This window comes from Bos indicus x Bos taurus, chromosome 11 (genome assembly GCF_003369695.1).
Source record: "Bos indicus x Bos taurus breed Angus x Brahman F1 hybrid chromosome 11, Bos_hybrid_MaternalHap_v2.0, whole genome shotgun sequence".
Classification (NCBI taxonomy): Eukaryota; Metazoa; Chordata; class Mammalia; order Artiodactyla; family Bovidae; genus Bos; species Bos indicus x Bos taurus.
In genome coordinates, this window is record NC_040086.1 from 102,892,486 (window position 1) to 103,024,354 (window position 131,869).

The following is a 131,869-nucleotide window of genomic DNA, read 5'->3' on the forward strand; positions in this document are numbered from 1 at the left end:
TTGTCATAGCTTTCCGTCCAAGGAGAAAACATCTTTTAATTTCATGGCGGCAGTCACCGTCCACAGTGATTTTAGAACCTAAGAAAATAAAGTCTGTCACTGTTTCCATTTTTGCCCCATCTATTTGCCATAAAGTGATGGGACCAGATGCCATGATCTTAGTTTTTTGAATGTTGAATTTTAAGCCAACATTTTCACTCTCCTCTTTCATTTTCATCAAGAGGCTCTTTAGTTCCTCTTCGCTTTTTCCATTAGAGTGGTATCATTTGCATATCTGATGTTACTGATATTTCTCCCAGCAATCTTGATTTCAGCTTGTGCTTCATCTAGCCCGGCATTTCGCATGATGTACTCTGCATAGAAGTTAAATAAGCAGGGTGACAATACACAGCCTTGTTGTGCTCCCAATTTGGAGCCAGTCCGTCGTTCCATGTCCGGCTTTAGCTGTTGCTCCCTGACCTGCATACAGGTTTCTCAGGAAGCAGGTAAGGTGGTTTGGTATTCCCATCTCTTGAAGACATTTTTTGTCTTTTTAAGGATTTGCTGTCTCAGAGGGGCCGGCAAACTCTCGGCCCATGGGTCCCATATACGAGACTCTTGTTGCCGTGCTCCAGGGCTGTGCCACGGGCTTCCCAGCAAGACCTCATTCACCGGGCTCCCATCTGAGGGAGAAGAGAGAGGCCCAGAGGAGGGCTGGGGCCCAGCTCATGAGCAGCCCTGCTGCGTCCCAAGCCCCACGCTCGCCCTGCGCTGTAGCTGGGAGGGGTCCCAGCACAGAGAAGCCTCTTCTCCATCAGTGACCACCTGAGCGTCAGCCCCGCACCAGGAGCTGCAGCAATCGCGGCGGGTCCCTGCCCACCTGACGCACACAGGCGCCCTGCCCGGCCTGTGTCCACGGGTAAGGACCTGGTTACGCAACAGTGACACAGCCGCAGGGTGAATGTCACTCAGCCTCCACCTCTGACCGTATCTATGATGTCCCCATGATGCTCACAACATAATGTTAACTGAGAGCAGAAAACTACAGAACTACATGTGTTACATGACCCACGTCGTGGGCAAGCCTTGTAAGTGCAATTCTGAGATGTGAGTGCAGTGGGGTAAAGGGTGGTCCCCAAAGAGACACCCACCTACAGTGGTAAGCGTGACCTCGTTTGGGAGAAAGGGCCCTTGCAGGTGAAATTAAGATCCTAAATCCCATGCAAGTCCTTTCAGGAGGAAAGACAGAGAGCACAGACACAGGGGGAAGCGGGGTGACACGGGAGGATGGAGGCAGCGAGGGGAGGGACTCGGCCACAAGCCAAGGGCCACCTGGAGCTCCAGGAGCTGGAAGCGGCAGGGAGGACCCCTGCTGGACCCTTCACACAGAGCGGGACCCCACCAGCACCCAAATTCTTCCGGCTTCCAGAGCTGAGAGAACAATTTCTGCCACTTGAAGCCACCCAGCTGTGGTCATTTGTCATCGCAGCCCTAGGAGACTACACAGAGGCCACGGCCCATAAGGTTGTGTTTACCCAGCGCTGACTGGGCCTCCGTCACTGTCCCAGTGTGGGAGGTAAGGGTTAGAGAGGTGGGCCCGGGTCCAAAGTGAACCCAGGCATCTGGGCTGTTAAACCCAGCCTGGCCTGGCTTCCCCTCCCCAGAGGGTCTAGGGCCACCACCCACCGTCACGCTGCTGGAATGGAGAGATGCCGGTGGGCGTAGAACCCCACCAACAGAAGAAACCCACCGCACTTTCTGTTCCCCTGGAGGCTTCCGAGCATTTATTTGAAGCAGTGGATTTGACTTCCTAATTCTGTTTGGTTTACGAGGATGTGGGTGGGCTTCCCTGGTGGCTCAGATGGTAAAGAATCTGCCTGCAATGTGGGAGACCCAGGTTCGATCCCTGTGTTTGGAAGATTCTCAGGAGAAGGAAATGGCAACCCACTCCAGTATTCTTGCCTCGAGAATTCCAGGGACAGAGGCTACAGTCCATGGGGTTGCAAAGGGTCAGATATGACTGACCAACTAACACACTTAGGCTGATGATAAAAGATATCCCCTCCCACCCCACACCCAAGGCCTGGGGGGCTTGGAGCCACTTGAAGAACCTGGAGCCCAAATACACTCCCCTCTCTCCGTCTCCATCTCTTTCCCTGACTCTCTGTCTCTCCGTCTCTCCCTCTGTCTCCCTCTGTCTCTGTTTCTCCCTCTCTTTCTCTCCCTCCATCTCTCTCCAGCACTCACAGTGTCTGCCAGGCCTGGGGGCACAGACTGGCAGGGGGCGGGAGCTTCGGTCCCATCAGCCAGGGGTGAGCCCGCTCTGGACAGGGGAGCACGGGCCTGCCCCATGGGCACCTGCCTCCTCCCCACAGGGCTCGGGGCCACAAACCCGGTGACAAAGCTGCCAGCCGGTGGCCCAGGAATGCCGTGTGGCCAGGTGTCACTGGATGACGCGGTGGCGTGCGGCTCCGAGCACACCTCCAGCTATTTCCTGGGCGTGTCCTCTCCCCGTGAGGCCCTCAGGACCTTGGGGTGGGCAGACCGTTTCCTTCCGGGCTTCTTGCAAAAACCCACTGCCCACCCAGAGCTCCCACTCCAGGGACATTGAGGCCTCAAGGAGAGGAAGTGGCGGCGGGTGGTGTCTTGGGGGCCTCGGGGCAATGGATGGCACGTACCCCAGAGCTGTGCAGTAGCGAGTTCTTTCTCAGGGTTATGAGATTATTGGAAATGATGGTAAAAATGTGTGTTCTTTTTATCTAAGCACATATGTGCACGCATGTGTGTGCGTGCATTTGTGTGTTTGGGTCTCTCCCCTCTCCCCGTTTACCTTTTGCCTCGGGTCCCAGATTGGGCATCTCTGCTGGTGGTACCTGGGGGTGACCCAGGCCCCCCTGGGCCCTGCAGGAGCAGTCTAGTGGGGAAGGGGGGCATGGCGGGGTGGGAGGAGGCAGAGACTGGGAGCTGTCCTGCCGGCCACCAGGTCATCCTCAGCTTGCCCCCCGCCCCAGCAAACACCTGGGGGTGGGGGTTGTCTCAGAGCTCGCATGTCCTGCCTGAGCCTCGGAGCTGGTTCTTTGTGCAGGGATGGCCCCGGGCAGCCTGACCACCTTCTCCCAGCCTGGTCTTCACCTGAGGCCCATGTCGGCCTTGAGTGCCCTCCTCTCTCCAGAGGCCCAAGGCCTCTCCACCCCCAAAGGCTCAGCCAGACCCCTGCAACTGTCCAGCATCACTTCCCTGCTGGCCTGTCTTGGGGACAGGCCCAGGAAGGGGTCAGTTAGGAAACCGGGCTTGACCTCAGTTCCCCTGAGACCCAGCCTGGTGACCTAGGGCATCAGTGTCCGGTCTGCTCACCAAGGGGAAGGGCGTGCTGATGAAGCGGATGCCAGGGAGGGGTGAGTGTTGGCGGACAGGCACATGGCAGTTGCCCCCTGGCGGAGGCGGCGCTGCTGACAGCCGCCAGCAGCAGGGTTGGTACTCTGAGTGCGGTGGGAGAGGGGCGCGGCTCGAGAGCGGTGGTGCGTCTGGGGACAAGATCCAGCATCGCTGCCTGTGCCACCCACGGCATCGTCTTGCTGCCACCTGTTAACTGGGGCTGGAAGGAGGATCCAGGTGGGAAACTGTTTTTCTTCCCTACACTCCTTCGGGAATGGATGGAGGGGGTGTGCTCACGGCCTCCTGTCGGAACACTCTGCCAGGGCGGGCGCTCCGAGCGTCACAGGGGAGAATTTACACGACAGGACATGCAGAGCGCAGGTGTGTGCAGGTAGCAGGTCTCTGCCCCCCAACCCCCTGGGAGGCCGGGGGGAAGGAGGAGCAGCCCCGAGGGTGAGCGGAACGGATGGGAGGGTGGTGAGCCAGGTCTGCTGCCCCCAGGACCCCTCCTCCCCCAGACCTGCCTCCCGGCAGCCCCCTGCTCTCCGTGGAGCTGAGGCACACTTAGTTTCACACCTGGGTGGCCACGTGCTACCCGTCCACACTCCACCCTCCTCCTGGGTCCTCTCCACGAGAGTCGGTCGGGTCCCTGGACGGGAGAAGACACACCTCCGTGCCATGTGCCAAGGACTGCCTGCAGGGGCCCAGAGGGGAAGAAGCACAGTCCCAACGGTAGGCACCCTGAGCTCTGACTGCCGCCCAGCACCGTGACCATCACTGTCTGGACCCACGATCCTTCCTGACCCCAGCGGCATAGGGCCGCTGAACCCTGAGGGGCAGAATGGAAACTTAAGACAGGGAAAGCAACTTGTGCCAGGCACCCAGCAGGGTTGGGGTGGGCAGGGCCTGATTCAGGCCAGCTTGAGCCTGGCCCGTTGCCCAGCACCCCCAAGATGGTCCTAGCTCCCCTGGGGAAGCTCTGATAGAAGACCCTTCCAGCCCAGGGACTCCAGCTTCCCACGGGTCTCCCCCTTCCCAGGAAGGAAGAGAGAAGATACCCACCCCACCCTTCTGCAGGGACCACCCCCATCTGCCCCCACAGCACATCACCATGAGGGCAGCCTTCCTGACACACGGCAGTTGGCTGCACACCCAGGTGACCATAGGGAGCCAGAGCGGTGGCCTCCTGGCGACACTGAGCGCAGGCCTGGCACAGGAAGGGGGCCCTCGTCCTCTGACGCCAGCCCAGGGGTGCCCCAAGGAGGCAGGCCTGGGGAGCTGCCCTCAGCACCCTGCACTCCGTAGGGGCCAGCTGGGGGCCGCAGCCAGGCCTGAGAACAAGGCCCTGCCCAGCTCCTGTGGTCACCAGGGGAGGGTGCGTGGGCTGAGCCGCCGGCCGCTGCGCTCTGGGCACAGATGGTTCTCATCTTCGCTGCCTCTTCCGCAGGAAAAACAGACCAGCTCGGGGCCAAGAGCCCTTTTTTAATCTCGTGTTTATTTACGCTGCCTTTGCCTGAAGCCAGGGTCCTGTGGGCTGCACTCTGCCGAGGGTCCTGGCTGAAGCAGAAGGTCTGGCTGGAGCGGCCTGGCTGGCTGGCATCTTCCTGACCTTAGGGCAGTGCTCCGGGAAGGGGCCAGTGTGCCCCCAGGGGAAAGCAGCCCATTTCCCGTCCCCAGACTCGTCCCTGTCCCGTTGGGTCACGGCAACTTTTCCAGGATTGGAGTTCTCTGACTGCACTGGGAGGGCGGAGATTGAGAAGGGTCTAGGACAGAACCTGTGAGACCACCCCCACCCCAGAGCAGTCAGAACCCGGGGGTGGAGGCGAGGCCACGTCACCCGTAAGGGGCCCCAGGAATCCCCAGGAGAGGAGGTGGCCCGGTGCTGGGACGCTGGGCTCAGGTGGGTGGGCAGCCAGCCACTCTCCTTGCAGCCTTCCTCGGTTTTCACAGACAGCGGAGAAGACCAAGGCTGGGTGTGGGGAGGCTGCCAACCAAGGTCTCAGAAGTGAGAAATGCAGAGTGGTGGGCAGGCTTGCAGAATCTTTGCCTTCCCAGGCCAGCTGACCCCCAACACACACACACACACACACACACACACACACACACACACTCAGGTCCTGCCTGAGGCTGCTCCACCCTCCCACGTGCCCCAATTCACGTGGGGGATGGCCTCGCCAAAGTGTGCGGAGGGCACCCCCAGGGTGCCCTGCACCCACTGCCCATTTGGAGAAGTGGCCGAGGCACCTTGGGGCTGGTCCAGAGGAAAGACAGAGGACCACCGAAGGGAGGAGGGGTCACCCGCCAAACAAAGGCAGGAGGGCCTCCTACCGGGTGGAAGAAGGGGCCTCCCAGGCCCCAGAAGCCCCCGCAGCCAGGCTGACGGCCAGCCCCTCCCCCGCACTCACCGTGGAGGGGGTCGTTGGGGGCGCACCTCCAGGCCGGTGCCAGAGGAACCCCCAAGGCTCTGCCCCGCCCCCGCCCCGCGGGGGGCCCCCACCCCCGGCGCTGTCTCCCCTCCCCCACCCGCGCGAACAGAGGAGGGACCGGCGGCTCGGCCCGCGCCCCCTCCCCCGCGGGCGGCGGTGACATCACGGCCACGGCGGGAGGGGCGGCGTCGCGCGCATCACTTCCTCGGCGCCTCCCGCCCGCGCGGACGGACAGACGGACGGACTACGGGCGGGCGGTGGACAGCGGCCCGCGGCCCGCGGACGGGCGCGGGGGGCCGGCGCGAGCGTGGGGTGCGCGGCCCGCGGCCCTCGGCTCCCCCGACCCCATGGCGGGCCCGGCGCCTCCCGCCGCCGACGAGCTGCCCGGCCCGGCCCGGCGCCTCTACTCCAGGTGGGCTGGGCGAGCGGCGGGGACGCGCGGGGACCGGGCGGCGGGGGCCGCCGACGCAGGAGGCGGGAGCGGCCGGCCCGGAACAAAGGCGGCGGCGGCGGCTGGCGCGCAACGTGGCGGGGACGCCCCTCCCAGTGGGCCGGCGGGGGTGGGGGGACGCGGGGTGCCGAAGGAGGGTGTTGGGGGCTCAGGGTGCCCCAGGGCGGAGGAAGGGGAGTCCGAGGCTGGGGGCGCTGGGCCTGCCACAGCCCACCCCCTGGAAACCGGCGAGGGAGGGGCGGCTAGGGGGTGGGCAAGATGGGCCCCTCTCACCACAGTGTCCAGGGCTGGGAAAGGGGCCCCTACTCCAGCCCTGCCCTGCCAGCATCTGGCCTCTAGCACAGCAGGTGTGTGGTGGGGGGCTGCCAGGACTTCTCTCCCCAGCCTGGCTCCTCCTTCCCACTGCCACAGGACTTGTGGGGAGGGGACCACGGGTGTGTCACGGGTGGGGCCGGTCACCCCCCACCCACCAGGTGCCCCTGCTTCAACAGATTGCAGCTGGGCTGGGGTTACAGAGCCAGGCAGCTGGGTGGGTGTGTGCCTGCCTGAAAAGGTGCCTGCCTGGGGCGGGTTCCCAGGTGATGCCAGCGGCCCGGGCCCTGCGCCCTGCGCCCATCAGGGATGACGGGGTGGCTCTGCCCCTGGGCCGCGTGCCTGCTTGGTGACTCCCTGCTGGTCAAGGGTGTGCTACAAGTTGACGCCCTGGGCCTGACCTGGGGTGGGGAGGGCACAGGTCTCTCAGGGCTTGCCTTCATGTGCAGGTGTCCGGCAGAGCGGGGCCGGCACGAGTGCTGGGCAGGGCCCGCTTCCTGGCTGTGGATCCCAGAGGCAGGCCTGGCTCCTCATGGTCTGGACAGGCCCCTGCCTTGGAGTGACCTCATCCAGTTCCCCCAGCCATCCTTAAGACCTGGGGGGCTTCTGATTCTTCAAGGGGCCTAGTGTGGCCTACACGGATTCTCCAGCCCAGCTGCAAACCTCCGCTGGGTGCCCCCCCTGCCCCTCCATCATCCCTCCCCACCCCGACCTGTGGAATGAGGCCCTGGCGGCCCCTCCCACCTCTGTCTGGTCTGTGCTGCTGGCTGGAGACACAGCCCCCATTGTGTGGTCTCGGAATGGAGCGCTGAGCCCCCGGCCTGACTCCTGGGCCCCACGCAGGGGGAGGAGCTTGCCAGTGGGTTTACTGACAGCTGACCCCGGAGGCCTGTCCTTGAGGACTCTTGCATGGCAAACCCCCCTACCCCCTGCCCCCATGGGAATGGGGGGCTCTACGGGCCACGTCTGCCCACGGTGGAGGCCACGTTCTGGAAGAATGACAGGCGGTGATCTGGCTGTGCATGTGTGTGCGGGGGAGCTGTGGGTGGAGGGGGCCCCTGGGCGCTTTAGCCTTGGGAGATCCTGCGGGCGGAGCATGCGGTCCACATTGTGCTAGCCTCCCCCTAGGCTTGACCCGGGAGCCTGGGGTGTGGGTGGGTACAGTTACAAGGACCAGTGGCCTGGGGGAGCCGTCTGTGGACAGGGCAGCAGAGCGCAAAGCGAACACGCGAGAGGCCCCCGGGTCCCGCCTGGACTCCTTGCAGGCTGAGCCCTGGGTGGAGGTTGGGGGGGCAGACCTGGCAGAGAGTCCGAGCTCATGGCCAGGAGCCTGCTTTCAGGGCCTGTGAGGAGGCCCATGGGGATGGGGGTCGGACCTGAGCGTGGCTGGGTGTGCGCAGGGTTCTTTCTGCTCGGAACTGGCTTCCATAGGCCGCCAGAAAGCTGTCCCTTCGGAGCCTGAATGTCCAGGGAGCCCCGCTGTGGTGTGGGAGCACAGAGCTGCCTGCAGCTGGGCACGTGGATGCCCCACGGACAGGAGCCATTGTGTCTGAGCACTCCACGGGTGGCTGTCCCAGAAACCCCAGCGTGTGGGGGGCTCCCTGGGGCCAGGTCGGGTCTCCTCTGCCTTGTTCCCCCCCACTGCCCCCGCAGCCTGGTGGCTCCCCTTCCCACACCAATGTTCCTACCTGGGGAGATGAGTTCGGTTCTTACAAAGTGGGTCCTGGATTTGGGCTTTGAACTGGCACTGAGAGGAGCCTGAGCGTGAATGTGTCCACAAGCCCACCATGTCCCGAGGGGGCCCTGGAGAGGGGACCAGGTCAGGTAGGCAGAAGTGGGTGGGGTCTCACAGGAGCGATTAATACTGAGAACCCTGGTGCACTGCCCCTGGGCCTGTTTCCCCAGGGCAGAGGTGTGGGGCGGAGGGCCCGGGGAGAATGGGCGGGTAGCCAAGAAGCCCCCAAAGTGGGGAGCCGTGGGCTGTCCTCTTCTGAACTCCTGCCTTCTGTGAGGCCAGCAGCTGAGTGCTCCTGGTGGGGGCTGGGAGGGGAGAGTGGGGTAGGGGGCTCATTAGAGGTGCCCCCATCAGTAGGCTCCCGGAAGGGGATGCCATGCCACTGGGCTCCCTGGACGTGCGATCCTCAGGCGCTTGCTTTCTGAAGCTCGTGACAGACACGCCTCCCCCCTTCAGTGATTCCTGCCCCCACCAGGCCGCCTGTCCCTGCTGTTCTGAGATCACCCCCAAGACTGAAGGGGAGTCAGTGTGGCTTCGCTCTGGGGATGGCAGGATGGGGTGAGCGGGGGCCCTGGGGCGGCTGCCCAGGCACCCAGAATGTGGGTGACGGCCTTGGACAGGAATGATTGCCTTTATCAGAGAGGGGTCGATGGGGACCCAGCCCCCGCCTGATGAGCCTCTGCGATGGCCCCCAGGGGACACTGGGCCGTCTGGGGAGACAGGTGGATGGGGGCCTGTGTGGGCAGAGGGCAGGGCAGTAGGGGCCAGGGCTGACGGCTACTCTCGGACGCCGAGGACGGGTGGGAGAGGTATCGGGGGTGACGTGGTGGCCGGAACAGCAAGGTTGGCCGCTGGGCGGTCAATAAGCACTTCATTAACTGGTAAGCCAGTGGGCAGGTGGCGGGAGCTTGGCAGACGGTTCCCTGCCTCCTGGCCACTGTGGTCTGGCTGCTGGGAAGGCTGACCCTGGTCAGCCACTTTGAAGGAGAGATGTTCTGGGCCACACTGGTGCTGGAGAGCGGATTTCACAGGTGGATGTGGCCCGGCTGGGGCAGGCAGCGTGGTCCCTGAGGCCTCTGAGGCTGGGGGCCCGGTCTCTCCCCAGGCTGTGGAGGACTGTCGGTTAGCAGTTAGGGACCTGTTTAGCCCACATGGCAAATCCCAGGTGTATGGGCTGCCCCTCTCTGGGTTTGAGGGGTGAGGCTCGCGAAGGGGGAACTAAGACCGCAGTTCCGGGCCCTGAAAGCCCTGGCCAGTCTGGCCCAGGGCCCCAGGGAGCCCCCGTCTCGTGCCCCAGCAGCCTCTGGGTGGACAGGCCTGCTGGAGGCCCTGCCGTCTTGCAGTTAGGCGTCCTGGGCAGTGGACAGGGACAGGCAGGCCGGCTCGGCAGGCTGATACTGAACGGTGGCCTCGGGGCGCCACAGCTCCCGTGCCTCCGCAGCAGACATGGCTCCCACAGATACCTCCAGGCCTGCGGAGGTGGTGTGGGGAGACAGACTTCCAGAGCCTTCTTCACTGAGCCAGGAAGTGGGCCTGGCCAGGGTGGGCGGTCTCGTGGGGGAGGGGAGAGGATGGCCTGCGGTGCGGGTGTTGGGGGCTGCTACCCCAGGAGGCGGAGGAAGGGCCTGGGGTTGACATGAGGGTGCAGAGTTTGGGGGTTCAGCTTATCGGCAGGAGCTGGGCAAGGAAGACATGGTCCAGGCCCTGTCCTGCCCCTCAGCTGAGCCGTCCCGGGGGTGGACAGAGGCCTCAGGGCCAGGAGGAGGGTGCCCTGTCCTGGACCCCCTGAGAAGCAGGGTCCGGTGCAGACCGGGTTGTGGCTGGCCTCGGTCCTCATCCTCGCACCCTTGATCTACCCGCCCAGCGCCCTCCCAGACACCCCCTGCCCCGGCCAGAGCAGCAGCATCTGCCGACCCTGGTGAGCTGATGCTGGCCTGGGTCAGTATCCCGGGCGGCTTTGCCCCAGGCCTCCCACCGCCACCCCCGCATCCTGTCTCTGCTCAGACACAGGTGGTCTTGGGGGTCAGGGCCCAGCCTGGGTCTCACTGCCCCTGAACCCAGCCTCTCCCTCCCTGTCCCGGGTTCCCTGCTGCAGCCTCGCTAGGCCTCCTCCCCGGCCGAGGCCCATGATTGAGATGGGCGAGCGACCTGGCAGGAGGGGCTGCCCATGGTGGGGGGGACAGAGCGCCCAGCAGGGGTAGGCCACTGCGGTGCCCCGAGGGGCCTCGGGCTTCTCCCCGCTGCTCTGCCCAACCGAGCCCTGGGGCTGGGCCTCGGCACTGAGCGCCCCCCACCACCGCTGCTCCTCCAGAGGCTCTGCCCTTTGCCCAGAGAGGGTCTCTCCAGCCTCCTTATCAGCCACGGCGCTGGAGGAACTGGGAGCGCGCTGCCAAGGCGGCCCAGGGGCCGGCAGCTTTCAGGAAAGGTTCTGGGGTGGCTGGAGGGTGTCTGCTCATCTCAAGTCCCAGCCCCGGGCTCCTCCCGGCCCTGCACCCGGGGACACTCGAGGCCTGGAGCTCACTCGACGGTCAGGTGCTGGTCACCCAGCAGCGTCCCGGAGGCTCGGGGGACTAACAGGGTGACCTGGACCCTGTGCCCCCGTTGACCCTGCCGCAGGCCAGGCTGGGCGCGGGGGCGGACATGGCAGGGGTCCAGGAGGACGAAGCGAGGCCAAGTGAAGACCCTGCCCATCCCAGCTCTGGGGGCAGGGGTGGGGGCCACCCGCACTGGGTCCTCGGTGCTCCCACAAACCAACCAGGTGCTCCAGGCTCCTTTGTGCTGTGTGGCCGGATTCTGGCCCCGAACCGGCCACAGGGCTGGGGGGCAGTAAGAGTCTGGGGGTGGGGGGCGCTGGTGCTGTGCACCCCCCCGGCTGTGTGCCAGCCCCTGAGGGGAGCGTGTGGACAAGCTCCCTCGGGGCTCCCGCCCTCCCGCCCTGCTGACGGTGCTGATCCCAGCTCTGAGCTGCCCTTGATCCTCTGATCCGCCACAGGCCCTGGGAGGCCGCGGAGAACCTGCCAGAGACCTGGGGGGTCCGTGGGAGCTGGCTGCCCTGGGGCCAGGGTGGGGGGCGGGCAGGGGACCCTGCAGCCGGCCGGGGAGGAGGCCCAGAGCTCCCAGCATGCCGGCTGCTGCCCCGGAGGGCCCGCCCGCTGCCCTGAGCTTGGCCGAGAAGGCTGTGTGCAAGGTGGTGTACGGTGCCCCACGCCCGCGCCCGCTGCTGCTGCCCGTGGGCCTGGAGCTGTGGCTGTACGTGCAGAAGATGCGAGACCTTCGGGGGAAGAGGTGCGGCAGGCGGGCACCTGCAGGGGCGGGGGCGGGGCTCCCAGGACCCCCTGCCTGGCGCCTCCCCAGGGGGAGGCCTCCCCCCATTGGCGCTCCCAGAGACGGCCACACACCCTGGCATTGCACCCCTGCACCCTTGACGCCTAGGCCCAGGGTCCTGCCCGCACCAGAAACCTCTGCTCTGAGCCACTGCTGCCACATGTCTGGGCAGGGAGGGGGCTGCTCCTGTGATCAGATTGGGGCTAGTGCCCGCGGGGCTCTGGAAACGCCCACGTTTTAGACCCTGAGTCCCCGGGGAGGAGAGGGCAGTTGGCTGTGTGGCGAGCAGCTGGGCAGGGATGAGCAGGCCTTAATTAAGGAGCCCCATGCATGGCCCTGGCTGTGGGGGTGCCGCTGCCCGTGGGCAGTGATGTGGCGTCTGGAGGGCAGGGCGCTCGGTGAGGCGGGCGTGTTGTCAGCGGGACACGCTGACGAGTCTGACAGCCGGGTCTCAAGGCCGGGTCCCTGACCTCCAGCTCTCAGAGGCTGCAGGGCTCTGCTTGAGTCTCGGAGAGGCTGGGGTCCCCAGGCGTGGGCCCTGCACCCTCCGGGAGGGGAGGATCAGTGACCCCGATGTGGGGGGCCGCCCGGGGAACGCCTTGAGCCTGTGGGGTGCAGGGCACAGGGCTCGGCTTCTCGGGGGGTTCGCAGCTGTGTCCCAGCCTGTTCTCAAGGCGTCACCTGGTTTTCTCGACGACCCAGGGGCAGCGCGAATGGGCGCTGTGATCTGTCTCAGAGAGGCGTTTGGATAGGGCGGTTGAGAAGCACTGGCCTAGAAAATGTTGCCTGTTTCTTAGGGAAATAACGTTGGCTCCCCCGGTAACTCCTGGTCGTTGCTCAGTCCTAATGAGGCAGGGATGAGCTCGGGGGTGCAGCCGGCTGTTTGGCGAGCACACTTTAAATTACTCTTCCACAAGCTCTGGCGACACGCAAAGGCGGTGGGAGTAAGGGGACGGGGACAGGTTCTTGAGCTGTCTCCCACCTTTCCGGGGCGCACTTTTGCGGGCTGTCTCAGCGGGGTGGGGCGGCAGGAGTCCCCACCCTCTGTTCAGGCCCCCCACCAAGACTCCTTCTGTGCCTGCCACCCCCCCATCCCCCTCTGGCCCCAGGACAGGACATCGGCTCAGATGCAGCCTTGCCCCCAGAGGTTAGGAGGCTGGCACAGGGACAGCCTAGTTCCCTCCGAGAGCTTGGAGATTGGGCCCCACTCTAGGACGCAGGACAGGGAAGGGGCTGGGATCAGCTCCCACTGATGTGGCCCCGACCATCTCATGACCCCGTGAGCCTCCCGTCCTCAGCGGGTATCAGGGCCCGCCCCAAGCCGCTGTGCCCCTCTGGAGGGTGGCGGGTGGCACCCGGCCCAGGGGCAGCCCCTCCGCCCAGCGGCCAGGAGTCGGGATGGAGGCCGTGTCCTCCGGTTGCAGGGGCGGCTGCAGCTGCACTCATGCCTTCTCCCGGCAGTCTGGGGCCCGGGCTTGGGGATGGGGCGGGTGGGGAAGGGCAGTGAGGCTCTGGCACCGCGAGCCACACAGCGTGCTGGCCTGGGGGTGGGCTCGCCTCCCCACCCAGAGCTGCCTCTGCGCGTTCATCCAAAGGGAGCCGGGCCCCAGCCGTCCGGGGGGCCCCGTCGTGGCGAGGAGGAGCCAGGGCCCCAGGCCTGATGGCGTTAAGGGGCCCGCTGGGACCCCTGACCCGTCCTCTCTGACCAGGATGGAGGCCTCGTGCCTAGAGCTGGCCCTGGAGGGTGAGCGGCTGTGCAAGGCGGGCGACTTCAAGGCGGGCGTGGCCTTCTTTGAGGCCGCCGTGCAGGTGGGCACCGAAGACCTGAAGACGCTGAGTGCCATCTACAGCCAGCTGGGCAACGCCTACTTCTACCTGAAAGAGTACGCGCGAGCGCTGGAGTACCACAAGCACGACCTACTGCTGGCCCGGTGAGCCGGCGTCCCCACCCGCCGCGCGAGTGGCTCGGCCCTCGGGGCCCGCCCCCTTTCCGGCCCCGCCCATTCAGCCCCCAGCCCCGCCCCCATTCCCTCCCGCGTGGGGGCCCGCCCATTCAGGCCCCGGCCCCACCCCCACCCGCCCTCTTCGAGTGGCCTGCCCCTGGGGGCCCGCCCCCTTGTCGGCCCCGCCCATTTCAGCCCCCGGCCCCACCCCCATTCCCTCCCGCGTGGGGGCCCGCCCATTCAGGCCCCGGCCACACCCCCGCCCGCCCCACCCGCCCGTTCGAGTGGCCTGCCCTTAGGGGCCCGCCCCCTTGCCGGCCCCGCCCATTCAGGCCCCGGCCCCACCCCCCACCCGCCCTGTTCGAGGGGCCCGCCCCCTTGTCGGCCCCGCCCATTTCAGGCCCCGGCCCCACCCCCGCCCTCCCACACGCCCCCCTTTCCCAGGGGCTCCATTCTCCTCTGGCTTCTAGAGCTTCCCCCCGCACCCCCCGCCCCGCCCCGCCGCCTGCTGACCCTCCCTGTCCACCCCCCACCCCAGCCCCCAGACCTCCTAGGCGGGGGCTGGGCTTCTCGGTTCCGAGCACCTTGGCCACAGGCCTCCGCCTCCAGCCCTGAGCCCTGCTCTCGGGACCAGCCAGCCGAGGTCGTGTGCGCCAACAGAGCTGCCACAGGGTGAATTCCCATCGCGAGGCTCCCGGTGTTCCCGGCCTTGAAACCGGGTTTTACCAGGGCCTCACCGAGACCTGGCCTGGTGGAGGGTCCATCCTGGGCTTGGCCCGCCCGCCACGGAACCCCTGCCCAGCACCATCCCAGGGACTGCAGGGGTCACCCCCGTCCTCCGAGGCCCTCATGCAGGTCTACGCTGGGCTCAGTCCTCGGTTCAGCCCCTCACTCCATTCTGCCCCCCAGGACCATTGGTGACCGCATGGGGGAGGCCAAGGCCAGTGGGAACCTGGGCAACACGCTCAAGGTGCTGGGCCGCTTTGACGAGGCTGTCGTCTGCTGCCAGCGGCACCTGGACATCGCCCAGGAGCAGGGGGACAAGGTGGGCAGGCAGCGCTGGCCAGGCGCCCCGGCTGGGACTGGGCCCCAGAGGACACCACCCAGGGTCCCGGGCGCCCTAGCTGGGAGGAAGACGGGGGACGGTCCCTGTTCAGAAACAAGGGTGCTTCTGGCTCACGCAGAGGCCGTGGGGCTGAGTCCCGGGCCCCCGTCTTCCACGTCCGCTCCCCTCTCACTGACCTCTCCGCTGAGTCCACCGACAGTGCTTGTTACTGCTGGGCCAGGGGGCGGCGGGGGTGGAAGTGGCTCTGGGAGGAAGCCTGGGCAGAGAGGCTGTGCTGGGCCCCTGACGGCTGCTCAGTGTCCTCCGGTGACCTTGTGGGGTCAGCGTCCCTTCCTCTGTATGGATGACATCACTGCTGTGGGAGGGCTCCACCGCAGAGAGGTCACCGACTCGGCCCGGGCCCCCTTGGAGGTGGCAGAGCCGGAGCCCTTAGCTGGGGTATCAGAGGGGTGACCCGGGAGGGACAGACCCGTCCTCGTGACCCCTACCTTAGTGTCTGGACAAGGTGATGCCCTTGCACTCGTAGCCCCAGGGGCAGGGGGGACCACAAATCAGGCCGTGGGAACACTAGCTGTGTGCGTGCAGGGTCTGGGTGCCCGGCTCCTTGGGACTGCAGCTTTGGAGGCAGCCCCGGTCTCGGTGTCACCCCCAGGTCGGGGAGGCGAGGGCTCTGTACAACATTGGCAATGTGTACCATGCCAAGGGCAAGCAGCTGTCCTGGACTGCCGCACAGGACCCGGGGCACCTGCCGCCTGCTGTCCGCGAGACACTGCGCCGGGCTTCCGAGTTCTATGAGTGAGCAGAGCGGGCGGGGCCCCGGGCAGCCCCCCTCCCCACAGCACCCACCCCTGGCTTTGGCCTGACGGGCCTCGGCGCCCGAAAACCAGAGTCCTCGAGCTCAGCACTGAGCTGCCCCCATTAGGGGGCATCACCCCTGGGGGCCACGGGCTCAGCATCCTTTGGCCTGGGCGGGCGGCGGGGCGTTGCTGGCAGGGATACGGCTCACACGCACTGGGCCTCCAGGAGGAACCTGTCCCTGGTGAAGGAGCTGGGTGACCGGGCGGCCCAGGGCAGGGCCTATGGCAACCTGGGGAACACCCACTACCTGCTGGGCAGCTTCGCAGAAGCCACGGCCTTCCACAAGGAGGTGAGCGGGGCGGCGGGCTGCCTCCAGCCCCTCACTGGGCAGCTTCCCAGAGGCCATGGCCTTCCACAAGGTGAGCGGGGCGGCGGGCTGCCCCCAGCCCCTTGCTGGGCAGCTTCCCAGAGGCCATGGCCTTGCCCAAGGAGGTGAGCGGGGCGGCAGGCTGCCCCCAGCCCCTGGCTCCACCTGGGCTGGGTACCAGGGCTCCTGGGCAGGGTGGCGGGGCTGCCCCCAGCTCCTTGCTCTGCCTGGGCTGGGTGCCGGGGCTCCTGGGCTGCCCCCTGGGCACGTGGACGTCGGGCTGGCTGTGCCGGGCGGGTGTGCAGCCCTGCCACCGGCAGCGGGTGCCGGGCTGCCCTGTGACCACCCCAGGCCTTGCATCTGCGTCCTCAGCGCCTGGCCATCGCTAAGGAATTCGGAGACAAAGCGGCAGAGAGGAGAGCCTACAGCAACCTGGGCAACGCGCACATCTTTCTGGGGCGCTTTGACGTGGCCGCTGAGTACTACAAGTAGGCAGCCGCCACCGCCCGGCTGGGGAGCGGGTGGGCCGGGGAGGGCACGGGCGAGGGCGCGTGGACACCAGGCCAGGGAGGCGCCCCCCACAAGGCCTGCCCGCCCGGCCTCCCCGGGGCCGTGGGTTGAGGGGGCAGTGCTCTGTGTTACCCGACAGCGGGGCAGAGAGATGCCCTCGTGGGGTCCTGGGGCTGGATCCGCATCCCCCACCTCTGTCTACCCCTTGGAAGGGGGCTTGGGGAGCGCAAGCAATGCCCCGGCCCCCGACGGAGGGGAATCCTGAACCCCGCTCCGTTCCTGGGTGACCCCTGCTGCCCCACCCCCCCAGGAAGACGCTGCAGCTGTCCCGGCAGCTCAAGGACCAGGCGGTGGAGGCGCAGGCCTGCTACAGCCTGGGCAACACGTACACGCTGCTGCAGGACTACGAGCGTGCAGCCGAGTACCACCTCCGGCACCTGCTCATCGCCCAGGAGCTGGCTGACAGGTGTGCAGCGGGGACGCAGGCGGCGCAGGCCCACGGAGGGCTCCGACTGCCCCCTCGGGCCCCAGGCTGACCACAGCAGCCTGTCGGCTCGCTGGTCTGGGTCTGAGCCCCGCTCTGCCTCTGACCACCAGGAGACCCCCCCCGGGGCTCAGTCTTCTTCCATAGGTCAGCCGCACTGCCCACCGGGAGGGAGTGGGGAGACCCCTGGGTGCTGGGCTGGCTGGGCCCCAGTCCGCAGCCCGCTGCCCCCTTGAACAATACCTGCCCCCCTCCAGCCTCCCTCTTTCCACATCTGTGTGCGCGTCAGTCTTTGCGGAGACACAGACCAACTGACAAGACCCCTAAGCTCACAGCCGTGCGTGCAGGTCTGGGGGGTAGCGGCTACAGCAAGAAAGCTCAGAGTCCACAGGCCAGAGCCCCTCGTGGCTGGAGGAGAGGAAGGGTCTTCCGAAAAGCTGCCCTGCTAGGAGGCTTCACAAGGGGCTGTGGTTTTACTTTTGGGTGACGATGTCTTGGAGGTAGTCTGAGGCAAGGGCCGTAGGTTGTGAATGTACGTGGAGCCACTGAATCGTGCACTTTACGGGGGTTGAGGTTATATTACTTTTACCTCAATTTAAAAATTAACAAGGACTTTCCTGGTGGCTCAGATGGTAAAGCGTCTGCCTACAATGAGGGAGACCCGGGTTCAATCCCTGGGTTGGGAAGATCTCTGGAGAAGGAAATGGCAATCTACTCCAGTATTCTTGCCTGGAAAATCACATGGATGGAGGAGCATGTTAGGTTACAGTCCATGGGGTCGAGAATCGGACACGATTGAGCCAAGGGAATGAAGTCACTGCTGCCACCAGGGTGAGAGCCTCACCGGCCACCAGGGGGTGGTCAAGGCCACACCTGGACCACCGACCCTCCCCATCCTTCACCACCTCCCAAGGTGGGGACCCTGACCACCTGGAGGCTGGGGGCTCAGGACGGTGGGACTGAGTGGGCAGGCTGGCGGGCCTGGTGGGCAGACATGGACTCAGTTTCCCTCCCTGGCAGAGTGGGCGAGGGCCGGGCATGCTGGAGCCTGGGGAACGCCTACGTATCCATGGGGAGCCCGGCCCAGGCCCTGACCTTTGCCAAGAAGCACCTGGAGATCTCCCAGGAGGTGAGCCGGGCCTGCCCTGCCCTCAGCCCTGAGTCTGCCCTTCGCCAGCGTTGAAGCCCTCCCCCAGCCGCTCCTGACATTGCCTCTGTGTGCCCTGAACTTTTCCTGGCAGTCGCCATCTCCTGTGAAGGGGCCCCGGCACCCCGTGAGGGGCCTGGTGGCCCCTCCTTTCCTGCAGCCAGACGGTCAGGAGGGGGCAGCGGGGGCCCGTTCTCGCCCCTCCGAGTGTTAGTGTTGCCTTTGGAAAGCCACTCTCCGCTGCTCCTGTCCCTGATGGAGCTGCGCCAGGCTGGGCCGCGGCATTCCTGCGCCCAACAGCCGAGTGGAAGTCACCTGCCAGGGGCAGTCCCGGGCATGAAGGCACAGCCACCCTGTGGGGAGGGTCTTTCCCTGGGACCGCTCAACCAGGCACCTTCCTAGGGAAGTGAGCCTGTCCACCCAGGCCCTCCCACTGTGACCAGGGTCGCCCCTGGGTCGGTGGGCACGGGTGGGCCCTGGCTCCCGGCCGGCCCCTCCTCGCCTCACCCCTCCCGCTCCTCGGCCCCCACCCCTCCCCTGGGAAGCAGCCCCAGGCGCAGAGCCAGGTCCCCTCCCTCCCCAGTGCTGCCCAAACCCACCACCGCCCTGTGTCCAGGGGCGAGCAAGGCCCTCAGGTGCCCAGGAGGTGGGGGGCGGGCAGGGGAGCTCAGGTCAGGGGAGGGCCTTGCTGGGGGGGCCCTGGAGCCGCACTCGGGCCCCCCGCCCGCCCTTCCTGTGTCCTGCTTCCGGGTAAGCACGAGGCCTCCCTGCCACGAGGGTGCTCGCCAGGGCTCTCGGGGATGCGGGGCTGAGAAAGGCCACCAGCTCACGAGAAGGCTCCTGTACGTACCCCGGGAGACCAAGCCTCTGGGTGCGGGGGGCCCGGTGCCCTTGGAGCCCTGGGGTGGTGGCGGTCCCATGGGGGCCCACTGACCCGGCCCCCCTGGCTGCAGATCGGGGACCGCAGCGGGGAGCTCACGGCCCGCATGAACGTGGCGCAGCTGCAGCTGGCTCTGGGCCGGCTGGCCAGCCCGGCGGCCGCGGAGAAGCCAGACCTGGCCGGCTATGAGGCCCAAGGTGAGTTACGGGCCAGAGTGGGAGGTCCCATGCCTCCTGCCCCAGGCTCTGACCTCAGCTCAGGTGTGGGGGCCTGGGAGGGCAGGGATTGGCGGGCTGGCCACCAGCAGTCGGTAGGCACTGGCTCATGCTGGGGGGCTCGGTGGGGTCTACCCCCAGACTGCAGAACGTTTAACGGAGCTGCCAGGTTAGGGACGGGGTCCCTCAGAAGGTGTTGAGCCCCTGTGCCCAGGGGGCGTCAGCCTTTGACGGAACCTGCCTGTTCTGGAGCTCACAGTTGGGGGTGGGTGAAATGATGGGGTGCTGGGGGCAAGGTGGATCCAGAGATGGAAAGTGGTGACAGACAGACAGGGTCCCTGCGGGGCAAGGGGGCCCGGGGCTGGTCCTTTCTGCCTCTGGGGCAGCGAGGGCCTGGGGTCACCCTGAGTGAGCCCCCCAGGTTTATCACCAGGGCAGGTATGAGGACAGGGAGGGGGGCTGGGCCTGGGGGAGGGCTTCTTGTAGGGACAGCGGGGTCGGGGCTGCTGGAAGGAGGGAGGGGGGCTCAACCGGCCAGAGGCAGGGTGCCAATCAGCTGAGGCTGGCTGATCGCCGTAGAGCCTGTAATCTCACTGGTGGGCTCGCCCCGTGTGGGTCAGTGACACTTCTCCAGGTAGATAGATTAGAAAGTGTGTGTTGGGGGGCAGAGGACGGGGGGTCAGGAAGGGGAGGGGGGAGGGGAGAGGCAGGGGGAGGGGTGGCCCCATGCTCCTCTCACACTGCAGGGGGTGTGGGGCGGGAGCTGGACAGGCAGTTAGCCGTCCTCTCCCGTCCAGCTCACGGAGTCCCCCACCCGTGGCTCTCAACTTTCCGGGGAGTCCAGCCCCGAGTCCCTCATGGCTGGGCTCCCTGGGGGCCCGCCTACCCCGGCCTCCAAAGCCCCCTGGCCCGTCTGGCTGCCGTGTCGGGTCTCTGGGGCTCTGGGCTGTAACACTGGCGGGTTTGTGACAGTGGTCAGTCTGGAAGCCGGGGGCACGCGTCACCCTCTGCGATGGAAGGGAGGCAGCAGAGGCTCTGGGACCCTCCGCCGCCCTCATTCTGGGGGCACTGTGGCCCCTGAGGGTGGGATGCAGTATGGCCCCCCCTTCCTCTCGCTCCCCACCCCATCCCAACCTGTGCACGCTGACATCTTCTCCGCAGGCGAGGTCTCCGGAGAGTGGCAGCTCTGTCCAGAGCCCCCTGGCATGCCTGCTCTATGGGACCGCCCTCTGGGAACCCCAGCAGCGGGTGGGGGCAGGGCCAGGCCCAGCATCTGGAAGGACTCCCCCAGAGGCACGGCCCAGCGGCCGTCTGCTCTCCTGGTGTTTTCCTTCTCCTCCAGGCGGGCAGAGAAGAGGGGGCCGCGGGGTGGGGCGGGAACAAGGCGGCCTCTGTCCTCCCCGCGCCTGCTCTTCTGCATAGCCCAGGGCCAGATCCTTCCCCGCCAGGGCCCCCGGAAGCCTCCTCCCCCAAGGCCGCCAGCGCCCGGCTGCCAGCAGACGCTGGATGAGGCTGTCCTCTCGGGAGGACGGCAGCAGGGCCCAGGCCTGCAGAGGCAGATCTGGGGGCCCGGGGATGCCGCTGCTGGAGGCAGGCCAGCACCCTGAGTCTAGGCAGCCCCGGAGGATACCCCGGGTCCGGTGAGCCTGGCGGGGGTGCGGGGGCCGTGGCAGCGCTGTCTGCAGGAGTGGCATCGTTTGTTCATTTATTCATTCACCGGTTCATTCCGGGGCATGCTGAGCACCGGCGGTGGTCTGGCCCAGTTTCCGGAAAGCTGGGAGACTGTCTTCTGGGAACTGTCTTGGGCATGGGGAGTGTTGGGGGGGTACAGCTGCAAACCCAGAGCTTGGTAGTGAGGGGAGGTGTAACCAGCCCTGGTGGAGGGGCGTCCTCCCAGGAGGAGGGTCGGGGGGACCGGCCACAGCCCTTGTGGTGGGCATGGCCTCGTGACACCGGCGAGGCCCGTGGTGGTGCCAGGCCTGGTGGTCACTGGCCGGCTGGGGGCCAGGCCTCAGGGCCTTTCCTCCCTGCCTTGATGAAGACCGGGGCACTGTGCAGCTGCAGGACCCAGGGTCAGCTGGGTTCAGTGCACGTGACCCTCACGGCCCTCGCTGCCCCCACCCCAGCAAAGAGGTCCCAGAGCCAGTCTGGGTGGGCGGGGCCACCTCCTTGCCGCCGGTGCCCCTGGTCAGGGTCTGTCCTCCCCAGGTGCCTGGTGTGCCCACCCCTGCCCATTCCAGTAGGGCGCCCGGGGGGCGGGGCGTGCCAGACAGTTTCCTGCACCCCTGGCGGCATGGTTGGTGCACGGGATGAGGGAGTCAGTCCCGAGCCCTGGGGGGCTGCCCGCCTGCCCCCTCTGCGGGATGCCCATCCGCCCCGCTGCCCCAGCTTGTGCCCACCACAGTCCCTTCACCCTCTGGGCCCTGCTCGGGGTGCCCTGGCCCCAGAACCCCTGGAGTCCCTGGACACCACGCATAGCCATTTCTGGAGGTGGGGGTGTATGTCGGTGTCATGTCTGAGTGAGTGCTTAGGCTGCGGGCTCTGGCCCCGGCTGACCAGGTAACCTCGCTGAGCCACCGTGTCCACGTCTGAGAAGCAGGCCGGCTGGTCATCCCGGGAAGGTGGCTGGGTGGGGACAAGGGCATGACTCACGTCCTGGGAGGCTGAAGACCAGCTCTCTGTCCGTCTGTGCGTTCAGCTAGTGGCCTGCAGCCCACCCAGGCTCCCGTGATGGACAGACCAGGGCCGTGGGGCCACGGGTGCCCACCTGTCCCCATGTCTGTCTCCTCTCCGGCTCCTCTCAGCCTGGCCCTCCTGCCCTATCAACTGCCCCATGCAGGCCCGCCTGTGGCCTGATGGCCCATCCTGGCTCTGGCTCCCCGCCCTGGGGCTCTGTGGCCTTCTCCAGGCTGTTGCCTTGTTTTGAGCCCACGTGTCCACGTCCTGGTCCATGGCCGGGACCTTCTTTGCTGGGGACGGCCCAGAGGGGATAGCGCGTGAAGCTGCCCACGGCCCCACACAGTAGGCGCTCAGTGAATGCTTGCTACCTGTTCCATTCTTAAAGTACCTACTATGTGCCGGGTTCTCTCCGAGTCTGAGGGCCGCAGCGGCGATAAAAAGTGACGCGTGCAGAAAGCCAGTCATGTTACAGGTGCTTTGGGGCTGGCTAGGGATCTGGGGTGGGGCGGGGGTAGCCGTAAACACAGCAGTAGGTGAGCCACGCAGAGGCCGCTGTCACGGCCAGCTCGAGCCTTGTAAGAAAGCCTACAGACAGGGTGACCTGCTGGCGGACACTTACTTCTCAGGGTTCTGGGGGTTGGGCGTCCAGCAGCAGGGCGTCCATGTGGTGGGGTCCTGTGGGGGGCCTTGTCCTGCATCGCAGACGGGTAGGGGTGGGGCTGAGAGTGTGGAGGGGGTGTGCCCCCCGAGGGCCTCTCTGTCTTCTGTGAGCCTCAGTCACCCTCATCACCTCCCAGGCCCCACCCCCTGGACCATTGGCTAGGAGTCTGGGGTTTCAGCATATGAAATCTGGGGGACCCAGACTTTCAATCTGTACACAACATTTAAGTGAAGACGTGAAGGAGGGCAGGGAGGGTGCCTGGAGCTCAGGGAGGAACCACAGCCTGGGTGAGGGAACAGCCGTGCAAAGGCCCCGCGGCAGGGGAGGGGGCGGGGGCCTTGTGGACCGTGTATGAGTCCCACCCCCATAGCTGGGGTGTCCCGCAGGGTCCCACAAGCAGGAAGACCCAGCCCAGAACTCGGGCACCTCTCGGGCCCTGGCATGGAGGAGGGACCATGGGGCAGGGCTGGGAGGGCAGTTCCGGGCGGACTCCGAAGGTGGAGCCGCCAGGAGCGGGGAGTGGACACAAGGACGGAGCAGGATCCCTGGGCTGGGCAGCTAAAAGACCCGCGAGTTGGAACAAGGTGTGTCGAGATGCCCAGTAGGGACAGAAACGAGGGTGAGGGGCTCAGACTGGGTGGTGGTGGGCGGTCCTCGGGAAGTTTCCAGGCCCGACCCCTGGGTGGGCAGGGCAGGAAGGCAGCCAGCGGCGCCTGAATGTCCCCAGTCAGGGCCGGCTCAGCCCTAGGACCGTTGGAAGTGCCGGGTTCAGAATGCACTGTGCAGACAGAGGGTGCATTTAGCCCGGCCCAGCCGGAGGGCCCTCCGCCTGTCGTCCACATGGGCCATGGAGGGGCCCGCCCCGGAGCCGGGCGCGGCTCAGAGGGGCCGTTGGTGGTGGGGGCCAGGGCGGGACAGGAGCAGCCGTGCGGGGCTGGGGCCCGGCGTCCAGGTTGGGGAAGCCTCGTGGGGCCTCGAGGGGGTCGGGTGAGGGCAGCTGAGAGGAGGCTCTGCCGGCTGGGGTGAGTAGGCGCCATGGGACAGGGGTCCCTCTGGCTCTGTTCACTCCCTGTGTGGGCGTGATGGGCAGCCGGGGTCCCCTCTTTCTGCTCCTCTCCTTCAGCCGTGGGCCGAGGCTATGCCCCTCTGGCTCGGGGCCTGGCAGAGGCCCACCGGCCGGCTGCCGTTTTCCATGGGGGCAGCAGCAGGCCTGGCCTGACCGTGGGGGCTGGGCAGCAGGGCTGGGGGCTGGCAGCCGGCCTGGTCCTAGGCCTGCGGACACCTTGGCACGGCTGGTTGGGCTGCGGCAGCCACTCCCTCCCCAGCTCTGGGACGGTGGCCACAGATGCTCCTCCAAGGACCCCTGGTGTCCCCAGCCTGGCCGGCATGTTACTCGGCCTTTGGGGAGCGGAGGGTGGGGCATGGGGGTAGCTTCTTCCAGCCCTGGGGGCCAGGGCGGGGAGGAGGGCACGGCAGTCCAGCCGCCGCCTCCAGCTGCTTTGGGACGCCTGCCCCATCCTTGTGAGGCTCCGGACGTTCCGTTTGTTCAGTCTGGACTGGTCTGGATGACTGGCCGCCAGAATCGGCTCCCCTCTGCGTACCGTGTCCCCCACGGTGGGTGCGATTGCGGGAGCCAGGCCCAGGCTTGGGGGCGGGGGTGCCAGGCTGGGGGCTCCCGCCCTGCCCTCCGTGGCCATGAGCCGTGGCGTGCACGCCTGGCCGCAACGAGGGGCTGGACGGCGCGGCCTCTGAGTCTAGCTCCCCTCGCCTCGCCACAGGTGTCCGCAGGGCAGCTCAGCCTCACAGGGAGCCGGGTGCTGTGGGGCTCGGAGGGCAGCCCACCACGTTCATGACTGCGGCTCAGTGGGCATCTGAGACGGCTCCCCTGCACGGGGGGTGGGCAACATGCTGGCCCGCCCGTCTGACCGTGGAGGGGGAGGAGGGCGCCCAGCTCCACAGGGTGTTAACAGGTCCAAGGCCAGAGACGGGACCCCCAGAGTGTCCACCACCACCCGAGGCCTTGCTTGCCCCTCGCCCTGCACTTCCTGGGCTTGTCCAGCCGGGCCCTCAGAGGCGTGCTTGCTCGGCCCCCCCGGGAGGACCTGGGCTTTCTGCCGTGTGGGCAGGGTGCAGGATGCGGGAGCCACAGAGCGGAGGCTGAGGCCCACGGCTGTGCAGACGCAGGAAGGGCGTCCTGGGGAGGGAACAGCGGACGCAAAGGCCGGTGGGGAAGAGCCAGGCCCAGAACTCGGTGGGAAACTGGAGCGGGGGATGGGCCGGCGAGCCAGACTCCGCCTGGCCCCTGTGCGGTCAGCGCCCTCTGGACACCCGGGTACTTGTCCAGGCGGGGCACGGAGGTTGTGTGGACATTGCGCTGGCCCCCACGTGGGTTAGGAGGTGGGAGCTGGTGGTCCCTGGCCCCCAGACTGGCTGATCTCGAAGCCTGGACCTGCTGCCAGCTGACCGGGCCTGCTCTCTTGCAGGGGCCAGACCCAAGAGGACGCAGAGGCTGAGTGCGGAGACCTGGGACCTGCTGAGACTACCCCTGGAGCGGGTGAGTAGGGACCTGTGGCCGCTGAGGGACAGGGCGTGACCAGCCTGGGGGTGTGTGTTGAGCTTATAAACACTCGCTGGGACTCATGCCCGCATCTGGTCCTCGCCAAGGGAGACCGATGTGCCCTCTGCGGCTCAGGACCCTGCACGGGCCCCCCCTGCCCAGAGAGGCCCCCGGAGGCCCCATGGCTTCCATGGGCTCCCTTCACCCTCCCCTTGGTCCGGCCAGCAAGGCTCGACACCCCCCAGGGTCAAGCCACGGTCCTTAAATGTGGCAGAACCCCCGCGGCCTGGCCAGCCCCCATCCCTGTCTGCTCGGGTGGAACAGTGGGCCCTGGCGCTCTGGACCCCCCCAGGGGAGGGTGCTGTGTGGCCCTGGAGCCATGGCCTGCTGTCTCGGAGCCTCTGGTTCCCACAGTGTACTGGACGCTGGTCTCCATTGCAGACAAGGCTCAGGGCCGCCCACGGTCACCCAGCATTCAGCCTGGGAAGGTGGACATTTGAGGGGGGAATCTGAGCTCCTGCAGCACCGCCCTGCCTCTCCCTGCCTGCTGGCCACCCAGGCCCCTCATGTTATCTTCCCTCGGGCACCTGAGTGTCTCCGCCTGGGTTGGCGACCCTCTGCATCCCGTGCTGGGGAGTGCTGCTTCGAACCACTGGCCATGCCCAGCCTTCCCCCCTCAGGAGCAAAATGGAGACAGCCACCACGCGGGGGACTGGCGGGGGCCCAGCAGGGACTTGCTCCCTCTCCCCGTGAGGAGCAGGAAGTACCAAGAAGGGCCCGACGCGGCTGAGAGGAGGCCGCGGGAGGGCAGCCATTCCCCGCTGGACAGCGCAGACGTCCGGGTGCAGCTGCCTCGCACGGTAGGTGACCCCTCCCCGGGCGCTGGTGGGGGGCTCCACCGCCCACCCTGCCCCGCCCGCCTGGAGGCCAGGCCGGGGTCTCTCCAGGGGCTGAGGTCGTGGGTCTTTGCTGACCCCTGGCTCCTGGTGGACACAGGTCCTGCTGAAAGGCCAGGGCATTCAGTGCAGTGTTGACTCACTGGCCGGAAGGAGGCCTCACTGCAGGGACTGCAGGCAGCCCAGGAGGGGTCTGCAGGACAGCTCAGGGTGCCGCTCAGGTCCTCAGGCCTAGTCAGCAGCCCCGTCCTGGGGACACAGTGTGCAGAGATGAATGGACGGGCCGGGTGATGGGGGAGGCAGGCAGACGGGGGCGCAGGGGGAGGGGCGGGCTTCTTGCTGCTGAGCAGGCGTTCCACTGTGCCCAGGCGCCTAGCTGGCCTCTCCAGGGCCTCAGGGTCTGGTCAAGGTGCAGGGGGCACAGAGGGGCACATGCCCCAATGCGTGCGGGTTCAGAGGTCAGCCTGGAGCCCTCCCCCCTTGCAGAACCTCTGGGTCCAAATCTCTGAGAATTAGTCTAAAAATAGTTCTTTCAGGGGCTTAGTCAGCACCTCCCAGCCTCCGCAGGCCGTGGGTGCTGTGTTGGGTATTCTTAGATGCTTTGCACCCATCTTCCCACGAGCCTGGGGTGGCCTCCGCTGACCCTACCTCACCCCAGCCCCACTGGACGGCTGGCGGATGGCCAGAGTTTGTGTCCGTGGAGTGGGATGAGGGAAGGGTGTGGGGCTGGGGAAGGTGCTGGGACTCCTGCTTGGGGCTCCATTGGGCCCCAGATGAGAGGGCCTGCTTGCTGCTGATGCTGCCCATGGGAAAGGGGCCGGCCCTGGCCCTCCCCTCGGCCCCTGGGGCCCAGGCTGTGCAAGGATGTTGTCCCCAGCGCAGCAGCGACTTCAGGGTCTGACTAGGTGGTCTGAGAGGACTGAGTATTTGTCCTGGGACAGGGGTTTGGGAGCAGGGCCATGTCAGCCCTGAAGGTTGGGGGCATCTTGGAGTGGCCCAGCCAGAGAGAGCTGGGCAGGGCAGGACTTGGCCAGGGTGCCGGGGAGCCACAGTGGGCTCAGGAGCAGGAAGGCCTGGCCTCTGCTCATTGCCCCACTGCCTGGCTTCACCCAGGACTGTACGTGCCAGCTGATGGTTGTCCGTGCTGTGAGACGGGGGCTGAGTGGGGGGGCAGAGCCTGCACCCCAGCTGCTTAGCAGCACCCCCGCCCCTGCAGCAGGAAGTGCAGAGACTAGTCTGACTCTCGCGAACCCTCAGCCACACCTGCCTCCCTGCACAAGGGCAGTTTTGGAAGGCGTCCCCAGGAGGCACCTGAGCCAAAGCCGTAAACCCGACCCTCCCTTGTGGGGCCCCTGAGCCTCGGGCCCCGAAGGCAGGATCTGAGGAGGTGGGCACAGGCCGCCCAGACACAGCCCAGCCGACCTGCCTGTCCACTGGTCCAGCCGCTCCGCACGCCTGCAGTCCGGGGATCCCTTCTGCCAGACAGGTGGTCGCCGAGGGGCAGGGTGTCACGGGTGCCCGTTCACCGCAGCCCTGGAGGGGACCTGAGCCCCTGGGAGGGAAGGAGATGGCTTGAGGGCTTCCAGCGGGGAATGGTGGGCTGGGGTTTCTCAGGATCAGCCCCTGACACCCCTAGGCGGGGCCCTGTAGAGGAGAAGGTGGGGCTGCAGGCCGAGTCGGTGCCCCTGAAGAAAGATCCCACGACTCGGAGTTCAGAGCCTGGCTTCTTGGGCTGGAGGCCTGGACCCCGATAGGCTGAGCCTCATGTCCAGCAGGCACCTGAAAAGAGGCAGCCTCGGAGGGCCAGTCCCCGCAGCAGCTCTGAGCCCTCGGTGGAGGGGGCTGGACAGAGGGGCCCAGGAAGGCGCTCTGGTGTGCCCATCCCATCCTCGCCTCTCCTGCGGGGCTCGCAGCTGCCTCCCCAAGAGACCTTGGGTGGTCAACCCCAGGCCAGGCGGACACTGACCCCAGAGTCCTCCAAAAGGAGAAAGGGACGCTTCCTGGGGCAGCTGGAGGCCCAGGAGTCTGCTCTGGCTGAGGGGTCTTAGTCTGAGGCCAGGCAGAGGTCGAGGGGTCTGCTGCATTGGGAGGCGACTGTGCAGGGGGCCCCCAAAGCCCAGGACAGGGAAGGACCCCACCCTCTGTCTCCTCCCCACGCTGGGCCAGCTCAGGCAGGAAGCAGGGGCTGCTGTCCGCGGGAAGGTGCTCCCCAGACAGGTCCCACCCCTACCCCGCTGCAGTGACCGCCCGAGGCTCCAAACTCAGGGAGATCCATCTCTGAGTGTTTACAGAGAGTATGTGTGTGTGTGTGTGTGTGCGCGCGCGCGATCCAACTCTGAGTGTTTACAGAGAGTATGTGTGTGTGTGTATGCATGCTCGCAATCCGTCTCTGAGTGTTTACAGAGAGTGCATGTGTGTGTGTGTGCGCGCGATCCAACTCTGTTGACAGTGTGTGTGTGCGTGTGTGTGCACGTGCGTGTGGTCCATTTCTGAGTGTTTACAAAGTGTGTGTGTGCGTGCATGCCCCATCTCTGAGTGTTTACAGTGTGCACGTGTGTGTGTGTGCGCACATGCACGCGCTCCATCTCTGAGTGTTTACAGAGAGTGTGTGTGTGTGTGTGCTCACAATCCATCTCTGAGTGTTTACAGAAAGTGTGCGTGTGTGTGTGTGCACACGCGATCCATCTGAGTGTTTACAGAGAGTGTGTGTGTGTATGTGTGCACACATGCACACGGTCCATCTCTGAGTGTTTACAGAAAGTGTGCATGTGTGTGTGTGCACGCACATGATCCATCTCTGAGTGTTTACAGAGAGTGTGCGTGTGTGTGTGTGCGCACATGCACACGATCCATCTCTGAGTGTTTACAGAAAGTGTGCATGTGTGTGTGTGCACGCATGTGATCCATCTCTGAGTGTTTACAGAGAGTGTGCATGTGTGTGTGTTTGTGCACACGCGCATGCCCCATCTGAGTGTTTATAGAAAGTGTGCATGTGTGTGTGTGTGCACATGCACGTGACCCATCTTTGAGTGTTTACAGAAAGTGTGTGTGTGTGTGTGCGCGCGCACGTGATTCATCTCTGTTTACAGAGAGTGTGCATGTGTGTGTGTGTGCACGGGATCCATCTCTGAGTGTTTACAGAAAGTGTGCGTGTGTGTGTGTGTGTGTCCACATGATCCATCTCTGTTTACAGAAAGTGTGCATGTGTGTGTGTGTGCATGGGATCCATCGCTGAGTGTTTACAGAAACTGTGCGTGTGTGTGTGTGTGCACGCAATCCATCTCTGAGTGTTTACAGAAAGTGTGCGTGTGTGTGTGTGTGTGTGTGCACGGGATCCATCTCTGAGTGTTTACAGAAAGTGTGCGTGTGTGTGTGTGTGTGTGCACGTGCCCATGCCCCATCGCTGAGTGTTTACAGAAACTGTACGTGTGTGTGTGTGTGCACGGGATCCATCTCTGAGTGTTTACAGAAAGTGTGCGTGTGCGTGTGTGTGTGTGCACGCGCCCATGCCCCATCGCTGAGTGTTTACAGAAACTGTACGTGTGTGTGTGTGTGCACGCAATCCATCTCTGAGTGTTTACAGAAACTGTGCGTGTGTGTGTGTGTGTGTGCACGGGATCCATCTCTGAGTGTTTACAGAAAGTGTGCGTGTGTGTGTGTGTGTGTGTGCACGCGCCCATGCCCCATCTCTGAGTGTTTACAGAAAGTGTGCGTGTGTGTGTGTGTGTGCATGCACATGCCCCATCTCTGAGTGTTTACAGAAAGTGTGTGTGTGTGTGTGTGTCTGCACACATGCCCACGATCCATCTCTTGAGTGTTTACAGAAGGTGTGCGTGTGTGTGTGTGCGCACGCGATCCATCTGTTTACAGAGAGTGTGCGTGTGTATGTGCACATGCACGTGATCCATCTCTGTTTACAGAGAGTGTGCATGTGTGTCTGTGCACACGCACATGCCCCATCTCTGAGTGTTTACAGAAAGTGTGCATGTGTGTGTGTGTGTGCACGCGATCCATCTCTGAGTGTTTACAGAAAGTGTGTGTGCATGTGCACGCGCCCATGCCCCATCTCTGAGTGTTTACAGAGAGTGTGCATGTGTGTGTGTGTGTGTGTGCGCACATGCACAAGATCCATCTCTGAGTGTTTACAGAGAGTGTGCGTGTGTGTGTGTGCACGCACACGTGATCCATCTCTGAGTGTTTACAGAGTGTGTGTGCGTGCGCACGTGATCCGAGTGTTCACAGAAAGTGTGCATGTGTGTGTGTGTGTGCATGCGCCCATGCCCCATCTCTGAGTGGTTACAGAGAGTGTGCATGTGTGTGCGTGTGTGTGTGTGCACATGCTCAAGATCCATCTCTGAGTGTTTACAGAGAGTGTGCGTGTGTGTGTGTGCACGCACACGTGATCCATCTCTGTTTACAGAGTGTGTGTGTGTGCGCGTGCACGTGATCCGAGTGTTCACAGAAAGTGTGCATGTGTGTGTGTGTGTGCATGCGCCCATGCCCCATCTCTGAGTGGTTACAGAGAGTGTGCATGTGTGTGCGTGTGTGTGTGTGCACATGCTCAAGATCCATCTCTGAGTGTTTACAGAGAGTGTGCGTGTGTGTGTGTTTGCACGCGCGCATGCCCCATCTCTGAGTGTTTACAGAGAGTGTGCGTGTGTGTGTGTGTGCGCGCGCTCGAGCCCCATCTCTGAATTTTTATGGAGAGAGTGTCTGTGTCTGTGTGTGCGTGCAGCGGGGGTGGGCGGGGACGGGGAGGTGCCCTCGCCCTGGGGCCTATTTAAGCATCAGGCTGACAGTGCTGGGTGGGTCTGGGCGGTGAGGCAGCGCTGGGCATTGCGGGCAGGGCTGCCCAGCAGGGACCCTGGCTTCCTGCCCAGGCTCCACGTGGTCCCGCGCCCCATCCACCTGGCCGCCGCTGGAGTGGCTGTGGATCCACGTGAGTCTGGGGTCCCCAGCGCGGTGGAGGCTCGTGGCCTGTGGGAACCGGACTCAGGTGGCCAAGCGTTCCCGCCTGGGGGCCAGGGCGGGTGGATGGTCAGCCAGTGCAGTTCCCCAGGGGGCCGGCACCGTGGGGCAAGTCCAGGGCATTTGGCCCCCGCCCTCTGTCCTGGGCAGCTGGCAGCTGGAGGGGGCCACCCGGGCTGGGGGTGGGGAGGGTTCGCACCACCAGGGCCAGCTCCTTCCTCCTAGGGAGAAGGTGGGCTGATGCTTCTGCAGGAGGGGCTGGAGTGAGCCTCAAGGAGCCCTGACTTCTGGACAGAAAGACCGAGTGGGGCTAAAGAGAGGGCGGGGGAGCGTGGGGCGCCCAGGTCCCCAGGTGCGTCCTGCTGGGGTGCAGGGCCCTGTCCCGGGAGAAGGGCACGGGCTCCCCCTCCGCCTGTGGCCTCAGTCCAGCAGTGTCCAGCTCGAGAGGCGCCCACCCTTCACAGGTGTTCCCAGGCTCTTGGGGGGGACAGCTGCCAGGCCCCGGGCTGGTCCCGGGTTCTGGGCTGAGGTGGCTCTGGCACGGCGCCTGGGGAGCCCAGCTTGGGATGGCGCCATGGAACAGCCGGGAGGGGGCCCCTCTCAGCCCAGCCCTGGCCACAGTGGAGGGGCCTTCAGCAACCTGCCCACTCCAGGTGCCTACCTGGAGTCTGAGCTTCAGCCCGCAGGAGGCTGGAGGAGTGTTGGGGCACACATGTCGAGTGACGTGGACCCCCCCGGGTCACCCCTCTCCTGGGAGGGGCCTGGCCCATGGTTCACCTGGGAGACCCCAGCCGGGGCCAGAGGCGGGCTGGGGGCCCGGAGCACCAGCTGTCCCCTGAAGTGGAGCGGGGCTGTGCTCAACCCTCACCCATCAGCCCGGGGCCCCCACTGGCCTGCAAGCAGAGCCCTGTGCGGAACCCCCTCCAGTTCACATTCGGCCCCCGGCCCCCAGCCGCTTTCTGCAGGTCCCCAAGGCCCTGACGAGGTGAAGCAAGTCCCCCAGCCAGGGCCCCTCTGGGCTGGTTGGCGTGGGCTGTCCCTTCCCTCCAGGCTCCGTGGGCACCCACAGGAGAGCAGAACCCTGCAAGGCAGGACTCCGAACTGTAACCTCCAGACTTGGCTCTGGGCCTGCCCTGATCAAGCAGGGGGTAAGGAAGGGGGTAATCTGAGAGCCTGAGCCTCAGCGGGGTCTCCTCGAGAGCCACCCACTCGGCTCCTGCCCCGCCCCACCGCGCTCACGTCGGCCAGTGGAGGCCGACATGGGCCTACAGCCAGAGCCCGGGTCTCAGCAGTCCCGGCTGTACTCCAGGACCGAGCCTCTTCCCAATGAGAGGGGCGGGCGACGGGCTGTCCAGAGCACTGGGGGTCCTGCATTTCCGACATGCCCTCCACAGGGTGTAAACTGAGGCCAGTGGAAGTGGGCTTGCCCAGCACCCCCTGCCAGGTGGGACTCAGCTTGCCTCAGTGACCTGGTCTCATGCCTGTCCACCTCATCCCACCCCCTAGCCCAGAACCGTGGCCCCGGCCCTCCCATCCCAACCCCACCGGGGGGGCCTTTTCACCCCAGCGTTGGTGCTCGCCAGTGCACACTGATGCCCACTGTGGGCATCTCCCCCAGGACTCCAGCCTGGCGTCCTGGCTCTCGCCCTGCCACAGCGACCCAGAGCAGACCCCGGGCTGCTGCATGCACCCCTTGGCCAGTGCTCGGAGGACGGGGTCGGGGATGACGGCGCCACACCTCTAGCCTGACCTCAGCCCCAGCCCAGGGTCCCGGCCCCCACCTGAGCTGTCCTCCGGGCCTGCCCACTGATCGGGGATTTTATAAACGGGTCCAGAGTGAGGCTGGGGTGGAACACGCCCTCAGCTCCCCCAGGGCGGGTTCCTTGCCTTTGGGGCTGGCACCTCCTGGGTCACTGGCAGGGCCCTGGCATCTGGAGTGTGTGGAGCGGCTGTAAAGGCTCCTGCCTAATGAGGGCCTAGTCGCTCACCCACTTGCTCGTCTGTTCATTTAACAGACAGTGGTGAGTGCCAGGCTGGGTGCCAGGGCTCCAGAGGCATACAGGCACGGGTGGTGCTCACTGCAGGGAGCAGACACGAGTGCCCAGGGGGCCCGGGGCACAGGGAGGCTGCTGGCGGGTGGCGGTGACTGCCAGTGCGGGGAGGCACACCAGTGTCGCGTCTGGGGAGGCTGAAGGAGACCCGGACGGAGCGGTGGCTGAGGGAGGGGAGAGGTCGGGGAGAATGCTGGGGGCACGGGGCAGGCGAGAGAGGAGGGTCCGGACCTTGGTCCGAGCCGAGCAGCCTCCCGGCCGTGTCCGGGCGTCCCCGCGGGACAGCAGGACCACCTTGTGGCTGGCCTGGAGCCAGAGCTGACTGCCCGCCCGGCCCGCAGGGCATCCCCCGGGCCCCGTCTCCCGACGAGGAGTGCTTCTTCGATCTGCTGAGCAAGTTCCAGAGCAGCCGCATGGACGACCAGCGCTGCCCGCTGGAGGACGGCCAGCCCGCGGCCGCCGAAGCCACAGCCACCCCAGCCCTGGAGGGGAGGGTTGGTGAGTCGGCCCCCACCCCGCTGCAGGCTCTGAGGGTGGGGCGGGCCAGCTGTAAAGTGCCCCCCGTCACCGGGAGCCCTGGGCTGCAATCCTCGGTAACCTGTCACCCTCCCGTCCCCCGGGACACGCCGGGTCGTGCAGGGAACAGGCGTGGGAGGCTGGGCTCTTTGCATTCCCCCCTCCCCGTGGGGGCCCCTGCAGGGCTGACTGAGAGCAGCCGGGGTCTGGGGTCGGCAGAGGCGCTCTTGGGGGCCCCTGGGCGGGGTCCCTGCCTCCCCGGCCTGACCTCTGGCGCCCTGCAGCCCAGCCCTCGCTGACAGCCTCCCCACAGACCGAGGAGTTCTTTGACCTCATCGCCAGCTCCCAGAGCCGCCGGCTGGACGACCAGCGTGCCAGCGTGGGCAGCCTGCCCGGCCTGCGCATCACCCACAACAACCTGGGCCACCTGCGTGGTGACGGGGAGCCCCAGGAGCCGGGGGATGAGTTCTTCAACATGCTCATCAAGTGCCAGGTGGGGCTGCAGCCCGGGTCCCCCGCCCCATCTGCGCCCCTGGCCGGGTTAGTCCAGGCCCCCTCCTGGCTGGGGACCTGGTCCTTCTCTCTCAGGGTGTCTTGGGGGACCAGCCCCCCCTGGCTGGCTCAGCTGGTGTTACCAGGTGCCCGTGGTTGCTCAGCCCTGTGCACCTCGGGCCGGCCCTCCCTCGAGCTCAGGAGGTGAGCTGGGGGAATCACCGGGCCCCCGGGGTCATGGCCTGGGGTACCCCACCAGCCGTCCACCTCTGGATGGAGAAAACCGAGGGCCAGGCTGTATCCTGGAGTGTGGAGGACACGAGGGGTCTGACCCATGTGTCCAGGCAGGGGTTTGGGAACCCCCGGGGAGGTGGCTGGGGAGGGGGCAGCCGCAGCGCCCGTCCACACCCACCCATGCAGGAAGCTGGGAAGTTTCCAGTGTGACATTCATCCCCACAGAGGAGAGGACAGCACCGCCCTGGGCGAGTCCGCGGAGCCTCCAAACCAGCCCCTTCCGAGAACCCCCGAGCCCCCCGCCCACACGCACGTGCGCTCCGGGGACTGTGCCGGCTCCCAGCCCTTCTGCGACAGACCCTGCAGAGAAGCCCTACCGCCCCCTGGGCCCCCTGACTCCACGGGGCCCTGGGGAGCTCCACGCTGCCCTACCCTGTCCCTGCCACTCGAGAACACCCCAGGCCTGGGGGCCCCAGGAGCACACCTGGGAGGCTGCCTGCACCGCCCCGTGTCCGGCCTGGTCACACCCTGTGGCTCCCTGCAAGGCCGTTCTGGGGTCCTGGCTCCCAGGTCTGCCTCCGGGAGCTGATGCCCAGGGAGGCCCAAGGTGGCCTGAGTGGCTCTCAGGCTTGAGCGGGCACTGCCACTGGACAGTGGCCCCCGCCTGGAGCGGTCCCTGAGGTGCCTGAGCCCTGGGCCGGGGCCCCAAAGGCGGGAACGCGAGGTGCCAACCTGCACGTGTGTATCTGCCCAGTCCTCCAGAATCGACGACCAGCGCTGCCCGCCCCCGGACGTGCCGCCCCGTGGCCCCACCATGCCCGATGAGGACTTCTTCAGCCTCATCCAGAGGGTCCAGGCCAAGCGGATGGACGAACAGCGGGTGGACCTTGCCGGGAGCCCGGAGCAGGAGGTGGGCGGGCCCCCGGAGTCCCGGCAGCAGTGCCAGCCCGGTGCCAGCTAAGGCGCCCACAGCCAGGCCTGGCCCCCACCCCTCAGTCCTGGACGGGGTTGGGGTGGGGTGTGCTCACCAACGTCCAGGATGCCTACACCCCCTTCCCCCCCAGAAGCCTCCTGAGGCCGCGGCTGAGGGCAGGCTCTGAGCCACGCGGCCCCGCCCACTGCGCCGGACGCCGGGCACCCAGCCCCCTCTGTGCCCCCACCCAGGGCAGCGGGCTCGGGCCGGGGCTCGCTCCCATCCCGCGCTCGCCCCACGTGGTACGCGGCTTCCTGCAGCCCTGCCCTCGCCCTCGCCCTGCCCCGGGCCGGGCTTCAGCATGTCGGCTCCAAAGCCCCGGTGCTGTCCGGATCCTCTCCACTCTCTCCCTGCCCCCCGCCCGGCCAAATGTGAAGCCCTGCTGCCCACCACCCCCCCAACCCCCAGAGGCGTCTCTGAAGCCTCCTCTCTGGGGCCACCAGTGACAGGCATTTCTGTTCTCTGGAAGCTGTCCCTGGTATGCTGAGCACAGGCGTGCTCACCCCAGTTCAGCCTCACCCCTGGGGAGGGCTCCCCTCCCAGGCCCTGTCCCCTGCTTCCTTCTGGGGCTGGAGGAGGAGGACACAGGCAGACTCGGAAAGCCTGCAGCCTGAGAGGGCAGTGCTCCTCCAACACAGGCCCCCGGGCCCCACCAGGCATGTCGTCATGAGCCTGCGGGGCCGGGAGGCCTGCCACATTCCTTAACTCCAAGCCCAGGAGCCCAGGAACTGAGCCGGCCTGGTTCTGGGCACACCAGCTGGGAAAGGTCCGCCCCACCGGCCATCAGCAGGGCGGGTGGAGCAACTAGCCCCTACCCCACCTCGCAGGGCCAGTGACATCACCCCCTTCTCCTGCGGGGTGGGCCGCCCTAGGGATCGGGCAGAAGACAGGCCCCCTGGGAGACCGCGACCATTGCGGGCACGAGGCGGCTCCTTCTCTTGGTTGGCACCCTACCCAGCCCCAGGGTCCTGCTCAGCGAGTGCAAGGAGGCCACAGCACCCCTGCCGCTCTGTACAGCCTGGGGAGCTCAGGGGGCCTCCAAGAGCGAGGGTGGGGTGGCGGATGTGGGGTCAGAGGACAGGGCTGGGCCACCCTCACGCCTGAACGTAGGTGCGTATTTATTGCTCACACGTGTGTTTGCCATGTTAACGGGTCCTTTCCAACCCAAGAGGTACATTTGTTCTTGTTTTTCCTGAAAAAATAAAAGTCTGCCAAGTGGATGTCATCTGTGTTGGGATGGGAGCTGGCGAGGGTCTTTGTCCTCTTGGGGGCCCAGTGGCGGCCTCACCTGGGTCAGCAAACTGGCCCACCCAGGCTGCCCCTCCTCCCACCCACCCCTGCCATGGGTTCTGTCCCTGCTGTGCCCATCACCGAGGGGGCCAGGGCTCAGGGGGGTGAAGCAGCAGCCCCAGGGACACACGGCCTGTGGGGACGCTGGGGTTGGAGCCCAGGTGTTTCCGGCCTCTCCTGGGCTGAGGCAGCCCGGGCCCTGCCCAGAAGGCTTCATTCCAGGCCACTTTGACCAGGATGGTCTGGCGGGTCCACATGGTGAAGCCCTGGGGCTTCTGTGCCACCGGGGGACGGGGAGAGGTCTTGGGGACATAGTGCGGCAGGCGGTTGGGTGTGTGTTGCACCCCGGCCTTGACCCAGCGCCCTGCTGGGAGCCCCACCACCTCCCAGCATGCAGGAGGGGTTGCTGACCAAGGGTAGATGGAAACGGGGGCCTGCCTGGCTCCCTGCCTGCATCTCTGGGCCCTGAGTCTTGGCTACAGACATGGTATTCTGGAACCTTCAGGACCCAGGCCTCAGGCCAGGCTGACTAGGGCCCACTCCCCCAGCTGAGACCCCACCTCGGTCCACTCAGGGACCACGCCCGGGAGGTAACCGTGTGGGCTCCTCTGGCGTTCAGAGGGAGAAAGTGTTCCCAGAGCCAGGGCAGGGGTCTGTCTACCAGGCCAAGGTCGAGGGCCAACCTGGGGGGGCGGTTGAGCAGGAGGCCGGGGAGCAACAGGAGACTTCTGCCCGAGAGGTGCCAGCTGGGAAAGGCAGACCCACCCTGGAACACAGAGGACCCCCCGCCCCGGTGCTCCTGACAACACTCCAGCGATGGGATCCCCTGGGGGCGGGGGAGCCCGAGGGGTCCCAGGCTGCGTCCAGGAGGCTTCGTGGGAGGGGGGAACACCAGACCCCTGGGCACTGGAGCCCGGCACTCAGAGGGGCACCGGCAGGGACCTGGAACAGCATCCATTCCTCTGGCCACATCTGAAGCTGTGGGTGCCAGGACCACAGGAGGTGAGAGCTAGGACAGGACGGTCTTGCACCCCAACCTTGCGGAGAGAGGAGCCCTCTCCCCACGGGCGTGGCCACGGCAGCAGGCCTGCCCGGCCACCCGCTCAGTGCAGGCGGCAGCAACGGCAGAGTGCGCCAGCAGGAGGCCCCGCCCCAGACAGGGCCCCAGACCACCAGGTGGTGCCAGCCTGGTACAGCCACCCCAGTGCCCACCTGCATGGTGGGCAGACGGGCAGGTGGGCCTGGTCAGACTGCCCACTCAGCAGAGCACCCGAGCCTCGGACGCCAGCAGCATGGTGCCCGGCCGAGCCTCGGGGGCACCAGCCAGCCCACCAGGTGCTGTGGCTCCATCTTGACTGCTCCCAGGCAGGGGCTGGCCGCTCCCATCCAGGCTCCAGCAGCCCGCAGAGCTGTGGCCCACCTGCCCAGCACCCAACGGCCACCTCAGAGCAAGGGAGGTCAGCAGACCTGACGCCACGCCCCCCCACCGCAGAGGCCAGCCTGGCGAAGCGGCCTGGGAAGGCGCCACTGAGGAAACCGGCCTGGGGACCGGGGAGCGGGCACGAGAGGCCTCTCCCCTCAGCCCGGTGACCTGCTGCTCCCTGCCCCCCTACACTGGCCACAGCAGGCTGGACAGCAAGGGGGGCACCCACAGGGGTGGGGAGGCTGGGGTCGGCTAGGAGGAACCGGGCTGGAGGGGAAAGTGTGGGCAGAGCCTGCAGGGTGGGGTCAGAACACTCTGATGGAGGAGAAAATGCAGGGAGGGGGATGGCGAGGCCCCCACGGGGAAAGGCGAGCCCTCCCTCACTCCGAGAGAGTTCTCAGTGCCCAGGAAGCCTGGTACTCGGCCAGCAGGAACACAGGGGCACCAAGTCTCAGCAGCTCCCAGCCAGATCAGAACGCTGAAGGCTCTGGGCAGTCCTGCAGGAACAAGGTTGTCTGATGGCCTGGAAGCCAGCATTCCCAAGCCAGCTGTCCTCAGAGGCTTTCTACGTCCAGACCACACCTGGAGGATTACAGGACCACCAGAGGGTGGCCCAGACACTCGACTCCCTAGTGTGATGCTTTGGGGCTTCCCTGGTGGCTCAGCTGGTAAAGAATCAGCCTGCAAGGCGGGAAACCTAACTGAGGCTTTGGAGAAGGTCCTGGCCTGGGATGAGGAAGGGAAGAGAGCCAGGCGCCTTGCGAAGGGACAGCAGGGTGGCGGTGACCAGACTGTGGTGAGGCCAGTGACCGGGGACAAGGCTGCTCGGAGCCGCTGATGCTCACAAGCCACCCGGGGGGGGTGGGGGTGCCGGGGTCAGTCAGGAGGCGGGGGGAGGAAAAGGGCAGGGGCTTTTCCTGGGGTTTCCAGGGGGGAAGCACAGTGAGACAGGACCAACACGCCTGCCCGCCGGTGCGGAGGCTTTCAGTGGCTCTGGGCGCGGGGGCCACCCCGAGCTGTCCGGAGCCTGCCTTGGGTGCATGTGCCCTACTGTCCCCAGGGCCTGCCCTGCCCTCCAGGCTCAGACCGAGGAGCTCAGGGTCGGAAGGCAGACAGGAAAGGGCATGGCAAGCAAACACGTCCAAATTGCCCAGGGAAGGAAGGTCTGTGCTGGGGGCACTCCTGGGATGCTGTGCGCTCTCACCGTCCAGTCGGCTCCCTGGGCCTCCCCAGATTGGCCCCCAACTCTCCGTGGGCAGCAAAGCCCTGCCCCCATGCTGCTGCTCCAAGGCCAGAGATCCCTCAGGGCCTTTGTGGAGAAGCAGGCCCGGGGGCTGGCTCAGCCTCCAGGACTGACTCCGCAAATGTCACAGGAGGTTCTGGGCAGGATAATAGGGGGTTGTTCGCCACGGGAAGGACAGGGTGGGTAATCAAGACAAAGCATGGGCTGCCAGCTCCCAGAGAACAATGCCCAGGCCCGTGCCCACGGGGGCGGCCGTCAGGAGCTCGGATCCTGTGGGGATCCGGTAAGACTGTGGCTGGTGATTAATGCTGAAGGTCACACAGCCCAGAACACTTCTGGAAATAAACACGCTTTCATAAACACAGGAACATCCTGAGAAAGCAGTCAAGCTAGGCTGGGAGACAAATCACACAGCCTGGGGGCAGGGGGACAAGCACACAGCAGCCCCAGCCCCCAAACCGCTCGCTACCACAGCTGTCCAGCTTGTCTGTGGCCACAGTGAGCAGCCTGGTTGGCTGACGTTGCTTGGCTGATGGCCAAGGGTCAAGGCTGAGGTTGGCACCGGCTCACAGGTGCGTCTAGGTGGCACAGAAGGACCTATGGGGCCTCCTGTGTAAGGCCAGAGGGACAGGACCCATGGTGGGGCTTCTGCCCCTCAGGGAGAACAGTGGCTAACTGGCCATCACGGTTGGGTCCTGGCATTTGGGGCAAGGCTGACCCACCCTGTGCCTGAGTCCTGTCTTTCCTTCTGTAACTCCTGACAAGGTGGCACTGTGAGCATCTTCATCAGAAAATAGGAAGACAGAGGCTCAGAGAGGCAAAGAGACCTGCCCAAGGTCACACAGTGCAGCCCTGGGGGTGGGGGTGGGGTAGGGCTCAGACTGCAACATCCAGCCCTCCCACTCAGATGCGGCCTCCAGCGTGCTTGTGACTCACTCTGACTCCAGAGGCAGGGATGACAGGAGAGCCCCAGGTCCCAGCCTCTGCAGTGAAGTCTGTTTATTGATGGAAAACAGGCACGTCCAGAGTAGCCCAGGGCTGGAGCACCCTTCTCCAAGGCAGAAGACGGGTCAGCTAGCCTCCGTCTTGCTGGGCTGGGTGGAATCCTGGTCCTCAGCCCCTTCCGCAGCAGTGGTGGGTTTGGGGGGCCCCGCAGCCTCTAAAAGGAGCTCCAGGGCCCCATCGCCAGCCACTCGGCGTACCTTCTCCCCTCTGGCTGCCAGGATTTCTTCAATATTCCTGAGAAAGAGAGAGGTGCTGTAACGCTTCTTGGCCGTTTTGCATCTCGGGCCCTCAAGGGCACCCCAGGCCAAGCTCAAGTGTGTGGGTCCTGCACTGGTGTTGCATCAGGACCACCCGGTCAAGAGGCCCCTGAACAGTCCCTCACTGCGCGCCGCCCCTCACTCTCCACAAGGGGGCGAGGCTGACCTGCAGGACCAGAGCCCCGGACCACACTAGCTCACATCTGCCCCATCTGGTGCAGCCTGCCAGCCTCAGAGAGGACAGAAATGTGCATGCTAGGACCCCCACCCCATAGCAGATACTTAGGAAGGAGCGCCTTGTAGGGTCAAGGAAGGAACCACAAAGCGAAAGGTAAGCTGTTTAAGAGTCAACCTAGTCTGATCCCTCCTGTTGGGGGTAGGGGGACATGTCACCAGGTCCTGCTGCCTCTGAGGCTGGTATTGAGAGCAGAGGTCAGGCAGTGAAGCAGGGCCAAAGGGGGATGGCCTAGGGCAGAAGATCGCATACTTGGGGCATGCTTCCACCAAAAAGTTATCATGGTTCATCTGAATTTCAAGTTCAACCATGCATTTCTTGACAAGGAAGCTGGGCTCTGTAATCTCATTTAGAAGGGCGGTGCCCCAGGTACGGTGGGTGGGGCCACAGACTCAGGATGGACCAGGCTAGCCCGGGGGATACAGGCCTCTGTCCTCAGCCCTGCCCAGGCAGACCTCACCTCTTGCCATCCAGGTCTGAGAACCAGCCCAGGTTGTCGGCGATGATGTGGTGGTTCTGGCAGCCCGGGCAAGTCACAATGACCACACCCTGGTGATAGGCGAGCTTGGAGATGCGCTTCGAGGACCTGGTCCCACAGACCTTGGGGAGACTCCAAAGTGAGGCCCTCCACACGGCCCCGCCCCTCCCCGAAGGCTTAGCCCCACCTCCGGAAGAATCTGTCACCCCAAGTGATAGCCCCACCCCTTCTGGAAGGCCCCGCCCCATCTTTGCCCCACCTCCGGAAGGATCTGTCACCCCAAGTGATAGCCCCACCCCTCCTGGAAGGCCCCGCCCCATCTTAGCCCCACCTCCGGAAGGATCCGCCCCCACTGGTAGCCCCACCTCTTCGCGCGTCCCCGCCCTCTCCCAGATGGATCCTCCCCCGAATGATAGCCCCACCCCTTCAGGGAGGTCCCGCCCCCTGTGGATGGCCCCACCCTCCGTCACAGTTCCGCAACACCAGATGCGGGTCCGGGCCCCTCCCTCCCGGCACCGCCCCTGCCACGGGCCCACCTTGCAGGTGTAGACAAGCTGGTAGTGCGCCGGCCCGGGTCCCGGCTCGGAGCTCAAGCGCCGCCAGCCCCACCCCCAGGCCCGCCTTGTCCCCGCGGCCTGCAGGCGGGCCCGGCGATCCCACAGCCACCTCGGGCTGGGCCCGCGGGGCCGCGCGCAGCTCAACAGTATCGGCACGTGGCTCAACGCCGCCCGCAGCATGCCGCCCGCCGGCCGCCCCGCCCCGCTGCCATATTGGAAGCGGGCAGCGGCGGAAGCGACTCTCCCCGGCTTCCGGCGCCGGTGGGCGGGCAGTGCTCTGCTGCCCCCTGGCGGCCGGCGGTGAGCTCCGCTGCCCCTTGGCGGCCGGCGGCGCGTGCCGGCTGGCGCGGCGTCGAAAGAGGCGCGCTGGACCGAGACCATTGGAGGCGGCGATGTCCGGACCGCGGTAGTTTATTGACAAGGTTGCACTTTAAGGTCGCGGCACGTGTGCGCGTCCCACAGAACCCGCCCATGCTCGCCGACGAAGAGGCGGCCTGGGGGGGCCGCGCCTCCTCCCGCGACGGGGAGGGCTGGACGGGGGGCCGGCTAGGCGCCCTCGGTGTCGGTGTTGTCGCTGCCCGTGGTGTTCTCTCCGTCCGCCTCCCCCTGCCGCGCGCCGAGCTGCATCTTCCGGAGGGCCCGCTTCCTGCGGGAGACGGACAGCGCAGGCGGGCGCGGGCTCGCATGAGGCCCCCGCCCGCAGCCCCACCCACCGCCCACGCGGGCCCACCTGCGGTAGTTCTCGAAGCTCTCCTTGAGGCGCCGCCGGCCCTTCTCCTTCTCTGGGGGCTCCCGGCCGTTCAGTCCTGCGTCCTGGAGGAGGGGCGAGGCTCGGCCTGTGGGCCCCACTCCCGGCCCTGGGGCTGCGCACTGGGGACCAGGTCGGCTGGGTGCGCTGTCCCTCTTTTCAGATGACACGACGGGCCCGGGGGCCCACGGCTCCAGGCCAGGGTTCCTTCCACTACAGTGTCTGGCGTGACCCCTTTTGTTGTCGGGCTCAGTGCAATGGAAAGGGAGGCCGAGTTCCACTCACTTAACGCTGAGCCCTGTCCAGAAGACTGGACTGCTCCCTGCCCCCTGCCCAGCTTTGTCCACAAATGGAGGAGCCTCAGCTTCACCTCACTTTCCGAACACCCACACCCCAGGAGCCCGTGGGCAGAGTCTGGGATCAGCCCCCGGGTGTCCAGATGGAGGAGTCACTCTCCGGTGTCCAGGCTGAGAACCTCCCCAGGGGCTTCCCAGGGACCCCAGGCAGCCTTACCTCTGGGGTCAGTGATAGCTGTTCCTCCTGCAGAGCCACAGACGGCTGCTCCGGGCTCTCCCCGATGGCCAGGCTGCCTGGAAGGGAGAGTGCCTGTCGGTCCTGCCCAGCTGCCAGGGTCACACTGGTTGGTACCTCTTACCTCCTCAACCTGGGCCAGCCCTGTGCCACCTCCTGGGTCCTCACTTGGACCTGCCAGGATTCCCGTTGTGTAGACACAGGGACTCAACGTTCACTTCTAACCCCCCGAGTAGACGGCTCAGGTGCCCTGGAAGCAGGGGCTGGGGTCCTAGGGCTCCCTCCATATCTGGAAGGGCCCAAGGCTCAGGACCCTCAGAAAAAGTGCTCTGATGGGCTGGCTCTCCAGAACTGTCCACAGTGGGGGGCGGGTATGGATCCCAGGTCTCAGGGACATGGGGGTGGGGGCGGCCCAGGCCCAGGTCTTCCCCTGAAGTTCACACCTTTCCCTCCTCCTTGGCCTCTACCCTGGACCCTGCCCCACCTCCTGCAAGGCGCCATGCCAGCCCAGGGTTGGGGCTCCCAGGCTGGCCAGCGGCCTTCACTGCCGACTCATGGCCTGTGGGTCCTTCCTGCCCGTCCCCCGTGGGGGCTCGGTGGCTTCAAGTTTGCGTCTTTGGGCGGCAGCAGAGGGACCGAGTCCTCACTTCTCCATTTGCTGCCTCTTCCTCTTTCGGCGCCCCCCCAGCAGCTGGGGTCTGACGCTGAGGAAGTCTGTCTGGCTTCACACGCTACCTCTGTGGTAGCGCCCCTCCCCCCACCCCGCCCCCACCCTCCCAAATTCCCATCTGACACCCAGCTTCGGAGCCAGCCCCTCATCATCCCCCCGGGGCCACCCCACACCCTGTGTCTAGGCAGGCAGAGTGATCCCGCCTCTGCCGCCTGAAGCCCCCACTGCGGTCACCTGGAGCTGTACCCCCTTCCCTGTCTGTCCCCACTTCTTGGGAGGCTGCACCCGGGCAGTGGCCACTGCCCCGCTCTCTGCTCCAGAGGGCGGGTGCCCCTCCTCTCAGCATCCCCGGGCCGAGCGGAAGCTGACCGAGCCTGGGCCCCAGGCTCAAAGGGGGGTCCTGTCCGCTTTCTGGGGGTTGCTCATCCTTCTGAGCCCCAATGTGCCCATCTTTGAAATGAGGCATGAAGGTCATGGGTCCAGGGCTGGGGCGCGCATCCCCCGGCACCAGCATCATGCAGCGTGTGTGCTGAAGGTCAAGACAGGAGCCAACTTGCCACCACGAGGAGGCCTTGGTCAGATTCCTCCGGGACAGGTGGCGGGTGTCCTCACCTTTGTCTGAGAGCTGGGTATCCTCCAGATCCTGAGGGGGCAAGAACTTCCCAAGAGACATGGGGCGATCAGACCGCCGCCCTGCCGGGAGCGGACCTGATGGTCCATGCTGCCCACCCCGGGTTGCGGTCCCCACCACCGTCCCCCGGTGCCAGCCTCTCAGGGAGGGACCTATGCTGCCCAGGTGGGCACGGAGCAGAGGGCAGGCAGTGCACAGCCAAGCTCCCAGAGCTTCGCGTACGGGACTGTGGTCTGGCGTAGGCTGTGGCCCAGAGCGTCCGGTGAAGCCCGCGCGGGCCTGACCTGCAGTCATGCTCACCTCCTGGGAATTCCTGGGTGAGCTGTCCTCCAGATCAGAGCTCTGCGGTCACAGAATAGGGGTCTGTCAGCAGGCTGTGAGGGAACCGAGCCACTCCTGGGCGTGGGGTGGGGTCCCGGGCCAGGCCCCCCACCAAGGAAGCCCCTCCCGGCTGGGCCTGGCCAGAATGTACCTCCCTGCCCGCTCATCGTGCCCAGCCCTGAGCTGCGCCAGCCCTGCAGCAACCCTCCAGGGGGGCTCGGCGAGGAGCCAACCTTCCGGAGAGAGGAGGGGCTCAGGAAGGGCCAGGGACCCCTGGCGGCTCCTCCCCGGGGCTCTGTGGCCTCCAGGACACACCTGCTCCTGCGTGGCTGCACCCCCCGCCCCCCTCCAGCACCCCCGTGGCAGGGCTGACCCTGCGGAGGCCCACCAGGATGAGCGCGTCTAGCTGCCGCCGCCGGAGCTTGCCCTCCACAGCCAGCAGCTGGCCCTCGCGCTGGAACAGCTGCAGCTGGAGCTCGTCCACCTTCTCACTCAGCTCGCGGACCTGTTTCCGCAGCGCGTCCTTGTCCTGCAGGCTGCGTGCATGCTGCGCGTGCAGCTCCTCCCGCATCAGGGTGGCCTGCAGGCAGAGGGGGCAGGGCAAGCGTCAGGGTGGGACCCTTGCTGAGCCTCCTTGTGAGCGTGGCCTGGCCCCACGCCCCAGGACACACGCACATCTCCCCCTGGCTTTCATTTCCCCTCCCGATCTCTCACTTCTCAGCACAGTCTGATTTCTAGCAACGCTCCCGGGAGAATTTCCAGCAACGAGGCTGCGGAGAGGCCAGGCAGGGCCAGCGGCGGCCCCTTCCCCTCTTCCCTGAGGACAGCGCTCACGTTTGGGGCATTTGTAAACACGACCCAGGTTCACTACGGGAAGTGAGGACCACCTCCCCCGAAGTGCCCCCGGCCACCCTGCTCCCGCGTTTCCTGTTTCACGGGCGCACTTGGCACCGAGAACACAATCGTTGACGGCCGTGTGATGTTCTTCAGAGCGAACACCCCATGTGCTCTCACGCCCGCCCTCCTCAATGGGGACGCTGAGGTCAGCCCAGGCAGCTGGCCCGAAGTGACCAGCCAGGGAGGCCGCGGCTGCAGGAAGACTTGGAGAAAGCCAGCCTCTGTCTCCAGCGACGATCCCTGAAGCTAAGCCACACACCCCTGTGTCAGCGCTCATGGCTTTGAAGGAGCAGGAACCGCTTCTGTCGGAGCTCATTAAAGGCTGCCTTGACGACCGCCTCCCCCGAAAGGCTGGCATGGCCCTACCTGGTCCCTTTCAATGGCGACCTCCTCCATCTGCTGCAGGATGGCCTCGATGCGGTCCTTGTACATCTTGGAGTCCCTCCGCAGGGCCAGGCACTGCAGCTCTAACGTCTCCTTCTCCTCCGCGCTCTGCGGAAGACGCCAGCTAGACAGCCAGCCCCAGTGGCCGGGCTGCAGGGCAGCTCCTGGCCGCGGCTGGCCCCCCGACAGCACCCCCACGCGAGGCCCCGCTGCCTACCCGGGTGCGTAGGGCCTCGGCCTGGCGCAGGTCCTTGCGCAGGGAGAAGATGGTGGCGGCCTGCTGCTGCAGGTCCCGCTGCACCCGCTGCCAGTCCTCCTCTGGCACCTGGACGTGGGGGCGGCCCGGGTCCGCCTTCCCCTCCTGTGGGTGAAGGGAGAGGGTGGTGGGGGGACGGGCCCGGCTCCCCCCAAGCCCGCCGCCGCCGGCCCGGAGGCCCACCTGCACCGAGGCCTCCAGGCCCTGCACGCGCGCCTGCAGCAGCGCCTTCTCCTGCTGCAGCTCCCAGAGCAGCTCCTGGCTGGGCCGCAGCTCCATGGCATGCCTGAGCTTCAGCGTGTGCTTGCGCTCAACCCTGCAGTCGTCTTCCGCCCTCATGAGGCTGTGCTTCAGCCGGTCGATCTGCGGGGAGCGGGGGTGCTGTCAGTGTCGGCCGGGGCCCTGCCCCACCCCGCCCCCCGCCCCAGGCACCTCCAGCAGCAGCCCGCGGTGCCCCGTGAGGGCCGCGTCGCGCTCCTCGCTCTGGCGGGCCAGGCGCAGGGCCAGGTCGTAGTTCTCGTCCTTGCAGCGCTGGAGCTCGCGGCTGCCCGCCTCGCAGGCCTCCTTGAGCCGCTGCACACGCTCCTGGAGCTTGCGCAGCAGGCTGTCCTTCACGCGCAGCTCCTCGGCAAGGTCGTCTCTGGAGCCCAGCAGCGCCGTCAGCTCCTGCACCTTCCTCTGCAGCTTCATCACCTCGCTCATTAGCAGCTGCGTCAGGCCTGACTCGCCAGAGGCGTCTGCAGAGCGGGCGGGATCAGATGGCGCCCCCACTCGAGGACCGAGTGGCTCCGGGGCGGCTTGGCCAAGGGGTCAGCTCCCCGCCTGGGGGATAAACTGAGGCGCGGACTCACCTCCGGGCCCTGTTCCCACCCACCCCGCCGACCCCACCAGGGCAGGACAGCCCGGGGTCTGGGCGTCCATCCCTCTCTAATTCTGTCTTGGTTGAGAGGTGGGAGGACGTGACCCTGCTGGCTTCTCGGGCAGGGCTTCGGCGAGGTCAGAGGGCCTTCTGGGTAGAAGGGGCTCTGGGCCAAGCATCAGCCTGTGCCTCCCCCCTCCCACAGGCCCCACCCTGGGGCTCGGGCTCCCTTTTCTGCAGCCTCTGCCCCTCCACGAGCTCAGGCCGGCGGGATGGGAGGGACGCCCACACAGGGCCAGAAGCTGGCAGCCCCCACGTGAGGCTCACTCCTTTCCTTTCACTGGCGGTTTACGCATCAGGGGACCAGGTTCCCCTGCCCCTCGCGCCCCCAGGCCTGCACCCACCGCTCACCGATGATCACGGAGAAGACGCGGGTGGGCTCCTTGCCCGTGACTTTCCTGTAGAGCTGCGGGTAGTACAGCTCCAGGCTCTCGAGGAAGGCCACGTAGCCCTTGTGGCCGGTCCGCTGCAGGATGTCCAGGAGCACTCCTGTGACTCAGAGAGGACGCATGTGGTGGCCCACGAGGCTGCAGAGGGGGCCAGCCTGGCCCCACCTTGGGGCGCTCCCAGGGGCGTCTGCCGTGTGGGGAGCGGGCATAGTGGCAGGCAGACGGGGCGGAGGCAGGGTGAGGGTCGGGGGACCAGGGTGGGGGCAGAGTGCGGCCGCCCGCGGCACTGACCCACTTTCCGCTTGCGGGTGACCAGGCTGGGGTCGCTGAGCACCTGCTCCTCGTCGTCGGGGCTCAGCACGTTGCACTGGCGCAGGTAGGGCGTCACGCGGGCGGGGTCGATGGCAGAGATGAGCTTCACCCGGAAGCCCTCCAGGGCGCTCCAGCACGCGTCCTCGTTCTCATAGTCGGACATGGCTGGGGTGGGGGGCGGCCGCTGCTGAGCCGCGGGCCCGCGGGGGCCCAAGCCAGCCGTCTCGGCCGTGGCGGGAGGAGCCCCCTGCTGCCGTCGACTCACCCAGCATCTCCCCTCGCCTCCCCAGGCCCTGCTGCCGACCCTCCAGGCGCCCTGGGCTTTCTCTTCCAAGGGACCCTGGTAAGCGTCAGGGGTGGCGTGGAGATGCTCCAGGGTCAGGGTGGTGTCCAGGAGGACACAGTCGCCAGCCCCGCGGCCCTCCTCTGGCCCTGCCCGACCCCCCAGGACACCCCAAGTGCTGTGGGGGCTGGCGGAAGGCACGTGAGGGAGGGGGCCAGTGCCGGGCACCCGGGCCCCAGGCTGTGCTTCGGGACTTCCTCCTTGCCCGCGGGACAGCAGCCCTCACATCCAATCCTCCCAGCCTCCCTTCTTCCGGTGATGCAACAGTTGCCCAGCAGCTACTGGGCCGTTCCCGCCCGGGTCAGGCTTGGCGACGCGGTGCCCTCCAGGAAGGGTGCCTGTGGACGGCCCACTGGAGGGTGCAGGCCCGGGTGTCCTGGGAGGGGTGGGCTCCCGGGCCCTGGGCCCTAGCTGTCAGGGCTCCTCTACACCTCCCGGACGAGGCCTCGCTCTTGAGGGCTGCCCAGCCAGCTCTCCACCAGGAGACCCCCCCTACGCCGGAACGGCCCACTGCACCTCCCTCCTGCTCCATGTCCAGAAGCCCTTCTCTCCAGGGCTAGGCTGAGCTGGGGGCAGCCGCGGGTTGCCTCCTCCTGGCAGCGGGGATGGAGACCCTGACCCCGCCACCTCCCACTAAGCTTCCGATCCATGGCGGCAAGAGAAGGACAAGCCTCCAGCTCGCAGGGAACGGGCTACACTCCTAGGGACGAGGGTGGCGGCAGGTTCGGGCTGCACCGCCTGCCCGGGGCAGACAAGGCGCTGAATGAAAGCACCCCCGGGCCGGCCCCTGCCTGCCAACCCTGACGTCTATGCATCCTGCACCTGCCGACCCCCACGGCTCCCTCTGCTGAAGCGACAGGCCGGCACAGGGTGGCCGTGGAGCAGGGACAGGCCACATAGCCAGGACTCCCTGGTGCCCCGCTGGGTCTGCCCCACACCCCGTCCCCTGCCCCAGGCCCGAGCTTGGGGCGCCACCTGAGGGAAGGGCATTGGGTCAGCCTACCTTGCATCCGCCTGGGGGGCACCTGCACGCCTGTCTGTCGGATTCAGTGCCGTGCCGGCTGCCAGGACGGAGGCGGGCAGAGCTGGGGGGGGGAGAGCCCAGGGTGCACTTCCTGACGGGCCCAGCTCACCCCAGAGGCAGCGGGGACCGTTCCCCCCGCAGCCTCCTGATTCGCCCTGAGCAGGGCGGCCCCGGGAGGCGGGGATAGGGAAGTGGAAGCTGCTGGGAGCACCGGGCGGGAGGGCCAGCCAAGGTTCTCCCTGGGGCTGGACGAGGCCAAGCCACCATCCAGCCCACTGTATTCCCGTGAGGACTGCAGCCTGGCATCTGTGGCGGGTACAGGGCTGGAGCCGCCGCGCTCACCTCGCATCCCTGCCAGCCCCTGGGCAGCCTCGTCCACTCCCAGGAGCAGCCCTTCTCCACAACATGGGGGACGGTGACAGCCAGGCCCTGGGACGCGGAGCCTGGCCCCCAGCCCCACTGGGCCGGCCCTACTGGCTGAACCAAGAGCTGCCTGCTGCCGGGCTGAGCGCCAGCTCCGGGAAGGGGCCGCAGCTGGTGGGCAGCAGCCTGACCACGGCTGCTGGCTTCCTGTGCTCGCTTCCTGGGGGTCCTGAGCCTCAGCCCCCGGGGTTTCCTTTGCCTCCTGGCCCAGCAGGCTAATCCCTGGAAGTCCTGGTGGGCTCCCCTTGGGGGAGCTGTGCCCAGGGGTGGGGTGGGGGGTCCTCCCGGTGCAGGAGAGGAGTGAGCTGCGCCCTGGCCCTGCACACCGGTGGCAGGCAGGACGCCGGGCCCAGGCCCTCGCTGAGCCACAGCTCTCACTTTGTGCAGCGGGGCTGTGGAGGGACCTTCCTCACAGTGTGCTTGAAAGTTAAGTATCTGGGAATCAAATAACAAACGTCTTAACCCCCAGGTCAGAGGAAGTCACAAGGAAAAGTGGAATTGGTGACTTGAGGACCAGGCACCAATGCACACGCCTGGGCGGGCGAGTCAGCCCGTGGCTGCGCGACCGGTGGGGTCTGGGCGTGGAGGAAAGGGAGTCAGGTGACCCCGGGGACTGCTGTCTGGGGGGCAGGGGCCCCGTTCCTCTGCGTGGGAACCTCCCGTGATAAGTGAACGCAAAAGGAAGCAGTGTGTGAGAACAGAGCCCCTGGGAGAAACCAGAGCCTTGGAGGGTATAACCAGACCCCCAAACCCGAGCTCCTTCAGACGGAGAAGCAGAGAGGGGCGCAAAGCTCCTGCCAAAGAAATGCCTGCACGAAATCACAGGAGTGCTGGCCCGTGGCCACCGTGCAGGCTGCCGGGGGGGGCCTGTGGGCAGCCGGGCAGCCACAGGTTCTGGGACCCGCCTGTGTGGTCTGGATGGCGGAGGAAGTGGGCTTGCCCTGCCCACGGTGGCACCAGGAGAGCCCCGAGCCCCTGGGTAGGTAGGGGCTGCCCTCTGCCTGGAGCCAGGAGCAGGAAGACCTGTTGCTCCCCCATCCCAGGCCCCAGAGGCCCTGGGGGCAGGGGTTCTGTTCCGTGGACCTCGGAGCCCAGCTGGCTAAGTGCCAGCATGTGCAGAACTGGACGAGACCATAAGGAGTCCATGGATTGCTTTTAATTACAAACAGGACATTTCTTTATTTCTTCCAACATTCTGGGTGCCCTTGGGGACCAGCCGAGCCAGGACGACGCGCTCACTGCTGGCGGAGCCCCCCTCCTGGGTGGGCTCGCCTGAGTCCAGCATGGGCCCCCCTGCCTGTCAGCTGCATCGGCTGGCCAGCTCTGAGCAGTCCTAGAACGTACGAGGACCCTCGTGACAGGGTGCTCCGACCCCAGCTGGGCCCCACGGCCGGCAAGGCCGAGGCACAGTGCTGCCCTGGGGGGCCGGGCGGGGAGGAGCGAGGAGTGCTGCCCGCCTGCAGTCTGTGGAGGGGCCACGTGGAGGACACACCCTGGAGCCTGAGCGGGCCCAGTGCAGGCGGCCCCTCTGCAGTCCCCACCCACCCAGGGCCCCGTGTGCCACCCTTGTCTGTCCACTCCAGGACCAAGGACCTCCCGCACATGTCCACGCTGCTCAGAGGCTGCAGTTCTTGCTTCTGCGAATATCCTCTTGGGCTCGAGTCTCAGTTCTTGAAGACCCACCAGGCTGTGCCTACTTGGTCACGGGGTACCCTACACCTGCCTGAAGGGCTCACGTCCTGGGGGAGATAATGGACCCACACGAATGAACGTCAGGGAAGGACAGGCACCACGAGGATGGCTGGGCCTCAGGATGGGGCTGCTGTCGGGGAGGGCGTCTGAGGAATGGATCACCAAGCAGAGCCGGATGGAGGGAGGGACAGGCCTCACAGATGGGAAGAGGACAGGGCCAGGCAGACAGCTGGCAGTGCCAAGACCCCGGGGCACAGGGGGGCCGGCCTCAGGGCAGCAGCAAAGGCGGGGGTGCAGAGCCGGGGAGGGGAGTGAGCGAGGGGAGGCCCATGTGCCACGCCCGACCCCTCACGACAGCACCGTAGCCAAGGGGAGCTGGGGACACCCGGGCACTCACCCCGCGGTCACTGTAGCCGCTGCCGCTTGCGGACGTGCCTCGAGCGCCGTGTCTGCAGCACGTCCAGGTTGTCAGGGCTGTCTGGGCAGGAGGGGGCAGAGCCCTGGCTGGGGTCCGGGGCTCCCTGAAGTCCAGGCAGAGGATGAGAGTGACCCTCCAGCCCGGAGGGACAGGCAGCGAGGAGCGGGCAGCTCCTCGAGTGTGTCCCCTCACTGGGGCTGGACGGGAGGCGCTGTCTTCCTGGGGCCACGTGGGGCTGACTTTCTGCTGACCCCTCCTTCACTTGGGGACTCCGATCCCTGCTGAGAAGCCCCCCGAGAGCCAGCCTGCTATACCACAGTTCCCCCAGCTGAGCCAGGGGGCAGGGCCTGAGGGAAGCTGCCCATGCTGCTGGGGACAGCGGCTCTCCTACCCTCAGTATCCAGGGGCCAGCAGAGCTTGCCCTTTGCTTCAGCCTGGAAGACCCTGCGGACTCTTAAGGCCGTGCCCCTGGGAAGGGAAGTGGGCTGGGCCGAGCTGCGGGGGGCATGGGGGGCCACAAATCCAGCAGCGAGCCTCACTGCTGTGGTCACCCCCACATGATGAGGACGGGCTGCTCCTGGGGGTTCTCTGGGAGGATCAATGCCTGCAAGGGACCCGAGGACCCTCCGTGTCCTGAGGGGACCAGGGACTCCCTGGGCGCACAGTAGCAGGGGACCCTTTCCTGTGTCTGTATCTGGGTTCTAGTCTGGAAACAAAAGCAGCCCGGCTTCTGCAGCTGAGAAGACTGCAGACGTGGGCATGCCGAAATGGGCACGTGGACTGACCTCCCCAAAACACAGGTGGGGCGTGCGTGTGCAGCAGGGGGAATGGGCACAGGCCACTGCCTGCTGGCACAGGCCGGGGCGGTGGGCCCCTCACCCCACCATGCTGGCGGTGAGGTTCCTGCTGCCCGGAGTCCACAAGTGATGGGCGGCGTGGCATGGCCTCTTCCTCCTGAGATCAGCCGCCACCTCGCGCTGTGACTTTCTCCTGCTCTGGGTGGGCGAGGGCTCTGTGCCCACTACAGCCTACCTGGGCAGGGTCCCCGGGCTGCCCGTCGCTGTCGGTGAGCTCCGGCTCCTCTGGGTCAAAGTCGTCACTGTCCGTCTCGGGGTCAGGCCCAGTGCTTGCTGATAGGGTGGTGGGGACGCCACGGGGGGATAGGGTGGCCAGGAGCGCGGGCAGGGTAAAGGCAGCCAGGAAGCGTGCCCGCAGAAGCAGGTAGGCCGGGCTGTCGTGAAGCCGCTCGCGCACCCGCCCCAGCGAGGCCTGCAGGGCGCCGGCCGGCCCACCCGGTGCCAGGACCGCGGCCCCATGCTCCAAGTCCTTCTTGCGCAGCAGGAGGCCGGACAGCGCCCGCAGGCTGCACAGCGTGGGCGGCTGGTAGGCCAGCTGGCTCCCCAGGGCGGGCACAGGCACCCCTTGCTGCCCCCTCAGCCACTCCTGCGTGGCTACCTCGCTCTCCTGGGAGAGGAGGCTCAAGTCCAGGGGTCCGTTCTCCAGCCCGAGCCAGGGCAGCAGGGGCTCCTCCAGGTCCAGAGGTTGGGGCTCCTCCAGGTCCAGAGGTTGGGGCTCCCTGGGCCCTGAGGCAGCCCCTGGGGCCCCGTGCAGGGGCTGCGGGCTGGAGCTGGGGGGTCCAGTTGCTGGGTGGTGGGCCAGGGGTGTGTCCTGGGAGGGAGTCCTGGGTGCAGATGTCTCCCCAGACACCAGGGCCTCCTCCTCATGGGAGGTGAGTTCTGCGAGGCCACAGGCCTCAGCCACCTCTGTGGGGCTCTTGCTCAAGGGCTCCGTCCTGCAGGGAGGCTCTGGCTCCAAGTCTGTGCTGGCTGCCAGTGGCCCAGGACGGCTCTGCTCAGGGAGCCTGGGGCCCCGGCTGGCTGGAGTCGCAGTGGGCGAGGGTGGCAGAATCACTGATAGCTGCGTGGGGTCAGGAGCCCCTGTCGGCGGTGGCAGGCTCACCATGGCCTGCAGGGGTACAGGGAGCAGCCCCTGTGCCGTGAGGACCCAGGTGACGGGCAGAGGGGTGCTGGCTGCCGCGGGCATGCCCAGGGCTGGCGTCAGGCTGAGGGGCTGGACAGGCAGCTGGACGGGGCTAGGGGCTGCGGGCAGAAGCGGGGGCGCCTCAGGCAGGCCCTGTTTCCGGGACGTGGCAGGGGCCTGAGACTGTCCAAGAGCACTCAGCGGGCAGCTCGCAGGAACCTGGCCAGGGGCCCTGGAGGTGGCCGGGCTGAGGGCAAAGGCGTGCAGAGTCGGGGCTCTCTCATTCTTGACTGGTGCCCAGGGGCCCGAAACACTGGAACTGGTCACTGGAGGGCCTCCAGGCCCAGACAGCACGACTCTGGAGACGGAGGCGCCTGGGGGGGCCAGCGGCTGGAGGACCATGGGCGTGGAGACCAGCACCCGGGCCGAGAGGACGGCGGGGCCCTGCGCGGCCCTCCGGGCTCGGGCCTCCCGCAGCCGCTTCTCCCGAAGCAGCTCAGACACGGTCTTGGGCTTGGGCCGGGGTCTGCATGGAGCCGGGGCGGCTGCCCGTGGCATGGATGCTGTGCAGCAGGCCTGCGGCCCTCTGCCTCCCTCAGGGCAGGTGCTCTGCTTTGCAGCCCCTTGGGCTGGCACACTCTGGGTGAGGCAGCCTGGGGAGGACGGAAGGCATGCTGAAGCGCGTCTGGCGACGGGCCCTGTGTCCCAGGGAAGGGCCTGCGGGGCGGGGGCGGCTGCTGGGGCTGCATCCGGGCTGAGGGCTGTCGATCTGCCTGCACACCCCAGACCGCCCCTCGCTCCCATGCTCTGCCCCATCCAGGGCGGGCCCGGCGGAAAGGCCCTGATGACCTGCGCCTCCAACACCCTCACATGAGGACTGCCGGCACCGTCACCCTGCCCTCCGCGGTCACCTCCCAGGACCCGGGACCGCTGCCCGATCCTGCCGGCGTGGGGACAGGCAAGGAGAGGCTGCGCCCGACGCCTGGGCCCAGAGGGGGCCCCTGCTCCCGGCAGGCTGGGAAAGGCTGACTGCTCATGCCAGCCAGGCCACCCCAAGGTGGGATTCAGAGACCCCCGCCACGAGGCGCTGGAACGTAAAGCCTGGAACAGGTCTAGACATACACCACCCAAAGGGAGGGGCAGGCGAGCGGTACCTGGGGCACTGTGGGCACTCGAGGGTTCCTGGAAGAGAAAGCAGAGCGGTGTCAGAGCCTCAGGGCAACCCCCACGCCGCCCGAGGCCGCCTCTAGCCCCCACACGCAGGGCTGCCCGGCCCCTCGTCCCGCGAGGCCACGCCAAGGCATCCTTGGGAGCACGCGCGTCGGTGGGGTCAAGGAGAGGCAGGGGGTCCAGCTGCTTAGGCGGGAGGGCAGGGGGCCCCAGGCCTGGACGGGGCACCACAGCACCGCGCTTGCTCCTCCGGCCAGCAATGCTCTGCTGTTGTTTCCTCCAGCAGTGACCAAGCTCAGGGACCTGGCCCAAGGATGGCAGTGCCCAGGGCAGCACGCACCTAATGGCCCCCCCCACCCCCCTACCCAGGGGCAGTATGGCACCAGGGAGAGACATGCCATGGAGCCAGGCGAGCCTGAGTGCCCGTGGAGCCCTGCACCCCCTGGACTTGCCAGGCCCACCCTGGAGACTGGCAGACTCTCTCAGCAATGGGCATGGGCTGCTCTCGGGCGTTGGCCCAGCCTCCGGGGACCTGGGAATGCCTCACTCCCCCACTGCATGGGAGGGAAGGGTGGCGGGCACCTGGGGACCCAGGCACTCACTCAGTCCTCACCTGCAGGGGCAGCGGGTCCCCGGCACCAGCCTGGAGCAGGGCGGGCGGCCAGGCCTTCCTCTCTCGAACCACCTCCATGCAGCCAGTCACGTCAATCTGGAACAGCTGAGGGGTGCAGGGCACACGGCTGACACCACGTGACAGGAGGCCCCTCCCGCCGTCCTGAGGCTCCCCGCCCCACGAGGCTGTCCATGGAGGGACTCAGGCCAGTGTTGATCACAGCGGCTCTCGCAGAGCAGACTGACACCTGGGGGGCCTGGCCCGGCTGCACAGTCCCGGAGGCCATGGCCGTGTGGCTCCCGCCCAGCCTGGACTTGGGTCCTCCAGGCTGCCTGCTGCCCACCCCCTGCCCTGGCCCAGCCCTGTGGGATGTCCAGGACCTTTGTCCCCTCAGTCCCAGGCCCTCCCACACAGGGATGGTGGCACGGACACCCCAAGGCTGCCCCTCCCTCGTTGACTCGACTGCTGAGAGTCACGGGCCTCGGAAGGACCACTTTCAAGGATTCACAGCCTTAAAAAGCCTGGACCTGGAGACGTGAATCCACCACAGGCTTCAGAACTCCACCAAAAAGTAAAGAACAAGAGAAGAAAGCTGTGTTTGGGGGCTTCTCACCTGAATGAGGAGGGCAAACACTGGGGTGCTGGCCAGGTGGGCGCCCTGGAGCTGTCTCCTGATACCATCAGCTGCAGGGACACGGACACGTGAATAGAGCCGCCTGGAGACAGCACACCAGCGGCCGCTGCACTCAACCAGAAAGGGGCTGAGGGCCCTGAGGACAGGCTGGCGGCAGCCAGGGACGGGTGCTCCTGAGCCCGAGACTCCCGCCCCCTGGAGCGTATGCCCCGCCCGTGGGCGCCTGCGCACTGGGAATGCCAGGGTGAGCCTCGGGCCCCTTCCAGAGCCAGCTGCCACGTGCTGAGCGAGACAGAGGAGGAGGCGGAAGCAACCCCTGCAGGTTGACACTGCGTGCATGGGCCCTGCCCCTCCCTCCCAGGCAGGCAGGTATGCCTGTAGGTCCCCCGCCCCCTTCCTCTCCTCCCCCTCGTGGCCCCAGGGCAGGTGCCCGGCCCCCTGCCTCTGCCCCCGGCACCCCGGGCAGTACCTCGACGTGGCCGCATGGCGGGCCTCGGGCGAGCGCACAGCAGGTCGACCTCTCCCACCCATGGGCTCACGGCCGTCAGAAGCTTGTGCTCCAGGAGCCTCCTCTGCAGGGCGTGTCCCTGGCGCCGCTGCGCGGTCCTGGCCCACTGTGGCTGCACGCGGGGCCTGGCCTCGTCCCTGCTGCCGCCGCCAGGGCTAAGCCCTGGGGCTGAGCCAGGCGGGTGAGGCTGCCTCAGCCTCTCCTGCTTGGGGAGAGAAAGGCCTCTGGCATGCGGGCTGGGCTCTGCTGTGGGGCTGCCATGTGCCTGCCCGCACTGTCCTCTACTCCTCTACTCTACGCCGGGAGCCAGAGGGCGGGGGGACACCCAGGCCAGGAGGGGCAGGGAGGGGCAGGGAGGGGAGACAGGCGGGTGGCAGGGGTCAGGATGGTCCTGGCGGCCTGGGGCGCTGCGGCTGGCACCAGCAGCTAGGCCTGTCCCGAGCACCCACGGCCCCGTCCCCAGGGGTGCCCTGAACAGCCACCCCCCGCGAAGCTGGCTGCCATTGGGCACACACAGCACCCTGCACCCAGGCTGCTAGGAAAACGGCCCCTGCAGTAAGGTGGCCTCAGAGGAGGGCGGTGTGTCCCTAAGGCCATCCAACAGCTCTGTCCTGGGGCGCTGAGGGCCAATGAGTTGGAGGATTCCCTGGCAGGGCCTGGGGTGAGGACTCTGCGCTCTCACAGCTCGAGCCCGGACTCAACTCCTGGGAACCAGGATCCCACAGGCTGTGAATGGGGCAAAAAAAAAAAAGAGAGAAAGCGAGCAAGCTGGGGAGACGGAGGGGGCCAGCCTCCAGGGAGTCAGCAGCTGTCCAGGGCAGCTCTCAGGGAAGGGGCCAGGAGCGGGCGCCGTGACGTGCAATGGGGAGGCCTCTGCCCCACACCCAGGCCGCTGCCGCCACTGGGCGCAGCCCCGGTGACCCCCGGGCAGGGGTGTGCTGCACCCTGAACCCACCTTGCCCAGCAGCCCCTCGGAGCTCCAGCGGTGAGCGGTGGCTGGGCACAGGCACCCGACAGTCCTCGGGTCGGCGCTCCGGCTCCTGGAAGCCAGCTGCCCTGTGGGGGCCGGGGCTGTGGCCTGGGCTGTGTCAGGGCCCTCGGGAGGGCGTGGGCAGCCCCCGGCGACTGCTCCCCGCAGCTCCTCTGTGCTCTGCCGGGCGGGCACCCACAAGTCCATGTCCGGCACGGCGTACTGAGCTGGCAGCGGCTCCGGGCCGCCCGCCGGGGCCTCCTCCGGGACATCCTTCGGGGCCTCCTCAGGCTCTGAGTCCTCCCAGCTGCTGTTGCTGCTGCTTCCACTGCTGGGGCTCCAGCGCGCCCTGCGGCGGGCCCGCTGCCGCTGCTGTGAAGGGAGGGCTTCAGTGAGGGGGAGCTGGGGGCAGGCCTTCAGCAGGGGCGCCTGCAGGGAGCCAGGGGCGGGGCTGGACCCCCCCGCCCCGCAAGAGGCCAGGTCTCTCTGTGCTCGGGTGCCCGGAAGCAGAGACACCAAGGCCGGACCAGATGTCCCTCCTTCCTGCCCCACCAGCTGCTGTCCCCTCGTCCTGCCTGGGGAGACGCTACCCGTCTGCGGGGAGTTGGGGGGCAACTTTTAGTAAAGCCTCACCCTGACCATGATCTTCCATTTGCTCAGGCACTGGGAGCCTGACCGATGGGGTAGTTCAGAGGCTATTTTTGCCCAGTGACCTACGAGAGCAAAACAACACGATGTTACTTCTTACAGGCGGGCTTCGACAACACTGGTCCGAAGTCTCCACTCTGCAGCGTACTGGCAGCTCCTCCGCAGGCTGCATCGGGCTCCCCAGCCCGCGCAGGTGATGACAAGCCGGCATCTGACTCCCCGAGGGGAGGTTCTAGCAAACGCACAACCATAACTCAAGAGCTACCCCAGTTTCCGTGGACTGGCCCTGGAATAGCTGTGTGCCCAGGCTTCTAAGGCAGATGTTTCAGGTTATCTGGCCTTTTCTTCCACACCGTGCGGGTGGGATGGCAAGCTGGGGCGGGCTGAGTCTGCCGTGGTAACACCAGGGCGGGTGGGTGCCCTTCTGGAACTCTCTGTCTAGCCTCCTAGCTCCAGAAGCATGGCCCTGTCCACCAGCGGCTGGCAGGAGTCCCACACCAACCCACCCGCACCCCGGGTGTGCTGGCAACCCCAGGGGAACTCTGCCCTGCCCTGTAGCAGACCCAGAGCCACTGCGCCAGGCGCAGCCTTGCAGCCCAGTAAACCAAGGCCCAGCCCTGCCCGCCAGCACCTCAGCAGTCAACCCTGCCAGACACCCCACACAGGGGCACGCCCAGAGCACAGCACTCTGGTGACCAGAGAAGACTGTGCTGCTGGGCCCAGAGGACAGCTCCTATACAAGGTCACTTCGCCAAGACTGGGAGACCTAACTGATCTAATGCTTAGGAATAAACAAAGAGGACTGGGCAAAATGAAGTTGCCGGTAACATGGCGCAGTAGGGGGTGTTACCATCCCGCTTACATCCATGGACAGACCATCTGGACAAAAAATCAATAAGGAAACACTGCCTTAAACAACATGCTAGACCAGATGGAATGAAGAGATACACACAGGCGCTGCCCAGGTGGTCCAGAGGTTAAGAATCCGCCTTCCAATGCAGGGAACACGGATTCAATCCTCAGTCTGGGAAGACCCCATGTGCCACGGAGCCTGCGTGCCACAACTGCGGAGCCTGTGCTCCAGAGCCTGGGAGCTGTAACTTCTGAGGCCACGCACCGCAGCTACTGAGGCCCGTGCCCCACAGCAAGAGAAGCCACCCCAGCGATAGGCCTGCGCACGGCGACCTGGGACGCCCCGCTCACCACAGCTAGAAGAGCCCACGTGGCAGTGGGGATCCCCGCTCGCCACAGCTAGAGGAGAGCCCACGCAGCAGCAGGGATCCCGCTCGCCACAGCTAAAGGAGAGCCCACGCAGCAGTGGGGATCCCACTCGCCACAGCTAGAGGAGAGCCCACACAGCAGCGGGGACCCCGCTTGCTGCAGCTAGAGGAGCCCACGCAGCAGCGGGGACCCAGCACGGCCAAAGCAGATACAAAAAGTGACTTTAGAGATTAAAAAAACTCAATGACTAAGCGCTGCTTCTTTGAAAAGATAAACGAAATTGACAAATCTTTAGCCAGACTCATCAAGAAAAAGAGAAGGCCCAAATCACTAAAGTCAGAAATGGAAAGAAGTTACCACCACAGAAATGTGAAGGCTCGTGTAAGACCATCATGAGCTTCCTGGGTGGCTCAGCGGTAAAGAACCTGCCTGCAACACAGGAGAGGTGGGATCAATCCGAGGGGTCAAGAAGATCCCCTGAAGGAAGTGGTAACCCACTCCAGTATTCTTGCCTGGAGAATCCCATGGACGGAGGAGCCTGGTGGGCTACAGTCCATGGGGTCGCAGAGAGTTGGACACAACTGAGTGACTAAATAGCAAGGTAAGATCATTACAAAACACTGTATTTCCAAAAAAAACTAGACAATCCAGATGAAATGGATAAACGCCTAGAAAAGTACTCACCTAAGACTGAGTAGAAACACAAGCTGGAATCAAGATTGTCGGGAGAAATATTAATAACCTCAGATATGCAGATGACACCACCCTTATGGCAGAAAGTGAAGAGGAACTAAAAAGCCTCTTGATGAAGGTGAAAGAGGAGAGTGAAAAAGTTGGCTTAAAACTCAACATTCAGAAAACGAAGATCATGGCATCCAGTCCCATCACTTCATGGGAAATAGATGGGGAAACAGTGGAAACAGTGTCAGACTTTATTTTTTGGGGCTCCAAAATCACTGCCGATGGTGACTGCAGCCATGAAATTAAAAGACGCTTACTCCTTGGAAGGAAAAGTTATGACCAATCTAGACAGCATATTAAAAAGCAGAGACATTACTTTGCCAACAAAGGTCCGTCTAGTCAAGGCTATGGTTTTTCCTGTGGTCATGTATGGATGTGAGAGTTGGACTGTGAAGAAGGCTGAGTGCCGAAGAATTGATGCTTTTGAACTGTGGTGTTGGAGAAGACTCTTGAGAGTCCCTTGGACTGCAAGGAGATCCAACCAGTCCATTCTGAAGGAGATCAGCCCTGGGATTTCTTTGGAAGGAATGATGCTAAAGCTGAAACTCCAGTACTTTGGCCACCTCATGTGAAGAACTGACTCATTGGAAAAGACTCTGATGCTGGGAGGGATTGGGGGCAGGAGGAGAAGGGGACGACAGAGGATGAGATGGCTGGATGGCATCACTGACTCGAAGGACGTGAGTCTAAGTGAAGTCCGGGAGTTAGTGATGGACAGGGGAGGCCTGGCATGCTGCGATTCATGGGGTCACAAAGAGTCGGACACGACTGAGCGACTGAACTGAACTGAGCTGAAGACCGAGTCAGGAAGAAATAAAATCTATGAACAGACTGATTACCAGGAAGAAAACTAAATCAATAATAATAATAATAAAACTCTATAAACAAACAACAGTCCAGGACCAGATGACTGCGTGACTTTTCCAAAACATTTGAAGAGGAGTTAATATACCAACGTCCACAACAGTATTATTTACAATAATACATGGAAGCAACTTAAGTGTCCACTGGTAGATGAATGGACGAAGAAAAATAAGTAACATATATTCCGCATATACACAATGAAATATTCCTCAGTCATGAAAGAAAAAAAAATCTTCCCATTTGCAACAACATGGATGGATCTAGAATGTGTGATGCCCAGTGAAGTAAGTCAGACAGAGAAAGTATGACCTCAGTTGCACGTGGAATACGAAAAACAGAGCACACCAAACAAGCAGAAAGTGGGCGCATGGAGCAGCAGTGGGCAGCTGCCACGGAGCAGGGTGGGCAGGTGCCACGGGGGAGGGCGGGCAGCTGCCACGGGGCAGGGCGGGCAGGGGACAGCGCAAGCGCCGGGCACTAAGAGGCAAGACCTCCGATTACAGAATTACATCAGCCCCGGCATGTGACACACCACGTGGGGAACGCGGTCAGTAAGTTATGGTGACTGTGTGCGGGACGGGCGGTCACCAGACGCAGGGTCACTTCATGACACGGGCAAACGTTACCACCACCACGTGAGTGAACGGTACGCAAACACGGGAGTCCGGGCTTACCAACGCCGTATTTTTCTATCAATTCAATTAACTTCTTCACTTCTTTGGAATTCCATCGTCCCTTTTTCAAGCTGAAATGTAACCTTCTGAGATATCTGAAGGCGACATAAAAACAAAGGGACTTTAGAAGCTAACGCGCTCCTGCCGCTGTCCTGGCGCCTGCAGCCATTTCTAAGCCACGACACCCAGAGCACAGGCACCAGAAGGAAAACACAGGCACACTGGACTTGCACGAAGTTACAAACTTCTGTGTTTCAAAGGTCACTTTCAAGAAAGTGAAAGACAACCCAGAGATTAGAAGAGGGGGTCCGCAGATCATGTGTCTGTTGAGACTTGTTCCTGGAATATACCAAGCACCCTCATAACTCAAGTTTAAAAATGGGCAAAGGACAGAAATAGCTATTTCTCCAGAGAAGACACAGAAATGGCCAAATAACACACGAGAAAGGCGCTCGACATCAACACCCTTTGGGAAAAGCAGATCGGAACTGCAGAGATCCCGCCTCACACCGCTAGGGTGGCTTGAATCAAAAATGAAGTGTGAGCCGGTGAGGACGCGAAGACCCTCCTACTCTGCTGGTGGGGATGCCCTGAAGGTGGTGCAGCCACTCTGGAAAATGGTCACTCCTCGGAAGGTTAAACCGAATCCCCACATGACCCCGTGACTTCACTCGTAGGCACCGCTGAGAAGAGCGAGCACGCACAGCCACGCGGCCTCCGAGGTTCAGTCCCGGCGTGGCACGCGCGAGAGCCCCGCTCAGTGTCCATGCAGCGTCAGCATCGAGCCTGTTTATCTGCTCATCTGCTGATGGACACGTGGCTCGTTTCCACCTTTTGGTTGCTGTGCCCAGCGCTGCTATGAACAGGGGTGGACAATGTCTGAGTCCCTGATTTCCATTTTTTGGGTACAGGGTGGAATTGCTAGACAACATGCTGTGCTAAGTTGCTTCAGTCGTGCCTGACTCTTCGTGACCCCATGGACTGCAGCCCGTCAGGCTCCTCTGTCCGTGGGATTCTCCAGGCAAGAATACTGGAGTGGGTTGCCAGTTCCTTCTCCAAGATAATACAGTAATTCTCCGTTTATCTTTTTAGGAATCCCTGAACTCTTTTCCACAGCGGCTGCCCTGTTTCAATCCCACCAAGAGTGTACAAGGGTTCTGATTTCTCTGCATCCCCTCCGACACTTATTTCCCATTTTTATAAAACATGCGCCATCTTGAAGTGCGTGAAGCGGCACCCTGCGGTGGCGCTGACCTGTATTTCCGTAATGACCACGCCGGCGCTCTTCACGTGCTCAAGGCCATTTATGCGTCTTTTGGAGAAACGTGCGTTCAAGCCCATTGTGCCTTGTTTTCCCCTAATATTTATTTCTTTATTTGGCTGCGCTGGGTCTCAGTTGTGGTCCGTAGGATCAAGCTCCCTGGCCAGGGAAGGGACCCGGGCCCTCGGCACTGGGAGCACAGTCTCACCCACCGGACCACCAGGGAAGTCTCTTTGGTCCATTCTTGAATTTTTTTTTTTTTTTCTGTAGGGAATAGTGTTTCTTTTGTGGGGTGATCAAAATGTTCTAGAATTGTGATGATGGCTACACAGCTCAAGAAATACACCCAAACCTACAGAACTACCTACTTTAAATGAATGGTTTCTACGTGAATTATGAATAATACTGCTTAAAAAAAAACTCAGGGAAACTGCCACCAGGGGATCTCAAAGGATGTCCAGTGGAGCCCGTGCACACGTCTGGCTTCAAAAAGAAGCGACCCTGCTTCCTGAGCGGGTCCATCCGCATCCTCCCTGCCCCCAAGGCCACACCCTCTTCCCACGCCAGCAGGCCACCCTGGGCCAGTCTCCCTACCCACCTGGTGGCCCACCTGGAAGCAACCCCAGCAAGCCTTCCTCTGCCCAGAGCTGTCCCACTCACCGATCTCGGCACTGGGCATCGCTCCTACCTGGCACCTCTTCCCGGATTTTAAACCAATCCTGCTCCCCATACTTGGCAACTGCTTGAAGCAACTTCTGCAGGGAGACAGGAGCAGAGCCGGTCACAACCTGCCCAGCCCAGTCCAGCCCGAACTCCAGGCCCCAGGCCCCAGACACACCGCGTCCTCCTCTGGGGCCCAGAGCCCCTTCCTCAGGCTGGGGTCCAGGCTCTTGGTCCAGCGGTAGATGAGCTGCATGGAGTCCCGCCCCTCCATGTAGTAGACAACTGCGGACAGAGGGGGCTGGTTGGTGCCGTGCTTCCTGGGTCCCCCAGAGAGGAGCCACGCTGACCACAGAGAACTGACCGCAGGTGGCCCGGACGTCACAGCACCGCCCCCGCCCCCTCAAGTGGACCAGGGCCCTGCCCGGCAGGCGTGGGACTCACTCCTCCGGTAGGGGATGTGGCTGCCAACTCGCATGGCCTGCACGAGCCGCGTGAGCATGCGGTCCTCCTCCTCCGTCCACTCCCTGCGCTTCAGGGCCGGGTTGTGCTGCTGGTACCTCTGCAGGCACTGGAAGGCGCTGCGGTGCGTCTGCAGGGCCAGAGCGGGGCAGGGGCTGACCAGGCCGCCCTGGGGGACCGGCGGAGGGCACCCCGACAGAAGGCCCAGGGCCACTGAAGAGGGCCCTTGACATCAGCTCATCGAAGTGTGCCCACAAACGTCGCCTCCCTGATGTGACACCAAAATCACCGCAAGCACAAATTCCCAAGGGAGGCCTCTGCTTCGCCAGGACTGCGGCGAAGCGTCCTGCACTACAGGCCGGGCCGCGGCCCTTAGGCACCCCCTCTGAAGCCCCCCTCAGCGGTGGCTGAGAGATGCACGTGTCAGGGTGGTGCTGGAGAGTCCCTGGGGTGGCGCCTGTGTCCAGGGACGCCCTCTCAGGGAGAGCTCCGAGGTAAAGGCCCCCCAGCTTCCAGCTGAGCTCACAGACCCCCGGGGCCCACTGTAAACATTTCTGTGCATGTCCTCCCCCTCACTCATCTGTGGAAAAGCGGTTTTCCACGAGCCCCCTGCGGTGACGTGACGTGTCTTCTCTCCCAGAGAAAGCTCTCTGGTTACAGAGCACAGGGGTTGGCGATGTCTTTTGAGACATCAAAAGCAGGATCTGTAAAATGAAGAACTCCTAAGCTGGACTTCACCAAAGTTAAAAAGACAGTGGCAAGAGAATCAGAAGACAAGTCCCAGACTGGGAGCAGATAACCGCAAAAGGCACATGTGACACGGACGGTTACCTGAGTCACAGAGCACACGCATGACTTAGCATCAGAACGTGAACAGCCTGACCAAAAGTCAGGCCAAGACCTCAGGAGACGCCGCACCAAGGGCGACATACGGAAGGCAGATAGGTGCGTGGGGACAAGTGCCCTGGACAGTCGTCCAGGAAGACGCAGGTTAACCCAAGACACTGCAAAAGCAGCCGAGATGCAGAACCCTTACGCACCAGACGAGGGGGACGCGGGGCGGCGCAGCCGCTGTGGGAGACAGCCAGCTGCTTTCTCATAAGCTGAGCGCGTCCGCACCGCGTGGCCCAGCGGCTGTGCTCCCAGGTATTTATCCAAAGGGAGGAAAACGTCCCTCCACCCAGAAACCTGCATGTGGGTGTTACTGGCAGTTTTACCCATAATTGACAAGTCTTGTAAGCGCACCCAGGATGCCCTTCGGTAGGTTAATGGAAAACTCTCGCCCATCTAGACAATGGAATGTTAATTGGCGTGAACAAGAAGAGAACCGTCAAGCCACGAAAAGACATGCAGGAACCTTAAATGCGTATCGATGAGAACCACGACGAGTCAGCGTAGATCTATCTCTGGTAAAAAAGAAAAAAAAAAATCTCCATCTTGTGAGTGATGCTCATAACAGGGGAGGCTGTGTCCATGTGGAGGCAAAGGGTGTGTGAGTAAGCCCTGTGTCTTCCTCTCAGGCTTTGCTGTGAACCTAAAACAGCTTTAAAAAAAAAAAAAAACCAGCCTTGGGCATCCCCTGGTGGTCCGGTGGTTAAGACGCCGCGCTTCCACTGGAGGGAGCATGGGTTCGATCCCTAGCCAGGGAACTAAGATCCCACAAGCCTCACAGTGCAGCCAAGACAAAACAAAAACACAGTCTTAAAAATACTGGGCTTCCCTGGTGGCTCCGTGATAAAGAATCCGCCTGTCAATGCAGGAGACATGGGTTCGGTCCCTGATCCGGGGAGATCCCACATGCCTTGGAGCAATGAAGCCCGTGTGCCACACCACTGATGCCCGTGTGCCCTAGAGCCCGTCTCTGCAAGAGAAGCCGCTGCAACGAGAAGCCCTCGCACTGCACCTCGAGAAAGCCCACACGCAGTGACGAAGACCCAACACAGCCAGAATCAAATGAATAATAAAAGAGACAGACTGAGGAAGTAGAGACAAGGGAAGAACTCTCTGGTGGTCCAGTCATTAGGACTCAGGGCATAAAATGACTTTTTAGAGCATCATTTACCAAGTAAGTAAAAGAGTGCGTACTAAGTTGCACAGCATCTAAATGCAATCGCAAGACAGAGACACAAGGCAGAAGGACTTGTCTGCACTGTTAGGCCAGGTTCCAGCCTAGTCGCATGAACACAACTATTTCAGAGCACAATTCACAGATGTAACAAACTCTACTTAACAGGCTTTCACAGACTCCTAGATTCAGGACAAAGGACGCACTTTGGTTTTTAAATGGCTTTGCTAAGTTTAGCTGAGTTTGCTGTAACCATGCACTTGGTCACAAAAGTGAGAAATTAAAAAGAGGAGATTTTAGGGACTTCCTTGGGGGTCTGGTGGTTAAGATTCCACACTTCCACTGCAGAGGATGCAGGTCTGACCCCTGGCTGGGGAGCTAAGATCCTGCATGCTACGTGAAGTGGCCAAAAAAATAAATAAAACGAGAATAAATTTTAAAACTGCCATAAAATTCAAACTGAAGAATAAAAGGCTTTCTAAGAAACCTCACTGTTTAAAAATGATACAACATACTTCTACATAATTTAAGATCCAAAGCAGCAATGAAAACCATAGTCACTCCAAAACCAATAAAAAAGAGACATTTTGTACCACGCTGTTCTCAGAAAACTGGACCTCAAACACCATCTTCATTAAAGACAGAGGTGAGTGAGAACTCAGTCCCTGCCTTAGGAGATGAGAAAGAACAAAACCCAAAGGAACCAGGTAAAGAGTCTTCCCAGACCACCAGAGCACGGTCCAGAGCAGGAGCTGAGGCTCGGGAAAGGGACCAAGCAGGCAGGACACCGAGGCTGCTCAGGAGGGCATCCGTGGGAGGTGGTGTGGTCCAAGCAACCTCTGACCTCCTCCAGCTGCCCTCCCGAGTGGCCCGAGCCGACCCCTCCAGCCGCCCTCCCGAGTGGCCCGAGCAGACCCTCCAGCCGCCCTCCCGAGTGGCCCGAGCCGACCCTCCAGCCGCCCTCCCGAGTGGCCCGAGCAGACCCTCTGGCGGCTGCAAGGGCGGGCCCTGGACGCAGCGTGACCCTCACCCCCAGCTCCTCGGCGATACTCTGCCAGTCCAGGTGGCCGTGCTTGGCTGCGACGGCCTTCAGCTGGGCCACCTCCTGTTCGCTCCACTCCTGCTTGTTGATGCTCGGGTGCTCGTGGTTCTGCCAGAACTTGCGGATCTCCTCCGTGCTGCGGCCTCCCTCAAACTGCAGACAGACAAACAGACCTGTCTGTGTGGGAGTGGGCCGCGGGGAGTGCGGTCTCTGTCCAGGCTGCCGGGAAGTGCCGGCGGGGAAGCCCCCAAAGCGATCCATGCTGCTGGACCTGCGTGTGACCAAAGGGAGTCCCAGCAGGCCTAGTGGCCACGCAGGTCGTGGCCTCAATGACCGGTGCTGACCCCGCCCTGGCCACTGGGACTCACGTTGACGTTGGAGATCTTGTCCCAGTCGTGGCTGTCCAGCCTGTCGCCCAGCAAGGCCTCCTCCGGGAGCTGACTGCAGAGAGGGCGGGGGCACGGGGTCATGCCAGCCCTCAGCTCCCCACAGACCATGCCCACCCCGGCAGGACCGCTCACTTGATGTCCTGCACCTCCTTCTCCGCTTCCCTGGCCTGCTTCTCCAGGATCTGCTTCTCCAGCTCGCTTGTGGCCCTGCTCTGCTTCTGCTGCAAGTACTCCAGCCTGAAAGGCAGGGAAAGGCGCCTGTGGGACCGACGGCGATGCTGTGCCCGCGGCCAGCTGGCCTGGTGTTTCCACGGATCTGGGCAGGCACCCGCGGGGCTGGTCTCCTGCCAGCACACCACGCGGCACGGCTGTGGGGAGCACAGGCTCTAAAGGCTGACCCTCCCCACCAAACACCCGGAGAGAAAGCCGCAGCCCTGTGTGCAGCTGTTGTGACGGGCACGCGGGCAGTGCACACGGCGGTGCTCACACAGGAGACACGACTGGCACCCGGCACGTCGTCCGATCTCCAAACGTGCTGACCCTCAGAGACAACCACCTCCAGGACAAGCCGAGCAGGACCCGAGGCGTGACCCCACTGCCCCAAAACAAGCCCGGACCCACTCGAGCCGGGAGGCGGCCCTAGGGACCGCTGGCCTGACCCCAGGTGCTGCAGCGTGGTCAGGAGATCCCACCCCGTCAGCACACGTGGGACGCCCGTCTTGCCAACAGTTCTCTTTCTCAGCGCAGCCCAATCCAGGCCGACGGCTCACGGAGGACGGGCTGGCCCTCACACACCCCCCCCAAGGGAGAGGCCAGGAGCTGTGCTGCTCCTGCTGCAGCGGAGGGACGCGGGCAAGGCCTCTGGCCACGGAGCCACCAGCCCGCCCGGGCCTCGCCCCAGGGCAGGGAGCCTCCGCACTCACTTGAGCAACTTGGGCTGGAGCAGCCGCTGCAGGCGGTCGCTCACCACCGACTTCCTGAGCAGGACCTTTTCCCAGGTCTTCCCTGCAGAGAGATGAGGATGCGGACGGGGTAACTCAGGGTCACACCCTGTCAGCGACGACCCCCCAGCCCACCCTGTCCAGCCCGTGGCAAGGAAGTGACCGTGCGGGAGGCCGCCCGGGACTCGCCCCCAGCACACACCCCGGAGCAGGGATGAGGTGGGAGAGCACAGAGCGAGCCCGGGGAGGCCCGGTCTGTCCCCCACGAACCAACCCCGTGACCCCACTCAGTGGGGAAGGGCAGGCCCTCAGGTGGGCCAGGCCAGCGGTCAAGGCGGACTCCTGGGGCGGGGCTCGTACACTTGGTCACCAGGAGCTCCGTGAAAGCCTTGATGCCCTGGGCAGCCTTCTCCCGCGTGTCCTCGTTGGCAGGAGGCCCCTGTCGGAGAATGGCAGGCGGATCACTCTGTGGGCAGAGCCAAGCATGCTCTCCGCCGGGACTCAGGACCCTGGCCCCCAGCGTGCGTGGACGCCCGGCCCTAGAGCACGGCCTGGGGAGCGGCTCTGGACCCCACCTGCAGCAGGGCCAGGGGGCTGCCCCCGCGGGGAGGACTCAGCGCCGCCTGTCCGTGGGCCGAAGCCACCTGCTCCCTCCCAAGGACACAGGCCTGCCGCTCCCTCCTGGGGCTGGCAGGGTTCCAGTTCAGCAAGGCCGGGGAACACGCTCCTGAGAATTTGAGGAAGTCCCGATGCCCACGGCAGGTCGCGGGGACGCGAGCAGCGCGCGGGCCACTCACCACTCCCGTGACCCTGTCCCTGAAGTAGGGCTTCATGAAGTGTCCGAGGTACAGGTTTGGGGGCGGGTTCCTGTCGTCCTTCACCTTGGGGCCCTTGACGCCCACAAGGTCGCCCATGACTTCCTCCTGCAGCAGACACACAGGGCCGCTGGTGGGTCGGCCAGCAGCGGCTCCCCTGGAGGACGGGACCCAGGGCCCGGTGCCCCGGGGCCGGGCAGCAGCGCCTCCCGGGCCAGGCCCGCCTGACCTGCTGCTCCCGGTTCTGGGCCAGCAGCAGGCTGACCTCCGCCAGCTTCTCCCGGACCACCTCTTGGTAGACCATGTTCAGCTGCAGGCAGGTCTCCGGGTCTTCAGGGAGCGCCTTCTCCTTGGGGTCGTCCTCATCGTTGCTGGCTTCACCCCACCTCTCTTCCTCCTGGAGACAAGCGGGGAACTGCAGGTGAGGGAGACACGCGCACACGCAGGGCTGCAGGTGAGCTGCGGTCTGGCCGCTGGGCCGGTGACACGCCACCCTGACCGTGGACCACACAGCGCCCGGACACATCTCCTAGTTTACAACGGACCAATTTAGACGGGAGGTGGGAAGGAGGCTCATGTGTATGGCTGATATGTATGGCTGATACACGCTGATGTGTGATGGGAACCAACGCGATATTGTAAAACAATTACCTTTCAATTAAAAATGAATAAATTTAAACAAAGAAAGAAAATGATTAAAAAAGCCGATTCATACGCCATCTCTAAGAATACACCTCAGGTGAGAGAATGAGGAAATCAGCAATTTTCACCGTCGACAGTAAAAACTCCCGAGAAACTCGGACTCGCTGTACAACAGGTTTGCTGGCAGACGCAGGGAGTGGGAACGTGGGCCCCACGGCGCCGGCAAGACTGAAACCAAGCTGAGCCAAACGGCCACCTCAAGGTGGCGCGTCTGAAGGCTGCGGAACTACAGTAAGTCCGTATCAGGGCACCACCCAGCTACTACAAAGAGGAAGCAAATCCATGTCTATCGACTTAGTGGAAAAACAAAAAGCAATTATAAAAATTTCCCAAACTAACAGAAAATCACAAGATGCACAGACGGCAGGCACGGAGCGGCAGGCCCGAGTGCTCCCTCTGCTCCCAGCTGCTGCTCTCGGCTCCAGCGCGCGCGCACCGACCGGGGCTGCCACTGCCCCCGACGCATGGAGCAGTGACTACGGGGCAGGACCAGGCAGCACGCTCAGCCTCCCCCGAGTCATGTCTGGCTGAGGTCAGTGCGGCCGGCAGGAGCTAAGAGAAGGCGAGAGGAGTGAACGCCCAGCTGTGATGACGGTTATCTCTAGGGACGTGTGTACTTCTGATGACACCCCTTCTCTCTTGACTGACAACATCCGTGAGACTTTAATAATGCAGAAGAGCCAAGGTGAGTTCCAAGCACCCCCTCCCCAGACCCACTGGAAGGGTGGTGTGTCCACTTTAGCGAGCACGACCACCTGAGGCCGCAGGTTACCGAGAGCAGTGGGCCAGCAGCGTCCGAGTCCAAGTCCTCGTCGGGCAGCGAATCTGCAGGAATGCAAGCACACGGTGTTGGTGCCCAGCGCTGGACGCAGCAGCTGGTGATGCACCCCACAGGTGCTGAAACCAACCGGCCAGTGCAGCCACAGACCAGGGGGCGGCGGGGGGGGGGGAGCTGAAGCGAGGAGGTCCACAGGGGACAAGAGGCCTGGGGTGGGATGCACGCTGCGTGGACCTCCCCCACCCCCTGCCTATGCCCGGGGGCTGAGCACAGCCTTCTATGTGCAGTGGGCACTGGGCTGAGGGTAGGATGAGCCAGAAAGACAAGATGTCAGCCTAACGTGGGGCTTCCCCAGGCATGGAGCAAACAGGAACTGTAGGGACAGCCAGGGCAGGCTTCACGCGAGACAGCTCTGTCCTTGGGGAACTGGAGCTGGTCAGAGCGGGGAGGGGGGCCACGCACAGAGGCCCAGGATCAGGTGAGAGAAGGCCCGTGTAGCTGGGAACCGTGACAGGCTCAGCCTGAGGGCCGCCCCTGAGCCTGAGGGATGGGAGGCTGGGCCCTGGATGGCTCGGTCTGTGCAGGCAGACCTCAGGCCAGAGCTGCCGGGAGGGGTGCTCGGGGCCCAGGGGAGCACATGGGGTGGGCAGAAGGGGAGCCCTGGCAGCGGGGGCCTCCGACAGAGGGCAGCTGCCTGAGCACCAGGAAGAGATCCAAGGGGTCTCAGCGGTGGCAGACTGTTCAAGCCGGGGGGCTGAGGCCAGCAGCCTTCCGATCCTGAGAAGGAGAGCAGGGCCCCCCTCCCAGGACAGCCTGCGGCCCCAAGAGGCAGGGTGCTCATGCATGCCCGCAGGGCCAGGGGCTGATGAGAGCATGGTGATGCTGGCCAGCGGACTAAAGACCCAGCGGTGTGACGCACTGTGGCTGACCGTGGTCCAAGGGCAGACACGGCCGCTCTGACCAAGGAGTGTGGGTGCTGACCTGCATCCGAATCCGAGTTGAGACTGGACTCTGAGACGTCCATGCTGACGCTCGAGCAGCAGGGATCCAAGATCCTCTCCAGCTGCTGGATCTCCCTGGAGATCCTCTCTCTCTCAGCATCCACATCCATGACAGCCCCGCCTGCAACACATCCTGAGATGTCAGAAACCCAGAGCACGCGGGAACCCCACCTGCCCCTCAGACGCTCGGCCCTGCGGGGGACGGCAGAAGCCTGACCAGAGCAGGCACCGGGCTCCGAGAAGCCCAGGCGTGACGACGGTATCTCTGGGGAGCCTTGGGCCTACCTGTCACCCCCAGGGCCCTGTGAGCTCCTGCTCTTTGCCTTGTCAGCCACGCTGAGGCTGCAGCCAGCACCGGGGCAGGGGTTGCGGGAGGGCAGTGATGGATAGCAACACCGCCCAGATGCCCGGTCTGTCTTCCCACCACAAAACCCAGTGCGTCAAAAGCAAAGTGTGGTGGCAAAGTCACTAGAGGACAAGGACGAGGCCCATAACCCCGAGGTGCATCCGCTCGCCCCCCAGCACAGAGCTGGACACAGAGGGCATCGGGCACCAAATAAAATACACACCCACCAGGGGGCAGGGTCCACAGCCTTGGGTGGAAGCCCCCTCCGGGAGGGCAGGGCCTGCTGAAGCCCCAGCACAACACCTGGCTTTCGGGACTGAGCCTGAACAAGCCTCTGAGAAAGGAACAGGTACCTCTTTTCCTTTGGAAACAACAGTCTGGGACGTCTAATAAACAAGTGGGAGAATAAACCGGCGGCAGCGGGAACGCCAGGGAAACACAGGCTCAGACTTAGGGGCCAAAACACCCAGGAGAAGCCCCTTCCCACCCGTGGCCGCCCCGCAACGCCCCCCCGGTGCAGGCGATCGGGGGCCTCCAGAGCGGCAAACAGGGCCGCCGCCGCCACCCGGAACGCCCCCAGCTCGCGGGCAGCGGGAACGAGGCTTCCAGGACGGGCGGCGTAGTCCGGCCGCCCGGCCCGCGCGCCCCCGACGGGGCCCGGGCGATAACAAGGCCCTGCGCGTACCCTGCTCCCCAGCCGGCCGGCATGCCGCCTCTCGCCGCTCCTCCCCCGCCGCCCCCGGGCTCTCCCGAGTCGCTCCTCCTCCCGGCCCTCCCCTGCCCGCTCCTCACCTGCACTGGGACCCGGCCCCTCAGCCTCCACGCACACGCTTCCTTACGTCGCCGCGGGCCGGAAGTCCCGCCTCCAAGGCCGCGACGGAAACGCAAGGCACGTTGGGATCGGGCTCTCGGGCCGGGCCGGTGGTGCCCCCGCGCGGCCAGCATTGGAACTGCCCGCGTCCGCCGGCACTCGGCTGGGGTCCCGGGTGCCTTGGTCACGCTCCCGGGGGTGGGACCTCTTGCAGCCGCCCCCGAGCTTGTCTGTGCTGTTTCTCCGTGAGTTGTCTCCAGGGTTTTGGTAGAGGAACCGAGGAGAAAACCCGCCGAGTGCTCAGGACTGTCCTGGCCATGGCCACGTCAGTTCAGTTCAGTTCAGTCTCTCGGTCATGTTCGACTCTTTTCGATCACATGAATCGCAGCACGCCAGGCCTCCCTGTCCATCACCAGCTCCCGAGTTTACCCAAACTCATGTCCATCGAGTCGGTGATGCCATCCAGCCATCTCATCCTCTGTCGTTCCCTTCTCCTCCTGACCCCAATCCCTCCCAGCATCAGGGTGTTTTCCAATGAGTCAACTCTTCGCATGAGGTGGCCAAAGTATTGGAGTTTTAGCCCCAGCATCAGTCCTTCCAAAGAACACGCAGGACTGATCTCCTTTAGGATGGATTGGTTGGATCTCCTTGCAGTCCAAGGGACTCTGAAGAGTCTTCTCCAACACCACAGTTCAAAAGCATCAATTCTTCGGAGCTCAGCTTTCTTCACAGTCCAACTCTCATATCCATACATGACCACTGGAAAAACCATAGCCTTGACTAGAGGGACCTTTTTGGCAAAGTAATGTCTCTGCTTTTTAATATGCTGTCTAGGTTGCTCATAACTTTCCTTCCAAGGAATAAGCGTCTTTTAATTTAATGGCTGCAGTCACCATCTGCAGTGATTTTGGAGCCCCCTAAAATTAGTCTGACTGCTGGGAGCCGGTGAGGCATTCCACTCGTGACAAAGGTCATGAGGAAGGAGGCTTAGCATACGCAAAGGCGGGATCGAGCCTCAGGAGTCCGCCCGGATATTCTCGAGCATCTACCCCCAAAAAAACCAGAGTCTGCCTACTTTATTGCTTTGTGCTCTCACCTCTGACTTTACTGGGGGCTGTCCCCTACCACCATCTCGCTCTCTCTGTCAAAGAGTTAACTTACAGCTCCAATTAATAAAGTTCCTGGGCAATTAGGAGTGTTTAAATCCAAACCCCTCAGATGGCTCTCTAACTCGCCTGACAAGTTTACCCGGACTCCTACAGCTATGCATACGATTGTTTACAGTCTCCCAGCCTCGAGAGGCACGGGAAGCTTAAGATATTCAAATAGCTTAGAACCTCTCAGAGAGTTAGAAACTGTCAGAATAAACTAGTAAAGGATTTCATTGATGAGCCAATGCTTGTTGCCAAGTTTTCACATCCCCTGAATTGTATCCTTGAATGTGTATTAATTAATATAGTTGGTATGTAGAAAAAATAAGTAGTGGCCTTGGTGTTAGTAACTTTAGACCCTTAAGGTAATAAATTCTTTCCTTTGTTGTAAACCCATTACACATCCGCCCTATAGGAATGCAATTTTATCTTTGGAAGATGGCGCTAAACCTTAAAATAATTACTCTTAGAGAAGATAAGTCTTTGTTGACAAGTCCTTGTCAAGAGTCATAAAATGTTAGTAGGCCTTCTGGCCAGAAGATGATGTAAATCACCTAAACCATTTGTATATGATAAATTTGCAGGAAAGAAACCCTGGTTTTTGATAAGAATCAAAGACTGCTGACTTTGCATCCCCTATTATCCTCTATGTGTAACTTAGGGTATAAAAGCCCCTGTTAAAAATAAAGCTACGGGCCTTGCTCACCAATGCTTGGTCTCCCCATGTCATTCTTCCCTTTAACTTCCAGCTGAGTCTCCATCTGGAGCGCGGAACCCACCACGCTTACTAATTATGCCTGGGCTTCTAAGACCCACTCGAGAACGTGTCTAGGGTGAGGCACCTTCCGCTATTCGAGAGGGCGCCTGCGGCCTACGTAAGTGGTGCAAACTTCTTGTCTTGAAGTTTTATTGGTCTCCCGCGTAAACCAAGCTACTCAGCCTCTTTTCTCCACTGAATTTTCCTACTGAGCTATCCTCATTCTATTATTCTTTATATCTCTAATTAGCATATAAATAGTCGCCTAGGCCGTCTCTCCTTCGAATACCCTGGATCAGCTGGGGCTGGACCTCGGCATCTGACAGTTTCCACTGTTTCCCCATCTATTTGCCATGAAGTGATGGGACCAGATGCCATGATCTTAGTTTGCTGAATGTTGAGCTTTAAGCCAACTTTTTCACTCTCCTCTTTTGCTTTCATCAAGAGGCTTTTTAGTTTCTCTTCCCTTTCTGCCATAAGGGTGGTGTCATCTGCATATCTGAGGTTACTGATATTTCTCCCAGCAATCTTGATTCTAGCTTGTGCTTCTTCTAGCCCAGTGTTTCTCATGAGGTACTCTGCATATACGTTAAATAAGCAGGGTGACAATATACAGCCTTGACGTACTGCTTTTCCTATTTGGAACCAGTCTGTTGTTCCATGTCCAGTTCTAACTGTTGCTTCCTGACCTGCATATAGGTTTCTCAAGAGGCAGGTCAGGTGGTCTGGTATTCCCATCTCTTTCAGAGTTTTCCAAAGTTTATTGTGATCCACACAGTCAAAGGCTTTGGCATAGTCAATAAAGCAGAAATAGATGTTTTTCTGGAACTCTCTTGCTTTTTCCATGATCCAGAGGATGTTGGCAATTTGATCTCTGGTTCCTCTGCCTTTTCTAAAACCAGCTTGAAGATCAGGTAGTTCACGGTTCACGTACTGCTGAAGCCTGGCTTGGAGAATTTTGAGCATTACTTTGCTACTGTGTCAGATGAGTGCAGTTGTGTGGTAGTCTGAGCATCCTCTGGCCTTGCCTTTCTTTGGGATTTGCCTCCCCGTGGCCAGAGTCCCGGGATGGGTGGGCGCCCACGCCCTTCTGGTGAGCCAGCGATGGGGCTGCAGAGCTGCCAGTCCATCCCTTGCTCGCCCAGCACCCACGTGATAGCCCAGGTCTGGACCCCCACGGAGTTCAGATCCACAGGCAGAGACACCTGGTCAACAAAGTCAAGCCAGTGTGAATTGTCATCTGAGGTTTTCTTTTCTTCTTTTACTGTGGAACACTTCAAGCCGCCCTGCCTCTTGCCCAGCCAGCCCGGCCTGTGGGCCGGTGGGTGAAGGCAACTCAAAGATGGTGATCTAGTGCCCTCTGCAGGGCTGTGCATAGAGCCACCCATGCCGTCACATGTACCCATGCAAGAGACCCTCACTCTTAACACTCTCCGGCTAGACTTCCAGGTTTGAAGTCTGCTCTGAAAACTGATCTGGGAGCCCACTTTTCACCAACAGGCAGGAGCAAGAGGTGGTGGGTGGGGGTAAGATGTAGGTCAGAGGGGGCCAGAGGGGGCCCTGTATCTTAGGGCCAGAAGACCGTAGACTTCTGAGCTAAGATCAGAGGGCCTAGCAATGTGAACATCTTGAAAATCCGATGAAGTGATGGCAAACGCGCCAACGCTGGACTCGTGGGTCCCACTCGAGACACATAAGCCCGCCCTGCCCACAGCTCTCCACAGTCCGCGGTCGCTGTGGCCAGGCCCCGCGGCAGTTGTGGGCAAACCCTAACCCCACAAGCTGCATTATCAGCACAAACCACCTGTTAGAACAAGGCTGACAGTGTGATTCTCAAACATAAAGAGCAGGCTCAACAGGGAAAAAAGGGACACTGCATGTGACTTTTAGAGTTTATTAAATAAGAAAACTGTCAATTTGAACAGGAGGAGAAAAGGACGTTTATTTAAAAAAAATAACACCCACAGGAAAAGAGCGCAAAAGGCATCTAGTGTGTGTTACAGCTCCTCCGATAGGAGGGGCTGGAAGGCACCCTGGGGGCCCTCAAGCTGACCTGGGGAGTCTGCGCACGCTTCCCGTCCCTGAACCCTGCACGTCGCTGCGCAAGCTGCCGCTGGAAACGCCTATCAAGCCCTCCAGCCACAGCGCTCCCAGGCGAAGGCCCGTGAAGAGATGCTCTTAGCCCGCGTCCGGCTGTGGAACGCCTGTGCTGACCTTGGTCCCTGGGGGACAACAGTGGCCGCCGTGCAGGGCGCCTGTGCTCAGACCACCAAGCAAGAGCCCTCCCCTGCCAGAAGCTGAGGGAGCAGACCGCAAGCCAGGGCACGCTGAGCGAGGGCAGTAAGGCACACGTCCCTGTCCAAGGCGAGGGCGTGCTTTTCGGCTCGCGTAGTGTGTCTCTACTGACAAAAGAAAGACGGCCAACGGAACTCATCTTACAGCTAGAGCGCTGCAGTGACGACGGAAACACTACAGAACCGCTGCTTTCGTTTACTAACTTAAAAAAAAATCACTGGCTTTTATAGAATTGCCTTCAAATAGATGATCAGCGTCTACGAGGCGGTGTGGAGCTCAGCTAGAAAGGCTACGCAGAAGCGCAGGTGCGGCCCCGTGTGTGGCTAATAACACTGCCGCACGTCACGAAGTTAGTGTCTTGGGATAAAGCTTTACTGTGGGTGAAGTCTGCACACTCAGAGACGCCGCGGCAGCTTGGAATCCGTCGGGAAGTGGTTTCAGGATGTAAACAGAGCTGGGAGCTGGAAGCACCTCCGTGGCTCTCACGACTCCTCCCCTTGGTCTTTAATCTCAGAAATTCTGTCTATAGATTTAAGGATTTCAGCAACGAGATTCAACGTTTCAGCTCCAGAAACCAGCTGCCTGAAATGAAAGCCCAGAGGTGACGGATGGCTTCTATTAATACAATCGCTCTGGGGCAGTAACAGAAGCACAGGGACTTCCCTGGTGGCCCAGGGGTTAGGGTTTCACGCTTTCACTGCAGGGAGCACAGGTTTGAGCTCTGGCTGGAGAACTAAGAACCCAAAGCTGCGTGGTGCATCCTGACCCCACCCCCGCCCCACAAAAAATACTCCCCATAAACCCCCAAACAAACACACACAACAAAAACCCCAGAGTGTTAAAGCAAAGAAGGTCTCGAGCAAAAGCCGCAGTTTGTTCAACGTCAGATTTACTCTCCAGACACACTACGTGTTCAGCTTAAAGGTGACGGGCCTCACTGTCTGTGGCTGAGGCTGGACACCGCTGCCCGCTGCGCTCAAGGGAGACGGAGGACGCCGGCCCAGGACGCCTCCCGGGAGCCCTGTTCAAGTTCGTGTGTTTTTATGAGAGAGACAGTACTGTCATCCTGTTTCACCCAAAATCTTGGTAGACGTCTTGCAGGCGATTAAGACCTGCCTGATGCTAACCCTCAAGCCTCCCAGGTGAGAATGGTTATCAGTTATCCCCATGTGGACCGGGAGGGGCTGCTAGCCCAGGCTGCCTCCCATGACCCTGGGGTGAACAGGGTCACGAGCCCGCCCCCCAGCCTGCAGCTTCGACAGCGGCCAGGGCCCCGCACTCACTTGATGGAGGCGTGAGCATTGTTCATGACCACACGGAGGTTCTGCAGGGCCACGTCCGTGTTCTGCTTCACCACCGTCAGGCTGGCGCCCTGGCCTGACCGCAGGGCTTCGTTCTCACGCTTGAAGTCAGAGACCTGGGCCTGTGGGAGAGGAGACGTTACGACTTTCCCGGCTGAGCAGGAAGCGGCCAAGAGGCCGTCCGACCGAAACCAAGCCCCGCGCCCGAGGCAGTGCGACCAGAGGGCACCGTGTGCCCCCACGACAAGGCGCCCTGCCCTGACTGGGGGGCTCCTGAAGGACATGACCTCTTGCTGTGCTGGTACCTCGCCCGCCATCTGGGGTGCTCGGACCCACCCCCAGCCCCGTGTGGGGCTCAACCAGGAGGCCCTGAGAAGGCAGCTCATACGTCCTGATTCGGGTGCTTTGTCTTGTTGGGAGGGAACTGGAGGGGAGGGTGGAGGAGGAAAGGTTCTTTCACTCACACGCGAACTGGTGAGGCCCTCTTGCTAGTTACCTGGAGCAAGCTGACCTCCTGTCTCAGTTTCAGGACGTGATTTTCTGCCTTCACTGCACGTTTCTGATTCCCCAACCAAAAAAAAAAAAGAAGCCATCACTGACACGGCAGCTTGGACACAGCACATCCCCTTGTTCCCGTCCCTCCCCGTCACCTGGCGGGCCCGCCCAACGGCTGGGCAGCCCATAGGAGGGACCCCTGCTCATGGCCCCGGCCTGGGCCCCCCAGGTAGCGGCACCCGACGCTTCACGACGTCTGGCCAGGCAGGCCCGCCCACCTCTCCGCTGCAAACAAGGGCCCTGGCTGCTCACAGTCATGAGCTCCAGATTCTGCTCCACCTGCTGCACCACCGACTCCAGGTCGTGATAGTCACTCTCCTCCTTGATCATTTTCGCTTCTAACTTCCGCTCAAGCGTCCTCACCCTTGTTAAGGAAAAGGCCTGGGTTATCAATAACTCCTGTGACTAATTCTGAGCGTAATAGACTATCAGAAGTTTTAACTGGATTGATCAGATAAAAACCACAGGAGCCCAGGGTTAAAAAACGCAGCTGGAGGAGCACAGCCTTGGAGCTAGACACAGGCCAGCTCACGGTCGGGGTGCCCAGGGCGGTGGGGGAGGCTATCTGACAGCCCCCTGCGCCACCATCAAGAGTGGCTGGTTTTGCTCTGTTTTCAACTAAACTTTAACACAGAACATGAGAAACGTATCTGACACCGAGGATTTAGTGCAATAAAACCCGGGCTCAGTCCAACTCCCATACTTCATTATCGCTTTCACAGTGGTTTCTGAGGGTCGGGACATGGTTGAATTGCGAGCCTATCCAAAAGCTTACATACATTTCTGTTTGAGTTTCAGAGAAGCTCTGAATCTCAGTCAGCTTTCTTCTTAGCTTAGAATTCTCATCTTTCAGCTGCAGAAAAAGAAAATCCTTATTAGAACTCAGTGTCTCACTCAAAAGGAGTCTTCATTTTCACAATTTGGCTCTGGAACTTCTTAATAAACAAAAACATTCCAGAGTATCACTCTATAGTCCACATAGAGAAAGAGAGAACCGAAGTGTCTGCTTTTTAGAACCTGTCACAGACTCCACTTTTACTCAGAATAACTCTAAGCGACTGTAATCTTTTCACCAGGCAAGCTGTCCTCAACCGCTGCCTGGAGTGGACCATTTTCTGAGGGGCAGCGCTCTGAGGGTCTCCCCCTGCCCCCGTTCATGCTGGAGACTGGCCCCCCGGCAGTCCTCTGCCAGTCCTCCTTGGGTCTTTCCGGGCGCCGACACGGTCAGCACGGGGATGCTGCCGCAGCTGCGACACCACAGCCTTTCGTGCTTGGAGCCCAAACCCCAGGCCATGGAGGACGCTGGGGGCTCCGGCATCCTCCAAGAATGCTGCTCAGGCACGAGCAGTGACCAGGGAGGGGCGCCGACACAACCCCCACCTCACTTACTGCTTCGTAACTTATCTGCAGTGTCCGAAGGTGCCTGTCCCCCAGACTCTCTCCGTGGGCTGTGAAGTCAGCGCTGGGGCTCCCCGTCGGGGAGACGCGAGAGTCGGAGTCGCTCAGCGTCCATGGGGGCAGAGACTCGGGCCCCACCAGCTCCGATGGGTTGGAGAAAAAGGAGACGTACGTGCTGCAGGGCGACGTGCTGGCGGCCACCCTGGAGGAGTGCGTCTGCTCCATGGCGGACGGCAGGTAGGCCCCGTTCCACCCGTCCTCCTCATCCTCATCCTCGTCCAGGAGGTCGCCAGCCCCCGTTGGGTCTTCAAAAAATGGCTGCTGATATTCCAGGCCATAGCCCACAGTCTGGGAAGCTGGGGAGGTGCGGTCGAGTCCCAGCGAGTGCCTCGTGGCTTCCTAGAGAAGGCGGGGAAGTGATGCTTAGACTGGGGCCATTGCAGGCCGTCCCTCCCAGACGTCTGCTGCTGGCACAGAGAGAGAGGAGCCTGGTGGGCCTGAACTCCTCACTGCCCCGCTTCGTCCCTTGTCCCGCGCGCCTCAGGAGAGACGTCCGGAGGGCTTCCAGGGTCGCTGCGAACGCGGCCTCAGGCATACCTGTGAGTAAACTCTGCTGTCGGTGTCCTCTTTCGACAGGCTCAGGTTCTTGGTCTTCAAAAACTCTTTAAAGGAGAACGGGTTTGCCGCTTCCAGATCTCCAAGTTTATCATCTGAAAGACACCAAGTGTCACACAGGAGAAAGCCTCTCGAAGGCCCTCAGAGGGAGCTCCTATTCCCTGCCCTCGCCTGAACGCGACCCCACCTACACTGGGAATGCTCATGTCCTTTCCGTCACCGGGAGATGACCAGCTGCCTGACAGGACGGGCGACTGGGGCGTCCGAGAGCCTGGTTCCCGCCCCGCCCCGCGCCCCCTGCGCCTTGTTGCCGTCGGGCTCCATGTGGGGAGCGCGGAGGCGCCTGTGGCCCGCCTCCCAGCCAGAGGCTTCAGGAACAGCCTCTTCCCGCCTCACCTCAGCTTTCCCTTCTCTCTCCACTCCCTGGGGACCCAGGCAGCCACACCGCAGCCCTTTCAGCCCACCGATGACGCCCAGCCCAGTTGCCAGTCCTGTGTGAAGTTGGCTCCTGTGACTTCAGCTCCACCCCCGTCTCTTCAGACCCCTCAGGCGTGACTTCCCTCCTGCCCTGCGCCCTCCTTCCCTCCACCTGACGGTGAAGATCAGATCTGTGGGGCTCTACTCCCACTGGCTCTTCCGGGCTCCAGGTATACTAGTTATACGCTGTGAGATCTACAGCCCCACCCCTGGGCATGTGCCTGGCACGTGGAGACACGGGTGGAGAGAAAAACAAAGGATTACCGAACTACTCTACCTCCAAAGTGTGTGTTCTGAGCTCCCGGTGGACCTTGCTTAGCACACTTCCCCTTTCCATAGCCAAAATCTGCAGAGAGACACCATCACCCCACTGTGACCACACGAGTGCTCTGTGACCCCAGCTTTCTCTGACACGGGGTCTCTAGTGCAGCGGTTTCTCACAGCCTGGAGGACGTTTAAAGCTCACGCCCATGGGCTCCTGCCTCTGGACATGGGCTGCTGCCATGGGCCTTGGCATCTGTGATTCTGAAATACCTCCCAATAGGTTTGACGCCCAGTGGGGCAGATCTTGTGGTACCTCCTGAACGCCCACAAGGGTGGTCAATGGCTCTCAGACCCCGACAGAACCACCTAAACGCCCCCGAATCCCCTGAAGGCCAAGCAGTGTTAGCCGCCTGGGGAGAATTAGGAGGAACTAAAGCTGGCCTCCGCCTAGCTGCAGGGGACCAAGGAATGGGAAGCCTGGTCTGCTGAAGGCTCCCTTATCCTTCCCACCTCGAAGAAAGACAGGGTTTTCTGTGCTCACCCTGGGCCTACCTCTAAGCCAACATTTACTGCGGTCTACCGGAACTGTCTGGCGGGGCGGGGGCGGGGGCGGGGGTTCTCCACTATCAGACTGTGAGCTCCAGGCGGCGGGACTCCCAGTGCCCGGCACACGGTGGGGCTAGTGGTCATCGCGAGGGGTGAGCTGCGCTACCGCGCGGTACCACAAGCAGCGCCGGCCCCGGGGAGGGCGGGGTCCCTGAAGCTCTTCTCTCACCTGTGTCTCCCACGGAAGCTAGCACCGGACTGGGCACATAGCACATAAACGTCGGCCGAATGCCGAAGAAGTGGGACTCCAGGTCCCTGGCTGGGGGGCGCTCACAGTCTAGCTGGGGGAGACAAGACCGGCGCTCATAGAACGCGGGAGCTGTAATAACAACAAGAGCGACTTCACCCGCGCGCCCGCCTCACCTGGACCTCAGCGCGGCCGCCGGGCCGCGGCCGCCCGCCCGTCCCCCGCCCGCTCACCGTCCGGAATGACGAGGCTCCGGGCCCGGGACAGCGGGGTGACGCCCGGGCGGCGCGCGTAGCCCGCCATCGCCGCGGGCTGCGCGGCGCCAGCCCTCTTCAGCCCGGCAGCGGCGGCTCCATGGCCCCGGCTCCGTCCCGGCCGCGGCCCGAGTCGCCCGCCTCCGTCGCCCGCCGCTCGGCCGCCGCTCCGAGCCGCTGGCCGCTGCTTGCGCTCTGCGCACCGGAATCGCGAGGCCGAGCGCCGCGAGCGGGCGCCGGGGGGGCGGGGCGCCGGGGGCGGAACCAGAAGTGACGACAGAAGCGGTGGGCGGGGACACAAGATGGCGGCCATGGTGCTGGCGGCGACGCGGCTGCTGCGGGGCTCGGGCTCGTGGGGCCGCTCGCGACCGAGGTGAGCCGAGGGCGGGCCGGGGGTCGGCCGGGGGCCGGGGCAGCCCGAGCCCCCCTGGGTGCCCCGCCTCCGGCTTCCCCATGCCGTGGCGCGGCGGCCGGTGAGCGGGCTGGGGGTGCGGGCCCCCGGCCCCGTCCCCGAGGCGACGGTGGGGCTTCCTCGTCTGGCGCCCCGGGCTCCGGCCCCGAGCTTCATCCGTCTCTCCTCCCCCTCCCGCTTCTCCCGGGCGGTCGGGGGCTTGTCCGAGGTCACGTGTCATCTCCGCCTCGGGCCCCTTCCGGCCGCGTGTCCCCTTGTGAGGCCGAGTCCGCGGGGCCTCGGCTCCTTGGGGCCCGCGGAGCCGGGGTTCCGTGGCGGCCAGAGCCGTCCCCTTGGCCGCGGCGCTGTGCGCCTTCTCCTCTGGACCTCTGGCCTTTTCCCACACTAGCACTTTCGTTCAGGCGACAGGTGGGGTTTTGCCTTCTCGCTGTGTACAGCATTTGCGTGGGAGCCGGGTGCTATGATGACAGAAACCAGGCAGTGGGTTCAGACAATCGCGCACCTAGAGTATCAGCTTTGAAGCCGCAGTTCCGCGGTAGGAAACAGGAGACAACTTCAGGAAGAATGAAGAGCAGCCTCCAAGGAGGTGTTAAGCCAAGAGAGATGGGAAATGAGAGAAGGGTTAGCCCTGTGAGCAGTGCTCGTGAAGAAGGCAGGGCAGGCCCAGCTGCGGGCGTGATGAGCCAGTGTGTTGAGAGTGTGAACAGCGGGCCAGTGGGCGCACCTGGTGCGGCGGGGCTCGACGGGTTAGGAGATGAGTTTGGAGAGTGAGTGGGGGGTCAGAGCATACAAAGCCTTTGGGACCTGGTGAAGAGGTGTGGCTTCCATTTAGACTCCAGGGGGGCTTTTGAAGGGCAGAGCTTGGTCAGGTGCTCTGTGAGCAGAAACTGACTTGACCCACACAGCCCCCACCCGTAAAGGGCTGTTCCTACTGTTTCATAGACACAGCACCAGCTTGCCTCAAGGGCCTGGGCCCAGGCAGAATTTGTTCCGTCAGTGACGCCCTTGGTCACGCCTCTGCCCTGTCTCTGGGATGGTGTAGAAATCTCTGCATGAGGAGATGCAGGCTGCACCTTGGTGGCCACCACAGTTTACGCTGTTCTCTCTCTCTCTCTCTGTTTTTTCCGGTCGTTCCAGGTGTCTTGCAGGATGTCAGTTCCCCAACCAGAGATTGAGTCTGGGCCCCGGCTGTGAAAGTGCCGAGTCCTGACCACTGGGCTGCCAGGGAAGGCCGCAGCGTCGCATTTTCCTCATGCCTGCACCGCCTTCTCTGTTGCAGGTTTGGAGACCCCGCATACAGACGGTTCAGCAGTGGTGGGGCCTACCCCAACATCCCCCTCTCTTCCCCCTTGCCGGGAGTACCCAAGCCTGTTTTTGCTACAGTTGACGGACAAGAAAAGTTTGAAACCAAAGTTACCACACTGGACAATGGACTCCGTGTGGCATCCCAGAATAAGTTTGGACAGTTCTGTACAGTCGGGAGTGAGTACTGTTGGTGGTGTCGGGGGTGGTCCTGTTTGTTGCAAAATGCACACACCTCAGTCGACTGTGAGTTGTAATTAGGGCATAGTTAATAAACTGTGTCCTGAGTGAAAAAGCACATTATAGAATCTGAAGGTTTAGCAGCTGCAGAATGAACGGTAGCTGTCTCGGTGGTGGGTTTGTTTTCCCTCTTTCTACCTTTCTGTTACTCTAAAAATTTTCTACGGCGAGCATAAAGTGAAGAATCCTATAAATACTGACGTGTGTGTACCCGTGAAGTGCTCAGAATTGAGACAGTGGACATGCTCATCACTCTCACGTGTTTAAATTTGGCTGTTTAGTTGTATTCACTCTTTTAAAAGGTTTGTCTTAAGTGTTTCCTGTTGAACATTTGGTTTAATCTGTCAATTTTCTTTTTATTACCAGTTCTTATTAACTCTGGATCAAGATACGAAGCGAAATATCTTAGTGGAATTGCTCACTTTTTGGAAAAATTGGCATTTTCGGTCAGTGTCCAGTTGGTCATTTTGAGTCTATGCTTGGAAAGAACCTATCCAGTTTCCTCTTTTAGAATGGCACTTTCCATAAGTGATTACGTTGCTGAGTTGATGCTAATTAAATACTTTCTTAAAGACTGTATTTGGCGGTGGCTTTGGACGCTCACTCAGAGTCTCTTATTTCCCACAGTCTACTGAGAGATTTGACAGCAAAGATGAAATTCTGCTAACCTTGGAGAAGCACGGGGGTATCTGTGATTGCCAGACCTCGAGGTATGCCGGCTTCACACACAGATCCCTCTTGCATCGCGTGGAGCTGCTGCTCTCATCCTTGCTCACAGTCCCCTGAACCCCCCCCCTCGAAGAGGCTGTGGGGCTGAGTGGTGAGAAGCGAGCCCTGGTCCAGGCAGAGAGCTGGTGGCGAATTGGAAGAGTGGGCAGACTTGCAGGGCCACGGGGCCTCCAGAAGGCCGTTTCCCTGGTCATTGGAGATAGGCCGCCGGCTGGGCACAGGGGGTCTCTACGGTGCTCACAGATCAGGCAGAGGGCGGCCCCACAGGTGATGGGCGTAAGAGCCAGGGACCCAAGGTGTGCTGGGAGTGTGGAGGATGGGCCTCTAACTCGTTCTGGAGTCAGGAAAGTGACTTGACGTTGGCCTGGTTCTTGAGGGAGTTTGCCAGGTGGAACGATGGGAGACAGAGGCTCAGACCTGGAGAGTAGCAGTTGCAGAGGCTCAGCCTGAAGAGGCAGGGGTCTGTTAGGGAGGGGGGTTCACAGACAGCCAGGGGTGTGGTGGACAAAGACAGGTAGCGTTTATCTAGGGTAGGGCGTGTTCAGGAAGCTTTGTTCAGGGCAATATGAGATGAGCAAAGATCACACTTTGGGGGTGGGGTGCGTCATGTGTTGTGTGGAATCTTATTATTAGTTCCCTGACCAGGGATCGAACTTGTGCCCCCTGCAGTGGAGGTGCAGGATCCTAACGCAGGAGCTGCCAGGGAAGTCCCGGGTCCTACTTGATTAAGTGGTTGGTTACTGCCATCTGAATGCTACATAGTGAAATGACAAGGATTAGAGTTAGCATGGTCTCTGTGTTCATGGGTTCAAAAAGAAGTCTGTTGAGAAGCTGGTGGTTCCCAGCTGCCTCTGAGTGAAGTCAGAGTCTCTGCCTTCGAAGTCGTTTAGAGCCTCTTCCTCCGTGTCCCCAGGTCCCTTTCTCGTCAGGCGGGCCTGAGTCCTGCTCCTACGCAGCCCACCCACTCTCAGCTCCCCATCTGGTTCTCTCTCCCTGCCCTGCTCAAGATGGCCCCTTCTCTGCAGAGGCCCTGGGGGCCGTCTCTGCTCCAGGGCTCGCGCCTCTCCTGTGGCTGCTGTGTTCTCTGGCCTCCTGCCAGATCGCCCTTCCGCCCGCACTCGTGGCTCTAGTTTTCAGAGCCACGAGGCTTTGCAAGGGGACGCCTGTGCTTCCCCTTCCGAGGTGACTTGGTGCACCCGTCCCGTCGCAGTGCTGCTGTCTGAGGCCAGGTGTGCACCCCCGGACCGGCCACGCACCAGACACACAGCACGGGGGCAGGGACAGCTGTGGAGGGGCCTGTGCTGGCGAGGACCGCTCAGAGCCCCGCGCGTTTGCTGGACAGTGTCTTCCACTCCGGCGCTTAGCCTGTGCGGGTGTGGATCCTGCCTGCCGAGGGTTCATACTGTGCGACAGGAAAGGGGAGCAGCACCAGGTTTGGGTTGAGCCTGGATGCAGAGTGGCGTTACCCCCCACCCCGCCCGCGTATGCCTGTCGTGCCCTCAGTGCCCCCAGGATTGGTTTTGTTGGTTTTTTCAGAGACACCACCATGTATGCTGTGTCTGCTGATTCTAAGGGCCTGGACACAGTGGTAGGCTTGCTGGCAGACGTGGTCCTGCACCCCAGGCTGACAGGTGTGCGCTCCGGCTGCTTGAGGGGTCCCTGGGGGTGGGGTGCCTGGAGCTGTGTCGGCGTCCTGCCCTGGGGAGGGGCATGGTGTCCTTGGAGCCTTGGGCTGCCCGGCCAGGGACGGCTAGTACAGGGACACTGGAAAGCACACTCACAGGAAATGTGCTTGGTGCTGGGTGTGTGACACGCCTCGCTCTGCTCTGCGGCATCTGCAGTGGAAAGGTCCTTTCATTTCAGAAAGGCCTCTCGGGTGGTGTTTATATACTGACGGGTGTGCTACCAGGAGTCTCCATGTCCCTGTCTCCCCCCGCCTTCCCCAGCCTTACAAACGGCAGGATTTGCATTCCCCGCCAGGAGCAGTGCCAGACTGGGCTGGCTGCGGTGTTTCCCAGCAGCCTGGCCTTGGGGCGGTGGGGGAGCGGGGTCCCAGGCTACAGGACCACGTTCACGGTTCTCTGGCGCTTGTCCCGGTGACCTGAGGAAACGCCCCCGATGTTGGTTTGTGCGTGTGTCTGGGTGGACGGCTGGGGACCGGCGTGCCTCTTGCGGGAGGCTGCGCCTCAGAGCAGGTCCGTGTGGCTGCCTCGTGCCGGAGCCGGAACATGCCCAGTCCTCCAGTCTGCCTGCAGGGTGTGCCCCGTCCCCCCGACTCGCACGTACGTCCCCCAGGACTGTCCCGGGGAAGGCAGAGGAGACTGCCAGCGCCCACGGGTCAGCGACATGGCCTGTTCAGGGACCTGGGCTCCAGGTGGCTCCTCCTGAGCCTCGGTTTGGTTCTTTGCAGACGAGGAAATTGAGATGGCGCGCATGGCTGTGCAGTTTGAGCTGGAGGACCTCAACATGCGGCCCGACCCGGAGCCGCTCCTCACCGAGATGGTTCACGAGGTGAGGCGGGCGCGGCGCCCCGGGGCCACCTCTGGAGACGCCTGGGATTTCTCAGGTGTCAGCAGTGCCCGCTGTAAACTCACCAGCCCTCAGAGCAGTGAGAGCTCTGGGACGTGCCCTTTATGTTTCGTACGAGCTCTCATTCTGGAGCGGCGGGCTTTACTATTTTTGTAAACGCACAAAGCTGCTCCACCAAGCAGTAGCTGAACCAAGCCGCTGGCGGCTTCCCGTCTGCTGGGGGTCGTCGCGGGCCAGCTCTCGGGGGGCTGAACCAAGCCGCTGGCGGCTTCCCGTCTGCTGGGGGTCGTCGCGGGCCAGCTCTCGGCGGCCTGGCCGCCTTCTCTGTGTCACGTGTGTTCCCCTCACTTGCGTGCCCAGGCGGCGTACAGGGAAAACACGGTGGGGCTCCACCGTTTCTGCCCCGCGGAGAACGTCGGAAAGATGGACCGGGACGTGCTGCACGCTTACCTGAGGAACTACTACACCCCTGACCGCATGGTGCTGGCTGGGGTAGGGGTGGAGCACGCACAGCTGGTCGAGTGTGCCCGGAAGTACCTCCTGGGGACCTGTCCCGCCTGGGGCACGGGGGCGGCCGTGCACGTGGACAGATCGGTGGCTCAGTACACTGGGGGCATCGTCAAGGTAACACCGTGACCTCGGGCTGCGCGTGCTTTCTTGGACTTCTTTTTAGGTGGTATCTTACGTTTATCCTGTGGGTGTTTGAGTTGATGATGTTGCAGCTTCACCTTAACCCAAATCCTCCTTAGAGCTGAGTTGGGCCAGAGCCAGAGGCTCGAGTGGCTCTCGCCTCTCCAGGGCCTCCTGATGTTACTGCACGACTTCTGTAGGCCTGGTCACAGACCCCTTGGCCTGAGGAGCGCCGAGGCCCAGTGGCCCGTATCTGAGCACGCACGCCCGTTCTGCTTGGTTGCAGCTGGAGAGAGACATGTCCAACGTCAGCCTGGGCCCCACCCCATTCCCTGAGCTCACACACATCATGATCGGCCTGGAGAGCTGCTCCTTCCTGGTGCGTCCCACTGCCCTGCTGAGTGCTGCCCCAGCCTCCCACCGGAGGGGGATGTCACCCCCCCCACCATGAGCCCCACCCGCCTTGTCCCTGCAGGAGGGGGACTTCATTCCTCCCACCCGCCGTGTCCTCACAGGAGGGGCCTTCACCTCTCCCCACTGACTCCCCCCGCCCCTCCCTCCACCCCGGTGTCCCCACAGGAGGGGGACTTCATCCCTTTTGCAGTGCTGAACATGATGATGGGCGGGGGCGGCTCCTTCTCGGCCGGTGGGCCCGGCAAGGGCATGTTCACCAGGCTCTACCTCAACGTGCTCAACAGGTGGGTCGGGCGTGCCGTGTCCAGGTGTGTTGGGGCCCTGGCCCAGCTGAGCCCGCTTTGGGCTGTGACACCTTTCCTGTGCCCTCGCAGGCACCACTGGATGTACAATGCGACCTCCTACCACCACAGCTACGAGGACACGGGCCTGCTGTGCATTCACGCCAGCGCTGACCCCAGACAGGTGAGGCTGGGCTGCTTTCCCCCGGGGCCGGGGGCCACGGGGCTCAGCTGGCACACTCGTGCTTCCCGCTCTCTTGCAGGTGCGAGAAATGGTGGAAATCGTCACGAGGGAGTTTGTTTTAATGGCTGGGACTGTGGACGTGGTGAGTACATCTGTGGCGCTGGCTGGTGGAGACTGCGGCATGGGGCGGCCAGCAGCGGCCTGTGTTCCGTGCCCACCCCAGCAGTGTCTCAGCCGGGGCAGCACAGCCCGCAGGCGGGGGCCCGTCCTTGCTGATGTCCCTGCTGAGGAGCCCCCAGCCCAGCCTCCTGGGCCCGCCCCACGGCACCTCAGCCGCCTGCGGAGGAACTGGAGAAGCACCCCACGGAATGAGCTGGCCACCCGGGGCGTTTGTCTCACCTTTTCTGGCTCTTGTTTGTTTTTAAGTCCTGTTTCCTTGTTTGTTTTTTATGCCATACACGTTTAGAAGTCTTGTTTTTTCCTGGAGCAGAGCTGGCACAAACGAGCAGGTTCTGTGTACACGGTCCATGTGGACTGTGCTCATACACTTCCACAGGCACCCAGCAGCAGAGAGCCCGGCGCATGAGCCGTCTCCTCTGGGTTAGAGCTGCTTTCTGCGTGTCTTGTCTGCAGGATATGCAGTTACCACATATTTCTTTCCTGATAAGAAGCATGGTATTAAGAATAAAAACACGTGTGGAAGTTTGCACTTGACATCGTTAGCATCCTACCAGAAAAACAGTGCAGTGTTTTTCTCTCAGGCAACGCCAATTTGAGACAAAAAGTATTTGCCTGAAGTTGCAAAAGTGAATGAGGCCTGTGTTAGGTCAGGACTTAGCGTACTTCAGTGGTGCGGAGTCAGTGCTGATGCTTCTCCAGGCCTGCGCGCCCCTAGCAGGCGGCCTGTGCCTCTCCTCAGCCCCGCCTCTCCCCTCGAGCTCCGGGTTGGGCCTCAGGGACATGGCCACTGGGCTCTCAGACTAAGCTTCCGGCTTGGTCGCAGGGGCCCCAGGTGCAGAGCTGGTGGGGTGAGCACCGCTGCCCGGGCCTTGCTCCTGGGCTGGGGGTTGGCCCTGGAGCTGACAGAGCCGGCAGCCAATTTGTTTTCCTGTGATTGCCGTGTGCGGTCCCCTTTGGGGTCCTGCAGTTCGGGGGTTTGTGGTTTTTCCTGCTTGTGTCACACAGCAGACTGTTTATACACAAGCGCTCCAGGGAGGCAGGACTTAGGCCTGTTTGGGATGTGGCCAAGGCCCTGTTAGTGCATTCCCCCCAACCCAGAAAGCCCGAGGATAAAGCATGGCGGGACTTGGCTGGTGACTTCGGCGAAAGCCTGGGCCCGGGGGGCTTCCTCCCTTATTCAGCCCAGGGTAAGCGAAGACCCTTTCTCAGGACATGTCTTTCAGCCTCTGCCGCCTGGGCCACGTGCCAGTGGCCGGGTGCTGGGGCGTGAGGACTGAGCCACATGCCCCTGCAGGTGGAGCTGGAGCGGGCCAAGACGCAGCTCACGTCCATGCTCATGATGAACCTGGAGGCCCGGCCTGTCATCTTTGAGGACGTGGGGAGGCAGGTGCTGGCCACACGTTCCAGAAAGCTGCCCCACGAGCTGTGTGCACTCATCCGTGAGTAGGGTTCCTGGGTGGAGGCCCTGCGGGCTCGGGCCCTGCCTTGCCCTTCGCCCGGCGTGCTTCCCAGCCCTGCAGTGCCAGCTCAGCGCCTTACTCGTACCGCCCCAGCTTTTTGCCCCCTCACACACGGGCCTCACAGCCCCTCCAGGTTTAACACAGATTCAGCGGGGACCTGGGTGGAGTGCGTGGCCAGAGCCCACTGCACGTGGAGGGGCACCAGCCCCCACAGTGGCTCTGTGCCAGGCGTTGGTGGTCTCCCTGCTTGAACGTCCAGGCGTGCCCTAAGCTTCATCTGCCTGTGGCTCTCGGCCTCTGTAGATTGCTCGGGTCTGCAACCCCAGAAGGGTTCGCCTGCCGCTTTGTGGAGGCACCTCGCTAGGTGAAGTGTCTCCTGGGTGTGGAGGCCCGCTGGGAACTGCGCTCACCCCACCCGTGTGTGAACTCTTGTCTTCCCTCGGAGAAGCTGCTTGGTGCTTGAGAACCACAGTTCCGACCTCCCCAAGGCCTCATCTTCTGTAGGAAATTAGTTCCTGGGGTGTCAGTCCCTCCTCTGACGCTGGGCTGCGTGTACGGCCCCTCAGCCCCCTGGTTCCAACCCCATCCACTGTCCATGCAGCCCTGAGGAGGTAGTTTTTACTCTCCTGTGGAGTTCTATAGGTGAATCAAACGAGGCCTGTTTTTTCCCTTGGTTATTACTAACTTTCTGGGAATGAGCACATCCTTGTGTGTCTGAAACTGACCCTTGCCCGCCCACTAAGACCTCACCCTGACCCACTGCGGCCCACTCTTGGCTGCACTCGGACGCTCTGCAGTCCCTAGCACCGCTCCCGGCAGGTGGGGGGCGCTGGCGGGGGGACCCACCAGTCTGTTCAGGGCTACTGCCACAGTGTGGGGAGGGCTGGGCTGCGGCAGTGTGCGGGGTGGCCCTGACACCTCTGCTCCTGTGCCAGGCGACGTGAAGCCGGAGGACATCAAGAGGGTCGCCTCCAAGATGCTCCGTGGGAAGCCCGCTGTGGCTGCGCTGGGAGACCTGAGTGAGCTGCCTGCGTACGAGCATGTGCAGGCAGCGCTGGCCAGCAGGGACGGGCGCCTGCCCCGGGTGTACCGGCTCTTCCGGTAGAGGCGCCACAGCGGCGCGCCCCCCGTGCGTCTCGGGGGTGACGGCAGGGCAGACGTTCATGGCCTGGGACTTCCCTGAACATGAGTGGACAGCTCAGCAGAGCACGCTTCCTTCAGAAGACAGGCAACCAGCAGAATAAAGGTTGCTCTCCAGCCCTGTGGCCGGAAACCAGGGACTCGCAGGGAGGGGGAGCCACCAGTGCGGGTCAGGCCAGGCTCACCTTCCTGCTCGCCCAGGAATCTGGGCAAGTGGGGTCACCACAGGGTCCCTGAAACGAGTGGTGTTGGAGTGGGTGAGGCCTGACCTCTCCTTGGAGGCCAGCAGGCCCCTCCAGCCTGCCCACTTCTGGAGGCTGTGGCCATCCACACCAGCATCTGGGGTCCCAGAGTGACCCTTCATCCCGCTTGACTGATGGGGGGAAGCTTCTCCCTCTCCTGATCTCTGAGGTGTGCAGGCGGGGCGGCTGGGCCTTCTGAGACTTGACTGGGGGACGTGCTGGGCGGCAGGAGGACTGAGGCTGTGTGGAGCCCTGCGGGACCTGGGCACTGCACTGGCTGCCTCGCCCTCCGGACGCTGCTGTGGTTTAGAGGGGGGCTTCCTTCCTGGCCGTCAGCGGGGTGCACAGCTTTGTAGCAAAGAGTCGACTCCAGGCCATTTGTTTTGAAAGCCCAGGGGCAGCCCTGCTGGGTGCAGGAGTGATTTCAGGCCGTCAAATAAATGTTTCAGCTTCGGCGTCATCCGTCACGTCCACTCGCCTTGCCACAGCCTGTCGCCACATCTCTGTCCCTCTGCTGCCGCACAAGAGCCCTGGCCTGGGTGGGAGGTGCCAGTCCCTGCCCCCACTCGCCCCTCTGCTGCTATCCGCTGAGTGGGGGCCCAGTGGTTGGGACCTTCTGTGGTCATTGCAATGGGACAGAGGGAGGCGTGCTGGGAGCTGGTACCAGCCGGGCCGTGTCTGCTGGGAGGCTGAGCTCCAAGGGTTTCATTTCCTGGACGCTTGCCCCCAACTTCACGGCCCCCTCCACTGCACTCAGCCTCACGCGGCCCCCCACCCCCGACGCTGTCCACTCTGCTTCCAGAGCCCTGCGTGCCCCTTTGTCATCCTCTTGGTTGGCACCCCTGCCAGGCTGATCCTCAGGGACTGCCTGGCTGGCAGTTTATGCTCACGCCCTGGCGACAGCCTGGTGCCAGCCTATGGCAGGACTCAGCACGTTTGAGACAGCAAGAGCCAGGTTTTAAAAACCACCCTCACACGTGGTTATATTTCAGTTCTTTATGAAGCTTATTTTGTAGACCCTGGTCAATTTCATTTTCATTAATTTGAATTTCAACCTAACTTGCCAAGTAAAATCCCATTCACATAAGTCTAATTGGTTACATAAAATACACCGCTTCACTGTGGACCCGTGAGATGTGTGCAGTGACCCGCCCCCCTCCCAGCTCAGGACATGAAGCTCAGTCTCAAGCAAAACTAATTCATATCAACGTCACTAACTTTTCCATGATTTCTCAGAGAAAATGCTGAGAAAGAATCCATAAAACCCTACTCATTGTGACCCCCGTTATCACAAAGATCTATAACAAGAGACTTCCTGTTAATTGGTTGAAAGCTCAATGGTACATTCATCAAATTTCATACATCCAGTCTTAAGAGTTTCCAGAAATCAGATGGGATAGGCTATGCATTCTCAATCATGGAATTTTCTGAATTGGTATCAAAATACTGGGTGTGTATCACTTTGACATGGAGACACATTTTGGAAGCTGAGGCTAATGAAAGTTGGATACAATATTGGTTGGAAGTGACTTAATATCGCTCAACAGGATCTGTCGAGAACACTTACCTGGGGCCGTGCGTGGGTGCAAATGCAGGACGGGGCCAGGTGAGGCCGAGCTCCCCCCTCAGTGACAGCCTGTGCTTGCAAGAGCCTTGCAAGCACAGGTGTGCAAGACTGGTCTTTCTGGGACCCAATCTTTGGCCAAAAAGAGCTTAAGATTCAATATATGCATTTATTTAAAAATATAAATATGGAAAAATAAATAATTTAAAAGACTAGATTGAATGCCCCTAGATTTTCCCACATTCAAAGCCTATGCTTTTTTTTTTTTTTAAAGGGGGTAAGCCACAAGGCGGCAACAGGCTCTAAACCCTTTAAGAAAAGATATCGGTGGGGTGGCCTCGGCCCGCAAAGCGGCGACACCCCACACGTCCAGCGGCTGCTCCAGACCGGAAGTGCGTGCCTCACGCTGCTGTTGCTCCGGGCCAACATGACCTCAGCAGGTGGACCCAACTGCTGGGGGAGGACAGCAAGGCAGTCTGTGGGCCGAGCGGCGGCTGGCCCTCCTGGTTCCCAGCAGCACCCCCTGCCCGCCACTGGGTGCCAGAAGGGCCGCTCTTGGTCTGGGTTGGGGCGGGTGGTGGGGGGTGCTGCTGCTAACGGTGAACCTGGATGTGCACACGTCATCACCTAACACGGGAGGTTAGGGCGCCTGCCCGCAGGGCCTGTGACCTGCGCTCGGCCAGCCTGACACGGTCCTTCTGCCGCTGACGGCCGCACGGTGCAGGGAGGTCAGCCTGAGCGGGGGCTCTGCGGGGACACGCTGGTTCTGTTCTGGAATGGCCCGTCCCTGGGGCCTCCTCAGGAGGCCTCAGGAGACGGTGCAGATGGCGCTGGCGTGCTGGCTCTTGAGTGCCTGCTGCCTCTGGATCTCTCTGGAGATGCGCCTCTTGATTCCCAGCAGGTACAGGTCCCGGTCGAACTTGCCAGCGGCAAGTGGGATGCTGGGGAGGAAGGGCCGTCAGGAGGGCACTGTGCTCCTGGCCCCCGCACCTGAGTGTCGGCCACGGGTAGGCGGCATGTGGAAGAGCTGGGCACAGCTGAGGCCTGGGTCCCCGGGGCTGCGCCCGGGCCCACCATCCGCGCGCCCACCCGCAGCTGTGTGCCGACAGCCAGCGGACGCTGCCTCCCGCCTGTGCCAGGCCGACCCCTTGGTAGGTGGCCCCTGCCACCCACTGGCTGTTTTAGGGGGCATGTGCCTGGGAGGCCTGGCTGGCTCGGGGTGCGGGCAAGGCCCGCACCCTCTGGTGCGTCGCTCGCCTGACGCTGGCTTCTGACCCACGGCACAGCCACCTTCCCTCGGGGCACCCAGAACCCCGCTCCCCTCGGGGCACCGGGACACGCAGAGACCAGGCTGTGCTTTCAGGCCGCCCCCACCCGGGGCCCAGGAGCGAGAGCATCCAAGGGTACTGACTTGTCTCTCCCTGGCCTCACTTTGACCCGGAACAGGCCGTACACGGGGCGGTGGTCGGACGTCCTGACGCCAGGGCAGGAGGAGTACTTGACGGGGCAGATGTCACCCTGGTGGCGGCTCCTGTATAGGATGCGGTCCTGCGGGCAGTCCCAGGGCCGGTTGGTGGCGGGCTGGGCTGGCCTGCTCTGCCCTCCAGCCGAGTCCCCGCACACGGAAGCCCCCAGGAGGCCTGACCCCGCTCCCCAGCCCCGGGCGGTCACCGTGTAGGATGGGGTCCTCTGCTTGGAGGTGGTGTCATACGAGTCCTTCCCGACGTCGAACTTGTATGACGGCAGGAAGTGGATGTCCGGCTCCTGGAAGCCCTTGAAGATGGACCCTGGGAAGGGGCACGGCCCCGACTCGGTGGCGGCTCAGGGCCAGCGCCACCCCGCCCCTTGGGCCCGCCCGGCCACAGCAGCGCCCTGCCTGCTCACCTCTCTGCATCTCGCGGGTGAGCTGGTCGTGCTGCAGCAGGGCCTGCACGCTGGAGCTGAGGTCCTGCTTCAGGATGGCCTCCACGGCCGCCCGCCCCCCGCTCAGGCGGAAGTTGAAGTCCCCGAACCAGAAGACCTCGTCGAAGCGGGTGGTGACGTCCGCTGGGGCATGAGCGGCAGGGAAGTGTGTGAGACCCTCCCCCACACTGTGTGTCTACACCCCGACTCTGGGTCAGGACACTTCCCTGCACCCCCGAAAGAGGGGGGCAGCCCAGGACACCCTTGGGGCTCAGGGCGAGGGAGGCGCGGGGGTGGGGGGGTGTCCACAGCTTTCTGGGTTCACAGGGTCACAACTCAGGGAGCCTGGCACCAGACCTCGCTTCAGGTTGGTGAGCGATTGCAGACTTTTCTGGCCTTGGTTCTCAAGGCTCCAAACATTCCTCTCCATTAAACCACCCAGAGAATGAGAGAAGTTGCCGTGTCTGGGGGGAGGGTTAAGCGACTCACCAGCGTCGGAGCGGTAGGGGCTCGTGTCCGGCACGTTCTTGGGCAGGGCCAGGCCCTGCACAGTCTTGCAGTAGTCCACCAGCCGCTCGCCCACCTTCCCGTCTCCGGCTGCAAGGACAGCAGGGTGGGGCCTCTCCACAGGCAGGTTTCTGAGCCCAAGGTTGGTGCCTGGGGGTCGGTCCGAGACAGACCCCCTACCCAGCAAGGTCTGATCACCCAGCATCTGCACCGTGACCCTCCCCTCGAGGGGTCTGGGGCTCACAGGTGAAGGGGGGCCTACAGGCGAATGGGGGGGCCTACGGCAAAGGACTTACAGGTGAAGTGGGACGTGATGAAGAGCAGGGAGGTGCCGAAGAAGGTGAAGCTGACGCCCAGGGCCCCCTTGGTCTTGATCTGGGACACGATGCGGGTGGTCACCGTGGAGCTCTCCACCTCTGCGGGAGGAGCAGGGCTGACTGGGCCATCCCCGTGGGCCGGCCAGGCTGCCCACCCCCAGCCTGCACGCCCAGCCTGGGGCACCCACCTGAGCAGAACCAGATGAGGTCCCTGCGGATGAGCACAGCCATGTAGAGCGCGCCGTGGGCTGCCGAGTACAGCATGACGTAATGCGGGCCCAGCGTCTCCTGTAGCCGCGCCTCCCACTCCCGCCTGCGGGGCGGGGGGTGGTCAGAGCTGCAAGCTCGAGGGCGAGCCTGGACCGCCCCCTGCGTCTCCACCATGGCCACGGGTCCTCCGCTGCCTCCCAGAGGCCAAGAGCAGGAGCCCAGGGAGGCAGGAGGGGGCCACCTTCCCTGGAGCCCAGACCCTGCCCCCCAGTGTCCGGAGCAGACCGGGCACCTCCACTCCGGCCAGGCCTGTGCCGCGACCCTGCCCCAGTCACCAGCTGAACTGCCCACACGGCCGGGACAGGTGAGCAGTGACATTCAGGGGCTGAGCTGGGGGCCGTGCTGTGCTGGGTCCCTCACTTTCTCCTGGAGCAGCTATCTATTTACAAGAACCTCAATCGCATTTCTTTTAAACTCTGAGTCCCCACTTGAGAAGAAAGCGATCCCGATTGAGCCCAGGCTTAGACCACAGCTCATGTCTCCCCTCACAGGGGGGTCTCGGGCAAAGAACCGAGACTGGTTCACAGGACTACGCTGGAGCGGCGGGTCGGGGACGTGGAGCATGTGGGGCAGCGGCAGGGGGAAGGCCCTGGCCCTACCTGTCGGAGCAGCCCTCCTGGACGCCCACAACATACAGGTCCTGGGCCAGGTCAGCCTCGGCCGGCAGCAGGAGCTCGTCCAGGTTCGGGGGCAGCTCCTGCGGAAGGGCAGCTTCTGGCAGGGGCTGCAGGGGCCCCATGGCGGGAGCTCTGCTGTCTGGACACCCTTGACCACACACGGGGAGCCGCTGGCCCGGGCAGGCTGCCCACCCCTCCCTCGGCCTGTCCTCGCAGGGCCTGTGCCCCACCCCTTGCCAGGGCCCACGTACAGCAACTGTGCTGCTTCCGGCCCCCGGGCGTGGCTGCCTACAAGGGGAACCCCCCAACCTCTGCCCTCACAGCAGCCCCGGGGAGGAAAGTGGGCACCTCGCCGGCGGTCTCCACTTCCCCACCAGCTGCGGCCCGGGCGCTCTGGGCCCCAGGTGCAGGCTAGGCCGCGGACAGCCCGGGGCTCCCGGTGACAGTGGAGCCAGCAGCCGGCACTTCCATTCAGGTGGTGGTTTTGTGGGGAGGGGCCTGTCCTGAAGCAGCCCCGCCCATCACCCTGAAGGATGGGAGCCCGGGATGCGGCCACTTCTGTTCTTTGGACGGGATGCGCTTCGGCGCACACTGGTGACAGAAGGCACTCCAGACAGGGCCGGAAACCCTGCTGGGCGTTAGGTCGCCCACCGTCCGGAGGAAGCCCGTGGGTGGCCCCAGAATCGGAGCCTCCCGCACGCAGGGGTGGAGACCCCTAGCTGTGGGAAGGGATCCCCCAGGAGACACGGGGTGGCTGGAGAGAAAGCCCCTACTGGGCTCCCCCAGAAATCAGTGGGTGAACCCTGCACCCCCTGGCTGCGGTCGTCCCGGGGCCCCGGCTCACAGGCGGGATGGACATGAGCCCCGACCACGGGGATACACGGCGGGAGACAGACCCGGACCACAGCGTGGACGCCCGCCCGCGGTGTGCATCGGGGCACCCGTGTCCCCACACGCTTGTGGGGATCTGGGAGGCACTCGCACGAGTGGCGCAGGGCGAGTAGAACAGCGGGGCCGCCTGACGGGTGAAGGGGGCAGCCACTTGGAGGCCAGGTGAGGGGTGGGCTCTCGGCAAATCTCTGCTCCTTCCTCCCAAACCTGCTGTCAACCTAGAATTGTTCTGACACGTACAGCGTCTCTGAAAACCTAAGCATCTGTGCCGTGTAAGAGAGGGGGGCGAGGGCCGCTGTGACGGCCAGGAGGCTCCTCTGCGTGCCCCGGGGAAGAATCCAGAAGGAACCCCGTCCCGTCCCGCGTGGGGCCGGTGCCCGCTCACCTTCTGGCCCTGCATGTTCCACGTGGCCACGAACAGGGCCACGCTCCGGTCCGGGAAGTAACGGGCCAGCTCATCTGCCCCCATCAGGGCCCCAGTTGCCAGCAGGCTCCCCTCCAGGTAGCTCCTGCGGAGACGGGCCAGACTGAGCCGGGGGTTGCAGCAGATGGACCCAGGGAGGGGCTGGGAGCAGAACACACCTCCGGGGCCGGGAGCCCCCTCCCAGAGCTGGAGTGGCCTCAGGACCCTGGGGGGGGATGGGGGGAGCACAGTGCGGAGAGCCCCTGGAGCCCAGGGAAACCTGCCATGTCCAGGGCTCTACAGACACCCTCAGGCTCCTGGCCTCCGGAGAGGAAGGGACAGGCAGGTGATGTTTGGGGCTTTTGGGGGGACCTCTAAGCGCAAGGCCCTGGGAGGGCTGCAGAAGTCGAGGTGGGCTTCTGGACTGTAAGCAGACTTGGGGGGGACACGCCCTTCTCCAGGGCTCTGGCCTCCGCCTTGCCAGCCAGCACTGGGAGCTTGTAAAGGCTTCCTGGGATGCCTTGGTCTTTGCAGGTTCAATCCACTGTAGGCTCTCACAGAAGAACTCATGCAAACGGTGCAGAGTCAAACACCGCCACAGAGGCCCTGCGAGGACTCTGCCTGTGGGGCTGTTCGCCTGTCTCCACTTAACCCGAGAGCAGCCTCGTGTGTGCCCAAGCACCAGGGAGACTTCATTTAGGGACAAACCTGAGATTCGTGTAATTTTCACACGTCCACGAAGGACTATTAGTACTGCCTCGGTGTTTTTTTTTTTTTTTTTCCCCTTCTCAACTGTGTGAAAACTGTTTCCCTTGGACCCATGACAAGGACTGTGCCTGACTGATCAGGTTCCCAAAGACGGAGGGGAACGCACAGGCTCAAACGTCCAGGCTCAACCAGTCCATCCTAAAGGAAATCAGTCCTGAATATTCATTGGAAGGACTGATGCTGAAGCGGAAACTCCAATACTTTGGCCACCTGATGTGAAGAGCTGACAAGTTCAAAGGTCTCACTTGCTGTTTTCATTCCAACTTGCTTAGAAGACCGTAGACCCTGGCTTGCAGAGATGGGCACCAATCCCTTGCAAGGAGGTGAAGTTAGAGTCCAGTCCTTACAAGCTCACCTGAGAGGCTCTTAAACTCTGACCAAGCTCTGCAGGACAAGAGCTCGCGATGTCAGGAGGCAGGCGCCTCCCTGAGGCCGCCCTGTGTTAAGGATCCCATCGGGCTGCCTGAAGGGCTGCCTTCTCCAAACCAGCCCCGTCTGCAGTGTGTGCAGAAGGCAGCCCCTCAAGGGCACAATCCACTCCCCTTTCCTCCGTCCTTGGCCTTGACTCCGGCCAGGTCCGGGCTGTGTGCAGCCCACAAGCTGAGACTCGCTCCTACACTTTCAGTGTTCCTATTACTCCTTTTTAATCAATGACGTTGTGTATTTATTTGGCTGTCATGGGTCAGTGAAGCAAGGAGATCCAACCAGTCCATCCTAAAGGAAATCAGTCCTGAATATTCATTGGAAGGACTGATGCTAAAGCTGAAACTCCAATCCTTTGGCCGCCTGATGCGAAGAACTGACTCATTGGAAAAGACCCTGATGCTGGGAAAGATTGAGAGCAGGAGGAGAAGGGGACAACAGAGGATGAGATGGTTGGATGGCATCACTGACTCGATGGACTGAGTTTGAGTAACCTCCGGGAGTTGGTGATGCACAGGGAGGCCTGGCGTGCTGCAGTCCATGGGGTCACAAAGAGTCGGACATGACTGAGCGACTGAACTGAACTGGGTCTTCGTCATGGCACGTGGGAGTGTCCATCTCCGCTGTGGTATGCGGGATCTTTAGTTGCGGCACGCCAATTCTTCATTGTGGCACGTGGGATTTAGTTCTCTGACCGGGGCTTGAACCCGGTCCCCCGGCATTGGGAGTAGTCTTAGCCACTTGACCACCAGGGAAATCCCCTACACTTCTCAGTGGTTGGGGAAAAGAAGTATTTTTGTGCCAAAGGAAAATGACCTGAAAGTCACACTTCGGCCTCCTTGAACAAAGTATTCCTTTGTCCACAACACTATGCTGTTGATGTGTGTGGCCTGGGGCTGCTTTTTCATCCCCACGGCAGAGGTCAACACTTGCCAGAAACTGCGTGGCTCACAGACTCGAAACAGTCAGTGGTCTGGGTTGGAGGGGCGCGCTGGGGGCAGTGGGGGCAGGCAGGGAGGGCACAGGACGGCTTCTGAGCCGCAGCGTGGCCCCGAGCCCAAGCTCCGGAAACAGCAGGCCAGCACACAGCCAGTGGGTGTGGACGGGTCAGGCTAGGAGCCCCTGGGGTGTGGTGTGCCCTGAGGCTCCGGCTCAGGGCAGGGGGTTCAGAGCTGGAGATGGGGGCAGCACCTGCCTCCCCTTCAAGATATAAATTAGGCGATAATTAGGACTAACCACTCAAGCCCTGTGACGCTGGACACCCAGCATCTTCCTTGCCCACGGGGTTGGGGGCCGAGCCCTGCCTGTTAGGAGACTCTGGGGCGCTCCTGAGTGTCAAGGACAGGGGTCGGGCTTCTGCCTGCGCCCCTCCCTGCTGGAGATTGGCCATGGGGCCCCTCCCCTGGGGGCAGCCTGGCCACGCCCCCGGGGGCCCCAGCCTCATCCAGCTCTCCATCCTGGAAAAGTGCCAGCATTTACATGGGGCATGGCCGCCTAACACTGGTCCTCAGCAAAGGGACCGTGTGGACACGGGTCCGGGACACACCTCAGAGTCCTGGGCCCACCTGTACATGCACACGGAGGGCGGCTCCCGACACGGCCTGCCCGTGTGCAGAGGGTCTGTGCATCTGACCGGCTGTGTTTCACCGGGGCCTGTGGGGCTGAGACGCAGAAGGAAAAGCTGGGGGTGCAGCTGGGAGAGGCGGGTGGGAGGAGACGGCCCACACACACTCTCAGGAGAACCTGCCTGCGGCTCTCATGGGGCTTCTGAGGGTTTCCCGAGACCCGAGGCCGCCTCCCCCAGGGCCCTACCTGCTCCGGACGTCCTTGGCACGGATGGGCGCCAGGAGGCTGAAGGTGGACCTGGACGAGTGAAGGGAGCAGTCATCGTAGGCCAGGGGGCTTGGGGGCCGGCCGGGACCCAGGCTGCTGTGCGCCCGGAACAGCCTGGCCTGCAGCCGGAGCTTGTAGTCGGCGTGATCTGGGTCCACCTTGTTCGCCGTCCGCAGGCCTTCGGAGGCCATGTTGCGGGCCATGGCGGGCAGCGGGCGCGGGGAAAGCAGGCTGGCCAGCCGAGGGGTGCTCCCGGCCGAGGCCCCTTCCCGGTGCAGCAAGTCCAGGGATGTGCTGATCATCCCAGAAAGACAGTTTCCCCATGAGGAGGGCCCCCCGCTGCCCGGGGCCCTGCGAGCTGTGGGGATCTCCTGCAGGGAGGCGCTCAGGCAGGGCGGGGAGCCACTGCGGGCGGGGGTCCCGGGGGCCTCGTCCTGTAGGGAGCCCCCCGAGGGGCTGGCCCCATTCCGCACAGTCAGGTCCTCGCGGCTGGTTCGAAAACGCCTCTTTCTCCAGCCCTTCTCATCCAGGGACAGCGCCCGCTCCAGCCTGGGCCTCGGGGGCGGCGGCTTTGGGGTGAAGGGTCTCGCTTGGGCCCGTGGGTCCTCGTTGCTGACTTGCTCTGGGGTATCCAGGGGGAGCTCTGGGCTCCTCTCGGGTCCCTGACGGCCGCCAGCAGCCGGGGACCCCAGGCAGGGGACAGGCTCTTCATCACTGTTCGGAAGCAGTCCCTTGAGCATGCTGCCTTCAGGACACAGACACCCCTGGGCAGTGGGCTGCTGGGAGGCGGTCTCTGAATGCCCCAAGCTCACCAACTTGGATGGCATAGTCCGGGGGGCCAGCTCTCAGGGCCGGGGGCAGCCTGGCTGACCCGGGAAACGGCTCCTCTGGGGGCTGCTGCCGACGCCCGGGGTCAGGGCCGTGTGCTTGGCCGTGGCTGGGCGGGCGCGGAGCGGAGGCATGGCAGCAGCTCCCCCTCGGGCCTGGGGTGGTCCGGCTCGGACAGGATCAGCTGCTGCATGGCTGGGAGCCCCGAAGGTCCGGAGTCTCCAGAAAGTACCTAAGGGAACACCCTGCGGTTAGCCTTCATCACCGGGGCAGTGATGCCACTTAATGGTCCTGAAGGACAGCATGGGGCAGGGTGACGGAGCGGACAGGTCATTAGCGGCCCAGCAAGAACAAGCATTTATGCGTCCTGGCCCGCTGGCTCCTCCCAGGAGATGGGTGAAAAGTCCAGCATCTTAGGATGGAGGAAAGTCTCCTTCTTGCAGGGGGTAGGGGGTAGGCGGGGGCGCTGCTTCTCACTTGGGGAGCCAGGGACCCAACTAGCGAGAATTTCCACCCCAAAGGCGTAGGTGCAGCCTCCGATGGGGGATCTGGCCGGAGCCCATTCCTTCCTCCCCCGCCCCGCCCCCGGCCCCCTCCCCGGGGTCAGACGGCCCTACCTCGCTCACCTGCGCGCCCACCACCATCGCTTGGCCCACAGATCCTGCCCCGAGAGCAGGCGACCCTGAGCAGGTCTGCGCCCCGGCCGCGAAGGCCCCTGACTCAGGACTAGCGAGTCTGGCCCGGCCGGTTGCCCGCTCCCCAGGGTAACAACCGCCCGGAGCCGCGGGGCTGGGGACGAAGTAGGGGGCACGAGACGCGCGCCCGGGGATCCTGGCGCGCCACGGACACCCGCGCCCCGCTCCGCGCCGGGGAATCCCACAACCCGATCCCGCGCCAGGGACCCGTGCGCCCGGACTCCAACCCCGGGGTCACCCCGCCCGGTCCTCGAGCCCAGCTCAGGGGTCGTTCCGCTCAAGGCTTCCGGGCTCCCGCCCAGGGGTCACTCGGAGCTTAGGTCGTGCTGGCCCCGTGTCCCCGCCCCGGACTTTCTCCAGGACTGCCGCCCCCGACCAGGGTCATCGCGCCCCGCGCCCCCACCTCTCGACGTCGCCAGCTCCCCAGATCCGCGGGCTTCAGCGGCCGCTCCCCGGCAACCGGCGGGCAGGGTGGCCTGGATCCCGGCGCCCGCAGCGGCCACTGGCGGCCGGAGGACCCAGGCGCGTGGAGCCAGGGCCGAGGGCGCCCTCGGGTGGGTGCCGGGAGTGCCGGCGGCTTCCTTCGGCTTCCTTCCCCCGAGCGCAGCTCGCGCCCCGCCCCTCGGGCCCGCCCCCAGCCCCGCCCCTCGTCTCCGAGTTTGACTAGTGAGGACCCTAGGGGACCGGAGCCTAGAAAGCAGAGCGCTACCCTGGTCCCTCTTCACTGCCCTCAGGATGGGTTTTCCCGTTAGGCCCGCCCACCGCCCATCGGAGAGGAGCCCCTTTCTCCGGGGGGTCCCCTAGCGGGCGGGTCTGGTGGAGGGACAGAAAGCAGTGGCCCAGGGAGCCCTAGAAGCCAATCAAACCCAGGTCCCCAAAGGCTTCAATAAACAAAAGGAGACAGCGTGAAAGGCCTTGAGAGCGCAAAATACTTTATTTAACAATTTGCATTTAGGAAAAATAGCAGCTCCCGCCTCAGAGGAAGCTTCTTGAATCAAAACTCACTGGCGGTCAACACAGACAACGGGCAGGTTTCAGCCCGGGGGTCGCACTAGCACTGACCCTGGACACGAGGCCGCCGCCAGTGAGGTCGGCCCCTCCCACAGGGACACGTCCTGGAAACCGTTCTGCGGGTCCTTCCGAGACGACCCAGTGGACCCAAGGGCCCTGTGCTGACCCCATCCCACCCAAGCCCGACACTTGGATTAAAACCCAACAAACCACGTCCCCCAGCGTTCTACAGAAATTATTTTCTAATGATTTTTATAAATACTTAAATCTTTTCTTTAGTCCCTTTAGACAGAAGAAGAAGAATGTGAACAGTTTTGAGAACAGTCGATGAAGCCTTAAAGCTGAGTCCGCCCGGAGGTCATCGTCCTGTGCAGGTTCACAGGCTGAGTCAGCAGGGAAGCCGCTGACAAGTCTGAGGCCAGAAAGGTCGGACTCTGGAGCTTCAGACAAGAAACAGCTGCAAGCCACTTTCTTCAGGATGTTACCAGCTCCCTAAGCGACGCAGCGGTGAGAGGCAGCAGTCAGCTGACAGCACCGCGGGGGCCGGCCACAGGAAGCAGGGCCTGGCGGGTCCAGAGAAAAACCCAAACCAAACCCGGAGTCCCAGCTGTGACGCTGGACCCATCACTCAGAACAGCTCTGTCCCAGCCGGTCCCTCTGACTGTGGGAAGCCTCCCAGTCCTGGTGAGGCCACAGGAGACCACGCAGAGCTGGGCACGTCTTGGCTCCAGGAGATAAAACGCAGGTCAGTACCGAGGGCTGCTCTCAAAACCTAACGGAGCTGCTACTAAAGGAAGCCCAGTTTCCTCGGAGACGAAGCACCCTTTCAGGCTCAACAACGTGGAGCAGGGGCTGACCTGACCGCCTCTGGGTGCAGGGCAGGCAGGCAAGCTCCTCTCTGAGTCAAAGGTGCACTGTTTCCTCCTGGCATCTGAAAGGACCTCTGGGCTTTATCTGGCAACGATTCACCGTGAGGTTTTGAGAGATGCCTTAGTCACTGAGAAGCAAACTCCTCCTGCAGCCAAGACGCCTCCAGCCTCCCTCAGTGTCACGTCCTCAGGTGCCTGCAAACACTGGTCCTTAAATCATTCCTTGGGTCAGAGAGCCACTCTTCATCCAGCACCGTGAAGGCGTGGAATTGATGCTGGAACGCTCCACACGTCAGTTCTGAGTCGCTGTGTTCACGCCCACGTGGGGACAGACTGGAGCCGCAGGCCTTTGGCCTGACCTCTGGGCGGAACAGCCATCTCCCGTCCCGGTGCTGCTCCAGGACGTGGCCCTTCTAGCTTAACGCCGGGTACTTCCTCTGGCCAATCCTCCCCGTCCTTGAGCTTCCTGAGGCAGCAGGGGCCTGAAACAACAGGGACAGGACTGAGGTCCACACGCTGGCCCCAGGGGGCCGCGGACCAAGCAGAGCAGATGACGGGTCTCAACAAACAGGTGTGTGCTGTCGTCTCATGCGCAGCCCGGGTCCCTAAGGCAGGGTGGTGGGGTGAGGCCGTGCCCACAGCCGGGTGTCTGAGGAGCCCTGGCCAGAGACAGGGAGAGGCAGGGAGCACCCGGGGAGGCGGGCCTGGAGCACAGGCGTTTACTCTGGGTCCCAGGAAAGCCCTACACGAAGTCAGAGTCAAGAAGTTTTGTGAAGGCATCAGCAAGGTGAAGATCCAGTAGAGAAGAATCCCCTCAGCTGTGGAGTGGAGACGCAGATGGCGGCTGGGAACAGGGAGGGCGCAGTCGTGGGGGCCCACCCCGGAGGGAGCCCGAGGCTGGGGACCCCAGGTGGCAAGGGCAGGGTCTGCCTTGGGACGGCCCACGGTCAGGGGAGGTTTTGAATTCCTAAAGCCAAGACCTCCCCGCAGACCCCCTCCTCTACTGCATCCCAAGGCTGCCCCCACCTCCCGTCCACTCTCTCCAGGCCAGAGCCTGGGAGGGAGACAAATGAAAGTAAGCATTTCCAGCCTGAAGGTCACCAGCCACCAGGTGAAGAGGGGCCAAAGTCAGCACAGGAGGAGGTCAGCCCCACCCCAGGGCAGCATCAGCAGGAAACGGATGGGGCGCCCAGCCCCCTCCCCCAGGGCCCCCCACGCCCACCCCCAGAGCAGCGGCAGAGCCGGGGAGACAGCGAGGGCACTTACTTGTGCAAACTGAGCAGGGTTGTAGAAGGGCACCGCAGCCCCAGAAGGGGCCCCAGCAGGGGCGAGAGCACCGGGAGCCTGGGGAGCACACAGAGGCCGTCTCACCCTCTGACCAAGCACAGCAGCTTGGTTCGTTTGCAAATACAGACACTGTTTCTGAGGAAGGGTTTATCACACTTTTGAAGACGCCACAGAAGCAGGTCAAAGGCACTTATTGCAGAACTACATTTAATTATTTAACGGGGCTCAGAAAACAGTAGAACTGGGGCATGCACACGCAGGAGTGGGGGAGGGGAGCAGGAACTGGGGATCGCTCCAGACCTCAGGCGTCCAGCTACAAAATCCAGTGCTCTAGTTCACAAACGAACACGTCCCAGGAAGTCCTTCTGCTGAGCCAAGGGAAAGCTTAGTCCCACAGCGCATGGAAGAAGTGCTCTTTTACTTCCGATCGAGCCTGACCGCAGGACAGCGGCCACCATCTCACCCTGCCTGGCCTAAAACACTTTCTCCTGTTTGATCAGAAAACAGAACCTGTGCCTTCGAAATGAGAGCGTCCTGACCCCAGTTGGCTTCTGATGTGCACGCGTGCACACACGCACCCCGCGAAGCTATGCCTGTGACTAGTCCTTTGAAAAACTCAATTCAGAAAGAGCACAGCCACAGAACTTGGCCGTTTGCTATGGGCATCCTGGAGTCAGTCTGACCGTGGATGTGCCTGGATATTCGACACCACCCTCTGAGAACCTCAAAAGAAAGGAGCACGGTGCCCTCAGGCATGTGACGGCTGAGCGGCGACAGGTGGCGTCAGGGGCCGGGGCAGAGTGACTGAGCAGCACAGCGATCTCAGAGGAAAGACAAGCCCCGTGCACAGGGCCAGCCACAGGTACCTGGTTAAAATGCTGGCTCACTTCCCGTGATAACGAGCTCAGTGAACTACAGCGCGAAAGCTACAAAACAGCAAGAACACAGACAGAGGAAGAGCAGAGTCAGCGCGGCGCCGCGGCTCCAGCCGGCAGCTCGGTCCCAACGAGCTACGCCGCCGCTAGATCAACGTAGCTCGATGGGGAGAAAGCCTGAAGCTCCTGCTCACAGACAGCTTTTACAGGAAATGACCCGTCCAAGAGACGCTCGCCTAGCCCCGGGCCTCGGGTGGCCTGACCTCATGCTGCCCGAGGCACGGAGGGGACCCCGCTGAGGAGCGCCTGCAGCCCTCACTCTGGCCCAAGCTCCCCAATGACTGTGCGGACACAAGTGTGCCTTTTTTAAGAAACACAGTGCTGCTCCGGTTCCTCAGTTTCTCAACTGCCCTCTCACCACCCAGTAACATCGTCTTAGAGAAGCCACTCGGATACCGTGGGCCTCCGAGTCCCAGACTCTCCGCAGACGCGCCCCCAGTGGCGTTTACCTCTCCTCCCTGGGGACCATCCAGTCCAGATGCTGGGAGTTCAGGTCCAGGGAGCGACGCCACTGCAGGCCCGAACACCTGCCGGGACAGGGGGGAGGCTGCTGCCAGCAAAGCCGGGTGAGCCCGAGGCTCCCACGCAAGGCAGGACCACCCGGGACAGCAGCATGGCCTCCCGGGGCGCATTCTGAGAAGCCCTGCAGGTTCTGCACAGACCTGCTACTCCAACCCGCATCGCATCCTTACTTCCCGGGCACCTGCTGTGTGCCCCATGGCGACGGGCACCGTGACGCCATCCATGTGGCGGCACCCTGAGGCTCAAAGGAGCCGAGTGACCCCATCCCTGCCCCCCCTTTTTAGCCTTGCCACACGCTTGTGGGATCTTAGTTCCCCACCCAGGGACTGAACCCTCGCCCCTACAGGGGAAGTACAGGGTCCTGACCACTGGACCACCAGTCCCCTCCTACCCCCAAACTTTAAACAGCTAACTAATGGAGAACCAGGGCTGAAGTCAAGCTCCATCCAACCTCAGATATCAAACTCTAAATGATTCTATTTCACACACACAAAGAAACCCTCTATACCATTAAAACGTCAGCAGGAGAGTGTTCCCAGAGAACAGTTGCACGTGGCCACCTCCTGGGGGAGCAGGAGGCTGACTTCCACTGGCCCCCATGCCCTGCTGTGTGCATGGCTCACCTTGGGATCCGAGGTGGGCTCTGGCCTGGCCGGCCCCTCCCTGCTGGCCCCCTCAGTGGATGGCAGCTCCTCTGCATCTGCGGGGAGACGGAGGAGGCCCTTGCTGTCCACACGGCCCTGGTGCCTGGGGGACTAAGCCCCAGGGGACACATACCGCCTGCCCCCCCACGCACACACGCCTGCAGACACCACGGCGGGCCTCGCGCTCTGCGTCCATGGTGCTCTTCTAGAAAGAGGACCAAGGCCAGGGCCCCAGAAGGAAACCTGAGGCCAGCAGGCTGGCAGCGGACAGCCCTGCTGCCCGGGCTGTGTACCTGCGTTTGGGCCCAACAGGTGAGCCGGAATTGGAAGCGGGGCCAGGGGTGCAAAGAGGTCAGTGGGAGCCACGGCTGGCTCGCTCCGCTGGGGGCCCCCCGGGTTCAAGACGTCCACGTAGCGTGCCCTGGTTCCAGCTGTGACACGGAGAGAAAGCAAGGTCACCCCCGTGCCATGGCCCCCAGCTCCGTCCTCCGTGTGTCCAGGGACCATGGGGACCCCACTTCCAGCCCCAGGGAGGCTGGGCTCTGACCAGGAGCCTCTCCCAGGGCCTCCTGCTCAGGTGAGGGTCCCACTTCATGCCAGGATGCCGCCAGGCTGCCTTTCCGACTGATCGGATCCACCCTGCCCAAGACCACTCACTGCTCCGGAGGACGGGCACCCCCACCCCAGACTCATCTTCAGAGAACCAGCCCTCCTCTCGTGGGAGACAAGCCACGCCTGACACACGAGTGGTCCCTGCCGGGCTCTGGAGTGTCTACAGGACAAACGCACAACCCAGACCCCCTCTAACTTTCGGCCGGGCCCTGTTACCTGCTTTTCTAGAATACATGTTCACGGTGGGTCTGGGGAGCCCTCCGGGACCAGGGTGGGCAGCTTGTGGAGCCTTGGGAAGGGCAGCTGGAGGCGGAGGTGGAGCCTTCTTCTGTGGAAGGAAAGCCCACTTGGAGATCCACCACCCCACAGCTCCTGCCCCAGGGAGCGCCTCTCCGCCCGTGGTCCCAGCTCACCTCCTCCTCTGGCTCATTGACGTCCACCCATCGGTTCTTCTTTTCATCCCAGACGATCTGCCGGGGTTGTGAAAAGTAAAAGAGGAAACTCAGCAGCACGAGGTGAGCAGACTCAGGCCCTGAGCGCGAGAGGCGTCGGCCCAGGTTCGCCGAGGACTGAGATGCTCCATGCAGACAGCTGGACGCCCTGCTGCTGCAGAACCCCTGGCTCCCCAGGCCCACCTGGCAGGACTCACCGATTTGTTCTTGTCGTCTGGCAGGTAAGCTTCTGTCCTTTTCTTCACAGGCAGCCAGCGAGAGAACCAGGATTCGCTGCTCTGAACAGAGAAACCACCAGAACAAGCCTGAGGTCGTGGCACTGAGAGAAACGAGCCCGGCACAGCAGGGCCAGCCCGCGCAAGCCCCGGTGTCAGGTCGCAGGTGCCAGGGCCACAGGACAGGAAGCAGACGCCTGGCTGGAGGTGGGAGGGGCCTCACCGCAGTGGAGGCAGGGGTTCGGTGTGGAAGACAGAGCCCTGGGGACGGTGGTGGTGGCCGCACGACAGAACTGCGCACTTAAAACAGTGGAAGTGACCAACGTGCTGAGTATCTCACCACAGTTACAAAGATCGCAACAGTGACGTGCTTCCTGGAGCCTCTCATGTCCAAATGCCAACAATAGGCAGCCTGAGACCGTCTCCCCCAGCAGTGGTGACAGCCAGCAAGTCCGTGCGGGCTCCTCAGAACAGGCCCTTGCACCCCCAGACTGGGAAAGGTCAGGCGTCAGGGAGGTTGGCCTCATCATGCATACGCTGCCCATCACGTCCGCCGCAAAGTGCAGCAGCAGCAGCTCCACAGCCCCCACCCCCTCTGAACCCGCGGCCGACTCCGCACTGGGGCGGGCGGCCGCATCCAGTCACCTGCACGGCTTGTGCACGCTTTGAATTAAACTTGTGTTTACTTGTGATACCAGCCACGGGGGCTTCCCTTGTGGCACAGTGGGTAGGGATCTGCCCGCAAACGTGGGGAACATGGGTTCCATCTCTCATTCGAGAAGATGCCCTGTGCTGCGGAGCAACTAAACCCAGGAGCCCCGACGACGGAGCCTGCGCCCTAGAGCCCAGGAGCCCGAGCACCCTGAAGCCCGTGCTCCACAACAAGGGAAGCCACGGCAGTGAGAAGCCTGTGGCAACAAAGAGCAGCCTCCACCCGCGGCCATCTAGAGAATGCCTGGGTGCAGCAACCCAGACCCACGACAACCAAAAATAAATAATTAAAGAAAAAAGACACCAGCCGTGAAAGCCGACTCTGCTGAGCACTAGACTGAGAACAGTGTTCTTCCCAAGCAGCCACCAAAGGGTAAGAGGCCACCCAAGGCTGGAGAAGACGCTCAGAAGACACATCTGACAGAACCTGCATCCACGTGAGAAGGGCCACCGCCAACCTGAGGGCCCCGTAAAGGACGGGAGAAGACCTGAGCAGCCCTCCACAGACAAGGTCGGGGTGGGCAGACAGGCACTCAGAAAGGCGCCGTGTCACTGCTCATCAGTGTCACCAACCCCGGCACGGTGGCAACCGTCAGGAGGGCAGACAACGCGGCCCCAGGGACGATGCGGCCGGGGTCTTGCCTGCTTGGTGCTGGAAGGACCACCTGGTAAACCCGCGAGGAGGCCTGTACAGCAGGACGTTCTAGAGCTGGACACACAGCTGTCCTGTGATGCTGGGATACACCCTTGGGAAAGAAGTGCGTCCACCACAAGACACAGACAAGAAGACTCACGCGGCTGGATCCCCAGTAAACGCAACCTGAGCGACACCGACTCATGTCCGTTCCCGGGGGAAAGGACAGCAGCAGCGTGGCGCACCCACGATGAGGCGCTGCACGGCGAGGGCCACTCCCGCACGCGCGGCCCAGCCTGGGCAGTGGGGGCAGATCAGTGCTGACATGAGCCTCCGGTCGGCTGCATGGGCCCTGGAGCCGCGGGCCTTGGGGCGGGCAGCGTCCCCCGCTCTGAGCTGGTGGTTCACACGTGGACACAGAGACACACACCGCACACACTTCACTGCACACACGCTGCCCTTCCAGAACACGCTGGGCCCCATCTTCACACACACGATGTCCCCTTGCCTCGGCACCCCACCCCTGCCCGGCTGGGGCTGTGAGTCACCTTCTTCGGCTCCTTGCTCTCCTTCTTGGCGGCCTGGACAGGTCTCTGCACTTCGGGTGCGGGCGTCAGCGGCGCAGGCAGCTGCAGGGCCTGAGGCGGCGCGTCGGGACCTGGTGAGGTCCTGAAGGAGCCCTGGGGGGACACACGCGAGCACTGAGGATGGGGCGGTTTGAGAGGCAGAACTGTTCAGAAAGATGGTCATCCCCAGGTTGAGACAGTTTTTTCAATACAGTTAAACTGCCACTTTTATTTTCTCAGGGACAGAATGTTTTAATGGGAAAGCGCACAAGGAGCGTTTCCCAGGACAGCAAAAAGAATTGGCTATCTGTAAGAAGCTTCCAGAACACGGATAGAAAAGCGTTGATCCACCCGCCCTCCCACCCCTGCCCCTGGAATCACAGCACACAGACGGAGTGTGTGTTTATGTCAAACACGTCTGATACGATGAATCCTAACTTCAAGGAAAGCACTAAAAGTTTTACAGATCCTAGAAAAGATGCAGAAATCAGAGAAGTTCTCCATTTCAGAAGGCTTAAAACTGACAAGACAGTTTCATTATACACACGTATTTCTCCTCCTTAAAAGCCTTCTTTTATACCGTTACTTCTCTCCCTATTAATGTTTACAACAGTTCTTCATGTTTTAAGGATTCAAGGTTTCTCTTTATGAAATTAACTCAAAAGACAACCTCATAAATTTAAGTGCTGTTGACCTACTTACAGTTTAAGAAAGAAGTACTTATTCACTGGAGTTTACAGAAAACAAACAGCTTAAAGACAAAAACCATATGGGCAAATACCGTATCAGCGAAGTTCCCACCAAACTCCTCCTCTCCCGGCTCCGAGCGCGAGCTTCTGCCGGGTGTCTCCTGCGGCACCACCCCTGCCGAGGGAAGCGCGGCTCCAGTGAGCTCCGCACCGGCACCCAGGCAGGGGGGCTCCGTGGCCACGCCCGCTGCTGGGGACGCACAGTTCCCCCACCCGCCAGGGCCCCCGACACGACCTTCTGAAACCCAGACTGCACTGTTCTAAATGTGTAAAAATAAAGCTTCACTTTTAGAGGAAGGTTGTCCAGGTGGACAGACGGCCAGGGATATAGCCCTGTAGGAGGAGGGTTGGTGCATCCTCTGGGTCACAGGGCTGGCCCCCCGACCCTGGGACACCCACTCCCACCTCCTCCAGGTCAGGATGACTTAGGTTCCTCCTACAGGCACCTCCTTGAAGAGCAAACCCACTCCACTCTGCCCTCAGGACGGCCCCTCTGCAGACCCACCTGTGTCCTGGCCCCTGGCCTCCAGGAGCAGGCGGTCCGTTTCCTGGAGAGGTGGCACCCCAGGTCCGGGGTACAGGGCCACAGGGTCAGGCCCAGAGGGCTCTGGAAAGCCAGGTACAGCCCCTGGGGGACCACGTACGGGCCCCAGCTCGACAGGACCTGGCAGTGGCACGGGGAACACGGGCACCCGGACGGGAATGGCTGCTGGGCCATCGGGGAGCGTCAGAGGAGCTGCAGGAGACGGTGCAGAAGGGGCTGTCTGAGGCCACATGCTCGCCCCAGGGACTCCGCGGACTTGCCTCATTCACTGGGAGACGGGAACTCTCCGTCTGAGCACGAAGGCTGAGGCTGCCAGGGCGTCAAGGGGCCTCACTCTGCACGGCGCGGGCTCGAGGCCACGGGAAGCCCCGACAGCCCAGCAGGCGGCCGTCCAGCCCCGTGCAGGCCCACTGCCTTCACGGCCCTCCCACCCCACCCGACCTTCACAGCCCTGGGACTCGACCGGCTCATCAAGGGAGGCAGCACCGGGAGGAGGCCGCGGGCTCACCTGAGGGCAGCAGCCGCACATCCTGGCTTAAGAGCTCGGCGCCGGTCACTGGCGGGGCCAGCAGTGGGTTGTCGGCACCCAGGCCCACCAGCTGGGTGGGTTCTGGGCCGTCACGGGGCCCCACCTCAGGGCTTGGTGAGCTGGGGCAGTGTGGGGGGCAGGCTCCGTCCTGACTCCAGGCCACAGCACCCTCCTGAGGGAGAAAAGCCTCAGGCATCTCCCCGCCCGACGCTGCCCCCCGCCCTCCGACAGAGGTGCCCCGAGCACAGATGCTGCCTCCCCACGCCCCGCCAACAGAGGTGCCCTGAGCACAGACACCGCCCCCGTCCCCCCGACAGAGGTGTCCCGAGCATGGGCGCTGCCCCCCACTCCCCTAACAGAGGTGTCCTGAGCACGGGAGCCCTTGGTGTGCACACAGGGCCCCTTCACACCCAGCGCACCTCGACCTGTCTCTCCACGAGCTGCAGCTGGACCAGCCAAGGAGGCTCTGCAGATGCCTCCTCCTCCGGCTTCTCCTTCAGCTGAGGGTCAAAGAGGCGCAACTGGGAGGCGACCTGGAAACACATGGAGATATAAGCTCTGTTCCCAAAGGAGACGCCCGCCAAACCTGCTATGGCCTGAACACACCCAGACGGCACACGCAGCTTTCCTCCACCGTGGGGGCCCGAGTCGCACTCTCTGGACCGTCCATGACTGTGTACGTGTGAGGAGAGGGCCTGGGACCATCTTAGACAGTGTACACACGAGAGGGCCTGGGACGTCAGCAGCCCCTGCACTGGCCGCGGAGGCCACAGCACCGGACGGACCCTGGCATGCTGAGCCCGCCTCCACTGGACTCTACTCGCCGAGGCGCCCCCTACCTGGACCGCTCCCTCTCTGGGGGCCGTGGGGGGTGGGGCAGCAAGTCTGGCCTTGCGGTAACGGCGGGAGCCGCGGGGCAGAGATAAGGGCTGGGCAGCCCGTTCATGTGGCTCCTGTGACTCTGAGAGCTTCCCTGGCAAGACTCCTCAGTGTCACGAGCCCGGGCTCAGTGCCACCTCCAGGGAGAGGGACACGCGGACACCGGGCACTGCCAGGAGGTCATCACGTGCTCTGTCTCATGGAGCAGGAAGCTGGGGCCGCAGGGCCACAGCCAGGACCCAGCCCAGCGAGGCCCCCGGTGCCAAGTGCGAGGCTGGGGTGCCTGGGTATGCGGGCCTCCTGCCAGCGGCCCTTCTCACGCCAAAGCTCCCGGAGGGCCCTGTGCTGAGGTGCTAACACCTGCTCCCGCCCAGGAGTGTGCAGGGCTCGTCTCGGTCGGGCGGTCCAAGAGCCGCGTGGCTGCGGCCCCCCGGGGGCCCAGGCGGGGGCGTCACCTGCACCAGCTGGCGAAGCAGCACGGGCGAGTGTCTGTGCGGCTGCGCCAGGACGCTCCTGGCGATCGCCTCGCAGTAGTGGAAGGCCTGCGCGGCCAGCCCCATCTCAGCCAGGCGGCAGCAGTAGATGAACCTGAACACCTGAGACAGAGAGACGAGCTCAGCGGTGCTCGAGCCGCTCGGGGCTGCCCCCTGCCCCCGGCCGCCCCTGCCCCGGCCCTCCGTCCTTCCTCGGGCTCTCCACACCCCCCGCCCCGCCTGCTCACAGCAGAGCCAGCCCCCGCCGGCAACTTTAGATCAGGGTACACGACTAAGCTTCCGAGAAACTCACACGCCCTGAACACAGCTGTCAGCGTTCCCAACCACGGAGTGAGCACGAGGCGCCGCCACGCCTGTGCCGTGAGAACGGCCTCTTGGGAGCCACCAGCGCGCTCACCCTGCTCGGCTGGCACCCACATGCCACGCCGTTTCACACACGCATGCACAGTCCCGTCAGGTACCACCCTCCCTGACAGAAAAGTCCACAGCTGACAGAAAAGAACTTGCAACCGAACAGTGCAAGTTCTTAGTACACAAGAGGTCTGAGAACCAAACTTCAGTCAGAACCCTCAACGCGACAGGTTTCTGTTCCCGAGCGTTACTGGTTAAGACCTCCTCGAGATTTCCAAACCCGTTTCATCGTTTTGTTTCTTTGAATAAAACCTGTAACAGCTGCGGCCTGTGAGCACTGACCAGGCCCAGCCCCGGGAGTGCGCCAGAGCCCGGGCCCACCTGGAAGCTGGGAGGGGAGCAGGCCTGCGCCCCCAGGGACTGCGCGTACTCATAGGCCTCTGTCCTCTGGATCGCCTCGTTGGTCGCAAACTTCAAAAACGGCAAACTGTGGAGCACAGGCGTCGTGTCACGCGGAGCGGCCCCTGGAAGCCGAAGCGCCAAGCACCCCAGGCACCGCGGCTCCGCGCAGCCGCATGGGGCCTAGTCCCTTCTAAGGGATGCGGGCGCCGCGACGCCATGTCCCTTACCTGTGGTTTGACCCAATTAAGACAAGCTTTGCGGTCTTCTTGGTGTACACCCCAAATCCGACCTGGGCCATGAGGTAGCAGAAGTGCGCAGCATCGATGAGCCCTTTGGAGGCTGAGGGGAGAGAAAGCAGGCGGGCTCGGGCTCCAGGACAGCACCACACTCCCAGGGACACACGGACACCCCGGGCAGAGGGCCAGTCTCGGGCTGGAGCGCAGAGGCCCAGGCCCCTCTTCCGCGTCCACCCTGACCTACCCAGGGTGTCGCCCATCGTGGCCATGGCCCGAGACTCCACGTCCACGCTGCTGCTCAGGTTGGACAAGATCATGGCCAGGTGTGGCCGCCAGTCTCCCCACTTCTCATCCCCACAGCACTGAAACCAGAAGCAAGCAAAAAACCCTGAGGCTCAGAACACACTCAGCTCTGCAGGGCTTGAGCGCGTGGGTGTGAGAAGGAAGCAGGCGCGGACTCTGCACAAAGGCCAAGCTGAGGCGTCGTCAGGACCCACTGACCGTGGACGCGGCCGGCATCCGCCCAGACATCAGCTGGTAGACAGTCTGCAGGGGGTCGTTGATTGGAAGGCTGTTGGCGAACCTGAGCAGATGTTAAAAGAGGAAGCTCAGCCAGGTCAGAAAACAAGACACAGAACTAGCCTGGTCTCACCTCCACCCATCTGGTGACTGGCCTGACGCTTGACCCGGGCCAAACACACACTGGTGTTTGTAAAAGACTGCAGAAGAGGGAGACTACAGAATTCGTTGAGATTTTATAGAATTAAACTCTGCAGTCGACAAAAACAGTTAAATCCCTGAACCACACCCTCCGAGGAGGGCCAGTCAGCCCGCAGCCAGATGTGGCAGACGCGCCTCCCCAGCTTCCTCTGCCAGGAGCTCAGGGGCCTGTGGGCTCCCCAGACCACAGGAGGCTGGGCGCCGGCCCACGGGCATGCCCACAGCCTGCGCCACGGCAGGACTCCTCACCTGGTCATGACTCTGGCGTGCGTCCGGCTATCCATCTTACTGGCAAGTAGCAGGGCGTGACCCCACAAGCCATTCTTCATTGCAGACTCTAAGGCGTCCTGCAAAGCATCAAGAGCGTGTCTGAACCCTGAGAAGGACAGGGGCCCTGGCGTGTGTGCCGTCGGGAGGGACAGAGGGCACAACTACAGGGATAACACCAAACGACCCGGAGGCCCCGAGACGCGCGCCCCACGCGGGGACGTGGGAGCCGGCTCCCAGCTCCCCCGGTCGGGCCTGCAGGAGGCCGTGGAGGCGCCTGCCTTTGGCACCGCTGGCCCAGGGACACAGGCTGTGGGACCAGGGCCGGCGGAGCAGCACACTGCCATCCCCTCCGCCGTGACTGAGGCTTCGAGGACGCAGATTCCCCAGGCCCAGGATGACCCCTGGGCCCCCCTGGGCATCTGCCCAGCACCGGTAGGGCCTTTCGCACTGCAGCACCCCTTCCACAAGTAACCTGGGCCGCAATTCAGAAAACTTCTGACCAAGAGCCAAAAACGTTTTAACAAACAGTAATTAAACGAACAGATGTGGGATTTCCATCAGCTGTAAAATGTCTACTTTAAGATCATTTCCTTATCAAACCATGAGTCTCACTGGGCCCCACTCTGCACTGCCAGGTGCCCGCGTGGAGCCAGCGCAGGGCGTGTGCCTCGGCGCCGCCCGCCTGTGCCCAGGCCGCTCCACTCTGGCACAGGCCCCGCCCGCTCACGGCAGCGACGGTGCGCTCCCCCGACCTGCGTCAGGACACACGGATGTTGTCCTATGCACGTGTTCACCCTGAGACGCACCACACGCAGCAGGGGCAGGGGCACAGCCCAGGCTCAGGCCTGCTCACCTGCCGAGTGACTCAACACGGGACCAGCAGCTCTGACACAAGCAGCGCTTAGGACAAGCTGCCGTTCGCACCTTCAGAGACGACATGCCAGCGCGGGTCACTCACCTTCTTGCGGCCATAGAGCAGCAGCTCCCGGAACCGCTCTGTGTCTTTCTCGAGGGTGCTGGCGGCCTGACTGTCCGTGAGGAATGAGAGCTGGGCCTCGCCGGACTCCTCCTCCTCCGCCTGCTCCACAGCCTCGTTGGTGAAATCGATCAGGTTGGCCTCATTCGGCGACTTCCCAGGAAGCCACACGGTTCGGTGGTCTCGTAACAAGAGCTCTGCAATGTCTGTGCCCACCACGGTCTGCGAGGGACAAGAGGGAAAGCAGGCTCAACCACAAACAGACCCTCCGAGGGGGCAAGACCACCCCAGCCTTGGTCAGGGAGGGCCCGTCAGACCGCCTCGGGTGCAGAGCTGCTCCCCCCCTCGCCGGGAGCGACACGGCACACCGGAGGCACATGCTGGGCAGGCCGACGATGCGGAGGCCAAACCTCCCTTTACCCCAAACCACATGCCCTACTGGACTCCTGCTTCCTGCGGGACCCCCCGGACGGGAATGCCTGGCCCGGAAATCCTGCCTGACCCTCCTGGGGGCTGAGGACCCCGGGACTAGAGCCGACGAGAAGGGACGCTCTAGGAGGGGAGACACGTACCCCATTCTGCCTGCACAGCAGGACAATAAAGCTCCAGAGAAGACTCGCAGACTCTTTGTCTATTAAGTTTTCATTCTGCAAACACTTTGTAGCCTTGTTCTGTGCAAAATTAATAACATCCACTTTATGGGTCTCATCTCTGCAAAAAGAACACACGCTTGGTGAACAGCAGCCGCAGCACTTGCCAGGCCGTGCCCGGCACAGCCAGTGGGCGGGGCACCGAGAGCGCTTCTGTGGGCACGTACTTGCCGAGAGGTCCTGGGAAGGCCCGCATCTCCTCCTGCTCTGGTGTATGCTGCAGCAAGGTCTAGGCAGGGACAGGAGAGGGACGGGGAGAGTGGTTCACGGGGGTGGCACAGCATTGCCTGGCCCAGCCCACGTCTGCTGGCCACATCGGCAGACAGAGCTACGGACACCGTCCTTGGGACGGGCTGTCCCCCACGGGGGCAGCGCCTCCATCACAGATCGTGGGCAAGCCAGCTCTACGACAGTGACTTCCAAACTTTACTTAAGCAGTGAGATCCCTTCCTCCTGCCCAGACTCTGACGCGGGGCCTGGATACACATGATGGAAGAGACCTGCAGGCACAGAGTGGTGTGCCCCACGCCAGCCCCCCAAGGTCACGAGGCTCCTCTACCCACTCTCCAGATCACCGGTAAAATGAGCACCTATGGAGCCCTCCCTCCAAAATCAGAAAGTCAAACAACAACAAAAAAATGAACACAGGATAATTCCATGTCTAACACAAAAGTAAAAAAGTGAAGTCACTCAGTCGTGTCCGACTCTTTGCGACCCGGTGGACTGTAGCCTACCAGGTTCTTCCGTCCATGGGATTCTCCAGGCAAGAACACTGGAGTGGGTTGCCATTTCCTTTTCCAGGGGATCTTCCCAGCCCAGGGGACGAACCACAACCCCCCCCTAAAATTCTTACTAACAAAATATTGACTCCTGGGAGGAAAAATAGATGACAGAACAGAATCAAAACCACCTACAAATCAGACTCATGGGTTAGCGTTGCTTAAGACTGCTTTTCAGGCAAGGACACGCAAGTGGAAGAGGACAGGCTGGAAAGCATGTTTTTGAGGTGGGGGCGCTGAACGATGACACGGAACTGCTCCCCACGGAATTACCTCCATGCTGTGAATTTCAACCAGCGCAGGCTGTCCTTCTGAAGGCAGGTTTGGAATCACTTTGATGAGCTGGCCCCCAGGACCAAACCTGGCACAGACGTGAGGCACCGAGAACTTCTCGGGAGAAGTGGGTCTCGACGGAGCTACATGTGGATCAAGTGAAAAAGAAGCTGCCAGCTTGTCACTGTTTAATGCTTCTCAACTAGATCAACAGCTCAAGTTTTTAAGACACCCAGACAGCCGGAATCACAGATTATCCAGATCGACTGCCTTTCAACTATTAAATATCCTATTAAAAAGGAGAACTTACACATGTGTCACACAAACAAACCATTAAAAACAAGGAGTTTCTCCTCTAAAATGAAAAGATTCCTTTAAGAGCCATCAGGATGTGCTGTGCTTTTAAAACAGAAACCTGCTCAGGTGGCCCTGCGCACTCCTCACAGCTACGACCTTAGAGCAGCATCAGCGCGCTGAGGTAACGACTGAGAGTGAGACACCGCAGGCGAGCAGGAAGGGAGATCTCCAATTACGGAACATTCGAGCAAGTCCATCAGTTATCTCTTACACTGTTTGTTCTCAAACTTCACGTACTCGTACAGGTTTCCAAGAAACAGCACGTGATCAAGCATCTCAAAGGTGCACTGAGGTGCAGCTCGTGCGGTAAGTAAACGATCAGGAGCTTTGCAAGGAGAACCAGGCTTCCTCTAAGAGCCACGCACCCGTGCGGTCAGCCTCGCAGGGCGGGTGGCGGGAGGGGGCTGCTGTCCCTCCACATGGGGAGCTGACCTGGGCAGGAAGCCTCAAGGCAGCGCTGCACTGAAGTGGATGTGATGGACAGGCCAGCAGCTCCCAGGGAAGCCCAGGCCCGACCATCACCAGTTCCCACCTGGGTCGTAGCCCAGCCCTTCTTGCCGCAGGCGCAGACGCTGGTCCCAGGAGCCCCTGGGCCCCTCCGCACTGTGTGAGCCCAGGGCCTTGCACACACACCTTGCTCCACGGAGGGCCAGCTGGCCTCGGCGGGGTAGCCGTACTCTGGAAAGCCTGGTGCGCCATGGAAGTCGCTCCCGTAGGGGCCGTAGGCGTAATCACCGTGGAAGGAGCCCGGCGGAGGGGGCACCTCATAGGACCCGGAGGGCACGTTATGACTCCGGTACACCTGACTCTTCGGGAGCACAAAGCGGATAGGTGAAGCCCCTTCGCCGCCCCCCGTGACCCCAGGTGGCCCCGGAGCCTGCCCCCGCCTACCTGGTGGGAGTGGGCGCTGAAGCTGCTGCGGCGGCTCTGCAGGCTGGGCGCGCTGCGCAGGCTCCGTGCCGAGTGCTCGCTGTGCTCACTACGCCGGTCCACCTCCTCCCCGTAAGGGTCCCGAGGTGGCTCGGGCTCATCGTCAAAGCTCCCGGTGAAGCGGGGGTCGTACCTGTAGCGGTCATCGTATTTCTCGGGCCTGGAGGAGGCAGTAGGCAGAGGCAAGGCTCCTATGCTGCACACGGCTGAGCCCCCCAGGGTCCTGACCCCAGGAATGACACTCGCCACAGCCCACACTGTAGCGGGGTCACCGCACCCACGGCCAAGTTCAGGCCCTGCCTGAGACCAAGAGATACAGGCTGGGGGTCCATTCCAAGGCAGTCACGCCTCTCATGGACCTGCGAAGAAGAGGCTGAACTGACTCCCCGCGCTGGTTCTAAGGTCAGTTCCCCACCAAAAGCCCGAAGAAAGAACCTCCGGTTCACCCTTCTTTGACAGTGGCGGGTGCCTGGGAGCCAGATGCCACCGCAGCTCTCGAGTGAACGCAGGACCCAAGGGCAGAGGCCCGGCTGACTCACGGCGCGCCCTCCGTGCTGGAGTCTGTGCTGCCCACCTGTCACCGTAGGCGTAGTTCTCCTTCCTGCACAAGTCGTACTCGGCATCACACCAATACCCCCTGTCGTAGGAACGGGGGTCTCTGAACCGAGGGCCGTAGTAGAACCGATCCCAGCGACTTGGGTCTATAGTGAGAGATCACCAGGTCAGTACAATGTGAAAAAGACACTCCTCTGGCTACCACTGGAGAAACCAGGCCATCCCAGGACTGAAGGATGCTCCGAGCCTCCGAGAGGAACCAAACTCTCCACCCGAAAAGCAGCACGACCCTGGGGACCATGAACCGTGAGGCACGAGAGGATCCGGCGTGTCTTCCTCAAAGCCCACTGGCTAAATTTCTCTCAACACGTGCTTAAAAAAAAAAATCATTCATCTCTTTTCTCTAATGTGGTCCACACAGCTTTAAGAAACACTCTCAGTGGATAGGCAAGGGCCTACTGCGCAGTGCGTGGAACTACACCCGGTCTCCTGGAGCAAACCACAATGGAAAAGAGTATTTAAAGAGAACCAATGTACGTGTACAACTGAGCTGTTCTGGGACAGCAGGCATCAGGCGCAACACTGAATCAACCGTATCTCAGTTAAGAATAAAAATCTAAAAAACACTCTCAAACTAAAAAACTGTTTTTCCAAAACACATTAATTAACATTATAATGCGTAAAGCAGTGCAAATACAAAGTGGAGGAGGAGCCCCAGAAGATGGGGAAGTAGGGGCTGTGCTGGACTGACGGCTGCAGGTCAGGACCCTCCCTCTGGCCCTGGCCAGGCAGGGGGCCCAGAAGGGCTGCTCAGGGGATGCTCGCCAAGACGCACGTGCCGCCCGACAGCGGCGGCGCCTGAAGGGGAGGGGCACGGGCCACCTGAGGCTGCTCTGTCCAACCCGAGGGCTCCTGCTACACGAGGCCCCCGGGCACATCACACGTGAGTGGTGCAGGGGGCAGCCGGCCCCTCATTTTATTTCTATCAATTTTAGCTCGTCCGTGTAAGGATGAGCCACATACTCTGGTACTACCAAGAATTACACTTTGCTAGAAAGTCAAAGAAATCTATCAACGTGATAAAAACACACTACTGTGACTTGGGTAATACTTGTCAATGAACAGTAGCAATACAGTTATTTCTAGGCGCAAATTACTTTCTGCTACTTTGGCTATAGATAAAATCACATGACTAATAAAAAGGAAAAGTTTCCTAAGAAAGTCCACCACGCCGCCACCTGGCGCTTGGCTGCACCAAGGTCTGAAGGCGTCTGCTGCGGTAAGCCCGTGACAGCTTCTGAACGTACCTCCGTAATCGTACTGGCCGGAATAGTAAGCTGCATAGTAATCACTCTGACTGCTCCATCCACTTTTGGAATTATAGTAACCTTCAGGATACACTTGCCTGAAACACACACACACAGTGCTGTTACAAAACAAGATGAGCTGCTGCTTAGCATGCGACAAGATTCCAGTCAATACACCCAGAGCCCCAGGCTTTCATCACGGCACCTTGGTTGTGGAAAAACTCCAATCAGGAGATCCAAACCAGTGACGACAAAAAGATTACAGGACTCCCTACCGTAGAGCGAATTGAGATCTATCTGCTGAAGCAACTCAGGAGGTGTTGTTCAGCAGAAGACAGCTGACGCTTTCTGGTGCGCTCAGGAATCCATCCTGTCAACGCCAATGCTGAAGCAGGCTCTCCCGGCTCTGGAATCGTGCTCAGCAGAAGCGAAAAGCACTGAGCCACGGACACCAAGCCAGCACCGACTGTGACACCCTCCCCCAACCGTGACTGTGTGTCCCCTGAGAGGGGTGGAGGCCCTGCACCCATCCCAGCTGACTGCCCAGTGCTGCTGCCTCTCACTGCAGGATGGGCGGGACCGGGCCCGCTGGGTCAGAAAGATCCTTGGAAGGACTTAAGAGCACTTCTGATTTTTAAACTGTGACTGCAAACCCCTGAGAATGGCTCACTCCGAGGTGCAGCTGCCCTTGAAGAGCGCCCCCCTACCCCCACCGAGGGAACAGCACCCGCTGACTGGGGGCCCTGGGGCAGCACTCGGGCACCACCGGCCCCACCACGGGGGCCCAGAGATGCACCCTGAGTGGGGCGGGGCGCCCTGAGCGGGGCAGGGCAGGGCACGGCCACCCTGCTGCTTGCCCAGCCCCGTTACCCAGCAGCAAGGACTCCACATGGATACCCAGGGCGCTTTCCTCCCTCCAGCAGCTCCCCTAGGCTGTGACCACCCGGCATGAGCACAACACACGGATGCTCAACACATGCACATAGGCCTGCACGCGTGTCTGCACGCGTGCACATGCGGGGAGGAGGGTGCAGTGAGGACGCAGAGGGGACCTGGACACCATAGGCTGGGCCTCAAACCCCTGCCAGGCAGCAAGGCCCGCCTCCGATCAGTCACAACAGCCCACAGCTTTCACGGGCCCCTCGCGCTAACCCGAAGGCTGGAGAGGAGACAGGAAGGGCGAGGTGTGTGTGCCCTAGCCCCGCCCTCCCTCGCCTCTCAGGGCTTCCAGAAAACATCTGCCTGCTGCTCTCCCAGATCAGAGCACCCACTGTGATGCCAGTCTCGCCTCCCAGGGGACAGATGGGCATGGTCTCCCACCGAGTGCCCAGAGCGCAGGGGTCTGAAGCTGAGTGCGTCCGTCCGCAAGGACAGGGGTCCACCCGGACAGGCCCGGCTAGCTCTCCAGACAAGCGACCAAGGCCTTGAAGCAGCAGGAGCAGCTCTAAGTCTGTAAGGCAGTGGGGGACACGGCCTTCCCCTGTGCCACTCTCTCCATTACAAGCCGGAGTAAGCCTCACAATCTCACAGAAAGCCGGCCCTGCAAGACGAGGTGCCTGGGTGCAGGGGCCACTATGGCAGGTGGCAAGGCTGGACCCTAACCCACCGACACCTGAGTGGGAGAGCTGTGGCCTGCTTAAATTTTACTCAGCGGAAGACACGACGCCAAGGACCTTTCAAAACGCCTCGTCTGTAACTGCAGAACCGAGACGCGCTCAGTCAGGTAGAAAAGTGAGAGCGAGCTTGCTGGGGGCCCTGACCCAGGAGGCAGCGCCAGGCAGACAGCCCAGGCTCGCGGCCCCCGACCCAGGAGGCAGCGCCAGGCAGACAGCCCAGGCTCGCGGCCCCCGACCCAGGAGGCAGCGCCAGGCAGACAGCCCAGGCTCGCGGCCCCCGACCCAGGAGGCAGCGCCAGGCAGACAGCCCAGGCTCGCGGCCCCTGACTCAGAAGGCAGCGCCAGGCAGACAGCCCAGGCTCGCGGCTGCTGCCACCAACAGATCACCCCAGGTCGCAGCCTGAGCCTGCCTGACCTGGGCGCCTCTGGAACCAGTGTGGGGAACAACCTCCACAGGTTAAAAGCTGCTATGTGACCACAGGCAACAGGACCACTGCCCAGGCCAGGAGAAGCCCTGCTTGAGAGCAGGGGGCCTCCCTGGTGGCCCCGCCCAGGGTCTGGCCTGACCAAGACCACCTGCCGACGTGCCTGTGGCTGTGCTGGGTAGCGGGCTCAGTTTGATTCAAACATGCATCCTTCGATCTGTCCACACCCACGAAACGTACACACACACCCAACAGGTTTGTATGATTCTCTGCAAACATGGCCTCCCCCGAACCACTAAGCTACAATGACAGCCGGCAACACAAACACGCATCACCTGGCGACCGGGCGGTCGGAGCAGTGACTGGCCCGGGAGCCGGGCCGCTCGGGCTCGGGGCAGCGACAGGGGTCCACGTAGGCAGCGCCGTCAGAAGGCCTGTACCTGGGGTCGTAGAGGCCGTAGACGTCCTGCCGGAAGAAGGACATCGTCATTAGACGCCAGGAGCCACCTACGCAGGCACCTGGCACGGCTCTCAGGACCCAGGTAAGGCTCTGCAGACAGCCCTGTTCCAAAGACAGCCAGCCCGGCCTGGCTCAGGAGACAGCCTACGGCAGCGGGCCATGCCCAGGTGAGCCTCAAGGGCTCTCTTCCGCTTCCTGAGGTCTCACCTGAGTAGGTGCTGAGACCCCACAACCTGGGGTCCCATCTCGGGCACCAATTCAAGTAAGCAAAACAATCCGGGTCCCCTGGGATTGGGTCCCGCGGGCACAGGCAGCCCCAAAAAGAGGATCGTGCTCTAGCCTCACGAGGCTTTCAGCCCCTTCCGGATGCAGCAGCCCTGCGGCCCCACAGCCATGCTGGAACCTGAAGCAGGGATGGGTGATCCAGGCACGAGCCAGACCTGTCTTTCCTGTCTCAGGGCCTGATTCTCTGTCAAGAGCGGGTGGAGAACGAGACAGCACGTAACCTGGACTTACTCTTGACCCCCACTGGGGCCTGGGCTCCCACGCAGCAGTGCTGGGTACCGCTGGGGCTCGGGCCCCTCCACACTCTGCCGGCCCACCCTGGGGTCCTGCAGAGCGTCATTTCCCTCCATGCAAATAAGTCTCTGCGGCTCTTCCTGGCTCTGATTCCCAGGTCTCGGGGTTAGGCATGTAACTCATTCCCACGCATACACAGACTCTCGAAGCCCCTCAGGCCGCCCCACCCCCAGGCGGCCCCCAGCCCACCACAGCTCTGCTCCCTCAGCTGCTTCTGACTGTGGGGCCTCCAGTGTGGGGCCCACAGCCACGTCACGCAAGGAGCTCCAAACTCCTGGTCCACAATCCTTCTACCTTTGCAGACTGTGGCAATGCTGGGCCAGGACACGAGATGGTAACGAGCAGACAATCAAAGGTGTCCACGTGGGTCACAATAAAGCAGGATGAATCGGAAGCTAAACAGCACCCGTGGGCCTGGCTCACCGAGAAGAGCTGAGAAAGGATCCCGTGCAGCGTGGCGGCCCCGTGCTGTGGCCGGGTGCCCGAGCGTGCACACCGCCACCGCTCCTAGCTGCTCCACCTGCACTACGCCCCAAGCCTGGCCTCGTACCCTGAACGCTTTTATCCTAAAGCAGGGCTTTAAAAGACTAGAGTTTGCCTCTTGTTTCTCATGTTAAGTTTTTGATGTTAAAACCAGAAAGAAGCTTCAAGAGGCTATTCCAGTTTTCCAAAATGTGCCACCCAGAACTCTGGCTCTGCTGCGAGCCGGTGGGCAGGACAGGAAGTGAGGGTCCTTTCTCATGTAAGCTGGGGTATGGGTGTGCTACACCAAAATGAAGTAGTGATTCTCCCCAGATAAAACAGGCTCTTGTGCAGCGTGGCCCTCCAGGAGAAGAGCTGTGGTCCAAAGAATGAGCTGGGACAGGGAGCACCCTTCTCATGAAGCTCATGAAGAGGCGTGTGCCAGCAGGGGGACCATGGGTTCCCTCAGGACTGACCGCAGAACCCTGCCCCGGAGCAGGACATGAGAAAGAGATCACTGGTCAGAGCGCTCAACCGCCCAAGAGCATGGCCCTACCTGGTAATAGTGGGGGGCTGGGCCAGGATCCGGCGGGTATGGGGAGGGATACGGGGGCTGGTAGCCGTCATACAGGGACCTGTAGTAGTAATAGGAAGCCAGGTCGGGAGGCGGGGGCTGCAGCCACTGCTGGTCGGGCCGTGGGGCCGCCTGGCTCGAGCTGGTGGACACAACAGAGGCGCTGGAGGACCGAGGTGGCCGGGGCGGCAGCTGCTGACCCGCGTCAGCAGGAGCTGGGCTTGCAGGCTGGGCCGGGTCTGCAGGCTGTGCCTGCACCGGGGGACTCCCTGGGGTTGAAGGCTCCAGAAGCACTGCTCTGGGCCCCTGCGGAGCGGGCAGTGGCGGCACCAGCTCCTGCTTGGCTCTCTCTGCACCGGGCTGGTCCTGAGCCTCTTTCATCACCTGCTGATAGAAACGGTCCGGGCTGTTCGCCCCAGGCCCAAGAGGCCGACAACTGGCAGTGGGCTGCTGACCAGAGGCCGGGCCATCTGCATGGGCTGGGCCGTACACTCCTGCAGGATTTTCTAAAGTCCTACTGAACGTGCAGTCCAGGGCTCCCACAGCTCCGTCCCGCCTGCCACAGAGGCCTGGCTTGCTGCTGCCAGGCACAGAGCTGCCGCCTGCAGGCGGCACCAACACCAGGCCCGAGGCCCCCGCAGGGCTGGGCAGCCCCTCAGGAGGCACACACTCTGCGCTGTGGGCCTTCTGACCTTCTGGAAGTGAGGGCTTTGGATGAGAGTGCAGTTGAACCAGCAAATTAGCAGCTTGATTAGAAACCATGTCATAGGTACCAGAAGCTTGTGGAAAAGGACTCTGAGCCAGATGGCTAGGCGGAGGCGAGCAGACGAGAGAGCCGGCTGGCATCCCAGACAAAGGTACATTCTCTCCAGGATCACCACCAGCAGCCCGGCCGCTGACTGAGGGCTTATCTCCCACAGAAGAGTCTCTCCAGGATGGAGCCTTCTCGTTAGAATTTGGTAAGGACATAGAAGAGTTAACAGGCTGAGCCAGACTATAGCTTTGATCGGGCTGGGCGATCAAGACGGGCTGATTCTGCAAACACTCAGTGGGCGGGGAGGACAGCAGGCTGGCATAGCCGGGGCCAGCCTGCGGCGGCAGAGCCTCCTCTTCGCCAAGCTGCGGAGGGTTCTCCAGGTTCTCAGAAGTGCCAAGGCCATCCCCACTCTGACAGCCAGGGCCCACCTGCCGTGCCACCCCCTCGTCTGGGGGCTGAATCACTTCAGACGGCTGAGGTTTCACTGGCACATGAAGCGCGGGAGCTGCCGGGGCCAGAAGGACGTTGCCCCCAAAGTCCGGGAGCTCGTTCTGCGCCCACAAGGTCGTGGCGGGGCTCTCACACGTCCCAGGCCCCTGCGCCCTGGTCGAGGGCCTCTTCTCAGGTGTGGGCAGCACTGTTTCCAAGGGCGGCCCCGTGGCCTGCAGAAGTCCACGTCCGGCCTCCACGGGTGTGGTGAGAGGCGGCACGCAGCGCTGCGGCGGGAAGAGGGTCTCCATGTTGTCAGGAGGCTGCTCCAGGTTGCCAGGGGTGGCATCAGGCGTGGCAGCGGCTGCTCTGTGCTGCTTCTGGTGGGCGCTGGGCCCCCTCACCTCTCCTACCACGTTGGCGCGATCTGCCTCAATGGGCTTTACTCCAACCAAGTGCGATTTCACGGGTTCAAAAGAACTGTTCGCACTCGTCTGAAATACCCCCGTAGGTTTTGGGGGGCTGGGGGTCGAGGGCTGGGACAGGCTGCCGTGGTAGTTCTGGCTGCTGGTCTCGTCTGTCTCGCCGCCGACAGGAGAGGAATCGATCTGCTTAAAAAACCTCCCTGCAGACTCATCCTCAGGCTTTCCCACTTCCTGCTGAATGAAGGTACCCGAGTCGCAGGGCCTGGCTGCACCTGGAAGGGCCCGGTGGCTCTTGCCGCCGTAACCGGACGACACGCTGTCAGACCGTGCAGGGTGCGCTGTCATATCCAGGGCCTCGAGATTGGGGCCCCCGCTGCCCGCAGGGCCCACCGCACTGAGCCTGGGGCCAGCTGGGCCAGGAAGGGGCCCGCACCTGAGCGGATCGCCTGGGGAGGAAGGATCCATGGTGAGGGGCTCGCTCGGCAGAACTTCCTGGTTCTGAACAAACTCCAGGTTCTCAACGTTCTCGTACTGCGCCCCTGCACGGGCCGTGTCTGCCCACACGTCCATGGCGGCTGCCTTAGAGGCTGGCTGTGGCTCTCCCCCCAGCTGCATGGGCTCGCTGCTGGAGCCTCTGGGAAAGGCCTGGTGAGCGCCTCCCACGCCCACGTGTGCGGGAAGCTGGCCGAGGCAGAAACTGTCTATGTCGGCCTGCCCAGCAGAGCCCGCTGTTTCCAACGAGAGGTTCTCTTCGTTCTCGGTCTCTCCTCCTTTGAAAAACATGGCGAGTGCGCCCGAGCCCACCTCCAGTGGGGTCCAGCCACCCCCGGCGCCCGGCAGGTAGTGCGAACGGCTTTCCGGGCGGTTTACCTGAGCGAGTGGGCTAATAGCAGCCAGGCCTGACAGCTGCTCTCTGTTCACTCCAGGACTCGACCTGAGCTCCTGGTTTGCCCGAGCGTTCCCAACTCTGGAATTCTGCCTGAACGCGCTCTCTGGATCAAAGCTATTTGCTGAGTGGTCTCCACTGGGCAGGTAGGCGGCCTCGTTTTTTCCACCACTGGCCGAGGGTCCTGGTAAGGAAGCCGGGGGGCCGAGCTGCTCGTGGCCAGGACGCTGATGCAGGCTGGACAGAGGGGGGAAGTGGGTGACGCTGGAGGCGTGGGGCCCTGGGATCTGCGGGGGCCCCTCTGGGCCAGGCCAGTAATGCTGACCTGGGGGCCGTGGACCTCCCTGCCCCGGCCCCCACTGCCCAGGCACTTGCTGACAGGGCTGAGGGGGGAGCGGGAGTGCTGCTGGGGGTGTGGCGCTGTCGGGGGGGCTCGGCCGGCTCAGGGGCCTGTCGGGCCCAGACGCGTGCCCCTGTGGAAGGCCCCCGCGAGCGCCGCTGGACCCCGCTGCTGGGATGTACTGTGGCGGGTACGGCGGGTCCGGGAGCTCAGGCTCTGGGCCGGGAGCCTTGGCACTCCTGGTCGTCTCGGGCCCGTGTGAGGCCGAGGGCATTGGCGCCCCGGGAAATGGGCTGGCGTCTGCCCTGGGCTGCACCGGAGGCCCTGGCAGAGGTTCGCAGGGCCCTTGGGAGCTGTCCCCAGTGTTTGTGTGAGGCACGGGCAGACCAGCACGCTGCAGGGACGACGGCAGGGCTGGGCCTTGCAAAATGGGCAGGCTGCTTTTAGACGAACCGCCCAGCGATGTAGTCTGGAGAGCCTGTCGACTGAAAGCAAAAGGGTCTGTCACTGGCTGCAGTGGGCAGGCTACCGGGGCCATCGGAGCGTGGCTGCCGGCCTGTCTCCGGTAAGGGCTGTTAGACCAGAACATGGTCTGAGGACTCCCCGACGGAGGCGGCCCGACCATGCCAGACGGCACAGCCTGGGGCGGCGGCTGCATGACTGAGCTCTTGCACAATGAGATGCTGCTTGCAGAAAGAAGCAGGAGGGAGGCTTTCCTTAATTTGAACTGAAAAAGAAAAAAAGGAAAAAGTTAGCATAAAATCCATTTATTCAAAGTCCTGGCTACAATCAGGAAAATTGAGAAAGAAGAAAAAAACGAGAAAACAGTTTTGCATCTTGTAAGTCCTGAGGGATAACCCACCCCTCGCCCACCCCTGGGAGGACTGCTATCTGCGGAGCGACGACACCAGCCTGGACGCCAAGGCTGGCCATGCTGGAGCCGGCCAAGCAACTTCAGACAAGTCACTGCCCTGCTGTGACATTCAGTTATGTCACCGAGCTACATACCCACGTGGAATGCTCACCGCCTCCACAATGCCCTCAGCAAGCTGGCAGGGACCAAGCAGAACCCAACACGAGGCACCAGGTACACAGTGCCTCCACATTTTCCGATAAATTATCACCAGGTCCGGAAAGGGCCGCCTCCTCTCTTAAGACCACATACCGTACTTTTCACACAGGTTAAGTTTATATTTGGAAAGGAAAACCAAAGTTAAAAACCTGCTTCTCCGTTTTAACTGAAGAGAGTCATAAAACACAGAGTCACACAAGCTGCAAAATAACAACCATCTGGATTATACGCGCCTAAAACGCCTTTTATCCCAGCCTGTAGAATGTCTCCGTTTCCACACTGTGACTGGTTGCACACCACCAGCAAAACGAGCTGCGTGTGATGACTGGAGTTGTAACGACTACGCCTGGAGTGAAAATCCCAAGGAACCGTAAAGCAGTGCTGAAACGGAACAACCAAGTTCACTCAAAACTTGTCAGTGACAAGCAGACGGCCCACAGACCCTCTACGGAAAACAAAGGAGCAGAAATCCTCTTTACAGCGTCTTTTGTGGTTGTCTGGTTTTCAACAAAACATACTAAGTATAATCTTGAACAGTTAACCTGCACTTTTGAGACAAAAATCCAAGTACCGTCTCTTTACAAATTCCTCTTCCACGTGTCAGCCTACTCCCCAGCGACACCCTCACAAATGGATTAAGGGGAGCCTGTCACAGAAAAAGCCGACACCAAAGGGAGAAGCGACACAGGGCCCTGCACTGTGAGCCACATGTTTCTGCGAGGGTACAATGTTCCTGTCCTTGGACAAAAGACAGACAAAAGTGAATGAATGCATATTAAATCCAGTCATTTACTAACAAAAGCTGCCCTATGAATCCGCTACAGTTACTGCTCGGACATGGCCTTTTCCCGGGCCAACAGGGAATCCTTTCTAATAGACAAGCATTTTGACACTCACTTAGATTTCATGGAATTAAATATACAAAGAACTGCATCAGGGACTTCCTTTGGTTCTAAGCTATCATTTTAAAACTAAGAACACTT

General features: G+C 62.7%; 8 protein-coding genes and 1 long non-coding RNA gene across 32 annotated transcripts in view; 2 read left to right on the top strand and 7 right to left on the bottom strand.

Annotated features, from left to right (window-relative positions):
• Positions 1–4,830: 4,830 nt before the first annotated feature.
• On the bottom strand, positions 4,831–5,832 carry LOC113901816. Its single transcript, XR_003513546.1, has 2 exons — positions 5,760–5,832; positions 4,831–5,091 (listed from the first exon to the last, which is right to left on the bottom strand). It is a non-coding gene; the product is annotated as an uncharacterized LOC113901816 (long non-coding RNA).
• Positions 5,833–6,080: 248 nt separating this feature from the next.
• Positions 6,081–36,259, top strand: GPSM1 (G protein signaling modulator 1). 4 transcript variants are annotated; one of them, XM_027556747.1, is made up of 14 exons: positions 6,081–6,192; positions 13,312–13,533; positions 14,455–14,590; positions 15,264–15,406; positions 15,635–15,758; positions 16,149–16,264; positions 16,597–16,752; positions 17,791–17,899; positions 18,871–18,994; positions 24,836–24,906; positions 25,590–25,769; positions 33,166–33,322; positions 33,625–33,833; positions 34,821–36,259. In XM_027556747.1, the coding sequence occupies exons 1-14, from the start codon at positions 6,128–6,130 to the stop codon at positions 35,025–35,027; spliced, it is 2,019 nt and encodes a 672-aa protein (XP_027412548.1). In that variant the 5' UTR covers positions 6,081–6,127; the 3' UTR covers positions 35,028–36,259. The 4 variants fall into 4 exon arrangements, with proteins under 4 accessions (XP_027412548.1, XP_027412547.1, XP_027412549.1 ...); XM_027556746.1 differs by lacking the exon at positions 6,081–6,192 and adding an exon at positions 11,385–11,563; XM_027556748.1 differs by lacking the exons at positions 6,081–6,192; positions 13,312–13,533; positions 14,455–14,590; ... (3 more) ...; positions 16,597–16,752; positions 17,791–17,899 and adding an exon at positions 18,589–18,759.
• A 3,668-nt stretch (positions 36,260–39,927) lies between these two features.
• Positions 39,928–41,758, bottom strand: DNLZ (DNL-type zinc finger). The gene is made up of 3 exons (XM_027556757.1): positions 41,507–41,758; positions 40,953–41,092; positions 39,928–40,234 (listed from the first exon to the last, which is right to left on the bottom strand). Exons 1-3 carry the CDS (start codon positions 41,705–41,707, stop codon positions 40,066–40,068), a joined length of 510 nt encoding a protein of 169 aa, XP_027412558.1. The 5' UTR covers positions 41,708–41,758; the 3' UTR covers positions 39,928–40,065.
• A 149-nt stretch (positions 41,759–41,907) lies between these two features.
• Positions 41,908–49,094, bottom strand: CARD9 (caspase recruitment domain family member 9). 6 transcript variants are annotated; one of them, XM_027556753.1, is made up of 13 exons: positions 48,932–49,084; positions 47,565–47,750; positions 47,236–47,373; positions 46,398–46,702; positions 46,149–46,328; positions 45,927–46,070; positions 45,692–45,817; positions 44,802–45,008; positions 44,408–44,449; positions 44,089–44,134; positions 42,789–42,865; positions 42,258–42,340; positions 41,908–42,173 (listed from the first exon to the last, which is right to left on the bottom strand). In XM_027556753.1, exons 1-13 carry the CDS (start codon positions 48,936–48,938, stop codon positions 42,074–42,076), a joined length of 1,641 nt encoding a protein of 546 aa, XP_027412554.1. In that variant the 5' UTR covers positions 48,939–49,084; the 3' UTR covers positions 41,908–42,073. The 6 variants fall into 6 exon arrangements, with proteins under 6 accessions (XP_027412554.1, XP_027412555.1, XP_027412556.1 ...); XM_027556754.1 differs by having other exon boundaries at positions 44,817–45,008; positions 48,932–49,082; XM_027556755.1 differs by lacking the exons at positions 41,908–42,173; positions 44,089–44,134 and having other exon boundaries at positions 48,932–49,090.
• A 1,419-nt stretch (positions 49,095–50,513) lies between these two features.
• Positions 50,514–72,837, bottom strand: SNAPC4 (small nuclear RNA activating complex polypeptide 4). 3 transcript variants are annotated; one of them, XM_027556745.1, is made up of 23 exons: positions 72,763–72,837; positions 71,605–71,745; positions 70,618–70,670; positions 69,373–69,540; positions 69,126–69,251; positions 68,689–68,767; positions 68,311–68,392; positions 67,520–67,624; positions 67,367–67,439; positions 66,987–67,151; positions 63,874–64,021; positions 63,608–63,714; positions 63,430–63,524; positions 61,509–61,603; positions 57,994–58,073; positions 57,346–57,732; positions 56,352–56,592; positions 55,862–55,932; positions 55,249–55,353; positions 54,620–54,647; positions 52,518–54,118; positions 51,465–51,588; positions 50,514–50,708 (listed from the first exon to the last, which is right to left on the bottom strand). In XM_027556745.1, the coding sequence occupies exons 2-22, from the start codon at positions 71,732–71,734 to the stop codon at positions 51,472–51,474; spliced, it is 4,056 nt and encodes a 1,351-aa protein (XP_027412546.1). In that variant the 5' UTR covers positions 71,735–71,745; positions 72,763–72,837; the 3' UTR covers positions 50,514–50,708; positions 51,465–51,471. The 3 variants fall into 3 exon arrangements, with proteins under 3 accessions (XP_027412546.1, XP_027412544.1, XP_027412545.1); XM_027556743.1 differs by having other exon boundaries at positions 50,517–51,114; XM_027556744.1 differs by lacking the exon at positions 72,763–72,837 and adding an exon at positions 72,656–72,680 and having other exon boundaries at positions 50,517–51,114.
• A 3,735-nt stretch (positions 72,838–76,572) lies between these two features.
• Positions 76,573–82,883, bottom strand: ENTR1 (endosome associated trafficking regulator 1). 7 transcript variants are annotated; one of them, XM_027556763.1, is made up of 10 exons: positions 82,621–82,829; positions 82,370–82,519; positions 81,608–81,676; positions 80,836–80,948; positions 80,230–80,637; positions 79,620–79,693; positions 79,093–79,204; positions 78,782–78,844; positions 78,268–78,407; positions 76,573–77,566 (listed from the first exon to the last, which is right to left on the bottom strand). In XM_027556763.1, the coding sequence occupies exons 1-10, from the start codon at positions 82,688–82,690 to the stop codon at positions 77,467–77,469; spliced, it is 1,299 nt and encodes a 432-aa protein (XP_027412564.1). In that variant the 5' UTR covers positions 82,691–82,829; the 3' UTR covers positions 76,573–77,466. The 7 variants fall into 7 exon arrangements, with proteins under 7 accessions (XP_027412564.1, XP_027412569.1, XP_027412566.1 ...); XM_027556762.1 differs by lacking the exon at positions 76,573–77,566 and adding an exon at positions 77,857–78,005; XM_027556765.1 differs by lacking the exon at positions 81,608–81,676 and having other exon boundaries at positions 77,190–77,566; positions 82,621–82,821.
• A 25-nt stretch (positions 82,884–82,908) lies between these two features.
• PMPCA (peptidase, mitochondrial processing alpha subunit) lies at positions 82,909–92,846 on the top strand. The gene is made up of 13 exons (XM_027556761.1): positions 82,909–83,014; positions 84,333–84,535; positions 84,962–85,041; positions 85,223–85,305; positions 86,861–86,955; positions 87,735–87,835; positions 88,214–88,477; positions 88,770–88,862; positions 89,063–89,181; positions 89,272–89,362; positions 89,442–89,504; positions 90,837–90,981; positions 91,938–92,846. Exons 1-13 carry the CDS (start codon positions 82,944–82,946, stop codon positions 92,105–92,107), a joined length of 1,578 nt encoding a protein of 525 aa, XP_027412562.1. The 5' UTR covers positions 82,909–82,943; the 3' UTR covers positions 92,108–92,846.
• A 519-nt stretch (positions 92,847–93,365) lies between these two features.
• On the bottom strand, positions 93,366–103,910 carry INPP5E (inositol polyphosphate-5-phosphatase E). 2 transcript variants are annotated; one of them, XM_027556758.1, is made up of 11 exons: positions 103,806–103,910; positions 101,859–102,939; positions 98,838–98,961; positions 97,544–97,641; positions 96,863–96,987; positions 96,654–96,773; positions 96,340–96,447; positions 95,833–95,994; positions 95,620–95,735; positions 95,360–95,496; positions 93,366–94,889 (listed from the first exon to the last, which is right to left on the bottom strand). In XM_027556758.1, the coding sequence occupies exons 2-11, from the start codon at positions 102,704–102,706 to the stop codon at positions 94,757–94,759; spliced, it is 1,971 nt and encodes a 656-aa protein (XP_027412559.1). In that variant the 5' UTR covers positions 102,707–102,939; positions 103,806–103,910; the 3' UTR covers positions 93,366–94,756. The 2 variants fall into 2 exon arrangements, with proteins under 2 accessions (XP_027412559.1, XP_027412561.1); XM_027556760.1 differs by having other exon boundaries at positions 103,334–103,846.
• Positions 103,911–104,313: 403 nt separating this feature from the next.
• Positions 104,314–131,869, bottom strand: part of SEC16A (SEC16 homolog A, endoplasmic reticulum export factor) — a 30,293-nt gene continuing 2,737 nt past the window's right edge. For 2 of the 7 annotated variants that reach the window (XR_003513548.1, XR_003513547.1), the window contains exons 2-29: positions 126,960–130,541; positions 125,238–125,368; positions 122,862–122,959; positions 121,574–121,700; positions 120,961–121,159; positions 120,703–120,877; positions 119,713–119,855; positions 118,828–118,889; positions 118,583–118,721; positions 117,993–118,232; positions 117,014–117,111; positions 116,546–116,627; positions 116,289–116,406; positions 116,036–116,147; positions 115,788–115,893; positions 115,017–115,157; positions 114,102–114,215; positions 113,662–113,854; positions 113,115–113,345; positions 112,642–112,724; positions 111,843–111,974; positions 109,932–110,012; positions 109,696–109,752; positions 109,499–109,610; positions 108,964–109,101; positions 108,650–108,726; positions 106,549–108,031; positions 104,314–105,764 (exon numbers count right to left, since the gene is read on the bottom strand). Coding sequence is in view for 3 of the 7 variants with exons in the window: in XM_027556770.1 (XP_027412571.1) it covers positions 105,696–105,764; positions 106,549–106,626; positions 107,436–107,495; positions 107,954–108,031; positions 108,650–108,726; positions 108,964–109,101; positions 109,499–109,610; positions 109,696–109,752; positions 109,932–110,012; positions 111,843–111,974; positions 112,642–112,724; positions 113,115–113,345; positions 113,662–113,854; positions 114,102–114,215; positions 115,017–115,157; positions 115,788–115,893; positions 116,036–116,147; positions 116,289–116,406; positions 116,546–116,627; positions 117,014–117,111; positions 117,993–118,232; positions 118,583–118,721; positions 118,828–118,889; positions 119,713–119,855; positions 120,703–120,877; positions 120,961–121,159; positions 121,574–121,700; positions 122,862–122,959; positions 125,238–125,368; positions 126,960–130,472 (6,987 nt within the window). In the remaining 4 variants the exon portion in view is untranslated. The remainder of the gene's footprint in view (positions 105,765–106,548; positions 108,032–108,649; positions 108,727–108,963; positions 109,102–109,498; positions 109,611–109,695; positions 109,753–109,931; positions 110,013–111,842; positions 111,975–112,641; positions 112,725–113,114; positions 113,346–113,661; positions 113,855–114,101; positions 114,216–115,016; positions 115,158–115,787; positions 115,894–116,035; positions 116,148–116,288; positions 116,407–116,545; positions 116,628–117,013; positions 117,112–117,992; positions 118,233–118,582; positions 118,722–118,827; positions 118,890–119,712; positions 119,856–120,702; positions 120,878–120,960; positions 121,160–121,573; positions 121,701–122,861; positions 122,960–125,237; positions 125,369–126,959; positions 130,542–131,869) is intronic. The other 5 variants (XM_027556770.1, XR_003513550.1, XR_003513549.1 and 2 more) reach the window with 5 other exon arrangements.

Bases quoted from the DNA above. Each gene is read 5' to 3' on its own strand.
- SNAPC4 (XM_027556745.1), bottom strand. From the start codon at position 71,734: ATGGATGTGGATGCTGAGAGAGAGAGGATCTCCAGGGAGATCCAGCAG. The intron at 68,393-68,688 runs GTACGAGCCCCG...ATCTCTCTGCAG, and splicing joins GGAGCTCCTGGTGACCAAGT to GGAAGACCTGGGAAAAGGTC. The intron at 57,733-57,993 runs GTGAGGCTTTAC...CTCCCTTCACAG, and splicing joins AATGGAAGATCATGGTCAGG to CAGCGGCAGCGGGCCCGCCG.
- CARD9 (XM_027556751.1), bottom strand. The intron at 46,703-47,235 runs GTGAGCGGTGGG...CCCGCTCTGCAG, and splicing joins CGTCTTCTCCGTGATCATCG to ACGCCTCTGGCGAGTCAGGC. The intron at 45,009-45,691 runs GTAGGGCCATGC...CTCTGCCTGCAG, and splicing joins TCGCCATTGAAAGGGACCAG to GCCACCCTGATGCGGGAGGA.
- PMPCA (XM_027556761.1), top strand. From the start codon at position 82,944: ATGGCGGCCATGGTGCTGGCGGCGACGCGGCTGCTGCGGGGCTCGGGC. The intron at 85,306-86,860 runs GTATGCCGGCTT...TGGTTTTTTCAG, and splicing joins TGTGATTGCCAGACCTCGAG to AGACACCACCATGTATGCTG. The intron at 89,505-90,836 runs GTGAGTACATCT...ATGCCCCTGCAG, and splicing joins TGGCTGGGACTGTGGACGTG to GTGGAGCTGGAGCGGGCCAA.
- GPSM1 (XM_027556746.1), top strand. From the start codon at position 11,400: ATGCCGGCTGCTGCCCCGGAGGGCCCGCCCGCTGCCCTGAGCTTGGCC. The intron at 11,564-13,311 runs GTGCGGCAGGCG...CTCTCTGACCAG, and splicing joins CGAGACCTTCGGGGGAAGAG to GATGGAGGCCTCGTGCCTAG. The intron at 33,323-33,624 runs GTGAGTCGGCCC...GGCGCCCTGCAG, and splicing joins AGCCCTGGAGGGGAGGGTTG to CCCAGCCCTCGCTGACAGCC.
- INPP5E (XM_027556758.1), bottom strand. From the start codon at position 102,706: ATGCCATCCAAGTTGGTGAGCTTGGGGCATTCAGAGACCGCCTCCCAG. The intron at 96,448-96,653 runs GTAAGTCCTTTG...CTGTCCTTGCAG, and splicing joins CATCACGTCCCACTTCACCT to CCGGAGACGGGAAGGTGGGC. The intron at 94,890-95,359 runs GTCAGTACCCTT...CTTCCTCCCCAG, and splicing joins GTGAGGCCAGGGAGAGACAA to CATCCCACTTGCCGCTGGCA.
- DNLZ (XM_027556757.1), bottom strand. From the start codon at position 41,707: ATGCTGCGGGCGGCGTTGAGCCACGTGCCGATACTGTTGAGCTGCGCG. The intron at 41,093-41,506 runs GTGGGCCCGTGG...AGTCTCCCCAAG, and splicing joins AGCTTGTCTACACCTGCAAG to GTCTGTGGGACCAGGTCCTC. The intron at 40,235-40,952 runs GTGAGGTCTGCC...TCTCTTTCTCAG, and splicing joins TCAGACCTGGATGGCAAGAG to GAATATTGAAGAAATCCTGG.
- ENTR1 (XM_027556762.1), bottom strand. From the start codon at position 82,690: ATGGCGGGCTACGCGCGCCGCCCGGGCGTCACCCCGCTGTCCCGGGCC. The intron at 81,677-82,369 runs GTGAGAGAAGAG...GTCTCTCTGCAG, and splicing joins AGCTTCCGTGGGAGACACAG to ATTTTGGCTATGGAAAGGGG. The intron at 78,408-78,781 runs GTAACTAGCAAG...CCTCTCCCACAG, and splicing joins AGGAGGTCAGCTTGCTCCAG to GCCCAGGTCTCTGACTTCAA.